The sequence below is a fragment of the Equus caballus genome, chromosome 15 (genome assembly GCF_041296265.1).
Source record: "Equus caballus isolate H_3958 breed thoroughbred chromosome 15, TB-T2T, whole genome shotgun sequence".
In the NCBI taxonomy this organism is placed as follows: domain Eukaryota; kingdom Metazoa; phylum Chordata; class Mammalia; order Perissodactyla; family Equidae; genus Equus; species Equus caballus.
The window spans coordinates 61,829,601-61,961,975 of record NC_091698.1 but is presented as its reverse complement, the minus strand read 5'-3'; the positions used below and the strand labels follow the sequence as shown (position 1 = coordinate 61,961,975).

Sequence of the window (132,375 nt, the reverse complement as noted above, 5' to 3'; positions counted from 1 at the left end):
GGCAGGGTACAAATGAAAGGAAATGAGGACAGAGAGGAAACCGGGGCCAGATCATTAGGGCCATACAGGCCATAGCAAGGATTTGTTCTAAGTGGGGAGGCTTTAAGCAGGAGAATGACAAATATGATTTACCTTAAAAGAGTCACAGTCACACAGGAAGGAGACTATAGGAGAGAAAAACTGGAAGCTGGGTAAAGGGTTATAAGGCTGGCTTAATATTCCAGGTGAAAGATGATGGGGGCATGGGCTAGAGGGGATAAGGATGAAGAGGTGAGAAATAGTTGGATTCAGAGTTTACTTTCAAGATAATTCAGGATTTGTCAATAGATTGGAAGTGGTATGCAAGGGAAAGAAAAGAGTCAAGGACACGAAATTGAGCTGTGCAACTGGATAATTGCAGCGCCATTTACTGAGATGAGGAAACAGCAGGAGGCTCCAGTTTGGTGGGGAGTGGGGTTGAGTCAAGTGTTCAGTTTTGTATATGTTAAAATTTGAGATGCCTGATGGACATCCAAGTGGAGACACCAAATAGGCAATTGGATAGACCAGCACAGAGTTCAGGGGGAGGTTAGGACTAGAGATATAAAATTGAGTGTCATTAGCATTTAAATGGTATTAAAAGCCAGAAGACTAAATATCATCATAATTACTGCCAGCCCCTGCTTCTCAATTTACGGATCCATCTTTAGGGGAGGAGGAGGAAGTAGGGAGCTGTTTTCCTATCTTTTTGCTCTTCCTTTCCCATCTTCATCCCCTCAAAGATTTCCCTCCGGCTTTGAGCTGTCATTGTTTTCTATCCTGGAAGGCACTCTGGCTCTCCTGCATCTCATCACTTTCGGGCCAGTGCAGCTGAACTGGTGCACCCTGAGCACATTCTCCAGTTGTCTGCCGAGGCAGAGTCCTTCTACTGGGGACGCTTGGCTGCTTTGCCCATGCTTCTAAGCTCAGTCTATAACTGACCTCTGAAGTCTGGATTCCTGACGGAGGTGAGCCTTACACCCCGACCCCCGCTCACTGCCCTACCCCCAGCAGTTTGCTTGCCTCTCTTCTCACCATCCCACAGGCCTGGTGTCTTCACTGACTCTTAGCCTTCTTTCTTCAACTCCAGTAGTATAGCAGTGGGGCAAGTCTCTTTTAAGGACTATAGGCCTCTTTCATTAATGGCAAATGAAAACAACTGCTTTTAGAGAATAAGGGAGAAAAAGCGTGTCTCTCTGGGAGTCAAAACTTCCACTATGATTTCCGTATATACATTGCCACTGAACTATAAACGAAGAGAGTGGCCTTGAAAGGGGTGACTCCATAACCTGGCCTGGCCAGATCAAGAAGAATTATTGAAGAATGAGGTGTAATTACAAGTCAGGTCTGGAGGGAACCTGAGACTGCCAGCACTAGAGAAATGCAACTGGGGCTACCCAGTGGCGCAGTGATTAAGTTCACACGTTCTGCTTCAGCGACCTGGGTTTCGCGGGTTCGGATCCTGGGTGTGGACATGGCACTGCTTGGCAAGCCATGCTGTGGTAGGTGTCCCACATATAAAGTAGAGGAAGATGGGCATGGTTGTTAGTTCAGGGCCAGTCTTCCTCAGCAAAAAGAGGAGGATTGGCAGCAGATGTTAGGTCAGGGCTGATCTTCCTCAAAAGATAAAAAAGAAGTGCTACTGGTGGCCTGGAGTAGAGATCTGCAAACTGGGATGCTAGCATCCTGAGCATGAAGAAGGGAAACAATTTACAGATGCTCATTTTCAGGTCCCTAAAACTGAGCCGTTTGAGAAGGCTACTGCGCCTTACTCTTCAGAGCCTCATGCTGCTTTTTCTTTGCCACTGCCCTTTCATTTCTGCCCCCTTCCCACTTTAGAAAAGAATTCCAACCTGGAATTTTATGAGGACATTGCTCCTGGATGTAAAGAGTTGCTAACCAAGGAACTATTCAAAATATTAGTTTCAGAGAAGGATCCTTAAATTATTTATCAAGAGACCGTAATTTTGTGTCTTCTCCTAGCTTATACACAGCATATATCCCCAGTGCTGGTATGCATTTTTTTCACATTGTAACCTCTCTGAAGCTGGTATATCTTACCATCGTGTAGCCCGATGCTGTTATCATTACCTGCACAGGTGCAGCATCAAAAGCAGCACAGTGAAACCTTTTAGAAAGGGTACCAGCATATCGGAGCTAATGACAGAGCACTCTTTTACCTCCTAAGAAGCAGAGTTGTGGGGAGAAGTGGATAGGGGGTGATGAACCAGAGGAGATTAACAATGTTCCAAAAGCAGGAGACAAAAAGAAGACTAGCTTTCTGGGTCAAGTAGATGAGTTTCTAAATTTAAACCTACAACCCAGAGATAGACTCCTTGTTGCCAATTCACTTTTGACTCCTACAAAGGCTTCTGTGAGGGCAGTCTGTAAGGAAACACTCTTCCCAGCTCTGTTTCTTATTTGCTAGGTTGACTTGAAGCACTCTTCCTCTGCATTGCTTCCCTTGAACAGATAGAGGTTTGGGTATAATTACAAGAGTATTCACAAAATGAATCTGCTCTTCAAACGTTTGATGACGTGACCATTTCAACAGAAAAAAAATGAAAGGTAAAACATACATTCTGATTACAGCTATGTAGAAATGCATGTTTTATAGTAATAAGGTTCAGAAATGATTTTGGTCAATATCAAGCTTCTTTATTAAATTTTTAAAAATAATACTCCCATAGAAACTCTCCTAACTGACCTCCACTTTAACAATCTAGCAACTAACAAATTCTCTCTTCCTTCTGTAAACCTTCCTGCAGGCTGCCCGTGCACTCTGCATGCCAGTAGACTACTCTCTCTGTATAGGGTCTTTTGCTGCCATCTCTGTCAGGATGAATCAGACAAGAAGTATCAATAAAGATATTGATTTGAACTGCGCAATCAATGGGCTTAAACTAATGGACCTATAATGAACATTTTACCCAACAATTAGAAAATACAATTCTCACGTATACTCAGATCATTTACACAAATGTGCATATACTGGAGCATAAAGCAAATCTCAAATAATTTTCAAGTGTCAGAATCATAGATCTCACTGTCTGGCCACAATGTCATTAAATTAGAAATCAATAACTGATAAATAATTTTTGGAAAGAATCACTTCTCAAAAATTTTTGGATCAAAAAAAATAATGGAAATTAGAGAATACCTAGAACTAAATTATAATGAAAGTAATACTGTAGTAAATTGTATTATTGTTCCAAATAGTTTCAGCTCCACCCTGTGAAAGAATTACATTCCAGCCCATTGTCATGATCTTGCAGTGCCCACCCTGTGAGGTTTATATTTCCTGAGCACTGACATCATGCTTGGCCAACTGATTTGCTTTGGCCAGTGGAATGTGAGTGGAGTGATGCATGCTACTTCTGAGCAGAAGTCTTTAAGAGTCACTGTTTCATTCCTTCTGCCATAGATTGGCATGCTACATGTAACTACCACTTCAGCCTGGATCCAAGAATGGAGCACAGTCACAGTCAGTTCACAGTCAACACATAAGAAATGGGTTTTGGTTGTGGTAACCCACAGAAATTGGATTGAAAGTGCTTGTTACACAGCACAACTTAGCTCCAGCTAACTAATATAAATGCTTATCAAAATTTGTGGGTTGGAGACAAAGCTTCTCTTCAAGGGAAATTTATAGACTTTGCAGACTTACATGCTTATATTTGAAAAGAGGAAAACTAAAAATTAATGAATTAGGTATAAAACTTAAGAAGTTAGAAAAACAAAAATAGAATGAACCCAAAGGAAGTTGAAGGAAGGAAATAATTTGACTAGAAATTAGTGAAAGGAAACAAATATATAGAAAAGGAATCAATTAAGCCAAAAGTTGGTTCTTTAGACAGACAAATAAAATTGATATTTGGTAAGATGGACCAAGAAAAGAAGAGAGAAGGCATAAATAAATAACAAAGAGAATGAAAAAGGCAACATAACTCAGTTGGTCCAGAGAATAAACAGACAATAAAGAGTATTGTGAACAACTTTATGCCTGGAAATTTGAAACTTAGGTAAAATGAGAAAAATTCTTAGAAAAATGTAATCAATAATATAATATCACTATATTACATTACATATAGTAATACTAATATCACATCATATAAAATATAAAAACTTAAGATGAAATAGAAAAACTGGGTAAGTTGTAAAGGCATTAAAGAAATTGAATCAGTAGATGAAAATTTCCCCCCCAAAAAAACTATAGCACAGGTTGTTACAGGAGAGTTCTATCAAGGAAAAGATAATTCCAATCTTACACAAACTATTCCATAATGCAGAAAAAGAAATAACATTGCCCATCCATTTTATGAAAATAGCATAACCAGACAAGAAAAGCACAAAAAAGGAAAATTCCAGGTTCACTTCATTATGAACATAGATGCAAAAATCTTAGAATATTAGCACACTGATCCAGCAATGTTTTAAAACTACAAACCACCAACTTGGACTTATCCCAGAAATGCAATTGTTAACATTAGAAAATCAATTAATATATGTTACCATATTAAACAAATGAGGAGTGATGTCAGCCTCATGGTGGAGTGTTCTCTTCCCTTAGACTCTTCCCCCAAGATACAATGAAAAGACACTCATAAACCAAGAGAAGACATCCACACAATACAATAGACATCTGAGAGACCCACGCAGCCATACGTCTGAGGTGGAGGTGCTGGACCCTCCAGGAGGCAGTGGAAAGAGGTAAAGGGATCTCCTCTCCCTCCCCCAATGGCAACAACCTAGGGTACAGAACTGCACATGGCTCTAGGAGGAGAGGGGGGAGGGGACAGTCCTCTGTGGGAATGCTTTCACTCCCCAAGTTGCCTCCCAGTGATGGGAAAGCTCCACACAAAGGAGGCTAAGCAATCATGGGGGCGTATTCAACAAGCCAAGCAGCCCAGGATGGCTGACAGTGAGTGCACCCAGGATCATGCACATGAAAGAAAGCACCTCTCCCTGTACCTGGTGCACCAGCTTGGCCAGTCAGCCAGAGCAAGAGTGCCTGCACATAGTGTTTGGAAAGCAGCAGTGGCCAGTGGGCAAATTTGGACAGGTCCTGTTAGCACAGCTTCCAATAGATGGACACAACTGCCAGGGGTCATGGTGGGCTCAGAAAACACAACTTTTGCCCCCCTCCGGTGATGGCAGATGGAATCTACGATCAGATACTACCACTATGCCACGGCAAAAGTCCACCCCATCAAACAGAGTGAGGAATTATATTAAAACTCAAGACCAGAAGGAAAACGACAGGTACCCAGAAACCAATCCTGAAGTCACAGAAATTTACAATCTAAATGACAGATAATTCAAAATAGTTATCATAAAGAAACTCAATGAGTTATGAGAAAACTCAGAAAGACAGATCAATGAACTCAGAAATAAAATCAATGAACAGAGAGAATTCTTCACAAAAGAGATTGAAACTATAAAAAAATGAATCAGAAATGTTGGAGATGAACACAATGACTGAGATAAAGAAAAATCTGGAATTCTTAAAAAAACAGAGCTGATATTATGGAGGACAGAATTAATATTTTAGAGGACAAAAACATAGGAATGCTTCAGATGGAGAAGGAGAGAGAACTAAGACTAAAAGAAAATGAAGACATTCTCTGAGAAAGATCTGACTCAATTAGGAAATGGAACATAAGGATTATAGATATTGCAGAGGGAGAAGAGAGGGAAAAAGGAGCAGAGAGCTTGTTCAAAGAAATAATAGCTGGGAACTTCCCAAACCTGGGAAAGGAGCTGGAATTACGTGTAAATGAAGCTAGTAGAACTCCTAATTAGATCAATGTAAAAAAAGACTTTTTCCAAGGCATATATTAATAAAACTGGCAAAAGTCAATGACAAAGAAAAAATGCTAAGGGCAGCAAGGTGAAAGAAAATAACCTACAAAGGAACCTCTATCAGGCTTTCAGTGGATTTCTCAGCAGAATCCTTATGGGCTAGGAGAGAGTGGAATAATATATTCAAAATTCTGAAAGACAAAAACTTTCAGTCAAGAATACTCTATCCAGCAAAAATATCCTTCAGATATGATGGAGAAATAAAAACTTTTCCAGATAAACAAAACCTGAAGAGTTCATTGCCATAATACTCCCCTACAAGAAATGATTGAGAAGGCCCTCATACCTGAAAAAAAAGAGGGTTTACAAAGCCTTGAGCAAGAAGATAAATAAGCAGACAAAATGAGAAAATTGCAGCTCTCTATCAGAACAAGTTAGAAAACAGTTAATTACAACATTAAAGATAAAGGGAAGGAAAACATCAAAAATAACTATAATCACTTCATTTCAATCACAAACTCACAACACAAACTGGAATAAGTTGTGACAACAATAACTTAGACAGGGCTGAGGAAATGGATGTAAATAGCTTAGACTAGGGAAATAAGAGGCTATCAGAAAATGACTGTCTCATCTACAAGACCTTTTATACAAACCTTCATGGTAGCCACTAAAGAAAAAATCAGAACAAAGACAAAATGATAAATAAAGAGAAAATTAAGAAAACCATCACAGAGAAGCACCAAACTGAATTGGCAGTCAGAAATACACAGGACCAGAAACAAGGGTACTACAGAACAACAGAAAACAAGTGATAAAAGCACAGCATCAAGCCCTCATATATCAATAATCACTCTAAATGTAAATGGATAGAGTTATCCAAGCAAAAGACACAGAGTGGCTGGATGGATTAAAAAACAAGAACCAACAATATGCTGCCTCAACAAAACACATCTCAGCTCTAAAGACAAACACAGGCTCAGAGTGAAGGGATGGAAGACAATAGTCCAAGCTAATGGCAAACAAAAGAAAGCAGGTGTTGCCATACTTATAGCAGACAAGGTAGACTTCAAGATAAAAAAGTCAATGAGAAACAGAGATGCACAATATGTAATGATAAAAGGGACACTCCATCAAGAGGACAAAATACTTATAAATATATACACACCTAACACAGGAGCACCAAAGAACATACAGCAGCTATTAACAAACTTAAAAGGAGATATTAACAGCAATACAATAATAGTAGGGGACCTCAACACTCCACTCACATCAATGGATAGACCATCCAGACAGAAATTCAACCAGGAAATAGTGGAATTAAATGAAAAGCTAGACCAGATGGACTTAATAATATATATAGAAGACTCCACCCCAAAACAGCAGAATACACATTCTTCCTAAGTGCACATGGAACATTCTCAAAGATAGACCATATGTTGGGAAACAAGGCAAGCCTCAGTAAATTTAAGATGATTGAAATCATGTCATGCATCTTTTCCAACCATAATTCTATGAAACCAGAAATCAATTTTAAGAAAAAAGCTGGAAAGAGACAAATATGCGAAGACTAAACAACATGCTACTGAACAACCAACAGATCATTGAAGAAATTAAAGGAGAAATAAAAAAATATCTGGAGATAAATGATAATGAAAATAGCCCACACCAACTCATATGGGATACAGCAAAAGCTGCCCTATGAGAGAAATTCACAGCAATACAGGCCCACCTGAACAAATAAGAAAAATCTCAAATAATCAATGTTAAACTACACCTAACAGAGCTAGAAAAAGAAGAACAAATAAACAAAGACCAAATTCAGCAGAAGGAGGGAAATAATAAAAATTAGAGCAGAAATAAATGAAATTGAAAGCAAAAAAAAAAAAAAAACAGTAGAAAGGATCAACGAAACAAGAGCTGGTTCTTTGAGAAGATAAGCAAAACTGACAAACCCTTAGCCAGACTCACTAAGGAAAGAATACAGAAGGCTCAAATAAATAAAATTAGAAATGAAAGAGGAGAAATTACAATGGATACCACAGAAATGTAAAGGATTATAAGAGAATACTACGAAAAACTATATGCCAACAAATTGGACAATCTAGAAGAAATGGATAAATTCTTAGACTCACACAACCTCCTAAAACTGAGTCAAGAGGAAATAGAGAATGTGAATAGACCAATCACAAGTAAAGACATTGAAACAGTAATCAAAAATATCCCAAAAAATAAAAGTCCAGGACCAGATGGCTTCTGTGGAGAATTCTACCAAACATTCAAAGAACATTAAATATCTATACTTCTCAAACTATTCCAAAAAATAGAAGAAGATGAAACACTTCCTAATAAATTTTACGAGGTCAACATCACCCTAATCCCAAAGCCAGAGAAGGATAACACAAAGAAGAGAAATTACAGGCCAATACCACTGATAAGCATAGATGCAAATATCCTCAACAAAATATTAGCAAACTGAATACAGCAATACATTAAAAGAATAATACACCATGATCAAGTGGGATTTATATCAGGGACACAAGGATGGATGGTTCAACATCCACAAATCAATCAATGTGATATACCACATTATCAAAATGAGGAATAAAAACCATATGATCATCTCAATAGATGCAGAGAAAGCATTTGACAAGATCCAACATCCATTCATGATAAAAATTCTCAATAAAATGGATATAGAAGCAAAGTACCTCAACATAATAAAGTACCTCAACATAATAAAGGCCACATATGACAAACACACAGCCAAAATCATACTCAACAGGAAAAACTGAAAGCCAACCCTCTGAGAACAGGAACAAGACAAGGGTATCCACTCTCACCACTCTTATTCAATATAGTAATCAGAGCAATCAGGCTCTGAAAAAGAAATAAAAGGTATCCAAATTGGCAACAAAGAAGTGAAACTCTTGCTGTTTACAGACATCATGACTTTATTCATAGAAAACCCTAAAGAATCCATTGGAAAACTATTAGAAATAATAAACTACTACAGCAAAGTTTTAGGTACAAAATCAACTTACAAAAATCAGTTGCATTTCTATACTCTAACAATCTAATGGAAAGAAAACTCAATCATATTTACAATCCTATTTACAATCTCAACAAAAAGAATAAAATATCTAGGAATAAATTTAACCAAGGAAGTGAAAGACCTATACAATGAAAACTATAAGACATTATTGAAAGAAATTGATGATGACATAAATATCTGAAAAGATATTCCATGCATATGGATTGGAAGAATAAACATAGTTAAAATGTCCATATTACCTAAAGCAATCTACAAATTCACTGCAATCCCAATCAGAATCCCAATGACTTTCTTCACAGGAATAGAATGAAGAATCCTAAAATTCATATGGGGCAACCAAAGACCCTGAATAGCAAAAGCAATCCTGAGAAAAAAGAACAAAGCTGGAGGCATCACAATCCCTGACTTAAAAATATACGACAAAGCTATAGTAATCAAAACAGCATGGTACTGGTACAAACACAGCCATACAGATAATGGAACAGAACTGAAAGCCCGGAAATAACACCACACATCCACAGATAGCTAGTCTTCAACAAAGGAGCTAAGAACATACATCGGAGAAAGGAAAGTCTCTTAATAAATAGTGTTGGGGAAACTGGACAGCCAAGTGCAAAAGAATGAAAATAGACCATTATCTTCCACCATACACAAAAATTACCTAAAAATGGATTAAAGACTTGAAGGTAAGATGTGAAACCATAAAACTCCTAGAAGAAAATATAGTAGTGCACTCTTTGACATTGGTCTTAGAAGGATCTTTCAAACACCATGTCAATGCAGGCAAGGGAAACAAAAGAAAAAATAAACAGATGGGACTTCATCAGACTAAAAAGCTTCTGCAGTACAAAGGAAACCAGGAACAAAATGAAAAGACAACCCACCAACTGGGAGAAAATACTTGCAAATCATATATCTGACAAGGGGTTAATCTCCAAAATATATAAAGAACTCACACAACTCAACAACAAAAAAACAAGCAACCGGATCAAAAAATGGGCAGAGGATACGAACAGACATTTTTCCAAAGAATGGCCAATAGGCACATGAAAAGATGTTCAACATCACCAATCATTAGGGAAATGCAAATCAAAACTACATTGAGGTATCACCTTATACTCATTAGAATGGCTACAATCAGCAAGACAAAAAATAACTAATGTTGTGGGGCCTGGCCCTGTGGTGTAGTGGTTAAATACAGTGAGCTCTGCTTTGGCAGCCTGGGTTCAGAGATTCGGATCCCAGGCATGGACCTATACTGCTCATCAAGCCATGCTGTGGCAGTGTTCTACATAAAAAATAGAGGAAGATTGGCACAGATGTTAGCTCAGAGCTAATCTTCCTCAAGCAAAAATAGAGGAAGATTGGCCATAGGTGTTAGCTCAGAGTGAATCTTCCTCACCAAAAAAGAAAAAGTTGGAGAAGATTGGAGAAAAGGGAACTCACACACTGTTATCTCATACACTTCTGGTGGGAATGCAAACTGGTGCAGCCACTATGGAAAACAGTATGGAGATTTCTCAAAAAATTAAACATAGAAATACATATGACCCAGCTATCCCACTACTGGATATTTATCCAAAGAACTTGAAATCAACAATTCAAAGAGACTATGCAGTTCTATGTTCACTGCAGCATTATTCACAATAGCCAAGACATGGAAGCAATCCAAGTGCCCATAGACTGATGAACAGATAAAGAATATGCAGTATATATATACAATGGAATACTACTCAGCCATAAAAAAGACAAAATTGTCCCATTTGTAACAACATGGAAGGACCTGGAGGGAATTATGTTAAGCGAAATAAGCCAGACTAAGAAAGACCAACACCATATGATTTCACTCATATGTGGAAGAAAAACAAACACATGGACAAAGAGAACAGCTCAGTGCTTACTAGAGGGACGGGGTTGGGAGTGGGCATAAGGGGTAAAAGGGTACATACATTTAGTAATGGAAAAATAATAATGTACAACTGAAATGTCACAATGTTATAAACTGTTATGACCTGAATAAAATAAAATTTTAAAAAATTACATGAAAAAAATCATATGATCATTTCAATAGATTCAGGAGAATCATTCAATAAAATGTAACCCTCTCTCATAATGAAAACTCTTAACAAATTAGGGACAGAAGGGAATCGCCTTAACCTGATAAGTATATCTAACAAAATCCTATAACAACTACTGTCCAAGATGCTGAAAATTTCAAATCAACAACCAGAGTGGGATGCCCACTATTAACACTTCAGCTCAATATTGCACTGAATTTCCTAGCTAACCACATGAGACAAGAAAAAGAAAAGGTGCAAGGTTTAGAAAAGAAGAAATAAAACTATTATTTGCAGATAACATTGCTGTCTACATGGAAAACCCAAAATATTCTTTACATAAATGATCAGAAACAAGAGAGCTTAGCAAAGTGATTAGATGTAGAATTGGCATAAAATTTACGTAAAGTATCACATTCCTATGCCTCAACAATAAACAGAAAATTTAATTTTAAAAAATTACAGTAGCAAATAAATACAGTTCCTAGAAATATATCTAACAAAAGATTTGCAAGACCTGTAATAAAAAATTATAAAATGGTATTGAAAGATATTTAAGAATATTAAAATAAATTAAGAGATAGAAAAATATTTATATATTAGATTTGGTTTTGGTAAAAATGTCAATTCTCCTGAAATTGACCAATAAATTCAATGAAATTCCCATCAAAATCCCATCATAGTGTTTGAGGAGCTTAAAAAGCTTATGTTTAAATATATAGACAAGAGCATAGTCAATAACACCTACAACACTTTTGAAGAGGAATATGGTGAGAGAGGGAGCATAATATTGGGTGCAAAAATATATAAATGACCAATGGAACAGAATAGAGAGCCCAGAGACCTGTGTATACAGGGAAACCAGATAAATAAAAGAGATGGAATTGAAAATAAATAAGGAAATTGGCTATCCATATGGAATAAATGAAATCGAATTCATAACTTATGCCATATGTTGAAAGTCAATTCTTCATGAATTAAAGACTTAAATGTGAAGTGTCAAACTTCAAAGTTTTTCATAGAAAAATAGGATATTTTTATGCCTTCAAGATAGAGAAGTATTTCTTAAGCAAGTTGCAAAGAGATCATACTAGATACTGTTATTATCTCAATTTTACCTACAGGAAACCGAGGCTTACAGAGGTTAAATAACTTGTCCAGAGTCACAAAGATAACATTCAAACCCAGGATACCCAACATGGGGGCTAGCATTCTTACTCTCAGTGAGGTACAGACTTTTTCTATGTGTTCCATACATCAGTCCCCCCGCTCCCGGCCCCACCTTTTTAATCAAGACTTACCTCTCATTGGGAATAAACTGGTCCCTCTGGTAGCATTTTATACTCTTCTTATAGCATTTATTTTATACCTCGAATTATTTTGTTGGGTTTATAACAGTCCCCCCTTATCCAAGGGGAATACATTCCACAACTCCCAGTGGATGCCTGAAACAGTGGATAGTACCGAACCCTACATATACTACGTTTTTTCCTATACTAAGCACTTCTCATGCACTGTGGCTGTAAATTCTGCAGTTTGAGGTGCAACAGCAAAACTAACATGACTTTCTTTTTCCTTCTTCTCAATTTCACAGACAGAAGATTCGTTCTCACATAGATCTTAGCAACCTCAGCATACAATTTTTTTCTTTACTTATTAAGTCGAGAACTTTCACTTTTCCAGTTTAAAGAAAGCACTTTGTGACTTCTCTTTGGCCTATCAATTGCCAGCACCACCATTCTTGCGCCTTGAGGCCATCATTAAGTATAACAAGGATTATTTGAATACAAGCACCTGTGATACCATGACAGTGGAGCTGATAAACAAGATGGCTACTAAATGACTGACAGGTGGTAACATATACAGCATGGCTGCACTGGACAAAGGGATGATTTGTCTCCTGGGAGGGATGGAGTGGGATATCGCGAGATCATCTCATCATGCTACATAGAACAGCGTGCGCAATTTAAAACTTATGAATTGTTTATTTCTAGAATTTTCCATTAATATTTTCAGACCGCAGTTGACCACAGGTAACTGAACCTGCAGAAAGTGAAACCATGGATAAGGCTGGGACCACTGTATTTACACTTGTATTCAAATGTTCATAGAGTAGGTCTGGAAATAAGCAGGAAATATAAACAGCTATTGGTTCTGCAGAGAGGATCAGAAGTCTGGGGTTCAGAAACAAGAAGAAGACTTTGCATTTACATTCTTCTACTCTAGTTTTTCCCCCCTTGTTTGTATTATTTTTTCCAAAAACAATTTTAAAATATTAAAAAATAAAATGACAGATGTCCTCACCCGTATCAACAATTTTTGCCATTTCATCTGGAATCTGAGATTGTTTTCCTGTAAGTTCTAAAAAACACTCTGAGTTCTATTTTGTTTTTGTTTTTTAATCACGAGTCTGTAAAAGCAGTCTTCACATTGTAACCTTTAGGGTAATTCAAATAATTGCTGCTGAGGAGCATAAAATAGTTAAGTGCAGCTTTTCTAAGCACAAGAAACAATATATTCTTTTTCTCTGGGAAAATATAACAAAATGTTAACAATTGTAGAACATAGGTAGTGGGCACACAGCATGTTTGCTGTATTTGTCCTTCAACTTTTCTGTATATTTGAATATTTTCATAATAAAATGTTGAGGGTGGGGTTAAAAAGGAAAAAAAAACACTAAGTAAAAATAATTCAGGATAGTAATGATTATGTAACCATCATATACACCACTTCATACTGGCCCTATTGTATCCTATTATATCAATAACAAGATGTCAATCAAAGTTGTTTTGTGGGGGCAATGAGCAAAAATTGCAAGTCATACAGCTGGAGCACGTTCAGAAGATGGAAATCTTATCCTCAAATGACCTCTAGCTGCCCAGGAATCAAAAGTTCCCTAACCATGGAACTCAGTGTGAAGAGAAAGTGGAATGAGGAATCTAATAAGTGAGGGGTCCAGGGAAATGCAAATCAAAATTACAATGAGATATCAATCACCTCACTCCCATCAGAATGGCTATAACTAACATGACAGGAAATAACAAGTTTTGGAGAAGATGTGGGGAAAAGGGATCCCTCATACACTGCTGGTGAGAGTGCAAACTGGTGCAGCCAGTATGGAAAAGTATGGAGATTCCTCAAAAAGTTAAAAATAGAACTACCAAACAATCTAGCTATTCCACTACTGGGTAGTCACCCAAAGAACATGAAAACACGAATGCCTAATGAAACATTGCAGCATTATTCACAATAGCCAAGACTTGGAAGCAATCTAGGTGCCCATCAAAGAACAAATGAATTAAGAAGATGCAGTATATATACACAATGGAATACTACATAGCCATAAAAAATGATGAAATCTGGGGCCAGCCCCGTGGCCAAGTGGTTAAGTTCGCACACTCTGCTTTGGCAGCCCAGGGTTTGGATCCTGGGTGTGGACCTAGCACCGCTCATCAAGCCATGCTGAGGCGACATCCCATATGCCACAACTAGAAGGACCCACAACCAAAAACAATATACAACTATGTACTAGGGGGTTTGGGGGAGAAGAAGGAAAAATAAAATCTTTAAAAAAAAATGATGAAATTTTGCCATTTGTGACAAATGGATGTGCCTTGAGGATATTATGCTGAAAGAAATAAGTCAGAGAGAGAAAGTCAAATACCATTTGATCTCACTCATAAATAGAAGATAAAAACAACAACAAACAAACACACAGAGGCAGAGATTGGATTGGTGGTTACCAGAGGGGAAGCGGGGAGGGAGGAGAGTGAAAGAGGCAATTAGGCACATGTGTATGGTGATGGATGGTAATTAGTATCTTGAGGGTGAACAGGATGTAATTAATCTATACAGAAATTGAAATATAATGATGTACACCTGAAATTTATATAATGTTATAAACCAATGTTACTTCAATTGAAAAAACCTACATATATATAGCTAGAAAAAAAAAAGGCAGTGAGGGGTCCCTTGATTTGTAGCACACCAGACTCATAAAACTGTTACACTCCCACCCTCCAACCAAATTCTGCCAAATTAGCATTTTGTATAACCATCCCCACTCCCAACTCCTTAAAAGTCTATCCCTGCTTCCACTTGGGGAGATAGATTTGAGCTTTGCCTCCTGTCTCCTTTACTGGTCAGCCATGCAATAAAGCTTATTCTTCTCTCAAAAGCCAGTGCTGTAGTTTTGGCTTCTATGTGCATTGGGCAGCGAGCCCTTGCCCTGTAACAATTACCTCTAGCCTGGTGGGGCTGGGGGTGGAGAGAGGAGCATGTGATTGGGAGTGAAAACAATAAACTTTTTAATGTTGGTAAAAAACGATATGCGGGGCCTGCCCCATGGCCAAGTGGTTAAGCTTGCCCGCTCCGCTTCGGTGGCCCAGAGTTTTGCCAGTTTGGCTCCTGGGTGTGGACATGGCACCGCTCATTAGGTCATGCTGAGGCAGCGTCCCACATGCCACAACTAGAAGGACCCACAACCAAAATATACAACTATGTACTGGGGGAATTTGGGGAGAAAAAAGCAGAAAAAGAAAAAAGAAGATTGGCAAGAGTTGTTTGCTCAGGTGCCAATCTCTAAAAAAAAAAAAAAAAGAAAAAAATCAGAGGATGGAGAGTTAAGGGCACCCAGAGCAGCTAGAAAACGAGAGACAAAATCCTGACAAGGAGATAGTCACAGAGACAAAGCCTTAAACCCTGCCTACAAATTCTGCCCAAATCCTTGGCTGACCCATTAACTACTGAGGCACAGGCAAGTTCAAGAAATCCAGCTAAGACTAAAGAACTGAACAGAAATTTTACCTGCTTCCTTCTACTACTTTATAAAAGTTATTTATTTTCCCATACTATATAATGTGCTACCTGAGGGCAAAGGGATAGGAAACAGGGAGTGGAGGAAAGAAGTTATAAAATACAAACCACAGCTTCGTGCTCAGGTACAGAAGTGAGCAAGGACTGCATTAGCTCCCATATCTTCTTCCCTATCCTGTCTCAAACACACACACACACACACACACACACACTTCCACTTTTCAACCAATTTCCTGTTCTTACCCTGTTTTCCCTGCTACTTTCTATAAGATGTGTTTGTTGGTGGTAAACTTTATAATTTAGTCCTTAGGTTACAGAATATCAAGTTGAAAAGGTTACAAAATATCAAGTTGAGATTTTTGACTGAATTGGGAGAGTGATGGTCACAGATAAATAGATAAAGTGATTGATCAGACTTTGCATCCATTCTCTGGAGGAGAGGAGGCATGTTTTTGTTTAAATGAGAGAAGTTGCATTACTTCCAGTGGGTGAACGGCACTGTTGCTGTTGTTCAGAAGTGTGGCTCGAGTGTGGATGTAAATGTCGAGTACCAAAAAGGTGGACCATCGTGGACAGAGTGGATTGGAACTCAGGATCTGTTCCAAACCTCCTTTTAGTTTCCCTCTTTAGTGTAACTGCACTTTCCAAATTCACCAGAAGCTAGGGTTTTAAACGCCAATTGGGTTCTGCCAACTAAATTTGTCCTGCAGCAGTGTTTTGACATTCGGCCACTTGCTTTGGAGGTGTTGAGAAGATTCATTGTGCAGGCAGTGGCAGGAGCAGTAGCTTCCTAATCTTTGGATATCTTCTTCAACAGGGGGTCCTTAGAGTCAAAAGTCCAAGGAGGCCTCCTGACTCCCTCCCTCTGCTTGTAGGAGCAGTAGCAGCTCTCGGGCTGGTCACGCTGGGAGTGTTTATTGTGGAATCTTTCATGGAGACCCCTCATAGAGCCCTGAGCTCCTAATGAATTAGTAGACATCTAACTTCTGATATTCAATCCTTTTCTGCTTGAATCAATGTTTTACGATTCTTAAAACCAAACCCTGCTTGATAAACTAAAAATGCCAAAATTCCATCTCTTTTTCCAGATCAATCTCATTTTAAAGAATTTTTTAAAATGTTTAGCCAAGACTTTTCCTGCTGGGTGAGAAACTTAGTTCAGTAAATAATTAACCTTTGGAGTTAATTATTCTTGGTTAGCCTGAGCATATACGCTTGCTGCAAAATGTGGCCAAACAAGTTACTTTGTCTCTTAAGGCAAGAACTCTCTCAGAGATTCAACCCATTGTTACCCAACATGCAATAAAGATCACTGCTATTCTCTGATGGTTTTTATTTTTATTTTTTATTATTTTTGTGTGTGTGTGTGAGGAAGAGTGGCCCTGAACTAACATCTGTTGCTAATCTTCCTCTATTTTTATGTGGGATGCCGCCACAGTGTGGCTTGATGAGCGGTGCTAGGTCCACACCCAGGATCTGAACCTGCGAACCCCGGGCCACTGAAGCGCAGTGTGCAGACTTAACCACTATGTCACAGGGCTGGCCCCCTCTCTGATGGTTTTTAAATGATTGAGAAAGAAAGTCATAGTATTGCAATATGACATTCAGAAATGTTAGGATTTTCAATGTTTTTATTCTCCAAACATTATTTTAAAAGAACAGTAAAAGCATCAGAAGTACAAATCTGGCCTAACGGTTAACATCAGAACAATTATAAAATGTTTGAAATACATCACATACTTTGCATCACAGTAAAGCATCAAGAGAACTAATTATTATACCCTGCTAATTAGTCGTATTCAACTGAATTCTCATTACTTTTAGTTCTCATTTTAGCCCTTATGAAGAGAGAAGTTACATATGTCTATCTATATCTATATGGAGAAACAGATATAGATAGACATATATAACTTATGAAGAGACAAGTTATATATATCTGTCTATATCTACATATAGATATAGACATAGACATGGAGGATGGCTAAGAATCTGGCCCACTGTGTATTTCATGCAAGTTAAATCAGTAATTTCTTGATGAGCATAAAGAGACTGAATACTTCATATGCACAAACTTAGTTTTCTTTATGCTATAATTTTTACCTCCCAAAGACGGGTCAAGTTGTCTTAAACTCAAAGGTCGTACAGAAAACCTGTCATTTTTAATTTTACAAGTAGATACTATTTTTAAAAAATTCTTTTATTGAATCATATTTGAAATGCCTGGCCAAAAAAGGTATACATACCTTAAAAAGTGTGAAATATCTTCTTGATTAATATTACTTATTATAAAGCTATTTGGCTTATCAGAATAAATATCAGGTTCTAAATTTAGACAAAAGTTTAACTCCTAATTTGCCACAATTCTTCAAATGATCCTGGGAGAGGATATTAGATTTCTTAATTATTTGTTAAAAAGAGGTAATATACTAACCTATCTCATGAGAGTATTAATAAATGAAAATAGTGTTGTATTAAAAATATAAAAGCACAATTGAAATAGTCATAGGGACTTCCAAAAATAGCATTCAATTACAAAAAAAATGTGAGAGAGTGAATATTTTCTGTTATAAAATTTAATAGCAAAAATAAAGGAAGAAAGGGAGAGAAGGAAGGGAAGGAGATAGTGCTAAAAGGTGAATTTAATGACAAAATAAAACCCATATCTCATACTTAAATCTCAGAACTAGAAATGACTGGCTGATGCTAGAAGGTAAGAGTTGTTTGATGAGGCTGAGCAGAGTTCTAGCTGAGCATCTGCTCTGTCTTCTCCACGCAGCTCATGACCCCTGTATTTGGAAACAGCCGGGAGAGGGTGTCTTAAACTGAATACGTTTCATCCAAAGGAACAAAGTGCCTTGCAATCCGCAATAACAGTTTTTGAACGTAACAATTCATGTAGATAGGTTTTGTATCTTGATGCTCATCTTGTGTCTAGCAGTTACAGTTCCAAAATTGTAGTGAGTACAAATGCTAACTGTATAATGAAAATGTTTTTACATAAAAATATGAGTTTACAGTTGTTATGCTAGGAATCACAGAGTATATAATAAAATTCGTTTTAGGTATAGAAATACTTAATCTGTTTTTCCTCACTGCCCATTTCCAGTTTAAGATTAACGGGAGACAAATGACAATTAGTTTGAAAACAGATCATCTTAAGAGTTTTTCTACCACAGTAATACACAAACCAAGACAAAAAAACTTACTTCTAGATAGTTACTTGGATACTCTTTGCCAGGTTGTTAACAAACCATTCTCACGCAGAAAGAAAGCATAAATCAGAACACTCCCAATCGCATCCTTATGTCTTCTTAAGCAATAATAAAGGTCGTCTAACACATCCCGACAGTCTAGACTGCTTCCCACCTAACAGCACCCTGACCGAGATGACCACAGTTAGCTCCTGCTCTCCCAGGAACAGCCTCCACTTAGCTGCAGTCCTCTTCACTAGGATTCTTGGGTAAGATCATTCCAAAATAGAATAATTCACTTTTAGCAAGCAAAAGCATCTCTCTTTTTAAAAGAACTATATAGCTACTCAACTGACACAAAATAATAATGTCTATAATAAGAAATGGTAATAAGCAGAATACTATATTCTTGGTTGACCGTCTTATGAAAGAGAAGGTACTTAATGCCTGTGTATTTTTGGTAAGGATAGTTGTAGATGATATATTTCTGATTTCCTGTTTTAACAATGTTATTTATCCAAAATAACATTTATCCAAGCCTGCTACCAAAAAAGTGTATTGTTCCCCATTCAACACTTCAACAAATCAAAATTTATAATTCAATTAATACGAATAACATATTGGGAAAGATCATACCCTAACATTTTTCTAAAAATCCACCTCATAGACACTTTGAAGACCCATAGCAGTGACTCAAATGATCATAATCAGTTCATTCTCTAACATAGTAGCAAGATCATTCCTGGCATCTATTTAAAAGTTTAGTACAAAAGATTGGAGCATAGGTGAGGGTAAAAATCTAAGTAATAAACTTTTACATCAAATCTTAAAATATCAGGAAACCACAAAGTAAATCAATAGATGCTAATACTTCAGACAAAAGAAAATCATAAATGCCAACTGTTTAGCTAAATCTTTACGTTTTGATCTACCACTGGTCTCACAAAAGTGGTAAAAAAATCAATTAGTATCAGAAACAAAAACAGTTTACAGAATTTCTCCAGCCTCCATGACTCTAAACAGAGGGGACTGGAATCTGCTTGGCTGAAGCACTGTCATATTCTTGCATTAAATCATTAGTGGTGTGATAATGCATGGCAATATATGAATTGGCAAATCCGAAAGAGTTTACTGGCTGTAAGTTACATGGGATGCTCTCTTCTTGGGATGGGCTGCTGTTGTAGATGCTGTAGTACGGCTCAATGCGAGTGTTGATGGGCGTTGAGCTGCTCTGACCATAGTGTTGATGTCCCACAGAGATCTTGGGACTAACCACACTTTCCTTTGAATGACTTGGGCCACAAGCCTGGTCCACAAATTTCTTCTGGGGCTTTGGAGACAACATGTAGGCAGAGTTTGTTTCATGATGAGAGGATTTGTTTCTGTTGACTTCAAGGTTCCCTTTTCCCATGGCTCGAAGTCGAGTCTTCTGTTTACAGCAGAAAAACCCCAGGCCTATGTACTGGAGGCACCAGAGTACTTTCCTTCTCAGCCCTGCACTGTTCCGAGAATATATAAAAGGGTTTAATCCTGACTTGAAAAATATAAGGGTAAATCCAAACAGTTCAAACTGGTAAAGGATGAAGCTCCCACTGCTGGACAGAACCACCTGCACCAAGGAAATCCCTAGTGGAAGACAGCACACCAGGACCGACAGCACGATGATCACACAGGTGACCACTGCTTTGGAATCCTTAGCTGTGGAGAGATTGACAGCTGACACCAGCTGGAGCCGGCTGGCTGCAGGGGTTTGCAGCTGGTTGGGACTCTTGGTGTACCCATGGGTCTGAACGTGCTGCAGTTTGTTGTAATTCTGGTTCCTGTATAGAGCTGGCATGGTACCTTGGATGGGATCTCCACCTCCCTTCACAGGGGCTCCCATGAAAGGCTGTGGTCTAGAAGCATCAACTGTGATTATGGGGGGGCACTTTCTGACTTGAGCATTTTTCCGCAGGGTCTGAGCAATCATGATGTAAGAGACAGAGACCACAGCAACACAAAAGGTGAAGTCGACCACATAGAGAGACAGGATGGCTTTCCCTTCTCCAGCAATCAGACTGGACATGGGAAGGCAGAGGTGGGACTTACTGGTTTTCAGAGTGGCCAAGGTGGCGAGGGTGAAACTGGTGGCCCAGAGAAGCAGAGTGAGGAGCAAGGTGCAGGGAAAGGAGGCCGTGCGATTGGGCTGCTTCCCCAACACCATGCGCAGCCGATGCAGGGCAATCACTGCCACTGTCTTGAGAGACATGATGATGAAGCCTGAACTGGTGAGATGGAAGGTGAAGCAGAAAGCATCCGGGATGCTACTGGCTAAGCTGAAGAATAACACAAAGATGAACATGGGGGCCGTCACTCCACAAATGAAGAGGTCACAGAAGGACAGGTTTAGGATCATGAAATCAAAGTTGGTTCTGAATTTCCTGAAGGCTGGATCAAAGAAGGACAAGAAGACAATGAAGTTGCCGTAAGAGCCCAGGCAGAAGATGACTGTGAGTAGAAAAGTACAGGTTACCAAAGTGGCTGTGTGGATGAGATCCTGGAGATCTTCCTGGAGAGCAGTGTTGTTTCCTCCCTGGGAGTGAGGCACATGTAGCAAGGTAGTGTTGGGAGCATCCTGAAGGTGGTCCGTTGAGTTCATCTTCAGAGAAAAATGACTCTTCCTTCTGTGGGAAGGGAGTCAGGGCTTCAACTCACAGATGAGCGATATGTGACAAAAGAGGCCCAAGGCAGAAAAGCCTGCACACAGAAATGCACACCCAGAAACAGAAAGGAATTAATGCAGAAAGCAGAGTCATCTCATGATCTTTCAAAGCACTAGAATTCTTGAGCTCTGACCCAAGGTGTAGAAAGCATTTCTCCTCTCAAACTCAACACAGAAAAGGCACAAACACCTCAAAATACATTCATCCAGCTAATTTTAGGTTTTATGACACAGTGGTTTTCAAATTAGTTTAAGGATCACCTGAAGGGAGGGTTAAAGAAAGCAGATTCCTGGGTGTCACCCTTTTAGATTCTGATGGAAGGGGGTGCAGATGTTACTTTTAGAAACACGCCGGTGCCAGACACCGGAGACACAAGAACATAACCTCCCCGCCAAAGAGATCACCATCTAGTTGGAGGAGATCAACCTACCTACGCAATTACAGCCTAACGTGGTAAATCAGATGATAGCAGGGCGTGCTGCAAGTCAGGGAAAGGGAACCTAATCTAACCCAGAGGCTGCAAGAGGCTGAAGGGAGTCTTGGTGAGGAGGAGCTAGCTGGGGGAAAGGCGAGGGGCGGGGCATGGGGGACAGACGGGCTGGGAGAAGGGGAGTGGGTCTTTGCAGCAGAAGGAATTGAGAGGAGAAAAAGCATGTGCTTGAAATATAAGCAGGAGGGTACCACTGGAGTATCCTGTGGTCCTTTACATAATTCCCACGAATCACTAACAAATCCTCTTTCTTCCCCTCGGAAGAATCCCTTATTTTCCATTATTTATAATTTCTTCTCTCTGCTGATTTCTTGGCCAACTCCATACACCGCTTTGGAAAAAACTTTGTGCAGGACTACATTTGAGAGGGAAAAATGAAAGTAATGAAGGGTGTCACGATCATGTTTGAGATTTACAAGGTGCAAAGCATCGCTTCACTTTGTAAACTGCAAACTGCTAGACCAATGTGAATTGTCATTATTTCAACAGGAATATCCTCATGATGAAGCAGGAGGCATGCACCCAGGCACACACTCATCCACTCCGTTTACATTTATCATGCGCACGCCCTACGCCAGCTGTATGCTAGGTCCCCTGGGTACAAAGATGAGTAACACACAGCCTCTACTCTAAAAGAATAACTTCTTTTTCTTTTTGCTCCTTTATTTTCTTAAATTTTTTTTTCTGTTTTGCAATGAGATTTAAAATACACTCACACAAATCTTCTGTTGTTCCAACTCCCAAAGCCCTGTGTGGCCTGGGGCCCACTCTGCTCCCAAAGATGTTTCCAGTGGGACAGCTGACCTCGCTCCTTGGAGACTGGCGCAATGCTCTTGACAAGTGAAAAGTACTTGCTTTAATCCAGCATTTTACAAATAACCAATGGCACTGGGGAGGTCCAGGAGTGGTGTTCAGAATATTTAACCCCCAGTTCAGGCTGGGTCCCAGAGGCCTCCAGTTGTGCCAGGGGTTAACCCTTTCGTTGCTGGATCATGGGGTGCAGAAGAAGAGGCCAGGTCAGTGAGAGCTTACCGGGGGCTCCCAGCAGCAGCTATGGACCACCCAATACAGAAGTGTCTCAGCATTCAATAAAAGTACGGCGGTGCCAGTGAGTCCCAGACAAATTTCAGTCCTGGGGAGTTCTACGTAACTAGCTGGCACACTTCATGAAGGAAGAAGAAAACCTCTTCTAATTCTCAGCGGTGAAACAGTACGGATCACGACAATATGATGAATTTCTCCACTGGGAAGTGAGATGAACTTTTCTTTACCTTCCTTATAAAAGTTCTGTGAGGGAGAAAAATACAAACCCTGACCTTTTGTTTCTTGATGATTAGAATTTAAAAAACAATAACAAATAGCCTACTGTTTTCACTAAAAGACTGAGTGCCTGTTTCTGAACCCTTTTTGATATGAATGTAGTAAAAAGGACAACCTTTTACTGTTTTCTTTTTTAATTGTTAATTGCAGGATTGGAGTTAACTGATGAAAAGAGAAGTAGAAGAGAAAAAATCTGAGGAGGCAGGAAGAGCAGAGAGTGACACTATGGATTAGAGCAAAGCCCCTGCCCCCGCAAGGGTTTCCTTTTGGAAGTAGGGAAAAGAACAGGGGTGAAGAGGAAAGCAGGAATTTGGTGTGGGGAAATTAGAAGGAGGAGGAGCCTGGAATTAGGATGCTAAGAGAAATGTCGATTAAGTGGGTAATACTGAAGCAGGGTGATGGAAGCGATGCAGACCCCAGGCTAGGAAGGGAGATGTGTGGGAAGGGAGTCGTCAAGGGGAAAATGGGATGATGAGTCACCAACATTAGTCAAGGATGAGGGGCGGGGGGGACAACAGATCCGGAGCAGTTGAGGGACAACTTTCACTTTCTGTACAGATGCAATTTTTTCAATAAATTAAAATTTTTTCAATAGATTAAAAAAAATAAAGGAGAATTCTAGGTCAGGAATATAACTATCAGTATCATTATTAGCATGTGAATGTTCCTGAGTGCTTAGGACATGCCAGGCTCTGTTCTCAGTGCTCCATACTATGAACTTATTGAATCCTCCCAACAACACAGAAGGAGTATAACTTAGCTCCCTTTTCCGGATGAGAACACTAAGTCAGAGAGCACGGAACTTAAAGCGGCAGAGCATGGATTTCAACCTCTCTGGAGCCCGCACTCTTCACCACCATGCTAACCAGAACAGCAAAGAGATCAAGGGAGGGATCCCCAGGTCAGAAGACAGTTACTGGAGCTTTAATTTATTGGGTGGTTACTGTATGTCAGGCATCTATACCAGAAGCCTTACATAAATTACTAAACTTTCTTTTACTCTCAATATATGAGGTACGTATTGCAATCCCTTCCCAACTCAAAGTTCCTGGAACCCAAAATTTGAATGCACACACACACATATACATACTTCTGTGTGCCCTTTTGGCAAGGTTGATAATGATGGTTCCGGTATAAAGTAATTATAAATCACTCCTATTGGAATAAATAGAAAAAAAGGGAAGGAATCAGAGGCTGGGAAGAGAAAAGGAAGGAAAAGCAGAAGACAGAAGTAAAGGTTTTGGCAGAGAAACTTTAAGAGCAATAAGTTAAATGGAGGGAAAATAAACCCAGGTCTCAGTACTAACTTCTGAGACTTGAAGAGGAGGCTGAGGTCACAATTTGGAATGAAGTTATGGTAGCCAAACCGTAAAACTCAGTGATTTGGACGTGGGGGGGGGGGGGGGGAGTTTATATCTATTTGCTACTCCTAAATATTAAATAAAGGTTACCAACATTCTTTCAATGCAAGCACACAAGCTACTCTTTATCTCTGGGACCACAGACAGGTCCTGGAAGAAGATGTGATTAAAGTCATAAAATCAGAAAAGTTTTAAGTTAGAACATCAGGCATACTAGCCGCAATAAGACGGAATGGACTTTATCATGTGCATCTTGTTATAACTGAGGAGGAAGGATTTTAAAGTAACCAGTAAGCAAGGAAGAGTAAATGAAAATTACTGTACAGCCGTAATGATTTCTCTTTATGTGAAAAGCCTCTGGTAATCTAGCGTGCTTTCTTAATATTTTAGTACATATTAAAACATTTTATATGAGCTTTTACAAGTCAACTCATGCCCTAGATTCTTCCAACTCATTTTTTTTCTCATAATGCCTTAAATTCCTCGAGGGCAGGCATTTTCAGAGTCCAACCGTCACAGAGAGCAAGGTTCTGTGTTATTCCTACTGTATTTCTATTGATCAGGAAAACCTCAGGGAAGTTAGCTGACTTGCCCAGGGTCACTAAGATTCAAGCCAGATTTATCTGATTTCGGAGCCCATGCTCTTTCTCCCCAGTTGAAGTATCTCTTGAAGCCCGGAGCAGCTGATGGGGTAGTAGGGAGATGGGGAGGCTGCGGAGCTCCCCAGTCTGGGGATGGAGTGGGAGACTGCGGGGAGGGAAGGTCGACGCGGCCAGAGGCTGGCGATGGGTAGGAGTTCCCCGGGGTAGGGGAGGTTATGGTGAGGAGGGCCTAGGCCGGGCCAGGGAAGCTAGTAAAAGCAGCAGCAGAGGGTCGGTGGGGTGAGGACGGCTCAGCCAGGGCACGGGCGGTGGGGGAGGGCTTCCACGGCCCGGCGGAGCCCGGGAACGGGCCGGGCAGGGGCGAGATGGCTTCCCCGCTGGCCGCGCCAGGAGCGCAGGTGCGCGGCGGCCGGGCCTGGACCAGCGCAGCCGCGCTCCTCGCCAGCCCGCCGCTTCCCAGCCCTCGCCGTCCCCGCGGGCTCGTCCTCCCCCGGGGGCCCGCGGCCTCTCACCTGCCCGGTGGCCGCAGCGCCGCCCCTCCTCCTCCATCTCGCAGCCCGGACCCCAGCTCTGCCCGCCGCCCTGGAGGATGCAGGGCTAGAGGCATCAGCGCCATCGCCGCCGCCTCCGCGCATCCCGGGAGCCGCGGCAGCCGGGGGCGCGGAGCGCTGTCACAGAGACGCCGAGGGCGCCGCCCCCTCGCCGGACACACAGGCCTCGGCGGCTCGCCTGCCCCCCGCACCCTCACCGCCTCGCGGGCTCCCTCGTGCCCGGCGGCCCCGACCTCGTGCCCGCGCCGCGCGGGTTCTCAGGATCGCCGTTGTGCCGTTCGCCGAGCCGGCGCCCTGCGGCACAGAGGAAGAAGGGGCTAGCGGCCTGGGTAGAGAGGAAAAGTGGGGGCACCGACGGCACACAGCGACCCGCGGGGGCTTGGCCTTAGAGGGCGGGGTCCGCGGGCCCCCCTCGGCTTCCCGCCAGGCCCGCCGCCCACCTCCCCCCATTCCCGGTGCTTTCAAGCCGGCGTGCCCAGCTCCTCCGGGCTGCGGCTGATCCTCTCTCTCCTAGATTACACTGGCGTCATCGTTCAGTTTGGTACATTGAGACACAGAATTTGTTAAGTCAAGTCATTGTAACAGAATTTAAATCAAACTAACTTTAACTTAATGTAAAATAAAAGAACCACACATTTTTTTCTTCTCTCAGCTCTCTGAAAATATTAATGAATTTACTGAGGGAACTCAGCAAGGGGAATAATTACTAGGAAACAAATGCAAAGTAAAATGAAACTACCCATGCAAATAAAATAACGAAGCCAAGAGCTCACGGACATTATCTAATACTGCGCTGAAGGTAAAAAATCTTGAAAAGCAATGGTGCTATGTATGCAAGCTAGGCTAATTCTAGTAAGCAACAACACCAAGCCAAAAACTACCACCTTCGATCTTCTAAAGTCCACACGTCCAAAATAATGAATTCATAAAGTGCGTTTAATTTTAGTTTCAGAGCCATGAAGTAACATTCCTAAAGTGTTTGCTGTTCTGGGTACAAAATAAAGCCAGATAAACTCGTATTCCTTCAGTGTCCCAACCTGGGTAATTAGGATCTTACTACTTTTCTAACCTTTTTGGGGGTACTCTTTAGAAAGAGAATGCTATTTGAATGCTCTTTTCTTCACCCTGGTGCCAGAAAACCAGAAAATTCCATTCAAGCAAAATACTTGGAATATTGCTACTGAAATCTCCATGTCGGCTAATAGTTTTATCTGTCTAAAAAGAACAGTTTGGTACCAACAAGTACCAAAGAATTTGATTTATGCGTATAACTTATCTTTCCCAGTTCCCACCGCTTTCATCAAGAGAAAGACAAGGGCTGGATAATTTATGAAGTAACATTCAGTCCAGAAGTAGACTATGCTATCAGAATCCTGTTTAGAAATAACTTCAAGAAAATTTTCCAATTCCCTCATAATGTTCCACTCCCCACCCACTTGCAATGTAGCAGTTCTAATCTATGTTGTCAGTAATGGTGACCTTCGCCCTAGAAAGAATCAACTTAGAAAAAGAAGGCTCCTTCAGTTTTCAGAGTTAGCATTTAAAGTAGAAACGAACCCCTGATATTCCTCTCCATATGAACTAGAATTAGCTACTGCATAAATAATTGCAGATCATTTCCAGGCATTTGGCCATATGACAGGAGATTACAATAGGTTTGGGCTGGAATGCTGCCATTAGAGTTACACTTAGGGGAGAAAATTACCCCATACTGAAAAAACCCCAAACCAAAACAAAAATCAGGAAATCAGGAACTACCAAAGTTCCTGAACTAGTTAGTACTATCAGCAAGGCTAAGGCTACTAGAATTATGTCTACAAAATGTGCCGGCAAAGTCAAATTGGAAAGAACATTGGCTTAGTACTCAAAAAATGGAAAATCTGCAAATAAACAAGCAGGGCTGACTATAAATGTTAAAATATGAACAGGTTATCAATTTGCAGGGACACCAGCATCCTAATACACAGTCTCACTGGCAATGCAAACTGCTGTGTGCACTTTCAGGAAAACAACATATTAGAGCCATTAAAATGTTTAGATTCGTGACCTAAAAATCTCACTACTTGGAAATTTATCGTAAGGAAATACTTGAAGAAAAGTTTTAATCATAAAGATATGAAAATGTCCATTGCAGTGTAATTTGTAGTAAACTGAAAACTTCCATGTTCAACAATGGGAGACACCTCAATTATATGAACAAGACAAATGTTCTTTGTCCACAAAAATAACTATGAAAACTATGTAGAAAAAGTTAATTTTTTCAGCAGAACAAAATTCCTCACTGGTCCTTTCTGTCCACACTACTAATCACCTAATTTTTTTTTTTGCACCAAAGCATTCGGTCAAACACTTTTAAGAAAACAGGTGGGTAAACTTTCCTCCTACATTTTGAAATGCTATTTGCAAAGTCTTTGTTTTTTAAAGGATTCGTTCAGAAACTAAAGATCATTTATTAGCTCTTACAACCTCAAAGATGATACAGGCTTTCTCTTCCCCTCACTTTTCACCACTCACCCCTCTCCCACCTAGAAACCTACCTTGACTCTGCTCTATGCCCTGAAATCAGCAGGGACTTCTAAACATTGACCTGCTTTCACCCTCCACCCCCAAATTTTTACTGCCTCCCTCACACTGTTCCTGCTCCATTCTTTTTAATGCAACATAGATCTAAGAACTATCTCAGACAACAGTAGCCATCCAACCCCTTTTCTCTCCCTCCTTACTTTCATTCTTGAGGCCACTGGTAGAAGATTTAAGGAATTAAATAATTCACAGTATAACCAGTTTGGGGTATCAAGGTAGCAAGCAACTTCTAAACCTGCTGCCACAATCACATGGGGAACATGTTGGAGACACAGATTAAGGTACCCTGTTTTTAGGTCTAGACTGGGCCTTAGGAGTCTTCACCAGCGTTCTCAATCTTGGCTGCACGACTGAAGCACTGTGAAGCTTTTAAACAATGCCTGAGCCCCAACCAGAGAGATTCTGATTGAGGAACACAGTGGGTACCCAGTATCTCACATTTTTTAAAGTTCCCACTTTAGGAACTTGCTAAGGCATAATTCCATACAACCTAGTTAGAAAAAGCTGCTTGTGGTCAATATAATGTAAAGCCTCGCTACTCAAAGTGTGGTCTCAGGACCAGGGATCGATATTACAAACTGAGAGCATGAGTTAAAAATCACATTTTAACAAAATCCCCATGTGATTCTTGGGCACATCAATTTGAGAATCAATAATCTGTATCAGTGCTGTCCAAAACAACTCGGTGTGATGACGAAATTATTCATCTGTGCTACTCAATAGGGTAAACCACCAGCCACAAGTAACTGATGGAAACTTGAAATGTGGCCAGTGAGACTGAGGATATGAATTTTTAATTTAAGTGTAAATAGTCACACGTGGCTATTGGCTACTGTACTGGACAGCTTTGATCTAGATAATTCCCTTTGGTCAGGCAGTATGAATTTACAGGTCCAGATCAGTGGATGCAAAAGGAATCCATTGCCTACAGAACTGTCTTTTCCTCTTAATGAAGACAAAAGCCGGGTGTTAAAAACAATTCATTTATTCGGTTTTAAACTAGTTACACAATTGAAATAATAGGTTTGGCACTACTCTATACAGGGATTACGCCTGTGTATGCTGACACTTAAATACTGTACCAGGACCTCTGCATCGAGTCATTCAGCAAATAGATACTAAAAAATATACTGTAGTGTTCCTTTAAGGAAGACTGTACGGGGTGTGCTGCAAGATGACATTCACCGACCTGTGAATTACTTTAATCTAGAAGATACCTTGCATTCTATCAACTTGTCATAGGCAAACATGTGGCATCTGCATCATTAGAGATGCTCACATGAGAGTTACATAAAAATTGAGACCTTCTAATGATAAATGAACTCAAATAAAACCCCCATGCCTCAGCTTTTGTAACATGAAAAGATAAAAGAAAATAATTTAAAAACACAAAAAATGGCATTGAATTGGTACAAAAGCCAAAAATCACTATAATAAAGAGCTACCTGTGAATCTTTACAAGTTAATTACACAATGGTGTGTAAAAGCTTGCATCTGTACAAAGTCTTGCCAAGGCTATCTCTACAATTTATACAGTCTTTCCATCTATATAACATTTATTAAACAAGTCAATTAAATATCAGGACTTCTTAGTCTCTCAACGATTCTGCAGGCAAAAAAAAGAGAAGAAAATAAAAAGAAAAAAAAAGGTTACAGATTTTTCACAAGCACAGCAGTCTTCCATTAGGTGAAGTGTAACAGTTTTCAAAGGGGGCCAAACAACGTTTGTAAAGAATTCAGGTAAAAATCAACCAGTCAGGGTTTTTATTGTTGTTGCTGTTTATTTTCAAAATCACACACTGTATACACACACAACAATCAAAAATTTATTCACCAAACCCCTAGTTTTTCAGCAACTGCTCTTCTATTCAGCACCAAAAACTCCAGTCTGTGGGAAGCACAGGGACACAGATTCGCTTCTGTGTCTTGGTCGAGCAATCCATCAAGTCCTTGGTTAGGTTCAAGACTTGCCCTCTTTTCCTTCCCTCTTCATGGCTCTCCAGACCCAAGGCTCTCAAGGCTTCAGATTTATGGCCCACAGCCCTACTATCATCAAAACCCAACAGCCATTTGGAAAGAATTCAAAATAATTTGAGATGAATGAAATGACAGGACCTGTATTACAGATGGGAACTCTCCATTCCAAGTAAACTGTTTTTTAGCGAGTTTCCACTCTGTCTGGTCTTGGATGCCATGATCATAGTGGGTAATTATTTCTAGTCTGAGACATTATGGCTTTGTCAGATGCCTCAAAGAAAAAGTGATCAATATTCTGGAAACACTTGAGACAAGTTAGGAAATCAAATGGCAGCTGAGAACCTGTGGAATGCAGACTAATGAGACCAAATACAGAAACCACCAAAATGATGAGAGCTCAACAGAGGCAGAGTTTTAAAACCTGCAGAGAGCCACCACAGATGGTACCTGAGGATCTGGAATTTTTGATGAAAAGAGCTTGAAGTGAGGACTACTCATCTGTATCAAGGAGGAAAAAAATTTCAGTTAGACAACAGGACATCCAACTCTAAATTAAGCCCCCTAAATGAAATTTTCTTTATTCTTCCTATCCCAATAGAAAGCCTCTGGGTCCTCCCTCTTGAATACAGAATGGATAATAAATACTTAAGCATCCAGATGAAATGTTCTCACAACTGTATAGAACCTAGAGTGCTGAGGGCAACTTAAAATGCCTAGACCACACTCAGAAGGAACTAAGAATAAGATTTCTTTCCTTTTATCTAACCATTCCTAGGCTACTAAGCCTACTCATTTATAAAGGTCCAAAAGCAGTCACATCAATTCTCTGCTTAATACTTGAAGCAGAGAAGGAAAAATTCTCTGGGAACTTACTTCCATTGGCCATAGCAAAAGTTATGTTTAAAAAAAAAAAATCTTTAAACAATGACATCTAAGAACGTCAGAAAAAGAAAAAAATTGGGAACATCTACTTCTCAGTCATCAAACCAATGACATTTGCCTGAGGATGTCAGACTTCCTTAAACTCAGCACCTTGCTGACTTACCCTTCTATGCATAATAGCATGGTGACACAAGGAGATCAGTGAGAACAAGCAGCTGGTCATCAGTGAACTGCTGTTTGTGTTCTTGCCAGTTGTCATGGTGAGTCCTTCGGAAATTGGATAAGGTCTTTTTTACAGTCATCTGTAGAATAAGCAACCCACAGACATTCTATTTTAACCTCTCTCAACAACTAGGGTTATATTTAGGATAACTGAGGCTAAGTAACAATCACTCAAGAGTTCAGATCTCACGCTTCACCGAGTGCTACAATACCAACAAGCCAATCTCATTTGGCAAAGCCACCCAGCTCACTTCTCTAGAATTACTAGCTGTACTTTAGGACAAGCTACTGAAACTTACACCACATTATTAAACCAGTTTCAGTATACACTCACATCTATTTTACCAAAGGGAAAAGGACAAAGTCGTTGGTCTTCTGAGTTGTTTAATTTAGGAACATGGGTGTTCACTAAATAATACCATCATAATTTCCTATTTAATATTAGCTCCCAGTTAGACACCGGCTAGACATAAAATGCTAGTAAAACAGAAGGATAAGGACTTAACTCTCCTGAAAACAATGACAATACTTTACTTCCACTGGACTGGGAAGGACAGAAGCTATAATTTCCCGCTACCAAAAAATCTCAAATATACATGAGAGCAAGGTCTCTGCTAGATTTTAATAATCACCGATTAGTAGACGTGGCCCTGGCAGAGGCAGAAGTAGTAGCTTTACCAAAGCAGAAAGTCCTGAGTATATAGGAAATTATTAGTATAAATGGTTTCTTACAAAACATCACTGAGAACATGTGTAGAAAGAAGCTAACAAGGAAGAATTTTACCTCAATAGGCTGAGGATCATTCAGATGTGCACTGAGATTCATAAGGAGCTGGGGCATCCAGGTGGGAACATCGTAAGGACTAGAAAGAACACATGCACCAAGTCCTAGCACTCCAGCATGGCGCTTGACCAACTCTGCAAAGAAAACAGAAATATACATGGAAATACTTACAGGACTCTATTGCACGTGTTACAGTGAAATAGATTAGCTTTCGATTATGCTAGTTGTTTTCAATGTGTGAATTTCTGCATTTGAAACGAATCTGTATGCACACAAATCGAAAACATGATTTTGGGGCTGCACTAAAGATACCCTATAGCTGTCCCTCAATGACAGCATAATTATTTCTAGGTCAGAAATGTGTTGTATATTTGCTAAAACTAACATAGTAATGCCGTTTTTGATCAATTCATACCACAGGCAAAAGTGTAATCCCTGATCCTAAAACAATCTCCAATCAAAATCAGACCCCACTATTCTGGATGTGACTACCCCCCACAGAATGCATCAGTTCCTTAGGTAAACACGCCATGTACGAGGAATGTCTCTACTTCTCAAAACAGAACTGCAATGCGTCTATATTCTACAGGGTCTCTATTCTCTCTTTAGTGATAGAATGTGTGTATGTGTTTGTAAGTGTATTATATGTGTATACATGAAACATGGCGGATAAGGAGTTGAAGAATAAGGGAATTTGGGGTAGTCAGAATTGTAAACAATGCCATTTGGTATAATGAAGACCTAAAACTACTTTGGTACTTAATTATTAAAAAATACAGTTCTCAAGCAAAGAAACTAGAACATACATTGATATTTTACTAGAAATTGCTATTAGATAACTATATATATAATCAAGACTCGACTATAATCAGCACTTAAGAGTTTCATATTCCAAACTTCCTGTAAATTCAATAAGCTTCCTACTTACTAATGATCTTTCCACATATTTTCTAATATTCTTGTGACTGTAGTTAGCATTGGCAAGATCAGATGTTTCTTTGCAATCACATTTAAATTTCTCTTTAAACATAACATAGTGATCAGATCTTATTCTTCTGTTATCTTTATGCTCATTTACACTGGAAGCTCCTGTAGAGTAAGGCTCTTCTCACCCTCTCACCAAAGGCCTAGTGAAGTACTGAATAATCGCCTCTCCAAAAAAAGCAAGGCTTGTTTTATTTAGTTTTTTCTCTTAGCACATCTACACATAAGTTTATAAATTCTAAAAGGAAATATTTCAGACCCTCCAAAATAATTCTGGATAGCTCTCTTTATAGAGCGCTTTCAAGGGAGTAGGTGCAGACTTCATTCATTGTAACAGTTGTATGCAGCAGGGTACAGGTCCCTTGCATCTATCTCAATTCTAGCTTTTATATTCCAGGTCTTGCCTTCTCTTTGTGCAGGGACAACTATTCCCGGTACCTAGCATAGACCCAGGCACATACAAGTCTTTGCTGAGTAAGCCTGGTTAACTCCCAAAAGGATACAAGTGTTTTCTACCAGCACTGTTACCTGCAGAAGGAATTGTATCTCCTACGGAACCAGGGTCTCGCTTTCTTTTCTTCGGTAGTTTTGTTTTGCAAAGTTGCTCAAAATGAATCTGCATAGGACTGTCCATGGTAAGGAAGTTACACTGTAATAGCCCGCTTAGGGTGGTAGCAGCCATTTCTCGAACCTGTAGAGAAAATCATCTCTCTTAGATAAAGCCTGGTGGAAGGATGGCGGCTGGGAGAGTGGGATGGATCTGGGGTAGGACCTCTGACATCTGTATGCCAATTGTGTAAATGCACTTCTGCAATTTCTTACTAGAGATTTCATCAGCTTATCAAAGGGTCTGTGGCCTGAAAAGGGATGGAAGCCACTATATTAGGGTTACAGAAAGTAAATGCTTAACTCTTTGTATGAAATTAAATTTTTCCATAAATAAATTATTGTCCCACTGACTGACAATTCTGCTTATAAGGGTTGTAACTGTAAAAGTGGTGCCAGAGCCTGAAATTAAAATAAATTTTTCCTAGTCTCTACATCTCTTAAAACTACTGCTGCTGTTGTTTCTGTTGGTAATAAAGATACAGTGGAGAACCAATTTCTACAAATGGCATATATTGTAGACATTCATATCCAGCTTACCTCTTATAAATTTCACAGGCTCTTGTCAGTCTATAAACACAGTTTACAGAATACTAAATGAAGAGCGTATACCCGTCCATTTTAAATTCAAATGGAAACTCAAGTTTTGGGAAGACGGAAAAAAGCAATAGAAAGATGTCTCATAAATCACAAAAACTTCTGCTAAATATTCATAAGGATAGGCCATAATAATTTGAAAAAAAAACCAAATGCTTTGCTATTTATTCCTTCAGAAAGTTTTTTTTTTAATTTTTCAATGTGACAGGTTGGGGTACTTAACATTTTTTTTTGCTACTTTCATTACACTATTATATTAAATGCGTTTTACTACTTCTTCTTTGGTTGTATTATTTCCTTTCATATCACGACTTATTTTTATATTCAACTACTGATGAGAATGCTTTCAATTTCTCACTACTATGCTACAAAATATTTTCCTTTTTTCTGCTTTTTCTCCCCAAGTCCCCCCAGTACATAGCTGTATATTTTAGTTGCAGGTCCTTCTAGCTGTGGCATGTGGGACGCCGCCTCAACATGGCCTGATGAGTGGTGCCATGTCGGCGGCCAGGATCTGAACTGGTGAAACTGGGCTGCTGAAGTGGAGCACGCGAACTTAAACCACTTGGCCACGGGGCCAGGCCCCAAAATATTCTTAATTTATATGATTTTCCCATATTGCAATGTACTTTCTTAGAATAGATTCTAAGAATTTAGATTATTAAATGTCATTGTATGAATAATTTCATTGTTAATTTTGTGGCTATCAGTTGCTTTTCAAAGAGACAGGGCTAACATACTATGACACAAAATTAATGTCGAGTATTGGTTGTACCTTACCGACAGTGGGTATCATCATTACAAATTTTTTTTTGAGGGCAGAGAGTAAATTAAGAGTAGGTGAAAAACATCTCATTGTTTTAAGTTTGCATTTCTCTGATCATTGAGAGGTTTGACTTTCCACTGTTGATTGCTTATACTGTCTTTATACATATGTTATATCACCATCACTATCTACTCCAAAGGCCTTGATGATTTTTCTTACGCTACAATGTTTTTTCTAGTGTGAAGCTTGATAATTTAGATTGATGAGTTTCTAATATAGTCAGATTTGTCGCATCTATTAACTTAAAGCCTTAGAAAATCATCTCTGCTTGAAGTTCATATAAATATCCAAATTCATTTGTCCTACTTTCTCTAATTAAAAAAAGGGGGGAGTATATTTCTTTACATCTGGAATATATTTCAGCGTGAGATGTTCTAACTGATTTTTCTTTTTCTCCAAACTGCTAACAAATTGCCTGAACACTTCCAACTGAATTATTCTCTTTCCCAATAGCAAAGTCTACTTCTGGGATATTTTGTTCCAAGGGTCGGTCTGCACATGTCTATAATTAATTTTGTAAGGTGAGTAGTATTTAGCTTTTTTATCCATAAACACAGTTTTTTTCTTATCACTTCTAAAAATTTTTCTTTAAATCTAAAAGTTTTCTTATAATAGTTCTCATTTAGATTATTACAAAGTTTTTTTCAATATTATCAGGAGTAGCTTAGCTAATTATTACCAATATTCAGTATCACATTTTAAAAATATGATACAGTAGTTTTAATAAATGTCATGGTTATGGTTATATTAACAGCTATGTTTAAGCCTACCACAGGGGAAAAAAATATAAAATAATCTATAAAAATGGATAAGGGGGCCCGGCCCTGTGGCCAAGCTCCATGTGCTCCACTTTGGCAGCCTAGGTTCATGGGTGTGGATCCCGGGTGTGGACCTACTCCACTCAGCAGCCAGGCTGTGGAGGCATCCCACACACAAAGTAGAGGAAGACTGGCACAGATGTTAGCTCAGGGCTAATCTTTCTCAAGTGAAAAAAAGAGGATTGGCAACGGATGTTAGCTCATCCTCAAAGACACACAAAAACAGTTCTAAAACAAGGTCCAGAAAACAGTAAATTTTAATGCAACTGCTATAACATTTAAAGTTAGGAACTGCTGACTTTCAAGATTTCAATCTTTCCTTTTCAATCCTTTAGTTAAAAAAAATTTATAGGTAGCTGTAAATATTTTAACTGAGGCCTGTCAGAGTTGTTCTTCCCACTGTGTGAGTACCCTAGGGACTGGACAATATCTGGACACAAGAAAGCTAGATTACAAAATGAATAGGCTCATTAGAGAGGAGGAGAAATTTCCATTCCCAGTTTCCTATGGACACAATCAATTTCAGTGCTCTCAAATAAATTCTCTAATTACTGGGAGTGCTCCACTATATGGAAAACTCATAAAGTCCATAAAATAAAATAAAAATTTCAGTTACATTTTCTTTACCTAAGGCAAATTTAGAAAGTGGTATCTTATTCCATATTTATTATAACATGCTGTTTTTACATTAGGCTATCTGAAATAATAGATTTATCTTTTTGTACAAAATATTAATATAGCTCAAAAAAGTTGCCTTTAATTTCTCTACCAAGGAAAATTAAAAAAAACAACAACAATCTTGTCTTAAGGCTACTGGATAAATAGCATCTATGTGTAGATTTTCATTCTCTTGAAACTGCCTTCATGCACATTCCTATTAATTCTTTAAAAAGTAAGATAAATAGAGTATTTTCACATGCAATTTCATAGATAAGAAAACTTTGGTTCACAAATATCATCTGCCTGACTGCAAAGAGAGGCCAGATCAAGAACATGCCCAAGGTTTGTTTCCATTTGTACTATAGGAAATCATGATTAGAGTATCAAATCTAATCATAGAGGGCTATGTTAAAATTACTTTTAATAATTTATGTTTTAATAAAACACATCTTATCAGTGTGTGAATACTTCTTCGAAGGGGAGGCAAGAGGTTTTCTTTAAATTCATTAAATTTTGATTTGTTATAACTTAAATTTTACCTCTAGCTGTTCATCCTCCAAAAGACTTATAACCAGCCACCTGATGTCTTTAACTGCATCCTCATTGTTTAGGAAAATAAAGAGATTATAAAATACCATGGTCTGGAGGTAGGTCAGTACTGTATATCTAGCATGCCAAGAACTGCTCCTTGCTGTCTGTGAATAAGACATAAGTAGAAACAATGAAAACAGTGCTGACAAGAACATGAGATGACAGACAGCAAAATTACACACAAATAACATAATCTTCTAATATCACTCTACTTTCACAGGTATAATTAGAGCAAGCTTGTTTTACATTTCCTTCTATATAAAAGGTTGCACAAGCTATTTCAGGTAAAGTTAGTTATTCAGAATGTACGAATGGTTGACAGTAAGGGAAAGGAACACAGAAGTCAGTTTTAAAAGAGGGAATTATTTATAATTAATGACTCTAACTCCTTGAAGGGTTACACATTATTTTATTTTACTTTTGATAGTGGCAGGTAGGGTACTGAAAGCAAACAAGATTGAGAACTACTAAATTCCACTACCAAAAAAAACCCCAAAACATTTTGGGTTGTTCAAAAATATTTTTAAGTGATAATCAAACTTAAAAATCTGAAAACCATGGGAACATGCCCATTTTTATATTACATAACACATATAGTATGACCTGAATAAAGCTGGGCACACAGTATACTAAAAACGCAGCCAGGAAATATACAATCACTTAGGTCCTTCGACCCATAGACAAGGAAATAAATAAAATAAAGGGGAAATGTTAAAAGGGAATGACCATGCTCCCCCCTCATAAGCACTCTGTGTCCAAGGTGCTTCAATGATTAGCTTTTTGTGTACAGAGAAAATTTGGGGGTTAGTGACCTGCCCAAGGTCAGAGAAGTTGGTGGCAGAGACAGGCACAGAATCTAGGTCTGTTTCTTTGGTCAATATATATCTTCTCTCATAGTAAAAGAAAATTCAAATTGAAAATCAGTATCAGGTATTGTGTGCCCTGCAGGTGACTTTGTGAAATTCTTAGAATGATAAACCAAAATTCTAACCAAAAGATATAAATATTTTTATACATTCTTACTTGTTTGAGCACCTGAAGCACCAAAGGCACTTGATGAGGGTACAGCAACCCCTGAGACATCAGTGATAAACATAACTTTGCATCTCTTTTCAGTTCATCATAGCTATTGTCATTTTCCACCGGGGCAATCTGGAAAACAATAAAACAAACCAAAGACATAAATTGAAAAATAACAGTCAATAAGTACGAAGGCATCCGTACACAAAAGAAATCACCTTTTCTACTTTTAACAATTTGTCTGGAAAATTTCAAACATATACAAAACCAGAGAATAATACAATGAATCCTCATGCATCAATCACCTCTTCAATAGTGACAAACTCATAATCCTTTCCTTTTTTGCTCCCCATGGCTCCCCTTCCCCAATTAAATTATTTGAAGCAAATATTAGACATATTTCACCCATAAATTTTTTTTTAAAGATTTTATTTTTTTCCTTTTTCTCCCCAAAGCCCCCCAGTACATAGTTGTATATTCTTTGTTGTGGGTCCCTCCAGTCGTGGCATGTGGGATGCCACCTCAGCGTGGTTTGATGAGCAGTGCCATGTCCGTGCCCAGGATTCGAACCAACGAAAACACTGGGCCGCCTGCAGCGGAGCACGTGAACTTTAACCAATCGGCCACGGGGCCGGCCCCTCACCCACAAATATTTTATTATGTATCTCTAAAAGATAAAGTCTCTTATAAAAAAACTTTTCATGACAGCATACATAAAAATTCATCACAGTTAAAATAAAAATATTCAGTAGTGTTCAAATTTCCCCATCATTTCATACATGCGTTATTACAATTGGCTTTTTGGAATCTAGTTCAAGAAAATGATCACACTGCATCTGGGTGGTATATCTCTCAAGTCTAAGAGAGTCTATTAAAAAAACGTTAAAAAAAGAAGCTATAAATTCCCTTCACCCTCTTTTAAATTCTTTTTTCTTTTAACAAGGCGGCGGGGTGGCGGGGGAGGGGGCCGTCATTAAACTGTGTTAACTTGTAGAAAATGCTGCCCATTTAGTTAGCGAAGGAATATTTTACAGGGTCTTCCTCTCCTCTAATTATTGAGAAAAATAATTTTTCTGAAGAAATGACATCAACAGCATGTAATTTTATACCAATTATGACAATATCTGGAAATTTTTCTCTAAGTTTGATGTACACAAAAGCATTATTCTACAGTGCTGAGTTTTGATAAGCATTTAGCGAAGTTTGAAACTCAGGATGAAACATGCCCCCCTCTCTCCCTGACCACTACACCATTACAGCTCTTGATCCGTCCAAATTAAAATTCAGTTCAAGACTCCTAACGTAAAGAATAAGGTGCATAATTTACACTGTGCTCTCTGCTTTACAGGCATTTATCTCATTTGTCCCTTGTTACAACTCTGTGAGGGATGTTGATATTATCCCACACTTTACACCCAAAGAGACAGTCTTTGAAGTTCAGTAGCTTGTGCAAGGTCACAAAAAAAGCAGCATCTGTCACAGACAGAATTTTAAACTCGGTCTCTATTTACTCCAAAAGCAGTGCTGTGTAAACTATTCTTGGTTGGAGAGCCTCTTCCCTCACTCTTGAGCAATGTGGAGACTCTTACACTAGAATACAAAAATGAATGAAACCTTCACTTTGATACATATTTCAAGGCTTTTTTGGGATTGATATAAAATTGCTTTTTATGGTATAGGATAAATAAATAATACTTCATTTAAAATCTAATAAACATCTCAGATACGTCCAAGACAGAATTTCTGATCTCATCTCCAAGTATTTCTGTGCTCTTCCTACAGTTTAGCAAACAACAACTTTCTTTCAGACACCTCTCTTTATCTTCACTCTGTACATCTGATCTATCTGCAAAATAACTTTGTTCATCTGTGCTGTGGTGCCTGTCTACTCCAGACCCCATTCACCATCGTGGCCTAAAGCAGACTCTCAACCTCAGTATTTGTATATTTAGGTGAAATGTTAGGCCTGTCACCAGAAACTTGAACAGTAGAAGTTTTTAATGATTTACGTTGTTCATAAATTTCAAGTGAATTCAAATCATCCTTCTACAAATTCCACTCTCATATATTTGCTTTCTGAATTTTTTTTTTTTTGAGTGAAAGAAAAGGGGTGGGACTCCAGCTATCCCACCACTCATTGTCCATTATCCATTTATGGACACATGCAATCACGTTCTGTATCTGGGGCACATGTGGCAGTGGACAAAAGTTTGAGCACTACTGCCCTAAAGACAAACCCTATCTACACCAACGACCTACAAAATAACAAGGACCCATACGCAGACAGCTACTGTCTACTTTATATCCTGTAAGATCTCAGAGGTATTCATGGGTATCAGGCCCTACTCAGCACTCTTAAAAGTATTTAGAGGTAAATCCTTTGAAAATTACCAGTAGTTTTTATCTTTGTGAAATTTCCTAAAGACAAGGTATACTGAAGCCAATCAAAAGTTTAGCATGCCATCTGCTAATGAGCAATACAGGCCTTCCTTCTTAAATGATAACGACTGTACTGACCAACAATCGTCACGTAGTGGTGAGGTTTTGCGCCAAGCCTTCCAAATGTGCAATGAGACTACGCTGTTTTTCCAACTACAGACAACCATAGCATGACTGCAAACTATAATTTTGGAAACTAATAGATCACTCTGTGACCTTAGTTTTATTAGCTTCATCCTCTGAGAAGATGAGTAATTAAAACCTCCTCAGGTTACACCTCTCACCAAGTGAAACTTCAGTGTCATTATATGATTACCAGGGACAAGTTACCTCCTGCAGATATTTGTTAGAACCAACTACAGTGCCATTTAACACTGGAAAATAAACATAATACACTCAACATTTTGATCTTCAGATTTATTATACACTGAATAAAAAAGTAAGAAATAGCTAATATTCAAAAATTTCATTGTGGCTTTTCTTTTGGCTACCAGTATTTTCTTAAACTGGGCTATGGAAATTGGCTATCCACGAAACAATGTTCTGTCTGTACACTTTTCACGTATTGGCCAAAATCCTACCCTTACCTAACATAAAAAAGATTATTTCAACAAAAATTAAACCACTATCGCCTCATGATTTTCCTGTGACTCTTGTACCTCTTAGAGAGCCAACCAAATCATACATAGTCTGAAAAGCTATCAACCATCAGATGATAAATATAGATTCCTTTTGAAGGTCAGAAGAGGATGCATTCTTAATTTCAGCCATAAACTTACCTTAAAAAACAAAGGCAGAAGCTGAAGTTGTTCTTTGACTGCTGTAGAGAAGGATCTTCCTGCACTCGCCATCAGCCATTTCAGTACTATTCGGAAACAAGCACACAGAATCAATCTTTGCTATCCAGTTAGAAACCATCAAGTAGAATAATGTAATGCTAGTGTCAGAAAGCCACTCTGATTGCTCTTCAATGTTAAGAAAGAGATCGTCTATGTTATTCCATAAACAAATTAGATACCTATCAGCGGCATGACAGGACCCACAATAAAGGCTGTCACCCAATCTAGGGTACTGAAGCCACTCTCAAAGAATGAACTGGCAAATTATTAACAGTCTACCAAACACCTGACACCAAGCACAAGTAAAACTAGCCTTCAGGGGCTGGCTCTGTGGCCTAGAGCCCAGGGTTTCGCTGGCTCAGATCCTGGGCGTGGACCTAGCACCACTCATCAAGCCATGCTGAGGCGGCGTCCCACATGCTGCAACTAAAAGGACCCAGGACTAAAATATACAACTATGTACTGGGGGGCTTTGGGGAGATGAAGGAAAAATAAAATCTTTAAAAAAATAAAATCTTAAAAGAACAAACAGGCTTCAATAATCCTGAAGCAGCACAAACGATGACTAAGTTAGTTGCTTATTCTTAGAATCCTTGAAGAATTTTTAGATATAAAAACAGTAGGACACCTCCAATAACCAAACAGTTTTGAAAAAGAACAAAGTTGGAGGACTCACACTTCAAGATCTCAAAACTCACCACAAAGCTACAGTAATCAAAACAGTGTGGTAATGACAGGAATATAGACCAACAGAATAGACTAGAGAGCCCAGAAATAAACACTCACATACATGGCCTATTAATCTTCAACAAGAGTGCCAAGACTATTCAATAAAGAAATGGTAGACTTTTCAACAAGTGCTGCTGGGAAACTGGATATCCATGAGCAAAAGAACAAAGCTGGATCCCTACCTTACACCATATACAAAAATTAACTCAGAGTGGATTAAAAACGTAAAGTAAGAACCAAAACTATAAAACTCGTGGAAAAAAACAAGGGAAAAATTTACAACACTGGATTTGGCAATGATTTCTTGGATATGACACCAAAAGCAAAGGCAACAAAAGAAAAAACAGATAAATTAGACTTCATCAAAATTAAAAACTTCTGAGTACAGGACACTATCAAGAGAAGAAAAAGACAACCCATGGAATGGGAGAAAATATTTGCAAATCATATATCAAGAGGAGACTGATATCCAGATTATAAGAGAACTACAACTCAACAATAAAACAGCCTAATTCAAAAACAGGCAAAGGACTTGAATAGATATTTCTCCAAAGAAGATACAAAAATTGCAAATAAGCAAATGAAAAGATGTTCAACCACTAATCAGCAGAGAAACGCAAATCAAAACCACGAGATACCTTCTTCACACCCATTAGGATAGCTGTAGTCATAAAAACAGAAAACAAGCATGAGCTTGGATGTGGAAAACTGAAAGCCTTTAGCACTGCTGGCTGGAATGTAAAATGGCGCAGCCACTGTGGAAAATAGCCTGGTGGCTCCTCAAAAAGTTAACACAGAATTACCATATGGTCTAGCAATTCCACTTTCAATTACCAAAAGAACCAAAAGCAGGGACTCAAACAGATACTTCTACACCAATGCTCATAGCCATATTACTCACAACAGCCAAAACAATGTAAACAACCTAAACGTCCATCAACAGATGAATAAATAAACATTGCAAACACTACGCAAAGTGAAACAGGCCACTCACAAAAGAACAAATAGTATGATACCACTTACACGAGGTACCTAAAATAGGCAAATTCATAGAGACAGAAAGTAGAATGTGGTTGCCAGAGGCTGGCAGAAAGGGAGAACGAGGAGATACTGTGTAATAGGTATAGAGTTTCAGTTTTGTAAGAAGAAAAGAGTAGTGAAGATAGATGATGGTGATGGTTGCCCAACGTGGATGTACTTGATGCCACTGGACTGTAAGTTTTATATTATGTACATTTTACCATACTAAAAAACATAGGAGAAAAAAGCCAGCCAGACTATGTAAATATACGTCTGTTTTGAAGTGAGTTTCTACTAATTTTAGCTACTCACTAGTTTTTAAGAGTTTAATGCCCTGAGTTCGTTCATCTTCTTCACCAATTCCATTTTCTTCCATAACATGGTTCTGAATTTCTTCATCCACATCCATGAGGGGTTTCAATTTCTCTAGAATTCTAGCAGTAAACTCAGGGACACGAGGGGATGCCGTTGGCGCGGTGTTTGGCAAAGAAACATCTATCATGAATATGTAGGTCAGGACACTGTAAAATAAAATATGTACCGTAAGAAGAGATGCCACATTATCAATAAAACTAAAGTTCAAAAGTTACGACCCCACCAAAGTAAATTTTCCCAAGACAATTCCTGGAGAGTCTCTTGCCCCTGTGCCAGTAATTCTGAGGTATTAAAAACCAGGCTGTGTGACTGCTCACCTCTGGCTTGTGAGCACACTGCTGTCCTATTTTACATTCGGAGCCTCTTTTCTAGTGTCTCACAACACAAGATAAAACAAAATTTGAAGAGGAGGGCACCATGAAACTCAACAGTAACACAACCAGTATATATCTAATTTAATAAAAAGAATCCAAGAGGTATACCACGGAGAAAGTTATACCTACCTCCCTATTCTTTCCCTGACATTTTTGTAAACCTGGGTGAGTTTGGGTTCCAAGTACTTCAGTAGTCTGTGCAATAGCTCAGGCACTCTCCACTCTTGCTGGGCAAGGCCACCTTGCAGCACATAGAGTCGACTAAAATTAAAGCACAGCACAGTTGTGTGAGAGCCCCCCTCTGCCTTTACGTATTGACAAGATAGATTAACGATGTCTGTATTCCACTTAAAATTGCTTCATTTTCTCACCTAATAAATAATAAAACTGACAATTCAAAACAGCGTCTTCATGAAGATTTTATTATTTTTCCTATGCCATTTTTCTCTGGATTCTCATTTCATCTCCACTACTATACAATCAAAAGAAATACTAACTTTAGAATACTCATTGAATTAATTTCTAAGCATCAGAAGCTTCTTCACTAATTAAAAAGAATAATGATTTAGGGCCGACCCCATAGCCTAGGGGTTAAGTTTAGTGCATTCTGTTTTGGCAGCCAGCCCAGGTTCAGTTCCTGGGTGGGGATCCACACTACAATGTTAGTGGCCATGCTGTGCTGGCAGTTCACATACTAAAAAATAAAGGAAGACTGGCACAGATGTTAGCTCAGGGCAAATCTTCCTCAACAACAACAACAACAACAATAATTATTATTATTGTTGTTGTTGTTGTTGTTAATAAGATTATCTAGATTTCCTTCTCTCATCCATTAATTTTTTCCAGCTCCTTATGCCCCACGCTCCACCAAGTATACTGTTTCTTAAAAGGATTGCTCTCTTCTTTCCTAATGGGAAAGAGTGAAAATTGAGAAGATCTGATAAAGAAGTTAATAACGTCATGGTGCAAAGAAGCAGTCCTGGTATAAAAGATGTGACAGTGGAGAAAGCTGAATCTAACTTATGTTTGAATTGCTCAGGTTGCCTCCATTTCTCCTACTGTTCCCAATTCAGAAATAATTCTATTTAGTATCGTATGTTGTATTAAAATTGATCATGCCATCTCCCAGAAGAAAGCAGTTACATTATCTAGCCTTTAGGAGTACAGAGAGTTCACTTGCATCTACACATCAAGAATAAAGATGCTATCTTTTGTTAACTTCTTAAGTTTTCTTTTTATTTACCATGCGTCTACAAAGGATCCTCCTTCACCACTCAGTGGTGATTCCAACAGCAACTCAAAAAGCCAATGAAGTTTCCGGGGATCTCTGCTTTCCTGTGTTGAAACAGAGGAAAGTGACAATAAATAAAGTAACAATTAAAATGGGTCCTACAATTCTGTAAATAAATCAGATCTTGTTATTTTAGAAATATTATAAATAAATACAAGTATAGAGGAAGAAATCCAAACTAAAATCATAGGTAAGTCAAATCCAAATGTATTATCATAACATACGTTAGAAAGACTAACAGTTAGAAAATTGTTGTTAGCTAAATGGATTGATTTAAACCAAAGTATACAAGCTATGGACATAGATAGTGTCAAAAATAACACTATAACCTTGTATCATCTGGCTTTTACTAGATGTAAGTCACATTTACAGATATATGATTTGACTTGTCATTCAATCTAAAAACGCATTACCATGGCAGAGAAAATATAACAATCACATTAGAGTTATCATTCAAGGCTTATTTGGAAGGCTAAATAGAACCATCTCCATTACTCAAGATGACAAAACTATGAATGAAATTTCAAGATTCAAGACGTACTGAGAGGAGAAGGAAACTGTCTGAATAGAGGAGTTAGACACGAAAGGAAGCAGGAGGACTTACACAGGATGTTGCTATACAAGTCCCCCAGTCGTTGTAAGTTTCTACTGTAATGTTGGACAACGCGGTTCTAAGCAGAGGGCACAGAAGCTCCCAAAGCTTCTCCACCTACTCAAACCACAGAGGAAAAAGTTAATGGTACTCAGAACATTTTTCTTCAACTATCTTTTCCTGGAAACATACACATACAAATACACAAACTGATACCTCATTTAAATTATATTTTAGAACACTCCAATAATCCAGGAAAAGTAACTTCACCGTATCAGTAATATACGTATTACTGTATACGTATATTATATATGTATATGTATAAAAGTAACATCCATCATCATACATACCCAGGCCATGCGCAGCATCGGCCAACTGATGCAGTGCAACAACGTGGGAACAGTGTTCCAGGGTCTTCCTATTTTTCAAGAGAAACTACTATCTTTTTTACACGACATATCCTGATTTTTCCCCTAATGTTGGCAAATAATTCAGATTTTAAAAGCTAATGAATGTCGCCTATAGACCACTAGTTTGTGACTTATACTCAAAAGCAACATGGAATCGAACATTTCATATTTTAAGTATTACTATCTAAGGTGTTGGGAATTGCTACATAAGTGGATAATGTAGCTTTAACAGGGAACACGCTGTACAAATACATCACCTTTTCATATGTCCAATGTTTAGAGCCTCTGATTAAACCAGCTATAATTTCTGCAACACATCGCTGGGTGCTTTCATGTGAATCTGCAACCAAACGTTCTAAATGGGGCTTTAGAACCGGCAGAAAGGCATCATCAAAATTTCTGAATATACCCTATCAAATCAAAAAGAAAGTTCTTCAGTATTCAAATGACTACCATCATCTCCATTATAATTATAATATGCTTGTTTCTGTTCACTACACCACTACGGTGCTTAAAAAACTCCAAGTGTTCGTCCTTTTAAAACCTAACAGCTTTAACAATGTCCATAAGTTAGAATGGTAAGAATACTGTCATTTTGCATGTCACATTAAAACGTAATCAATGAAATTACAATTAATAATGTTTCTGACCTTAAAAATATCACACACATCTCAGAAAAAAATCAAAAAGGACATCAATGCATATAGTCTTGCGGGGCTTTTTTTGCTTCTACTGCTAATTACAAATATTTAAGATAAATACTAAAGAGCTTTGTTTTTCAAAGAGTCCTAGACCTTACTAAGCCAAGATCAATAGGATCCGTGTAACTTCCGAGACACTTTAGATGAAGACAGCAGATGACACAACTGAAACTTTGATCAAATATTTTTAAATTTATGAACCTACAAATTGACAGGCACTAAGCTTTATGAAGAAGGTATATAAATAACATAGTTACCTTAAAGAGGCAAAAACGTCGAGGATTAAATTTATCTTTTCCTTTTCTGTCTTCTAAAGATAGAAAAGTAATTAGCTGTTCAACAAATTTAGGATCAGAAAAATGATCAAATATAATCTGTTCTGCCTATAAAGTTGAAAAAAAAGAAACAACATTCAGGGTTAAAATTCTATTTAAAAACATGATTCTGAAAACATTAAAATTCAACTGTAAAGTTTTGATATGCAATAGCAGGCTGTTATTTTCGTTCTCAAGAATTTTTAGCTCTCATAGAGGATTTCTAGAACCAAAATAACACTGTTTCCTAAAAATGCTAAATCCATAAGAATAGCTTTAGTTTCCCTTCAGGTATTCAGGTTTGGATTCCAGTGCTCAAACTGTGAATTAAAACCAACAAATATTCTGCTTGGGAAATGAAGACAACGCTACTGTGCCATGTTGTGTGCAGTTTAGGAAAATCCCCCAAACTGTAAACCAAGCCTCAGCAAATTATTTCCATATTTATAAAACATCAGAAGTTGAAAGGGAAACTGTTCAGAATTAGAAAATAAAAGCTACAACACCATTGACCTAACTGAGGAAGACATAAACTTAAAAGTTCTTAGTTAACTTTCAAAATAATAAAGAAATAAGTTCTATAAAGATTAAGGAGTTTAGACTTAAATCTATAACATCTATTTACTGCGTACTCATTTATATGCAATAGAAAACTCAAAGCCAGTCATTATCTTTGTCTTTAAGAAGCTTGTTAGCAGACGGAACTGATATAAGAAACAAGTATATAAATACATAAAGGAGTACCCAAGTGAGTGCTAAGTGGGGTGGTAACTTGAGAGTAACCTTGGACACAAAAAGACTCATGCCAACTGGCCCTAATAGAATGGGAGGACGAATAAGGGAGTATACATTTATCAGTACTTACCCAGTGCTATACTGAAATATATGAATTGGGATAAAAAACATAAAATGAGTTTGAAACAAACCACTGGCCAAAACTAAGATGCACTTGAACCAGGGTAAGTGTCTACACACAGTGAAAATGGCACGCTTACCTCTGTCAAATCCTCCCTGCTTCTGCCAAGCTTAGGCTGCTCTTCCACATCAGCATAGACAACCATATTCCTACACAGTAAGAGTATATGTGAGATACACATGGAAAAATATATTACAGTGATAGAAAGCATTAGAAGGCACCTTTAATGAACTCTAATTAGATGCTAAATTGGGGATACAAGTACATTACTAACAGTCTCAGTCTTAAAAATCTATCAGATTTTTGTGTCCTAGTGACATAAATTACTGGAATCAACAGTAAGGCACAAATAAGTATTTCTCTGGGCAGGTTTAGGCATGTGTAGTGTTAATAGGTAGAAATTATAACTTAGAGCCACTATTAACAAACTCCTTAGACATATAATGGCGGGACTAAGGAAGTCTAAGGGTTTCAGCAGAAAGACAAGGAAAGAGGTAGGATTGAGGCATAGAACTGGCAGGAGCAAAAAAAAAAAGAGGAAGAAGGAAAAGGAAAAAAGCTAGAGATTATGTATCTTTGGTGGCAGAGTACCTCTAACTGCCTCAAGTGCCTCTGAACCTCCCTGGAAATCCAAAGACAACAAGATAAGACAAATTCTATCAAAAATAAGCTGGGTGCACGGCAAGTTGCAACTTACTGTGGCCAGGTATAGTATCCCCAGTGAGTTTTTTCTACAAAGTAACTTGACTCCCATTCTTTTTTACTTCTTGGTATACTTTTGCTATCATAATGCAACCAGTGATTATCAGGCCTGTCACCAGCAAGAATTTGGGTGGGTTTAGGATATCCACCTAAGGAAAAGACAATCACATTTGATGAACTTAAAAACATCCATGCAATAATTATTCTCAACTTTCAATCAAAAGTACTAGTGTGACTTTGTTATCATAACAGACTATTAAAATGTGTTCAAGGCAAGACAACATATATATGAGGCATTTGAAACCAGAGGGGAAAAGATGGGATTATTCACTCAATGGTGTTGGGATAGTTATTCACGGGGAGAAAATCAAGTATGACCCATACTCCATTCCTTTAACCAAAATTAAAAGGATCAATTTGGTCAAAACTTCTCAGGTTTGAATTAATTTCAGACTTACAGAGCTCAAAGAATTCCCATATACTCTTTACCCAGATACCCAAAATTTTAACATTTTACCATGTGTACTTTGACATTCTATACACACATACTTGTTTTTTGGAACCATTAAATATTCATTTAATATGGGACCTACAAAACACGTATTTCAAGTGAGGGTAAAACAAGATCAGTGGTAGGCAGTATAAGGAAAGTCCTTCTCACATTTAGTTAACACCATTTTACAGTGTTCCAAAATAAAGATGGTGGTACAAACCATGCTCCCCTCCCAAAAGCAGGAGTGGGGGAGAACTGAAGACAGCTGTTTAAATATCATAGGAGTTACCAGAGGTAAAAAACAGGTAGCCAAAGGAATAAAAATGACATTTTTATCCTCCCAAATCAAACTACTTTATTATTTTTTTCTGACTATATGAGATTACTATTCAAAAAGTCTGATAATACAGTAAGGTATAAAGAAGAAAATTAACCTTGCCCCAATCCTACCACCTGGAGAGAAACATTTTACATATTGATATATTAATGGTAATGAAATTTTAAGTCCTTGAAATATAGTTTGACAAATAAGTAGTATAATTGCTTAGTTGGTGAAATAAAAAAGAAGTGGATGACAAGTATACTCAGTGTGTGCAAGAGGTACATGTATTAGGAAGACGCAGAATCAATCCATTTTTTTTTTCCTTTTTCTCCCTAAAGCCCCCCAGGACATAGTTGTATATTCTTAGTTGTGGGTCCTTCTAATTGTGGCATGTGGGACGCTGCCTCAGCGTGGCTCAATGAGCGGTGCCATGTCTGCACCCAGGATTCGAACCGACAAAAACAGTGGGCCGCCTGCAGCAGAGAGTGCAAACTTAACCACTCGGCCATGGGGCCAGCCCCTCAATCATTTATAAAAACTTTTTATCAGTTGTTTCTATTAAATCAATTGTTTTCCCCTTATATTATTTCATACTTTGTATTAAAATCTTTCTGTACTTCTATACTTTGTGCAGAAAAATATCTGCGATCAAGAACTATGATTTACATACTTCAAAGAAACTTTCCAGTTTGACTGAGAACCACTATAAATTACATTTGGCAGGACTTACTGATTTCATACGGGTTGATGGTCAGCTTTTTGTGTGTTCTTTTCAGCTGCTTCAAAATACCAGCAACAGCTGAGATAGCCATCTAGAAAAGAAACAGGTAGGGTAGATATATCAAAAATTTTAAATCTCTTAAATGGTTGCCTGCCTTGATCAAAGCAGAAGCTAGATTCTGTTTTTTTCAAGAGCAGAGAAACGCCTCACCCACTGAACATCTGGTGGTATAGCCACATGAGTGCTAAATCTGACTTGGAATGAGTCTGTTCACAGTTCCTACTCTTGAACGTTCATCCATGCTAGTCTCTGCCTAGAAAACTTTGATCCTTTTTCTGTTAAACCAATACCTGCTCATTCTTCAAATCTCAGCCTAAACATTTCTCCCTAAGGGTTTTCTCCAATGTACTAGGTTAGGACAGTCCTTCTTGCACCCTACCTCTAACACTTCATGAGTAAAACCAAAATTATATCCTTAGATATCTTCCCCTTCCTGTAACACTTCATATCTGTAATTAATTTTTCAAAATCAGTCTTTCCCACTAACCTATCAACTTGTTCCCTGCTATATCCCCAGAGTTGAAATGGAGTACCTGAGCATGTCCTTATGTATTTGTTGGATGACTTATTATCTTTTCTGAACCAAGAGGGGTAGATTTCAAACCAATACAAGATATCTATTAAGTGTGTCTTGTTTGTGAAGAATTTAAAGTCTGAAGAGGTGAGGTAAAAATTCTTAAATCCAAGATTGTAGCTAAAGTAAAGTATCTACCTTTCGAACTACAATTGCATCATGGTTGAGATTCTCAACAAAAAAACGTATGGCACGAAGAGGTAACACTCGGTCATCTCTCAAGAGTAGAGACAGAAGCCCAATGCCTATATGTTCAAATTTCCAGGGCCTGAAAAGGGGAGGAGAAAGAAAAAAAAAAATCACAAAACACATCACTCATAAAACCACTTTTAGAAGAAACCCTACATTTGAAACATTAATTTTAAGTTTCCCAAGAATTAAAATAGGTACATTGAAGAACAATGCTCCTATCATTAGCCCCAAACTTCCCCTCTTGGTCTTCTAAATTCATGAATCAGACAACAATTCTTTCTAACAGTCATTCAGGACCTTCAGAGTAGAAACCTCCTATAATATTTAAGATAAAAGCTTGAAGAATTAAAAAAATTTTGCACTTACAGATTTCTCTGCTCCACACCATCTAGCAAAGTGTTTACCAAATTTTCATAGTTCCTTAAAAAAAAAAAATTCAGGTGATGTATTGTTTTAATACAATACTAAGATCAACATCAAATAATGTAATATAAACTCAAATTCTGGCCAAATTCACCCTCTTCTTACTTCTCATCAATACACTGCCAAGGACCTGGTGAAAGCAAGCCAGAGTGAAAGCCAATGGGTGAACAGAGACACTGGGAAACAACAGAAAAGCAAAGACAAAGCAAAAAAAAAGTGTTAGGTACGCTGAGCACCTCAACTATTCCCGAGTGGACAGTCGAAAGCAAATTTGTGAGTAGTAATCAGTCAGGAGTGGTCTATTTACAATACGGCGCTCCAGGTACACAGGAAGTAGGCTGTAATTTCAGAGTTTATTATTTATATGGACATGTTAGAAAAAAGTGAATAAGCATATTCATAAGGCAAAGACAAAATCAAGTGAGGGAGGCTCCTGCCTACACTGAAGAGCTTTGGTTCCAAAAATGTAAAAACAGTTTACTAATATCCTGATACCAAATCTGTATAAATTTGATCAAAAAGTAATTACTGTAAGAACTGTGAAGAGATACATGTGTTGAACTTGAATTGGGATGTAATGACTGATATGTGTCCTAAAAAAAAAAATCAAAGAGAATTCACATTGAAAAAAGACACGATACTAAGATAACTTTAAGAGGGTATTTTCCACCTTCATAGCCAAAAGTGACAATCAGAAATCCAAACAATAATTATCTCCTAACATTTCTGTATTTCTTCAGAATCAATGTGTCAATTTCAATAGGTAGCTATGGTGCATCTATATTTTAGAGGTATTTTAAACCTACTATCTATAATGTCAGCCATCTTGATAAGAAGGCATTCATAATTACCTTAGGGCATCAGCATTCTTGTCTTGTTGGCGTTTAAGTCCTTCTTTAATTTCTTCTGAGCTAAGCATTATCTGATTGGTAGAGGGGTTTTTTGACCGTTGAAGTAATTCTGCTATTCCAACACATGACTTTGGAATCTTATTAAAAAGAAAAGCCAGGGAAAAAGTGAAGTGTTGACACACACTACAACATGGATGAATCTTGACAACGTTATGCTTAGTGAAATAAGCCAGATATACAGGACCACATATGGTATGATTTCATTTATATGGCATGTCCATAATAGGTAAATTGACAAAGAAAGTAGATTAGTGGCTTCCAGGGGCTAGGAGCACAGGGGAATGGGTACAGCTACTGGGCACAGAGTTTCTATTTGAGTGATAAAAATGTTCTGGAATTTGAGTGACGGTTGCACAACCCTGTGAATATACTATTGTGAATAGACAAGCACAGCATTAAAAGCATGAATTTTTTGGTATATGAATTATACCTCAATTTTTAATTTTTTTTAAAAGAAAGTACAATCCAATGACAATTTCAAATAGCAAGACTACGTTTTATGGAAAAGGACTACACTTAGAGCAGTGGTTTTTAAACCAGAGGGTGGATGTCAAATATAATCACTTTAGAGAAGAGGGGGCTTCAACTGCACCCACCTCTTTTCTCTATCCCCAATTCTGATGGGCATGTAAATACACACTTGAAAATTCTTACATGATCTGCTCCACCTCTCCATTTGAGCACCACTGAAACTCATACTCCTTACTTTTTCATTTGTCAAATCATCCAATTTTAGTTCACTTCATTATAAATTATGAACTCTTTGGTCAATCTTTTCTGATTTTGGCTACTAGGAGTGAACTCCTAAAATATAATCAACTCTTTGAAAAATGAGGCCACGAACAGAGAGGGAATAATGGTAGATGCAACAATGTAACTCTCTGTGACCCCTTGATAGAAAACAACCTAGCTCTCTCCTGGCCATGCTCCAACTTCCTATTCTACCCTGCTATCCACAGTAATCATCACCAAAGTACAAAAAGGAAACAGAAACAAAAGCTTTTTAAAGAAAACAGGAGAATCAAATGCCAAGAGTATTATTACTGAAAAAAGAAAAATAAAAAGCATTTTAACAAGGCAAGAAACCCATAAGGCAGTATCTCCACTACAACTTGAATTAAAAGAATGGTTTTGCTTACTGTGAAGTCCAAGCCAATTGTTTCATATTGTCGATGAATCTTTTCTGCAAGATCATCAAACAGTCTCACTATTGAAGGCTTTTCCAGGGACATTGCTTTGCTAAGCCCAGAAGAAACAATTGCTGGCCAAGTCTGCACAATACAGTCCCAATCATGAAGGTTTGCCAAGCATACACCACTGTGATTTCCAAGGAGACAATACAAGGCACCCTGCAGGGAGAAAATGATTAATATGGGAAATAAGGGGCACCATTTATTATAGCCAACTCCACTACATGTTGTTTTTAAATTTACTAAACATTAATTATTTAAATGTTTGATACTTGTTAGTAAAGTAGGTTCACACATTTATCATGTTACTTTTATTAGAAACCTGAACTTGACATTTAATTGTCATCTAGTAATATTTTCTCTAAGTACTTTAATAGAGGGTTGGCTCAAGGAATGGCTATTAACAAGATAATATAGAAATGGAAGTATGTTGTTTTTAAGAACACAGCTTCCATTCCAATTCTCTTCTACTACAATTATATCATTAAGCCCATGAAATGTGCCACCCTTGGCATTTTAGGGCATAATGCTTGGAATAATTTCTAAAATAGTAGTTAACATTGAGTTGCCTCATATTTTGGCTTCTGTAATTCCTTATTTTGTGATATCTTTCTAATCTTTCCCTTCTCAGTTAGATTTTCTTGGGCTTCTAATGGAGTTTTCTCAGCATTTCCTCCCTCCTCCTCTTCTCTTCTCACTCTTCTCCTAGGCTCTCTTACCCATGCCCAGATTTGAATTATCACGAACGCAAACTGAAATCCTATCTTTAAGCTCCAAACTCAGACGTCTAACTGCCTGCTTGACACTGCCTCTTCATTTACAGGAACCACTCCAAATTAAACTTATCCAAACAAACCAATTCATCATCTATTCTCCGTGTTCTCTCTCTCTGATATATTGAACAACCAGTTGTACAATCCAGAACCTTAATAATTTTGAAACCTCCTTTTTTCAGTCTCCTCATATTCAACCATCAAGTCTCATCAAGTCTCCCTTCTAGATCTCCTTCAATCAAACCATTTCTATCTGATGGTGTAAGTATTTCACTTATACTCTACTGCATCCCTATGGGATGTAGTATTTTCCTTATCTTGTGTCAATCCCTTCCTTCTCTGCTCTAATCACAGAAGCTTTCACTCATTTGCTTAAACTTACCATCTCAGGCCTTCCTTCCCGCTGATCACACTCCTCTAAACTTTGGGTCTTTCGTCCCCTTCTCCCATAGACCAGCCAGGCTAGTCATTCACCGGCACTCAATTCAAACTGCATCCTACATTTTCTCCATCATAACATCAGTCATAAACATAGGTAAAATAAATAATTAGGGAGAAAAAAAAGACTAAACCTGTTTAAAGGTTAAGTGTACTAATGTCTTCAACTTACCTTGAAATACATTACAAAAATAAGATGGATGGAGAGATGGACAGATATGCGATAAAGCAAATACAGCAAAATGTTAAACACAGAATCTGAATGGTGAACACATAAGTAGTTATTGTAGAATTCTTTCAATTTTTCTGTATGTTTGAAAATTTTCATAGTCAAACAAAAACAAAAACCCATATACCTTAAACTGCTGTTGTGTGACATCTTGTCTGTCTGGCCGTAAGAATTCCAAAACCAAGGGAATGATATCTCTGCAACAGAAGTTATATGCTCCCAAGGCAGCAAAAAACGTTTGCTGAGCCTTATTTCTGACCTGGAGAAAGTATTATTAACAGAGAACTTTTATTAAATGGTACACAAACTACAAACATGGTTTTTTTCTTTTTTGGTGAGGAAGATTTGCCCTGAGCTAATATCCGTTGCCAGTCGCCCCTGCCCGTTTTTTCTGCTTGAGGAAGATCTCCCCTGAGCTAACATCTGTGCCAGTCTTCCTCTATTTTTTGCATGTGGGGTGCCTCCACAGCTTGGTCGAGGAGTGGGGTAGGTCCATGCCCCGGATCTGAACCCATGAACCCAGGCCACGGAAGTGGAGCGTGCAGAACTTTTACCACTCAGCCACAGGGCCAGCCCCCAAAATTTCTTTACTGAATTATCAAAAACAAAGTGATGCTAGTTTAAACGTTATAATAACAGGAAATATATTAAAGCACACACCTTAACAAAAATGAGTAAATTATCTTTTTATCAAAAGAAAAGCATATTACCAACCACATCCATGGTTTAGGTTACAATTTTTTTTTTTTTAAGGAAGATTAGCCCTGAGCTAATATCCGATGACAATCCTCTTTTGCTGAGGAAGATTGGCCCTGAGCTAACATCTGTGCCCATCTTCCTCTACTTTCTATGCGGGACACCTGCCACAGCATGGCTCGATAAGTGGTGCACAGGTCCACACCCAGGCTCTGAACTAACAAACCCCAAGCCACCAAAGCAGAGCATGCGAAGTTAACCGCTATGCCACAGGGCCAGCCCCTCAAATATTTTCAATAAAGGAGAGACCAATTGGCACTGCATTTGTTCAGTAACATAATTGGGAGACTATTAAACATTTTATTCTGACCTACTTGTGATGAGAAGAGTCAGATTTCCCCCTGTGTCTATACAAGGAAAATGAGACTTTCCACAACACAGAACAACTTAACCACAACTCACACAGGAGCAGTGTCCTGAAACCCAAGCATAATGACTAGGAGGAACTACATGGCTCTCGTAATGTGATTTAATCAAGCGGCAGCAACATCACACTAGCACTATCAGCTTTGATTAAATTATTTTAAAAAATTTGAGAGATAATTACAAACAGCAAAAATAAACATTATTTAAAAAGACTAGTAAAATAGCATGAATGTGTTTGCAATTTGAAAGATGTTTTCTATGCCAATTAATTATTTAAACTCTTCTGTTAAAATGGGGATACTTAGATTGCAAGTAATAAAATGGGAGAGTAGGGGAGGGGAGAGTGCTTGGACTACCCTTACCTGACTATACGAACTTGTAGATAAACGAAGAAGATCTCTGATCATATCCTGATGTATCTTTTTGTATTCACAACCCTCAACAGTTAGTGTTCGTAACTGCGAAAATAAAACAATGTGAATTAAATCTCAAAGTTTTGACTAAAAGTTCATTTAATTATGAAGTAACACAAATAATTAAATATTCATCTGGAAAACAGTCATTTAGAAAAGTCATCATGATTTTAAAAAGATGTTTACCTCATGCTGCAACATGACTCTGTCAATCAGTAGTGCTCTGATATGCTGTTTTTTCCCATGGAGCTGGAAAACAAAGCAGCCAACACATCAACAGTTTCCCTAAATGACAACTCAACAACAGCGTCCTCTAAATCTCTTAATGAAAAATTGGTTGAAAGGAGGTCCACAGCAGGCTGGCGGGTAGTGGAGATATTTCATTTATTCTAAAGTCATAAGGCTTATATTAAAATATACTATTTCAGTTAAGCTATGCCTTATAATAGAAACATCCCCTTTAAATGGCTCATTCAACAGCCTGTTTGATAGTTTACTAATGGATCCACACATGGGAGAACAATGAAGTTGGTCCTTATTCAGTCAAATACTAAAAGTACAAAAATAGCCTACCAAGAAAATTGCTTGACTCTGTTACATTTATAAACAGCCTTTCTGGGTAACCGTGTATGTTTACTACAGAATACATCTTTTATTTTTCTAAAAATTATCTTTTAAGCCCTGTTCCACCTCCAATCTTCCATGCTGTCACAAAAGCAGATATCTGGAACTCAAGGATTCTTTCTCTTTCACATCTTTATCTGATTAGTCATCAAATGCCCACAATTGCTTCTTTTTCAAAACACATCTCCATTGCAATGTCAGTGACTTGATTCAGACTGGGTTTTCCCATGAGGACTATCACCATAGTTTAACCACCCTCCCTGCTTCGAGTCTGTCTCCTACTGCTTAGTTTTCACAGCAGTGGCAGAGTTTCCCAAAATTCACTGAATTGAATAGTGATCTTTCCAATATTCAAATCAGATCTACTTAAGAATCTTTAATGACTCCCCCATTGTCGAATATAAAACCGAAGCACTTTCTTGGGTTAAAACTATAAATGACTATCCTACCTCCTGTCACTCTTCCGTCAAGCACGCCGTGTCTGTGTCTCTCCTACCCTTTTACGTGCATTCGCTCTGTCTGAAATATGTAGCACCCCTTGCCTAAATAATGAACTCATACAACCTTTTCAGACTCAATTTCAACAAGTCTCTCAGAGAAGAACACTGCTATGAACAGCAAATGGCTGACTTAGGTATTCTTTCTTCTGTGCTCTCAGAGAAACTTGTACTGACTTCTCCTGGGGCACAAATAAAACATCAGATATATCTTTCTCAGATCTACATAAAGTGCAATGCTTTAAAATCATGCCTGTGGACAATTACTCTTATCTTTACTCCTTCAGGGTCTTATAAGGCAGCCCAAATGCTGTTGCCAGATTATTATACTCCAAATTCCCACTGAGAGTTCAGAGACTATCATGGAAACTGACAGAATTAGTATCAAGAAAATATATTTTTTCTAGGATCCTTGTGATTATACCATGATGTATAATATTTGAAAATCTACTATTTTCACTTCTAGGGAAACTTCCTCTGCATGCTGAACAACTGCTAAATTAGGTGGTTATATCAATATCATACACCTTTTTAAAAAGTAATTTAGAGTTCTAGGTAAAAATACTGACCCGATTTTCCATTGATTTCTTTACTAGGTTAAAACTTTTCCAACGGGAGTCAAATTCATGTTTGTGAGATCCTTGGAATTGCAAAAGGTCTCCAACAATCTGTGTCAAAGAATTTCAAATTTTATATTTACAAGTCATCATGTCCAACCTGGTCATACTAATAATTATGCAACTATTAAATGACAATTGTACCTTTATGATAAGAAACAAGGACTTGGTATCGTCTTCTGAATTATTAAGTATGTGGTCTATAATAGGAGGAAAAAAGGATTTTTAGTAAAGTATTTTGAATCACCATAGGACTCCTGATATATTAGTTAAGAATCTATTAGTTAAGGGAAAAAACACTACCTAATACTCTCACCATTTAGAATAAAAAATGTTAAGTAAAAGGACATATGCTATAGAATAAAATTCCTAAATAATTATTAGTAAAAATAAATTAAACACATATATGTACTTACTAAGAAGTTTCCTTATAACCCTAGCAATTGCTTCTCGGTGGTTCTCTCTGGATAGATCTATTTTTAAAAAATGAGAGAAGGCATTTTAAACACACTGAATGCTCCCCAGACTGTTAAAGTTTATTAATAGTTTACGTCAAGAAGGATAATATATCCAGGAAAAATACACATGGGTCTGCCTTTACCACAGTCGGACTGGTGGCAAGGCAGGATACAGAGTAACTTTTAAAATTTTCCCATTTATAATGACTTACTTGTAAAACTTTATTGGGCAGGCAAGGAAGAGGGAGAAAAAAACCACCTTTGGGAATATTTCAAAGGCTCTATTCAATAGTTAGAGACCAAAACCGCATAGGATTCTCTAGTTAGTTACAGGTGACAGAAATCAAACAAACATAAATTATACCCTAGCAATTAATGTACGCAACTAACTGCAGTGTTAATCCAGCAATGAGGAATTGTGCTAAAGTCCTATTAATGTTAGATACATAATATTAAATTAACACAATAAAATGTTTAACATAAATATTAACTCACTATAAGAAAAATACAAAGATAATTAGAATATATAAGGGTTATAATATTCCCATTCACATCAAGTACAACATACCAGTTCTAAAACAATTCTAAAAATACATGAACATTATGATATATCAAAGTCTGCCTCTGCACACATAAAGCACCCAAATTTTTATTTACTGACCCAATTTCTTTTGCTGGCTATTCTTTTATAATAACTTTCCGGTTTCTTCAGAAAAAGCAACAATAACTATCATGTAACTACTGTGCATTTATATATAACAAAGAGACTAGGAAAATTCTAACTACAAAATTATTCCGTTTTAACCCGTGTAGAGTAATTGAAAAAAATAGTCCACAGAGATTTACTCAGATTAGGATTCACATACCATATTCAAGTCCCGTATACAACTTTGTCTCTTCCAAGGACACCATACTTGGTACCCTGCATAAAGACAACAGTGCTTATATTTATTAATAATGCCAATAAGAAGGATTAAAGGGAAAAGTGTCACTGCTAGAATGTTTAAATCAAAACAAAGATGATGCTCTTTTAACAAACACAGATTTCTCATCTTCAATACTTCAATTCTTTACTTATCCTTCTGAAGATTGATACTATCTGTTTCAGAAGGACAGTATTATTCATCTTAAGGAAAATGTTGATTGAATTTAATCACTTTAGGCAGTAAAATTCACCACCCAAATGAACATAATATTCAATATTCAAGGGTAAACAAGCTTAAATCTGACAACATTTATACAAAGAAAAGTCAGCTGCTTTATAGTGGTATAACAAAGCTTAAAACTAGACACAAAACTCACAGTCAAATTTTCCTGTAGAATACATAGCAGACAAGATTCTTTAGATAATCATTACCCTTCCTCTTACAAACAGACAGACTGATCTCTCCTACCATCTGCAGTAAAATCCGACCACGTGTGAAGAAGTTCAGATGTAAAAACACTGCATTTCCTAACTAAACATCTGCCCGCAAGAATTATGTGACCAGAACCAGACCCAGCTAGTTAAACTCATTAAATGGTTAAAAATCACTTTTTAGGTAGGTATTCAAGAATAGATTTTACTGTGTAATATGAACCTTTATATCCGAAATCTAAACTTTCTTCAATGAAAACCATAAGTTAATTTTCAACGTTTTACTTCAAAATATGAGATTCAATTCAATAACTTCTTATAAACAGAGACAATACTTTCTAAGAGGATGAACACAGGCACAAATGCCAAGGAAATATGGGGTGAGCATGTCCAATACAGGGCTAATTAGTAATAAACATAAGTTTTATAATTCATCACTCATGAATGACAAAGCACTTATAAATCAACACACCCCCATTCATATTGTATTTCTTAAGTAAATTATCTCTACCATCATATTTGGTAGTTATAAATTCTGGGATTTATCTAAAAGGGTAATAAAATTAAGATTACTAAAATGTCAATTATTTAACTATGTTCCTTGCCCTAATCTAGTGCCCTACGATGGCAATAATACATCTCAAGTTTCAAAACCAAGCCTACAGAGTATAAACAAAGAATGGTAATATTTTATAATACAAAACGCCAATTTGCTTTTCAGAGACTTTTAAGTTCAAATTCAAATTCCTAAAATCTGGTTTTCATTCTACAAACCTTCAACTGTTGGCAACAGCTTGCAAACCCGAGCATACTGTAAAACTATGTATGGTTGAAAAATATATACGTATCCAGAATCTACTCAGTTAAAAATAAAATCAGATTCCTTTATAATGAACTTAAAGGGAAATCCAACATCTTTACTGAAATTAGATTTCATCACCAAAGAGAAAAAAGGGCTGTGCTCATACAGTAACAAGCATCAAGCACAAGCCCGTGACCCTCCCCACTTCCCTGGCAGAGCATGGGGACACGTTTGTCATGAGCGATCACAGAAGAGCACGTCTCCTTGCTGCTGCTACAGACATACGTCGTTTTCCAAAGCAGGAGTACAAATGTCCCTTACCCAGTCCGCCCCAGTACCAGTAACACTGAACCAAGCATGCATCTTAATTGTCACAAAATTACACTTACAAACAACATAAAATGTAATCTCAATAGTAAATTATTCTGAATTTTTACTATATCAAAAAAGAAAAACCCCACCAACTATCAAACAAAAATACTATCAGTTGAGCATTTGAAATGTTTTTCTTGTATGCATTTCAGACTCTAGTAGTAACCCCAATTACACTGGGGTCACATTTAAAAATAAGCCTCATCTTAAGAGCCCTGATGCTAATTTTTAAAATCCATGTGTCACTCTCAATTGTTTTTCTATCAGAAAGTCTGAAGAAATATTATCACTTATTATAACTATTTTAAAATATATCAACTTGTATGAGATTTTAAAACATTAATTAGTACATTTAAATAAAAATGGCTTAGGCTTTTACTTTTAAAACTTGAATTAAAACACAGCTTCCATTATCTCAAGTATATAGAAGGCATCTGTTTAGATAGACATTTCAGCTTTACTTTATTTCTTACCCATCAACAAGTTCCTTTTATGCTTATTTATTTAAGTTTAAGCTTTAATTGTTCTCTTCCTATCTAATTAAACTCCAACTGGATTGACATGTTTTACACTAAAAGTTTCTCAGCAAGCATAAATACATATTCATACTAAATATTTCTTCTGATCTTTAGAAGAATAATTTTCTAAAAGAAATCTCTACCTGTTACTGAAGTAAGACTTTATGATTCTATTTCTTTGTGGCCACATTACAAGTCTATGTGTGCCGGGCTGGAGTGATACTTAAAACTGCTCTTGTAACTTTTAGTTATGTACATAATCTTAACTCAGTAGACTTACAGTGCTATCAACACGTACAGGTCTACGTTCTGAGTAAAAGCTATAGTAGCAATATACATATTTTAAATCACATACCATCACCCCCCACCCCAAGTGAAATTCATTCTACTCATTCACTGGTTCATTTTACAAACAGTAATAAAATTTGACCTCAAGAACTAAATAGAATCCCGGGAAATAATTTCAACACAACATATTACAAACAATACCATCTATACAATAACAATAAAGTTCGATCAGCCTCACAGCAACTAGACAGTAGCAGGCCACCTAATTTATAACAAAATGTGTTCAATATTTGTGCCACTCAAAAAAAAGACATAAGTTTTCCACAACTTTGTTATTTGTACCACTAGATGGCAATCTTCTTTAGATCTGATTAGAGCAGAACTATGAAAATAATCACTGGTGGGAAAGAAAGGATGGTGAAAAAGAATTGATAACACACACCAAAGATATACACTACAAATTAAATATGCAAACAAAGGCTAGATGAATTGTTATGAAACAAGTGCAAACGACAATTCTTCCTGTCCGTAAGGGAAAGGACAATGTACGCTTCCCAGTGATCCCTCCCCCCGCCAATGATCACAAACCTAAAAGTACAAAACTAAGCCACTCATAGATTTTTCTTCCACTCAAGGTTACAACTGTTTCACAAGGGACAATTGGCCTATTTCTGTGTTCTGTTATCCAATTCAATCCTAGGCATCAATAATAGCTATCAACACAAGGGAAAAGCTGGCTCTTACTCTACCGGGTGAACAAAAGGCTGCTAAGTAAAGAGAAATGTTACACACTGCTGGGTTTAAAATTAACTCTGAGCATAAGAACTATTTCCACGTCTGACACACAAGCTTTTAAAAATCAATGAAAACAGTCAGAAGGTGAAATAAGGAGAAAACAGGGTTACTCACCGTGGAGTAGTAACTGTTTCCTTTTCTGTGTGCAGCTCCCCCAGCAGAGCTGGGTAGTTTCCTGGAGGTGCCAAGAGAGGTTAGCTAGCCCTGCCCCTCATCGCATAACAACACATCCTTTCACATATTAATGAAATGGTCTCAACTCTTAGACCTTAAGTATGAATTTTTTTTGAGTGAAAAGTTAGTAAAAGCTGAGATCCTAAGAATGATTTAACTAAGAATGACTTAACAGATCTATCAGAGGAAAGGGGCACAAAGTAAAGAAGAAATATTTAAGATGAAAAATGATGACTCCTCTACCTTGAGTAACCCTGTTTTTATAGATGTTAGTTTTTTTTGCATCCTGTAATAGCTGGTTAGACCTAAAAGATTATAAAGAGTATACTGCAAAAGGAAAATTAATGACAACTTGAGGATTAAAGGCAAGTGTCCAAAATTCCTGTGTGACCCTGGAAAGACATAATCCAACTTCCACATCTAGTAGAACTGTGAGTATAAACTATACCACAAATATTTCTATTAAATGATTAACTAAAGGTTCCAAGAGCAAAATAGAGAGATTCCATTTTAAGATTAATTCAGCAACCTTGGTATCTGACAAAACTGTTAAAAATTAAAACTGTACTCAATTAAAAAAATTTACCCTAAATTACCCTCAAGGGACCTTATTTTATCCATTGAAACAACAAAATTTATAGTACGTACAAGATATTTAGTAACCCTACGACTGCTAAAGGCCAAAAAGTACAATGCAGACACCATTAGATATATCATTTACTTTATACTTAGGACAATGAACTCATCTAAGTTTCCGGTTTTTTGGTTTTTTGGGGGTCAGTCCCCAATCACATAATCACAGAAAATTGGTTTTCACATTTAGTAGACATTTCCCTAAACAATGGATTTTAAGACTATCTTCCATATACTGTATTAGGAACTAAGTTAGATTTTCTTGCAGGAAAATAAAGCTATACTACATTTTCATTTTTTCATTACTGCAATTTTCCTAGAAGACAACTACTAACACATGCGCAAGGCAAACTTAATGAGTGATTTGACAAAAAAAATTAAAGCAGCTAGACTACTTTACCTAATTGAGATTTATATTATGAGTTTAAATTTAAAAAAAGAATTGTCTGAGTTGCTATGTGCTTCCAAAAACTGGTCTGGTATTTCAGAAAATGCATAATGTCCCATAGTACCACAGCCAAATTGTTATTAACAGGAGTGACTTCCACAGGCATCTTAGGCATTACTCTAAAGCAACTGTCACAATCATATATTTCCTTGTCTCCCCCTCCTGGTACCTTTTACTCTATTTTCTATGGAGTAATTAATGTCCAAAGTAAAGAGTTTGCTTTTCATCTACTAGTATCAAATTGACCTGCTGATAATTCCCAGGAATTATGCTACTGATATTCTTTCTTCACAAGGCAGTGTGATTTAACATCACAGAACAATGGCACCATCAAATTGCAATTATTTGGTTAGTTTTTTCAAATCACTTTACATTTAGAAGATTTTAACAATTATTGACCTATACTAGAATAAGCACTTTAGAAACTTAAAAGGCTAACTTTATTTTAGGATACTTTAGTGAGAACTAATTTACTATCTGCAAAAAGTCTAACTGTTATATAAAGAAAATAAATGTAAAAAAGTCACACATTGCCAACATAAACTAAAATTTCAGGCGATTGTGATACCAGTTAGAAACTGGTTTTAATGGAGAGGATTCTGTTAAGACCTATTTAAAAGCTCAGGGAAGACTTCATAAACTCCCTCATTTTGGCAATTCAAAAGCAAAGGGCTGCTCATTCATCTTTAACTCTACTTTGTATAATCATTATCCCGCCTACATGCACTAACTATAAAGAACCCTAAAAATGTGTATTGTTCAATGATTAAAACAAGTGAAGCTTTCTGTTTTATATTTTATTTCATTATATATTATTAAATATACAAGAAAACATTTTATATTTTCAAATATGTAAACATTATGTATCTATTAAATATAATTTTGTATCACTTCATTTTGTTTTATATTAAATTTTCAATCTAAAAGTAAAAACTAAAACAAAACTTTTCAGTCTGAATCATCTTTCTCTTTCAAGTTTTCTGGGAAAAACCTAGAAAGGATACTCAGGATCAATTTTATAGCTTATAATGTATAGTAATGTAGGCTAACAATCTACTTATTTATATTCCACGGCATTCATAAAATTTTTACAACATGGCATTCTTTTCCTTATTGAAAATGCATTTGATTATAAACAAACCTAAATGGCTTTATAATAACTAAATATATGGAACTTTTGTCCTGACACACATTTATTTCAAAGGATAAAGGCTTTGCTTCAATTCACAGTTAACTATAATATGCACATGGCATACACATGGCTACATGCTGACATGAACTGCAATGGAAAGCTCTAAGCCTCCTGAGCTGACCCTTCAGGAGTGCGTCCTAATGATCCTTCAATACTGAAAGTCTAATACACACAGAAGACACATGCTTTTCCTCTTAGATAAATTATTGGATTAAATGATCACACTTCTCACTGTCAACACATTCAAGCAGAACTAAACTTACTGATGGAACAAATCTGTCATGTATGAAACAGCTTAGCATGCCATAAAGAAGTTCGTACTGTATTACACACTGTTAAGATCATGAGAAAAATCAAAACCATTTCTGTAGGTATATCATTTTTAAATACTGTAAAATTAATCTCTCTTAAGAAAAAGGAATTTTGGTAAAATTGCTCATATGTCAAACTATAAAAACTGATGAAAAACAAGTTCTTTAAAAGAATCCAGCAAATTCCTAGGCAAACTTAATACAGACTTCCTTACCTGAAATGACCCTAACTTCTCCCTCTGAAATCTAATGAGCAATCTAAAGTTCAATGCCTAGAAACAGTTTTTAGAGTGAAATAAGCGGGAATTATAAAAAGTATGACTCCAAACAATTATATAAAATATGGTAAAAACAAGCCACACTTTAAAACCACTCCTTGAAGCTTTTTAAGGTTTTTGTTGCAAAATCAACAAATAATTCTCCCCTTTGTGTTTTATGAGGGGACAGGGGTTACTTACTCGTTTTTATGTGATTTTCATTAACTTGTTCGGCAACAAGACATTGGTGTTGAGAGAAAATAACCTCAGATGGTATACCGAAACTAGCATCTACATACGCAATAACTGAGCTAAAGTTATATACTGCTGATTTCCTTTCAACTCAATTTTTTCAACTTAAATGGCAGCACTAACACTGGGCTAAATCAAGACATCCATTCAAAACAGTAATGCTCTGAAAAGCACTTAAATTCATAAAAGCAACTTGGGAGATCTAAAGAGTTCAAAATTACAATGAATAACACTGAACAAATTTTTATTAAAAACACTCCCATTTTTTGGCCACAAAATCCCAACTCAACATTGACTGTAGACAAAAAGAGTGCTTTTCGTTCTTTTGTAAAGAGTTTATTTCTCTTAATTAACTCAGTATACTAACAGGTGAACTTAATATCTCCAAGTCGCTATTTTTAAACTGATTAACACTGGTTATTCTATCCTGGTACCATATGAAAATCTGCATAAAACCTTAAAGTTTATAAACCTAAATTATGCCTTGGGTATTTTTGGCCTAACAATGACAAAAAGGTTAAAGTGATACAGAAACAACACCAATAACAAAACCAGTGACTCATTATGTGACTAAGATTTAAAATAAATGCCAAATGGCAAAACAGCAAAATATGTAAAGTGGCTATTTTTACTTACAAGTTAGTAACCGGCTCTCCTTTCAACGGAGGTAGGAGGTTTCCTGAGCCAATTAAACAGTTGTGCACTATAGTCAGACTCTGTAGAACATCATCTCTAGAAAAGATACAAGATGTCTGCATATTTTAGAAGACTCCAAATCCTTATTTAACAGAAAGACTTCTACAGTCTAGGGTGACATACAAAAATTTTATCAAGTGGGGATATACAAAATTAAGGCAAAGAAATGGCAAGCGTCTTCAGTTTACCCACATAATAGTAAAAGGTAATTAAGCATATTTACTGGTAATACTAGACCTGTTAACATTCAAACAGGCTCTAAATAATCACAAATAACAACTGATTGCCCTTCATGAAGCAATTCTGAATTTAATCGCCTGTTTACTCAAAGATCACTACCACTAAAAGGAAAAACAGCATTAGAGATCTTCCAGCATTTTCCATCTTTTAAAAATGGACCAGCTGAACATTTACTCCCAAGAGCAGTTCAGGGTACCAGCTAGGCGACCTAAGTCACCCATACTTCTCCCTTCTCCAAGCCCATTCGTACTGAATTTGCTCATTAAAACTTCCTCACGTTTCACACAGAGTAATTTTCTTACTATTGTTACAGGAACTATCAAAGATTCAAACTATAAAAGTCTAATGGTCTCTAATAATTGTTTCTTGTTAAAGTCCCCTGGGAGAGAAAACAAAATAATCTCATATAAATATTTCTCTAAGCAACATTACTGTCAATAACATGAATTACTAAAAAGAACAACCCAATAAAATGTAAGCTGAATCTAGAGAAGTAAGCATTTCCTTTCAAGAGTGGCATACCTACACACGCTTCCCCAAAGATGCACAAGTGAAATTGCTAAGTAGAAGACACTAAAAGCAATCTAGAGTTTTTCTATTTAAAATGTTTAAATATCATGACAAAATTTCTGTTATACAACACCATATTAAATGATTTTCTAACTATAATTATGGCAGATTTCAAAACACATTAAAAATTAATACGTCATATATGCCACACAGAGAGAGAGAAAGAAAGAAAGACACAGAAAGATTTAGTCTGCAACCATATAACTGACTGTAAAAGAAAACTAACCTAGACATGTCAAGTTCCCCATCCCCACAACGCTGGAGTTTGACGAGCTCAGGCTGAAGGAAAGAGTCCAAGAGAAAGAAGGCAAAAGCCACTTCTTCAGAAGAAGGAACATGCCATTGGATTCCCAGATTCCACAAGTCGCCTGGTTTACCCCAGTCCTAGAAAAGAAGAAGGTTTGTTCAGAAAGTTGAGCAGTAGAAAAAAAGAACATATACATATAATGACATGAAAACACCATATTACCCCTTCATTATCACTCTTGGAAAAGGTCTCCCTGAAGAGCACTCAAATATGAATTTACTAAAAGAGTAACAGTGAGTGTATGTGAGGCTACTGAGCTCCCCAATAAAATGCAACTGTGGAGGTTAGACATGTCATACCAAATCATTTCACATACAAACAGAAAAGAAAACTAGAGTTAGCGCCAGTGCTATGTTGCACTTTGCAGGTTTAAAGCATTCCAGTAAGTTTTAATAACCTACCTTAAAAATAAAGAAGTGACACCTTTAAGTACAAGAAAAATAAATCCACACTTTCAATCCCTTAGAAAAATAACCCCAATATATCCCTGCATCCTAAATTATTGAAAACGCTTGCCTTGATAGGAAAGTATTCAGAAGGAGGTTTGTCAAAGCCACCTGGCACACTGCAGTACTCCGTAGGGTAGATGAGTGTGGTAGAACGAAGAAGGTGATGCAAAAGGTTACAAGACAGAGTGTAACCCTGCTTACAGGTTAAATGCAGGGTTCTCTGGAGGATCTTTACAAGCTGCTCCCTATAAAGAAGCAACTTCTTCCCATCCACTCGAGTAATCTAAAAAGAGGAAGAAAACAGTTAAAGACATTTTGGTTAAAAGATCAGAATCAACAATTAATGCAAAGGTCAATGTATGACCACGAAAGTAGTGTAACAGTGTTTCTTAAAGTGACTGTAATTCATTTTAGGATTATTTCAGTAATATTCTAACAACTGATTCTTTTTTAAAATTAAGACACATTTTCTGAGTTTAGGCCCTCATGTGCCACAGTAACATTCTTTTCAAAAGCATCTATCTCCTTAAAGAGACAAAACTTACTTAATTGGATGTATCTGTTCTTTGGTTCCTGAACTAACCCATAAAGGAAACTGAAGTTTCACTGGTGGCCAATTTTGGAATGTAGGGAAAAAAAAATTGCCCAGTCTGATAAAATTTTTCAAGTAATGAGTTATCCATATTAGCATTGATCAGTAAAAAGAATAGTGTTGAACATGAAGTAATCAACAATTACCCACACTCCTTTGCTAACAAGAGAATGAGAGATCTGACTTTTTGCAGCCACATCAAGAAATTTCCAAAACACAGGACTCTTTATCTGTTTTAAAGTCAATTTTTCAGAAAAAGGATAAATCCTAAAATAAGTCAACACTTTCATAGTAATATTTTCTTATTCCAAAGACTGACAATACCTCAGACAAAAGCTGAAGATTCCATAGCAACTCCTTGTCTAGCTCTTCTTCATTTAATACGTCATCATCTAGAAATGGCAAAACAGTGTCAGGGGGAAAAATACGTATCCAACTAAATGCATCATTTTTAATATTAACATTTCTAATAGCTGAAAAAAGTCTCTTTTTAGGGAGGACTTTCATTTCTTCTTCATAAAGCTAAACTTGCTCCAGAGGAAGTGGAAACAATTTTCAAGAAAATAAACACATCAACCAGGACTTTTGCCCCTCCACGTCTCACAAAATAACTGATTTCTTTATATTTTTTATGTTTTTTGGTGAGAAAGATTGGCCCTGAGCTAACACCTTTGCCAATCTTCCTCTATTTTGTATGTGGGAGGTCACTACGACATGACTTGATAAGCAATGTGCAGGTCTGCACCTGGGATCCAAACCTATGAACCCCGGGCTGCCAAAGCAGAGCATGCGAACTCAACCACTACACTACCGGGTCGACCCAAATAATGATATTTTTGATAGCAACCTCTGGATGGTCCTTGTATGTATGAACATGTTAATTTGATAAAGGAAAATTTCTAAGCTACCTGTCAACCCAATGATACATTGTTTTGAGCAATTTTCCCCAACACTGCAAAATTAAAATACTGCACAGCTTAAAGAATCTGCTTTCACCAACAGAATTCTAGAAACCAAGAAAAGATTTTATCTACAAATGTAAAGACAGAATAATAACTTTATGACTTACTCATTGTAAGCTGAGTTATAACACTGCAGCAGTGGGGAACAAATAGCTTCAAAGATTCCTCTGGGCAGCACTAAAAACATATTTGTATAAATAACTTTTTTTGAAAGACACAACTATTTAACAGTCACAAAATATGCATCAGCAATATTTTCAGTGGCAACTAAGGGCTGTAAGCAGCTACTGGAAGAAGTATATATTTTAAGTAGAACAAGCATGTCTAAAATAGTTAACCACAGAAACTTGTCAGTTACTGATTCCTTAATTCGTCAGTCCAAAAAAAACAAACTCACCTTGACAGCAGCACGGCACATGTCCGCCACCATGCGCCCTGCGACTCTTGTTTCAAATATATGTGAAATAGAAAAATTAAAAACCTTCTGAAGGGCCACCTGTTAAGATATGTAAGAAATGACAATGTCTGATCAACCTTTTTAAGAAAATTAAACATCTTATGAAATATAAAAGAAAATAATATTCAGGCTATATTAAAAATAACCAACTAGGAATTTTTTAACCATCTGAATTTGTAAGGCTTTGCTTAATCATGTTGCATTCATGTCTACGAATAATCTTTACACAAGGCCCTAATATGAACAAAACATTTGAGGCACGAAATTTTATTGCTACAGAAATACTACACAAAATTATAGCTGCTGGAAGCAAAAGCAATTTAATTATCTGGTTGGCAAATTCAATATAACAAAGGGAATTTTTTGGAATACCTTTTACAGTTTGTCATTCTGACAACTACAAACTGTAAACCTCTATCTCCACTCTAAAAGATTTAACAGCAGTCTATGATTTTACAATCGGGTCACAGAAATTTAAGTTAATTGCTGAATAAAAGAATGAGTTCTAGACATCGGTTAACAATGCCGAAAATTATAAACTCCTTTCAAAAGAATTTGGTTAAACAAGAGATTATTTATACTAATTTCTTCCTCTTTTTTTTTTGAGGAAGATAATCCCTGAGCTAACATTTGCCACCAATCTTCCTCTTTTTGCTGAGGAAGACTGGCCCTGAGCTAACATCCATACCCATCTTCCTCTGTTTTATGAGGGACACCTATCACAGCATGGCTTAACAAGCAGTGAGTGCTGTGCAAAGGTCCAGACCCGGGATCCGAACTGGCAAACCCTGGGCTGCTGAAGCAGAATGTGCGCACTTAACTGCTGCGCCACCAAGCCAGCCCCTACACTAATTCCTTTTTTTTTTTTTTTAGGAAGAGCAGCCCTGAGCCAAGATCCGCTGCCAATCCTCCTCTTTTTGCTGAGGAAGACTGGCCCTGAGCTAACATCCGTGCCCACCTTCCTCTACTTTATACATGGGATGCCTGCCACAGCATGGCTTGCCAAGTGGTGCCATGTCTGCACTCAGGATCTGAACCAGCGAACCCCGGGCCACCAAAGCAGAACGTAGGTACTTAACCGTTGTGCCACTGGGCCGGCCCCTAATTTCTTTATACTAACATAATCTTAGTAAACATTTCATGCAGCTATAAGGCAGTTTAACTTTTAACTAGGATAAACATATTAACAGTGATAATCTCAGAATAATGAAAACAAACAGAAATGGAAATAAAGTGTGGTCTTAAATACCATACTGCACATTGCCGGTATCAACCAATATGGAACATTTACAGAATGCCTTATGAGGACAAACTATTTCTAATCCACTATAGTTTGCCAGATTGTTATACTTAGAATTTAATTTCTATCATGTGATGGCATAAACAATTTCCAAAACTTTTCTCCCAAATAATATTTAGTTGTAAATTTAAAAAGTACAGTAGATTCTTGTTATTTGTAGTAATGTATAAAGTTGCTGTGAGCACTGAATTTGCAAATACTGAACAATACACTGTTCCTAGGGGAAGTACAGGATTAAGTTCTTCCAAGCCTCTGGTTACATTTTCATCAACTGATGAATATATAATCTTGTTTTATGTGTTTCTGTTCAAAGACGCCTTATATAACATATATTGTTGATTCAGTAGCAGTGAACTCATAGCTAATAGCACTGCAACGCAGGCCTGCACGAAGCTTACCTAAAATGTGTTATTTTCCTGGTTAGGCACATCACAACTCTCTTACGCTTACAACACTAGATAGTGCTTCAGCACTACTCTTGGGGCCATTTTAAACAGCAAAATCACTAACAAAATGCACGACGACGTGAAAAACCTGGCACTAAATAGATGCAAAAAGGACACGTTTCCAGCATGAGAGCTGAAACAAAAAGGCAAAGCGTCACCATGTTCGACCTAAGCTGGGAACATGCAGAACTCCAGTCTTTAGCCACTTTTACACGTCTGCACAAAAGAGCGGCATGTATTGATTTTGGGGTTACAAATAAATTTTAGCAAGTAGGTGAATTCAAAAATATGGAGTTTTCAAATAATGAGGATCACTTGGCATGATATACACACAAAGTAACCCGAACTTCAATTTTAAAGAATCAAACACAACTATAAGATTGGAATTTATTTTTGCAGCAATGCATTCTTACCATAAATATTTCTTTGGAACATTGAGTGAGGATTGTACTGAATGTAGAAGACAGACCTAATTCGACCAAACTCTCCAGGTGAGTCATTTTCTCAGTTTCTGTCTCTTCTCTTGTTTGCTCCAATGTGCTACTTTCTATAAGTCCAAAGCATCTAAATAATCCAAAGTATAATTTTAGCAACTAAGAACTAGATTAACATTTTTGAAGATGATTACATAAAAGTCTACTGTCATAACTATTCGAGTGATAGCTACTGAATATGTACATGGCTCACAAATCTACTGTCATTTTGTAACTTGAGAAATACTTATATACAGGCTGCTACACACAGAGAGACTAAAGTTGGTGGGACAGGAGTAATCTTTTTGAATTTCAGATAAAGGGTGGCTCCGGGGTACATGCTCACCTGTCCATAAACTGTAAGACGAAATCCTCAAATTCAGCTGTAGCTGAACAAAGTTCTCGTTCCACCTACAACATGCCAATGTGAAGAAAAATTTAAAACAGCCTTCGACTTTTTTTCTGTGAACTAACAGAACTCAATGATAGCCTACAAAATAGATCTAACACTACATTATTATATTGTGCACTGTGAGAAACAGCACCATAATCGCATATCAATTTAGAACAACGTGATCAAATACTTTCTGGGAACAAAAATAAGAAGTAATAAACATATTTTATACGGGCCAAAAACAGAAGGCAAGTAGCCATTTTTATTATCAATTAGTTTTTAAATTGCTGGTGTGTATGGAAAGGATGATCTCTTACTACTTAAACATACAAACGACACAAGTCAAGTACTAAAAGGCTTGCAATAAAGAAAATAGTTCTAAAAGAACAAGACAGTAATAAAGAAAATTTCTCTTCATTAGGCACTGATCCCCTCAACAGATTCCTATCACAAGAAGATGGAAAAATAAAACATCACCACCTTTGCTTAACAAAACGTTGAAAAGCGACAAAAATCTGGAAATACAGCCCTAGATTCAGTTGTTTACAAAAATGGCCTATTACTGACTCAGCCCCCTTTGGTGAGTGCCCTGCAGACTATCTTACCAACGACGACCTGGCCCTCCATTTACACCATCCTAGTCACAAAACACTAATTTTAGTTTGTTGGCACATATTCAAACTTGCTTTTAAACTGTCAAGTATTACTATGCATATACAGTAAGAATTAGAACTCAGCTAAACAAACTTTTTACAACCAAACAGCATCCTTACCTCTGTGAGGTCGTTTCTTTCTTGTAGTACAGATGAACAGTCTACTAAAGGCACCAGAGTGGAAAATGTTGCTATAAACTGGAATGTGATCTGTGGGAAGATGTAAAAGATTTAACATTAATTAAATTAATTCCAGTTTAAAAATATAAGTACACCATAAGCTGCAATAAAGTACCCAAATAAATTATCTTGATAGAAATCTCACAACAATCTTTCTGGAAATTTTTCACTTAGAATTCAACATTTTAAGCTTCTTCACAACTAACTAGCTTTACTTTAGTAATGAAGTGATACTAAATTTATTTTCATACAGTTATTTACTAGGTTTAAACACAAAGTTCTCCAACCTTTTGTCACTGAGAAGTTACTTTGCCTCCGAGCTAAAAATGTGGCATTAACTAAGGGTAAATAGTGAATGCAAATGCAGAAGCTAGAGGCCGGGGAAGAGGGCAGACGAACAATGCTCTAAGTCAGGAGATGTGTGTGCAAGTAGGATCTGGCACTTTTATACCCAGTAACCTTTATCATGCCCCATCACCAGTGTAGATGAAGGGAAGTGCAAACACTCATACGCTATTGTTTTTAATAGCTCTGCTTAAGGAAAATAGTAAATATATAATGACCTTTACGACATATGATCATTAAATGCACACAGGTTATAGCAAATTACTTACGAAGGAAGACGTTACATAGATCAACTAACTGTTCAGAGAGCTAAACATGGGCATCTACAGATATAATTCTGTTATAATTAACAAATTTTACATTGAACTATGTTCTAAAGAGTATTTGAAGAAAAATTAACAGGATGTCCATTTACATAATTATAAACTTAGATACAGAACAGAATCATACATATGCTCACCATGCATTTACTAAAGTCATTTGGATCCACCCCAGGCAATGCTCTCATCAACAGAGGTAGCATGTGTGTTGGACCTTCAGGAAACCATTTACCCCCCGATACCAAGCTGCGGGCAACTCCAATTACACAACTTAAAGTAGCTGTGAGCTGGTGAGGTTCTGTTAAAGTCTCTAGTGCAGGATATGTTCTATGGTTTGAAAACAGAATTTAAAAAAACTTTTCATCACAGATAAAACATACATAATACATTAAATATACTTAATTCATAAATTGCATTTTGGCTTAAAGGTTTGTAGCTAGCAGAACATTTTGAGCGAATATTTGCTCTCAGAGGTAACAGAATCACACAAATAAAGGAAAGATACAGAGACTATATTGCACGTTTTCCCAATGCCCTGCTACCTCGCCACCTTACTCCACGCAAATTTCACAATGAAAAAACGAACATAAACTGGTAGATTTTCTATTATTTCAGCCATTTTAATCCACATTCCACATTCCAACAGGACTGCATCCAATCTAATGGCCAGCGATTACTAGAATTCAGAAATAACAAGTTACAGCTACTGTACTCCTCCCTCTCATAGGAAAAACAATCTTATTAAAATGTTGAAATTTTTCCTATTTTACACTCTTAAAATTGAAAATCTGCTATCAGAAATATATGAGAATATTCCTGACACTACAGTGACTAAATTGGGGGGGAATAAGACAAATGTAATCTTTAATCACTAAGTATTTAAGAGCCAAGAACATGCATTCTTTGACCCAGCAATTTCACTTTTGAGAATTTATCCTATAGGGAAAAAAAATCCCCAAAAAGTAGCGAAATTCCTCCTATGCAGAAAATGTAAATAATAAGGGAAATAAGTAGGAAAAAAGGGAGGATTTATAATTGGATTAAAAAAATAACCAAACCTATGCTTATTTCAAAATATACCAAGCTCTTCAACAAAGGCTATCTTTAGGAGACAAAACTAAGTACCTAAAAATTTTTTCTACAACTTGATTTTTATAAAGACCTTTGCTTTTATAAAATAAAAAAATCTTCAAAAAAAGGTAACCATGTCATTTCTAAATAGGACAAAATTACAATTGAAGGAGTCTCAAAAAATGCCATTGTATCGTCAATTTTGTCAATTAAATCTTTATCTTGGTCAAGTATAGTTCACTCAATATACTGATACTGAATTTGCCCAAAAATTGAAAACCAAAGAAAACCATGATGGACAACTGTATTTGTATTTATAAGCTTTGTTCCTTCTACTAAACTTATCTCACTATTCATAATTAACAAGCTGGAAAACACTAAAATAAGGCAAAACAATGAGGAAGTTAAAGAAACACCAAAACACCCCAAAACAAAATTTTACTATGGAAGCAGCTGAAACCCCATGGAGGCAAATGTCTCTCTTTCCAAGGAGCATCAAGGGACCTGCCACTGACTGTTAGCTTCTGCTACCACATGGAGGTCAAGTAGCAAAGAACACTGGGGGTTGAAGACAGAGAGCAAAGTGCCTAACTTCCTCATTCCATTTCCTAATTAAGTTATATGTGTTGGAAGAGTTTCAGTCCCCCAAGGTTGGACACAAGAATAGAAGTTGGGAAAGTGAGGTACAACTTAACTTGAATATTTATGGCAAAAAAGACAGGGCAAGAGAACATAAGCAACTCACATATAAAGATAATGGGGTCTTGTTTTGGTCAAGATCTTAAACAGGGTACCCTTCTCCAAGTAAATGTGATCAACAGTGAGTCAGAAAATAGGCTGCTGTCTGCACTCTGTCACTAAGCACCTTGGACAAATCTGAGTTGTATGGAACTCAAACTATTAGATTCTTCTGGGCTCTAAAAACTGATGCTCTTCTTCTACTTTTGATGAAGACATTTAGAGAGAAAATATAAGGCTCAAATTCAGGCAACAGAGGAATAACAGAAAGTTTAATTAATCTGCTCAGGAACACTCAAAACAATTGAGAGTAGCTCTCCCTTGGGAAGCACAGCAAGCCTATATTGTGACAGTCACTTAGCAAATGGAGAACTATTTTTGTTACTGTTCCAACATACAAAACAAAATGAATGCAATAAAATCTACACTGTGAAAACAATACACACAACGTTATACAATATATGAAAATAATAAATATAGCCAAATTTTCTTCTGTATCACTGATTCTAAGGAATAAGAGAAATCCAAAATCACTTTCACTGCCATATTCTCAATATTTAGTGACACTCCCATTTTGACGAAAAAACAGCCAGAGCTCAATTTATGAGCGAAAACCTTGCGGACCCAAAATGTGCAAATAATCCAAAATACTGATCCACTTCATTTCAATTTTCTTTTCTCTCCAATAAACCTTCATCAAGTTACCAATCATTAGGTTAAAATGTCTTCCTTCTCCTCTAGAAACAGGAATAAGCACCAAGGTAGCAAAACAGAAGCCACAGAAAAGAAAAGAGAACCAAGCAGAACAGAGGGGTAGAGGCAACAGACAACCAGAATAACCTAGCCATGGCTGAGGCTTCAACAAAACAAGTAAAGCTACACTTACCTTTCAAGTACAGGGGGAATTACTAACTCGGGTCTCATGAGAGCAAGATTCTGCAGAGCCTGGGCTGCTTCTAAACTACCGGTTTTGCTAAACATAGCCAAGAGGACAGGCTGAATAATGCATTGTACAAAGTCTGTAACATCCTGATCAGTAAGCTTATGGCTATCAGGCACCGGAGTTAACCAAGAAGGCTTCTTGTATCTTTCGCGATGCAATCTTCTAACAACACTGTTTGGCAACCGCTGAAGTAGTTTCATTAACTTGTTCTGGGGACACAGAAGCAAAAAGTCCTAGGTAGGTTCTATTTTCTATAGATATTCAGGGTTCCTCTCTACCCACCCAGGTAAAGATTTTTAAAATAACAGCTCTTATAATTTTATTACAAAGACTTGCACAGCATAACTAGACAGAATAAAATACTTACTAATTAACTATTGATAATAACTAATAAAAATGTGTTTCAAAGTTCGATTTTAATTTCTAGCACCACAAGACTCTTCTATTACATGAAAAGCCATTTTAACCAGGCACTTTAAACCAAAAAGTCTGACAATAAAACTGAAAGTCAGATTCCATGCTTCTGTGGCATTTTTGCTAACATTTTGTTGCCAAAAGGTGGCATCTGTCACCAGTTACCACACCAGTATAATCTTAATTTATTTCTGTATGTTCTATGAACAGCAACTTAAATCACTTACATACAGCTAAAGCTTATATGAAGGACAGAAAATCAATTACGGGTTACACAACAGGCAATAGTTACAAGTGACCATACATTGAAAAACTCCAAATCCTAGAGTGAAAAACAGACATACTCACCAGCCAGCGCCCATTATTTGAAGGATGATAAAAAGATGTGATGCTATTAAACAAACCAGCCAAGTGTTTTTGTACTAGCTTACTTGGTCCACCCTGTTAAAATAAAAGAGTAAAAATATCAGTACCCACATAATACTGTAAAATTGAAGGCGTTAACAGGCCCAGACCTACATAAAAATCTTTAATGTGGTTCATAGTCATCCTGCTGGCAAAACTTAATTCTACATCTAAATAAGAGTCATAAACAATTTCCCAATGAACTTCATACAAATCAATTTAAAACATTCTACTAAATATAAGGGCAACTTACTGAAAACAAATTAGAAAACTGAAAAGATACCTTTCAATTTAGGATAACACTATTTTTTACTCTTCTGCAGTCGAATAACTTTTGTCACTAAGATTATCATCTTAAAACAACCAAGAGTGGTAACATCAGACATAAAAAGCATCCCTTAAGTGATTCGAGAAGTGAACTTCTCATTGCAAGAAATGAAGAAGTGAGATTTACATAAATGCATTCAAATATTTTATTACTTCTAAATGTTTTAAATGATTAAACATGTTATATTTGACCACATATTGACTCAGAAGAAAAACATTTTTACTCATCTATCACTAAAACACACAAAGCACCAACCAAACAACAACATAACTTGGGGAAAAAATGAGGAAAAGCTAGCATTCAACTTGTCGAGTTGAACAGCCCTGGGGATAAAGGACTACAACTTGAAACCTCCTGCCTGTCTCAAAATGATCTGCTTTCAAGAAACGGCACAGACCTAAGGTAGAATGTCACGTTACATTAGAAACATGTCTTCCAGCTGAAAAGAAATCTATGGGCATGTTTCCCAATACAGAATAGAGACCATAAAAGTTATGGTTTTAAGACCATAGAATAGAGACCACTAAGAGACCATAATAATTCCATAGCAAAATATCAACAAAACTTTCAAAATTCTAAAATTCTAATTAGCATTGTTGATTTATTATATTAAATATTCATATTTAACACAAAATGAAGCTGCCAATGAAAACACTGTTGCACTATTAATTAAGATAAGGCTGATACTAATCACTATCTAATTCTGCGGCTCCTAAACAAGTTCCAACTCATGGCTTATGTAAGACAGTAAACATCCAAATTTTTTTGCTCCTATTGAATAGAAGCAAGAAAACGGGGTTTCCCCCTCTGTTTAATAATGAAATAACAAAAACAGGAGGAGCTTGAATTCCTTTTTTCCTTTTAATCTTACAATGAAATTTAAGAGCTAAACTTCTCACAACCGTTCTGCCTTTTCCACAGAAACAACCAACACAAAAAAACCAACCAAACCACATAACTGGGAGAAAATATCAGACACAGAGTAATATCAAATATCAAACACAGAAGGAGACAGCTGTAGAAGCAATATGAATGACAATCCAGAAAATTACAGTATAAAACTGCTCTAATATTCTTATTTGAAAGATCACATTGAAATCCAAGCATGTGGATATATTTTTACTTTCCTTCAATGGTGTCAATAAAATAATCCTTCATACTTCTCCTTCACTAAGACTGCTTTGTGAATAAGCTTTGTGCTCAGTGTAATGTTTTATGTGGACACTGACACAATGCATTAATACTGAGCATATGCAGAACCCTGAACTCTCACCTTACCTTTATCATTATCAATTTGACCTTGGGAAAGTCCTTTTATCTACGAGCCTGGTTCCTGGTCTGTAAAACTGTTACAGACATTCTGAATCTCTCAAAACTCTAAACTTCTGACTCTATTTGTATGGTCCATTGGTTAAGGAGATTTATAAATGGTACATATGACTATATTCTGGGTCTGATAAACATAAGCTTACTACATCAGAAAATATCCAAGAATCAAGTGACCAACTAAGTCACTAATATAGACTTATGTGATTGTACAGGATTTCTGTATGGTTAACACAAAATTTAGATGAACTATATAAAGCAAATATACTATATTACAAACCATCATAGCGGTGATCCATATTACAGCATGTCCTATATCATAAGCATTTGTTAAAAATCTTGGGACTAATACTTGACTACTTCCCACTGGGAGGTTCAAGCTTCTCAGAATTCTCGTAAATATCTTTAAAAGGAAAAAAAGAATTAAAAACAAATATTTACAGGTATCAAATAATTCTTTCCTTAAATAACTTTAGTGCTTTATATTAGTATTATTGGATGTACTCTCATCAGTTTTTAAGCAAAATCACATACTGTTTAGTAATCTGCTTTCATTCTTTAAAAGTTATATAAAAATATCTATATACTTGGTTGTTTTTTTTTTAAGGAAGATTAGCCCTGAGCTAACATCTGCTGCCAATGCTCCTCTTTCTTTGCTGAGGAAGACTGGCCCTGACCTAACATCCGTGCCCATCTTCCTCTACTTTAAATGTGGGACGCCTGATACAGCACGGCTTGCCAAGCGGTGCCACGTCCGCACCTGGGATCCGAACCTGTGAACCCCGGGCCGCCGAAGCAGAACATGCGCACTTAACCGCTGCACAACCAGGCCAGCCCCTCTACATACTTTTTTTTAAGGACACACTGAGGTCACAGGCATATGGATATGAAGCAGCTGTATCTGTGTACCCAAAAACAGACAAATGAGATACAGCGAAACATAAAAAGGGCAAAACATAGGTAGCTGCAGTTAAACATGAAGTACTTTGACTCCTGTCTCTCTAAATGCACATAAAATTATTTTTCCTATGCTTTCATTCCATGCCAAGGATGCACAAAATGCAAGTCTCTTCTAGAGGATCACTTTCCCTCTCAAAATTTTAACAACAACTTGATTTTTTTCCCCCTAAGAATTTGCATTTTGGGGCTGGCCCTGTGGCATAGTGGTTAAAGTTCAGCACGCTCCACTTCACTGGCCCAGGTTCACAGTTTTGGATCCAGGGTGTGGACCTACAGCCATGCAGTGGCAGTGACCCACATATAAGGCAGGCACAGATGGCACAGTGGAGGAAGATTGGCACAGATGTTAACTCAGGGCTAATCTTCTTTAAGAAAAAAAGAAAAAAAAGAAAAGAAAAGAATTTGCATTTGAATCTGTCATTTAACAATTGCATTTTAATGCAATTAACTTTTAAGTTTATATTTTAAATCTTGTCATTGAGGCCGGCCCGTGGCCGAGTGGTTAAGGTTGCGCACTCCACTTCGGCGGCCCGGGGTTTCGCCAGTTCGGATTCTAGGTGCAGACATGGCACCACTCATCAGGCCATGCTGAGGTGGTGTCCCACATAGCACAACCAGAGGCACTCACAACTAGAATCTACAACTATGTACTGGGGGGCTTTGCGGAGAAGAAGAAAAATCTTGTCATTACTAAAAGGTAAGGGGCCTGAAGGTGGAAAAAATCTACTACTTCTCCTTAGTTTCTATTGGCCAGCAATAGAGGAAGACAGCACAAGCAAAAGCAAACAGAGCATTTGCCTTCTGCCACTCCCTAGCCTTGCTCTCCTGCGAGTGTATGCATCAGAATCTCCTGCATGCCCCATGCCAGTCCTCTTGAAGCTCCCGGATGACTCTACTGCAGGTGAAACAATATCGAAGATGCAATGTTAAGAACACTGCACCTAGGGGCTGACCAGTGGTGTAGTGGCTAAGTTTGCACACTCTGCTTTGGTGGCGCAGCATTGGCAGGTTCAGATCACAGGCACAGACCTACACACCATTCATCAAGCCATGCTATGGCAGCGTTCCACATACAAAATGGAGGAAGGCTGGCATGGATGTTAGCTCAGGGCCAATCTTCCTCACCAAAAAAGAAAAGAAAGGAATACCACACCTAGAGGCACTCTAGGAAAATATATCATATGATCTAAAAAGTGGGGAAAACTCTAGAATAGCATTCAAATACAATATACAAAATTTGTTGGAAGGTATGAATGTATGACACCCTGAATAATATACTTACTACTTTCTAAATTACTCACTCTGAAACTTATACCTCATGCCCTGAATAGGTAAGACAAAAACCACACATTTATGATAACTTTGATATGATCAAATTACTTTTTGAAAATAAATGATCTGTCTCTGTAAGTTATATGTTTTTTACTAATAATCAAAAAATATTTTATGTGCTATTAGGAATTAGGATACAAAGCATGTCTCCTTAAAGAATAAAGTTGATGTCAGTGCTGTTTTATGTTCAAATGTTCTTAATTACCTTTGGTACATATGGATCCCAATCTATGTACCCTATATTATCTGTAGCCAATCGAGCAAAGAGATTTACTAGTTGCTGAAAGCAAACAAAAGAAAGACAATTAAGTACATACAGTTGTTTTTAAGTGTCACAGTCACACCTCTTTCTCATCCATTTGTTCTATTCAGCAATCATTATTAGTACAACTTAATATATGGTTTATGACTCAGTTTTTAAAAATCTTCCAATGTAAGTTCTGATTCTTGACACCCATTTAAAATCAACTGCAGTTGAAATGCTTGTAAAAAGGAAAACGACAAAGCATTATTCACAATGCAAACAGAAAAAGAAATTTCAATCCAATAAGCATATAGGAAGTATCCACTATGTGTCCAGCCAGTGCCATGCTAGTGAGGGTATACAAGGAGACAAACGAGGTCCTCCACCGCATGTGTGCACTTCCAGATGTTAACAAAACCAAAATAATGAAATGCCTACTCTGTTAGAATACAGCAGACAAACATTTTAAAAACTGATTATAACATGGCTAATAGCCAATTCCAGGGAACTGAAGCTACTGATCAAATGATCTGATATATTTATTTCCAAACTAAAAAGTATAGCAAAAAAGGGAGATACTCACCCCCTCCCACTGTGGGAGATTTTGCACTGAAACCCAAAGGCCAATTAATTCATCAAACCAAAGTCTGAAGGAGAAAAATTTGTTATAAATAGCAAGTGACTTATAGAAAGTGGTTCAAAGCCAGGTATCCTTTGTATTTTTTTAATCTATTATTCTTAATGATAACTACACAACCTAGAAAAAATAATACTGAAAGTTAAAAAGTTAATGGAACAAAGGACTATTTTTGTCTGAATATTCCCCTTCCTATTTATGCTAAAAAAGAGTAATGTCATCAAATTTCTACTTCACTGTCAAACAATTATCGTCCACTCCTATCTAACAACTGCTCAAGTTTTTCCTTCCTCTCCTTGCCTTTCTCCTTTAATATTTTCCTGTTACTACCTGTTCTTCCAACTCTTCCTTACTTTCTTTTCTTTAGTAAGCCCAATTAGTAATTACGCCATTAACTAGCACTATAGTAAATGTTCCACAAAAGAAATGAGCCACAAAGTGTTAGATGCAATTAAATTATAGTGGGGAAAACTATCTCAAATTAAAGAAATAGAAGAGAATACAGAGGCAAGAAAATGTTTGAATATTATTAACCAATCTTTACAAATCTCAAAGAAATTATAAGTTTTTAGAATTTTTAAATTAAAACTAACATTTCATAAATATATGGCTATATACAAAATTTCTGATTTGACAGAAATAAAAGATTTGACATCTCACTGTAGAAAACATGGGGGAAAAACTAAGCATCAACCCACGACAGTGATAATTACTATTATCCTTCCAGTCTTTTTTTATACTGTTTTCTTTTTTCATAAAAGTACAGTCCAAATGTTTTTCATTCTAGGGTTTATTATATACCTACAGTCATCTAGAAAAAAATAGTTCTTAAAAGTGGTGCAAAAATTAGAAAAAGTAAAAGAAAAAAAGATTATAAAAAAAACCCAAGCGGGGGGCGGCCCCATGGCCGAGTGGTTAAGTTCAAGCGCTCCGCTTCAGTGACCCAGGGTTTCACCAGTTCAGATCCTAGGCACGGACATGGCACCACTCATCAAGCCATGCTGAGGTGGCGTCCCACAGAGTACAATTGGAATATACAACTACGTACGGGGGGCAGTTTGGGGAAAAAGAAGAGAAATAAAAAAAGAAGACTGGCAACAGATATTAGCTCAGGTGCCAATCTTAAAGAAAAAAAAGATCCAAGAAAAACTATATGTGATGACGGTTAAACCCAAGTTTTAGGAAAATACTTCTCCTTTTCCTAAATTCTATACAAGTTAACATTTCTATTACTACCTATTTATTGGTATTTTCCACTCCTTCTGCATTTATCATTTTTTCTCTCTCGATTTCTTAAAGCCCTCATCTTACTTGGTTTGATATATAAGCATTACTCCTTTATTTTCAATCATGTTTAACTGTTTTAGCCTTCACACACTTCAAGTATAATAAACATAATGGTTGAGCTGGTAAAAGGCTTTTTTTACTTATTATTGCTTTAATAGTTTGCTTATATATCTGTATTTCCTGCTGTATTCTAGAATTTGTCAAGATATGTATATACTTACTTAAAACCTTTATGGTGAAGTTCTGGAGGAAGGGAGGTAGGAAGAAATATTTCAAAATAAGTGATGGCCTTTTGCATTGTTACATCAAAAGGGCACATTAAAGGCCGCCATTCTTCTAGCATCTCAGCTGTGGCATCTGCTGGAAAATATCTAATAAAGAAGAAAGTTTTCATGTTTCTGAATCATTGTCTAAAAGCTCTACAATATCAATAAATAACTGACAAAAAAAGGGGAGGGGGGAATGGATTTCATAAGATACATCACACACTACAAATGTCAAAGTAGCCTATAAGGAACACATATTTTTATAACTCTAAAATAAATACCTGTCACACTAAGGATAAAGTAAATTTTCTTCTTGTCTATGGGACTTAGAGAAATGCTATAAAGTTGATAAAACTAAGAAAAATACAAAGTCACTCAAATCACCTATAAACTTAAAACATGGTTGCTGTATTTTTAGTTCCTATGTGCTATGTAACAGCACCAGAAAAGAATCTTGTCGTAGAGAATCCAGGCTGTATAAGCAGTGGATAATCAGTGAGGTGAGAAGAGAACATCAGCCCAGGAATCTCTAGGTGCCTGTGAACAAACCATCTGCCCTCAGTGGGCCACAGTGCTCCTGTAAGAGAGGACCGGACCACATGATCTGGTGCTACAGGCTCGACCATTCTACAACTCTACGAAATGGGCAAAAGCGTCCCTGGGTAGAGAAGATTTACAAAATTAAAATCTGAAGTGTGCGTATACACACAAAAAGGTAAATAGATAAAGTGGACCCAGGTATAATTACCAAATATTCAGTAATGGGTTTAAAATAAGAAAGAGCATTAGAAATTCTGATTTGAGTATGGCCCAAAAAGTCAGGAAACCCTTTCAAATACACTTGTAGGTCTGGCCTACGTATCATATTATCAATCCTATTAGATCTTTATATACCTGTTAACTAGAATCACTTCATTCCTTTACGAGAAAAACAAAATTACATTTCTAGTAATACTTCTGTTGATTTCATCAAGCATTTATACGCCAGGTCACTGTGCAACAGGTTAGAATTGGAGGGAAAAAAAAGTAGAATATATTTCACCTTCAAAGATCTTATATATCAATTCCCTTTCCTAATTTTTCAGAGTCAACTGTTAGCCTAGTAATCCAAAATAAAAGCTTGGATGTTCTATGAATTACTTAAGAACCTAAAAACCAGCAAACACTTCTGTGATGATCAAATTACCAGTGAGGAAATAGAGGCCAAGAGGATAACTGCCTAGCAAAAAGTGACATGGCTCATTGGTGGCTTATGACTCAGGTTAGATCTTAAGTCTCTTAAAAGGGAAACATTTTATATCCTGAAAATGTATTTGCCCAAGACTGGGTGGCATAGTAGGTCAACAACAAATATTTGATTTATAAAATAACTGTAACTCATATAAGCTTATGATAAATATAGGAATTTCCATTCAAAAGAAATCACTGCATCCATAGCAGGATAAGTTGTCTTAGAACAGCTTGATTAACAAGAACAAAAAAATAGTGCAAGCCCACAGAACTAGACTTCAATTAATTAAAACTAAATTCTACTCATATTCATCTTTAAACATCAGAATATGCAATATTCAAAGTCAAATATTCTACCGAAAGAGAACATACTAGAAAAAAACGTATGGACCACCTTTTTATTATTACTTATATTTTAATGCAATAGCTACAATGCTCATTTTGGAAAATATTTTTGATCTGAGTAACTATACTCTAGGAAATCTTTCAAATAAAGACAATTATACATAAATTATGGCATTCTTACTTTCTAACAACTGACACTCACATCACTCAAAAATTTCTAAATTTATAAACAAAATCTGAAAAGATCAGTTCAAGAATTGGAAATGATATGTTGCGCCCCATGAATAACTTCACAACATCGGAAACTATTTATATCTTTAATTTCCTCTTCAAAGCATACTATAAATGGGGAAAAGCTCACAGAAACAAGAGGCTTTATAAATTGAGAAGCTACTTACGGTCGGCAGCTTTTCACGAGTGTTTTGAGGACATTTTCTACAGAACTGTGGGGGGGGGAAAGCCATTTGATAAATTAGGTTGGTGTATTTTAAGAATACATCTAATTCAATTAATAAATATCTCTAAGACATGCTCATTTAGATATTATATGTGTACACGCAATAACTAATCCTTTTCTTTCACACAGACAGAATTGCAAGAATTACCTAAACTACTTCATCTACTCTTTCCTTTGCCCTCATTTTGCTCTTTCTCTGCTATGAACTAAAGGGAAGAAAACTGGGAAAAGGACAAATCATTTTCAATCTTTACAAGGTAGGCAGCAATGACCATACTTATCAACACATCAAGTATGCTCAGTGGCTTAAAACTTCACATACTAATTTTTAATTTTTATTAAAGTGTTTTTACACCAAAACACAAACAGCTGACATACCTAAATCTGGTATGCTTCTATCAGCAACTGCCAGAAACTAGTTTTCTGTAACCAATTGATGAGAGTTCTATAACCTTCCAAGGCACTTTACTACCAGCAACAATCATCCAAAAGAGCAACAGGAATCTTTTTGATCAGCTAGTTAAAAAGTTAGTGGACTAACATTAAAAGCTCCTACTTATTTTCCAACTTGTAGGTGGCTCAAGTGAATACAGGAAAACATAAATATCTGTATATGAATTTATAATAAACATTTCTGTTTTAATGAAAAGGCCAATGTACCCTGGTTTAAACACACAGGACCAGAATGGAATACTTAAAATATTAACTAGACCATCGTCGAAAAGAGGTCAAATGCAAATAAACAAAACAAAGGGGCATTAGGTAATTTTGAACTGAAATTTTAAAATAGATGTGTGACTACTTACAGTATGATGTGTACAAGTAAAAATAAAACAAGTCTCCAAATCTCAAGAAAAAAAAATTATGGGGGAAAGAGGTAACTTTCAGGCAGTGCTTCCACCTGACACTTTCTCATTAAGCTTCCTGAAATTCTTAAGTTCAGAAGTCTATCGAACTTCTCTGAAAACTCAAGAACTAATCTGCAAAGAAATTCCAAGGACTAACACAAACCAAACTCAGCTCAAACAGTCAATATATTATGTAACCAAGACAGAATACTATAATTTCACTACTTGAAGTCGTAGGAATCCCCTTTAATTTTCAAACTATTCAGAAAAAAATTAACTAAACAGGAAACCGGGCTACAACTCACGAGGTAATTCTAAAATAAAAAAGATGACCGCATGGCCAGAGGGCCATCATGAAGCATTTTCTCTGATTATCAGAGAAAGGTTCCACCTTCTCTCACAAACAAGCTAAGCAATTCAGAAACACAGAATTTAGTTCATAAAACATATTAGCTTGCCTGGTAAAAATAACCAAAAGGCAAACTTCTCTCTAACTCTGTTTAAAACTCTCTGAAGATCACAACTATGATTTATACTTCTGGGGATTTCCAAAGTGCTTATAACAAGGCTATGTGTTCATACATATTTATACAGGTTTATATTTATCTATTTATGTATTTACAATGCTCAATAAACATTTTCTATTAGGGCAACAAAGAGTAGAGATCTTCGGATCTTCTTTTAGTTTGGAATAAAGAACTCCATTTAGAAACAAATTATGGAATTAAGAGGCAAGATTTAAAGAGCCATCTAGTTCCAAACTAAATAATAGATCAACTGAAATGCAAGTTTTAAAAACATAATTCTAAAATGGTACACTCTCTGTCCAAAGAAACAAGCAGAAGATCTGTAACGCTACCAGTCCTCAAAGTTTCTGTTCATGGTAACTTCACATTTACTTTCTGTGTTTCTGTTTCTGTGGGAGTACGACACAGAGAACCTGCTCTCTTCACTGAGTAACTTCTCTATTCTACCAACAAACTTCCATATAGTGTCAAAATGATTCTGGAAAGCAGGTCATAAAAGGCAGCACAGCTACATGTTTTCTCCAGTTTCTTTCATTCTTCAGGAAAATAGGAGGTTAACTATAATACTTGATAGCTGCTGCTTCACTCAGTAGAGGAAGAGCCTGTGTGGGAAAGTGATTTAATTCCTCTAAATAGTCAATTTCAACCCCTCCTTCTATATAAGGCCTGTGCCATTGGATTTATGCTCTTTAGCCAGAAAAGGGTACAATCTCTCTAACCTGTGATATCTGTATAGTGACCTTTTGGGATTCTTGTAATCGCTCAAGATGAAGGGAACAATGTTTCTGTTTAAAAATAAAATAAAAGGTTAAAGCTAGATGCTACTAGACTATATTTCACTAATTTTTAGAGGGAGTGAATAATCACCACACACTTTTCCAATTGCTGGAAATTTATAATACTAAAGTGGTAATTCAAAACACTTTTTTTAAAAAAAAATCAAAAGGGATCTACAGAGGGACTAAGCTTTGGATGAGTTTTCTCAGACCCTATTTCCTCGTAGAAAAGGCATGTTAAGTTGAAAAGAAAGCCGTAGTTTATCATGTAATGGTTCACAGCTTGGGCTTAGCAGTCAGACAGATCTGAATTTAAAGACCAGTTTGGCTACTTACTAGTAGTGCAATACTATAGCCTCAGTTTTTCCATCTATGTAAGAGCAACAATACCTATTCTCATAAGGCTGTGACAAAAATAAAATGAGATAACATAAAGAAAGCAGTTATCTGGCCCAGGATTAAGCACAATAAATGTTAACTATCATTTTCATGTCATACTTATCCAAGATAAACTATATTTTCAATCTCTTTAAGAACTAAATTTTTGTGTTCACTTTGCTTTTACATTTATCCTACTGTAGCTATTAGTTTATATTTAGGAAATCACATCAAAATAGGAATTTCCCCCCCAAACCGCCACCCTATTTATTAGGGCAGAAAGTTAAGTTCCTGTCCCAGTTCTTGAGTTCTTGTCCCAGTTTCAACAAATGACTGTGTGAATTTTCCTCTCTGGGTCACACTTTCCTTATGATGACATTCTTTATGATTCCTTATGATGATATTAATAAAGTGAGTGCCAAATATGTAGCAGAGAAGGCTGAGAAAAGCCAAAAGCTACAGTTACTTTACTAAGATAGTGGACTTATATATACCTGGAGGGTTATGCTTCCTGCCTCCTTGGCCTTACCTAACTATCAGGACAACATTCACTTCTAAACCAGAGAAATGTACAGCAAATGATATATTCAAGGTGAGAGCAGTGTGGACTGCCCATAGCCAGAAGTACTTTCAGCTTCACCTGACAATTCCTGACCTAAAATTTAATTTCAAAATAATCATAGTTGCTTTTTCATAAATGAACTGGGAAACTGTGACACTGGCATACTCTATATACCCCTGCTTTAACCTTATAATTTAATGATAATTGTTTATATAGCATTTTTTTCTTAAGACTGTGCCTCTTCATCTAGAAGAACTCAGTTTTACCTGCTTTCTCTAAATCTAAACAAATCCATCATCAGTTAACCAAACACTACGCATCTCATATCTAATCTTTCAAAATCTAATATTGCTTGGTTAAATTGGCAAGTAGCCATTTTTCACAGTCACTTCACACAATATTAGGGTCAAGATAATTTTACCATGGAAAGGTATAAATGAAGTATAATATCTTCATTACTGATGTTGCAATAACACTGGTTTTTCATTACAATTACTTAAAATATGCCTCTATGGCAATTATTAAGTTGTAATAATCCTGACCAATCATATAAAAAGAGCATGTCTAATCGCTTTAAGTGATGACGAGCCTGATCATTTTGAACTAAGCATTTTTTTAAGTTGCTTTAGAAAGAGAAGTTTCTAAAGAAAGATCACTGTAACACAGACATAACTTTGGAAGAAACACTATCGAAGTCATAATAAAAATAAACCATTTATTCCCTAATTTAAAAACAAAAGTAAAAGTAGAATTTAAAAACAAGCAAACAATGTTCCTCAAATACCACGCTAAAAAATCACTGCAAATATCACATTAATAATCATTGTTTATTAATAACTGTAAACTATTTTAAACAGCAACAGGTCCTTAGAGAAATTACTTCCATCGTTTCATTATCATGTTAAATTCTGTAGCTAGATATCATTCTGAGCTGCTGGTAGTAAGTAACTTAAGCTTAGAAATGTGGCCACATGTGCCAAGAAACACCCAAAAGAGGTTAAGAACATGCCACTTCCATGTGTTGAAGGTGGGAAGGAGGGGAACAAAGGAATTAACTGTATCTTAAGGATAAGAGCACCAACCCAAATGGTCCTTTGATAGATCAACAGAGAAACAAATACCATCAAGAACAAGTACCAGAAAAGGGAAATAACAAATTTCTTCATAGGGAGATTAACAGGAAAAATGAAAAAGTCTAACAATGTACGATCCTCTTAGAACAATACATATAAAAGAAAAATACTTAAATTTTTTTTTTTACAGATTGGCACCTGAGCTAACATCTGTTGCCAATCTTTTTTTTCCTCCTTCTTCTTCTTCTCCCCAAAGCCCAGTACACAGTTGTAGTTGTATGTTCTAGTTGTGAGTGCCTCTGGGTGTGCTATGGGGGACGCCGCCTCAGCATGGCCCTATGAGCGGTGCCATGTTCACGCCCAGGATCCGAACCGGTAAAACCCTGGGCTGCCGAAGCAGAGCACTCGAACTTTAATTACTCAGTCACGGGGCCAGCCCTAAAAAATTTTTTTTTAAGTAAATGAGTTATCTAGGGCCAAACTACTCGTGAAGCAAATATGTAAACCTTAAAACCAAACAACCCATAAAAACTAAATTGACAGTGATAACTAAAACAAATTTATACACAAAGCAATTCAAATATGAACTGTCTGCCAATTTGCAAAGGCTGATCTATGCACAAATCCCCACATTTTGTTAACAGCAATACCCTTCATTAGTGTGCTGCCTACAGCGGTAACTTGCATATGCCACTGCAATTAAGTTTACAGGACATCGTTTTATGACTTAAAACCAAGCCCATAAGATTCAAATGCTTCCTTTATGAAGTAAACTATAAGCAATTCTTATGTTGCTAGTATCAAGCTCACAACCACCTAGGTCCTTTCCAATTTCTATTTTTCTACTGAATAAAAAACCCTACAAATTGTTTCCCCAGTAGAAAATAGAAACAGGTGAGAGTGAAGAGGGTCTTTTGCTCCTGAGGCAAAAAGAAAGGAGAAGGAAGGGAGGAAAGAGAGGAGAGGAGAGGGGGAGGGAGAGAGAGGAAGACAAGGGGAAGAGAAGCAGCTTAATAATCCTTGCTCCAAGTAACAGAACCAGCCTTTAAAATCGGGCTGAAATGCATGGCACTCTAAGTAGTGGTTTCAACAAGGACAAAGAAGGCACAGGAGTTTAAGACTTGAAAGACAGTTAACAAATGAAGCAATCCTTCACTTTTGATTATAAAAATAGTACTCTAAAAATAGTAGGAACACATGAAGTCAGCTGACAAAACTGTTTCAAAATGTGTCAGAATACATCTAAGATGAAAATACTCAAAACAAAACACCATTTCCAAAAGCATGCCACATTAAAGGCCTCTTTAAGGGATTTTCTAAAATAAAATATTTGTTAAAAGTCTTAATTTTATCCCTTGGCTTTAAAAGTTCAAAACACTTGCCATACTAGTGTGCTAAATTGAACCTTAAGTAGAAAAGCAAATTTTAATGTGTCTTAAATGATTCCCTCTCAGAAATTCAGTGGACAGAGAACAGCTGCGAGGACTGAAAAACTAAAAGTACCGTCGTACAGCAAAGATTTCAGCAAAGACACAGTGGCTCTTCAAAAGACCAGGAATAGCCACGGCGTAACTTTTAAGGACAAAGATTTCCACAAGAGCAGGGATAATGTGAAGCTTCAGGAAAAGACATGGTAATAATACCAAGACACAGGGAAAGAACGATAAGCACTGACAAAATTTCCAGGAAAACAGCTGTTATCACTGGCCAGCCCCAGTCTTCCTCTTTTTTTCCCCTCTCCCCAAAGGCCCAGGACATAGTTGTATATCTTAGTTGTAGGTCATTCTAGTTCTTCTATGAGGGATGCCACCACAGTACGGCTTGATGAGCAGTGTGCAGGTCTGCACCCAGGATCCAAAACGGCAAACCCTGGGCTGGTGAAGCACAGCGCACAAACTTGGCCACTTGGGCCATGGGGCCATCACCCCATCACCTCAAAAGGTATCTTTTTTTTGGAGGAAGATTAGCGCTGAGCTAACTACTGCCAATCCTCCTCTTTTTGCTGAGGAAGACTGGCCCTGAGCTAACATCCATGCCCATCTTCTTCTACTTTATATGTGGGATGCCTACCACAGCATGGCTTTTGCCAAGCAGTGCCATGTCTGTACCCGGGATCCAAACTGGTGAACCCCGGGCTGCCAAGAAGCAGAACGTGTGCACTTAAGTGCTGTGCCACCAGGCCGGCTCTTCAAAAGGTATCTTTACAACAAAGTTTTTATGTTAAATTTTGGGTTTTCATTTCACTATTTACCTATGACTTGAAAATCTTTTAAGTCTGCCATCTGTAATCATTTTCAAACAATTCTACAGTAAGGGTATAACAAAGACAGCATGCTAACTGAATGATGAATGAAGCCTGAGGACTAATCATGCATTAAATGAACTGAACTGGGGAGGCTACAAGAAGTAACGAAATAACATACACATGTCTGGGATCAAAAGAGAAACCACAGAAATAAAGCCTGAAAGACAATTTATAAAAGAGAAAAAGGAAAATAACGTAGGCATATAAAATGGTGCTCTTCAGGAAATGAGTACATATGTACATGACAAACAACTCTAGATAATAAGAGGAAACAGCTATTAAATATGGAAGGAAAAATTTCCTGAAAATAAACCTCAATCACAAATAATTTAAGACAATTTTAAGCCAAACGTACTAAGGTTGAGAACATTAAGAGCTAGATCGCAACTGGACAAACCCTTGTGGGGCAGAAATGATACTCCGGAGTCAAGGCTGAAATCACTATCAACCAAAAAGGAGAGGTGATCATATTATACTCTGTAAATTCAGAACAAAATACAAAACATACCCAACTTAGAGAGCTGGAAGAGGAAGGATGCACATACAAGAAGCCATAATCAGCAAGAGATTTATACTCTCTGCATGTCTAAACATTACTAGGAAATAACATAAACCAAGGAGCGTGCATTTGAATAGTTTATGCTCTAAGAACAGTCAGTCACTGAAATGGATCTTCCTTCACTGGCACCGTGCACTCTCTGGGATGTGGGCACCCCCTGGAATACACAAAGCTCCTCTTCTTGAAGCATTCACTTTACTTGGAGAATTAAAACACGTGGATGTATTACAAAGAACGCCAAATGTGTATTACTTTTAATGACAAAATACTAGATTTCAAATAAAAATCCGTTGCTTTCTTGGGCCAGTATGGTGATGTTAGCCATTAAGAGATACCTTGGTGGCAAATTCTCAAGTGCAGCTTTGGATATAGTTTAAAGAGGGCCATAAATTGTTTTAGGAGTCAAGTTACACAGAAATGAACACATTAAAATGTATATTTGCTTGCTTATCATTTCTCAACTGTGATCAACCTTCTAAAAGCCCCCAAGTGCTCCCAAAGAAGTACTTTAAAAGGAAATGCTTACTTAGGAAACCAATTTAATCCCAGGTGCTCTGTCTTGGAATATAATATCCTTTCCACCATGTCATAAAGAGGTCTCCAAGGTAACTCCAAATCATCTCTTGAAAGAAGTTCCTTTTTCCTAATTAAAAAAAGTAAATACATATGGATGTATGTGTACACAGGTACCTACTACAGAGGGAGGACAGCTGTTAAATGCTGCTGTCATCACACCGGGTTCTGCTTTTCCCAGCCACAGCCCAGCACCAGCAGAACACAGTATCAGGAAGAACAATGCACCAGATTCTTGCTGCTGCTTAAACCTCAAAGAGCACCAGGTGAAAAGAGACATGTAAATTTGTGCCATCATTATTGTACATGAATTTCATTTTTTCCCACACTATCTATGGAGTTCTTAATGTTTCCAGCATTGTGCTGGGTGCCTTGGGATAAGCAAAAGAATAAATGATCCCTTTGAAGGGTCTTACAACCTATATAAGGGAAGAGAATTATATATAAATTATATATAATTATATATAAATATATATTATATATATTATATAATTATATATATAAATTATATATAAATGAAACAAGACATAGTTCAGTGCGTGCTAGAGAAGGCTTCATGGAGGAGATGGCTTTAATTAAAGGTTAATTAACACATATGGTTAAACTTATAATAAAGTTTTCTGCAATCTTTTTCCAAACTCACAATTTGGGACTTCGTCTTCTTACCAAAGAACGCTTGGTTTTCATTCTCTAAAACCCTGAAGAAACAAACCAAAAAAATCTTAGCAGAAATCAAAGGAAACTGACTTACTTTAACAAGTTAATCAAGAGACGGGCAAATCCCTGCATCATGCTGATTTCCAGTTTTGGAATCGATACCAGCTCATATAACAACTTGATAAAAAGAACATGATCTTCTTTGCTAAATTTTCTCCCATAAAGTCGAATATATCTGCAAGAGAAAAATTGATATAGCCTTTAAAAATAGGTACGGTGAGATGCCAGTCCAGTGGCGTAGTGGTTAAATTCATGCACTCCACTTGGGCAGCCCAGGGTTTGCAGGTCCAGATCCTGGGTGCGGGCCCACACACCACTCATCAAGCCATGCTGTGGTGGTACCCCACATACAAAAAACAGAGCAAGACTGGCACAGATTTTAGCTCAGTACAATCTTCCTCAAGCAAAAAGAGGAAGATTGACAACATATGTTAGCTCAGGGAGAATCTTCCTCAGCAAAAAAAAAAGAAAGGAAAAAAAGGGGGAATTCTGTCATATTCTACAATGCTACAACATGGATGAACCCTGAGGACACTATGCTAAATGAAATAAGCCAATGATAAAAATACAGCATGATTCTACTTGTATGAGGTATCTAATCAAACTCATAGAAATAGAATAGAATGTGGTTGCTAGGGGCGTGAGGGAAAGAAACAGGGAGCTGCTGTTCAGTGGGTAGAGTTTCAGTCATGCAAGATGAAAAAGTTCTAGAGATCTGTTGTACAACAATGTACATATAGTTAACAACACTGTACTGCATACAAAAATTATTAAAAGGGGAAATTTATGTTTTTGTCACAAGAAAAAAATATATTGTGACACTCTAATTTCAAATGCCTCTGACATTAAGCATTTTATATCCATACATCATTATGCATGAAAGAATTATTCTGTATTTTAGTTAAGAGATTACCAAGTAAGTATTATTAACATAAGGCTTATAATGATAACTGAATTCTCATCAACATTTAATGACCAATTAAAACACTGCCGTCTTATTGTTATATGGTCTTAACTGGCCTCTGGTCCTAAGCTGCAAAGAACTCATGTGCCCCAGGGCTGGCCCGGTGGCACAATGGTTAAGTTCGCATGTTCCGCTTTGGTGGCCCCGGGTTTGCCGGTTCAGATCCAGGTTCGGATCCCGGACGCGGACATGGCACCACTTGGCAAAAAGCCATGCTGTGGTGGGTGTCCCACGTATAAAGTAGAGGAAGATGGGCATGGATGTTAGCTCAGGGCCAGTCTTGCTCAGCAAAAAGAGGAGGATTGGCAGTAGTTAGCTCAGAGCTAATCTTCCTCAAAGAAAAAAAAAAGAACTGTGCCCCTATTCCTTTATTAAACAAAAGCTCATTCAAGATAATGATACACTTGTAACTCCCGGGAACTACTTTTAAAAAGCATATCACAACATAATTAAAGTTAAACAACAAAATACAGATATATAAGTTTATTGTTTTAACTACAAGAATCATTGAAGAATGCATATGGCTTACTTAGAATCCTGAAACAATACAGCAAGTTGCATAACTTGTACTATTTGTTTCTAAGACGTAATTCATAATTATTACAATAAAATTAAATTACTACCAAAAATAATACATATTTTTATCTCAAAAGCATACATTTTCAATTTTTTAACTTTAGAGAACCAATGTAATCAAAAGCACTAACTGTAAGCAAATTTAAGGCAAATGTGTCCCCAAAAGCAAGAATGACTAATCATAGCATATTTAAGGATTCAGAAATAACTAAAACTAAGTAACCAAAACTTACTTAGAACAAATTACTAGATACTTAAAACCATAAACTCCTTTGAGGAAGACAATTTTACAGACAATTAAATACATAAATCAACAGAAAAAATAGCATTGACAGGTCCCTTAAATGATATTTAGCACTTCCCAACAGCAGCCAAGATCAAATTAAACTTACACTTAACTTTTAAAATTAGGGTACATAATTGCTTTTCTTTTTCCAGAAATTCTTCAAAATTCTTGGTCCACTAGGAGCACTCTTTCAGTTTCTCAGGCTGTGTGTATTTACTCAGCTTTTTTCTATAATTTCAAACTATAATCCCCATGATCTCACCTTGGGACTATGCAACTGGCAATATGGGGGACAGAGGAACAAGCCCTGTTATTCTGCCTGTGCCATAATTACTGTGAAAGGTTCTCAACCACTCTGGGCTGGTAAAGCAAACGGATTCAAGACAATATATAGAGACCCTAAGCCCAGGGCTGCCAGAGGTACTGCAAGCTGCTGAATAAACATGGTAGTCTCCTGAAGCCTCCCGCAATTTCACTCTAAATTTAGGAGTAAAAACTAGAATCATTTAAATAGTACTTTCAAATGAAAATAAACTATATCCCTAAAACATGACACATAGTTTTAAGATAAAACAGAGGGGTTCAAAGAAGCATTCCTTGCTTTCAGTGACTACTTCAGGCCTTGCCAGGACTCCAGATGCCCCTGGAGTTATGTTAACTCGTGGCTAGGATACTTCCATGGAAAAACTGGAGAAACACTGCTCTAAGCCACTGAAACAACTCAGCTACAGCAGCCCACTGCTTCTACTGCGGTAGAAATATAACTGTGTACTTAATGTCAGGGACATAAAACTCAGAGCCCAAAATTTAATACTACGAAAAGAAGAGACCAACAGGGGGATTCCTAGAGGAGCCAGCACTGCTGACAAAACTAGCGATTTTAGGGGGATGACTCAGAAACTTCCTGTTTTAGCCTGTCAACTAGCAAACAGTTCTCACCAACCAGAAAGTGGTTCTTGTCTCAGCATTTCTCAAAATGCTGTCCAAGAAGATTCCTTCTGAAGAGCACAAAAAGTACTGAAGAACATTAATAACTGGTCTTCATTAAAATTAAGAACTTCTATTCACAATTACACACCATTAAAAGTGAAAAGCCCAGTCAGATATTTGAAATATGTATATCTATCTGACAAAGAACTCATATCCAAATTACATAAGAACGTCTTCAATTCAGTAAGAAAAAGACACTACTGAATAAAAAATGGACAGAAGACTCAGGTAGGCACTTCTCAAAAGACAACAGCCAGATGACTAATAAACATATGAAAACATACTCAACATCATTACTCATCAATAAAAGCAAATTAAAACCAAATTAAGGTACCACTTCACACTTACGAGACTGGCTAAAATTTAAAAGCTTAATAAGACCCAGTTTTGGTGAGAATGTGGAGCAACTGGACCTTTCATTTGTTACTGATGGGTGTATAAAGTGGTACAGCGACTCTGGAAAAACTGCTTGACATTACCTAGTAAAGCTAAACCAAAGGCTGTCTAGACTATGACCAGCAATCTCACTACTAGGTATGTGCAATGAGTGCATATGTCAACCAAAGATACGTGCCAAAATGTAGATAAATCTCACAGTCATCATGTTGAACAAAAGATGCCAAACACAAAAGAATGCCCACTGTATGATTCCATTTTAAAGAATGGACAATACTAATCAACAGTGTCAAAGTGAGCAGTGGTGACCTCTGAAGGAGCACTGATATGGAACACGGAACTTTATAGGGTGCTGGAAATATTGTACATCTGAATCCGTGTGGTGGTTCCATGAGTGCACACATACAAAAATCTATCACGTTGCATGCACATTTAAGACTAGCGCATTCAACATACTTTACTGAACAATACTATACACCAATTTTTTTTAAAAAAAGATATAGATAAAATGAGACTAGAAACACGAATGGAGTATAGATTTATCTTTAGGGGAAAATGTGGTCAAAAGATCAATAAATCAGAATTATGACAGTAACTCTTGAAATGTATATTCCTGGGTTCCATCTTAGCTCTAGTCCATCAAAAATATTGAGTGTGCTAAACGCAATAAAGCTGTAAAAAGAAAAAACAAATTTAAAAATACTGAGTGGAGGCTAAGAGTCTTCATGTTTTAAAAGTACTCCAGTTGATTTTTCTGTTTGTGTTCAAAAACCCTACTTTAGACCATATTTAGAGACAGCCTATTCCTTTTTTCCAATTTATTTTCACATTAAATTTTAGGACTAGGTGCCAGCCTGGTGGCTCAGCGGTTAAGTGTACACGTTTCACTTCGGCGGCCTGGGGTTCGCCAGTTCAGATGCCGGGTGCGGACACGGCACAGCTCGGCAAGCCATGCTGTGGTAGGCGTCCCACGTATAAAGTAGAGGAAGATGAGCACTGATGTTAGCTCAGGGCCAGTCTTCCTCAGCAAAAAGAGGAGGATTGGTAGAAGTTAGCTCAGGGCTAATCTTCCTCAAAAAAGAAAAAAAAAATTTAGGACTAAAAAATTACCAATGGATGTCTCAAAATACTTGAAAACCTTGGTAACAGTCATGATTGAACTTTTTAATAGAATATTTGTTAAACTATCCAGAATATATAGAAGACAAGTCATTACCCTCCCACAGCAGGGAAAAAACAATAGAAGATAATACAAAACTCTTCCTAAACTGCTTCCTCCTCACAACCTTAGTGTATTTATCAAATGTTTTAATTTTTAATCCCAAGTAAAGAAAGAGTAACATACTAGGAACAGTAATTATTTAATAAAATGTATAATAATACTGCCGAGTTTTTTCTACTATACGTCCTAAAGATAGTTTACTATACATTACAAGGAAATTTAACGTAAAACATAAAATTATACAACGCTACTGAAATAAACAAAGAATTAGAGCTTGGCTAAAGACTAAAAATACTGGTTTTCAAAAAGCTTTATAATTTACCAGTTATTTTTCTTCAAGGCAATCACTGGGTTTCTAAGGTTCTAACTATATCCATCAATAAAGTAAAATTAACATTATTTTAGAGCAACATTGAGACTATCTGTAATTATAAAACATGTAAGACATTTAGCAATGATATTTAACTAAACGATTTATTTTGGTTAGTCCTACTCAAAAGACAAAAAATAGAATTTTAGTTTGAAAATTTAAAAACCAGAATTGAACTGTTTTCATTGAAAGCACTTAAAAGTATTTATGGATCATTTTTTAAAAACCTGACATCTAGCAATATGTCCTAAGTAAAAATTCAGAATATCAAAGTCAAAATATCAAAAAGTAGGGGTCAGCCTGCTGACGCAGTGCTTACGGACTATGCATCTCCTGCTAATAGTACACAATACCACCTGTTACACAGTCTCAAAAAAGAAAAGGAAATTGTATGTGCTGAAAAACACAACAAAAGCAATTACTGTGCATCTTTAATATTTTAACCTGACCACCTAAAAGTAATTAGAATTCTATAATTAATAAAGCTGACTTTAAAAGACACACATAAAAATTGTGAACTGACAGAAACTATGCCCTCTTTTCAATCTTCTGTGGAACACCTATAAAAACTGGTCATAAACTAGGCCACAAAGAACCTTGACTTAATTCTAACAGGTGGAAATTATTCTGGCCAAACAGTCTAAGTATAATAAAAAGTAAATTAGCAAATATTAACAAAGTATAACAAAAAGAAACTAAATCATTTAAACACACACATATGAGTCTTAATTAAATAGCAAGTACCAGAATTAAGGCATCATCCTTCCAAGAGGCACTTCAGAGCCAGGACAATAACAAGTACGCTTACCATTATTATTTAGCATTATTCTGAATCTAGATTAAATAGTAAACTAGGAAACAAAAATAAGGGTAATTGTTTCAGGCAAGGTAGAATAGTGTGGTGTCAATGCTGTGATTATATCTAAAACATTTGAAACAATCAACCAAAAAAATACTTCTGCAGAATACATTTTTTGAAATCAGTAGCCTTCCTGTATGGTATTCAAATAAAAAACAGTGGTGGCTGAAAGAAAATTGTTCCATTCATAATACCAACAAAAAGATTAATTAGAAATTTCTCTAAAAGAAATGTGTAGCAGTTACATTTTAAAACTTTACCAAAATGCAAAATAGTCGAGTAAATAGGGAGACCTAAGAATTTTTTTAAATGTCTTAATACCCGCCAGCTGGGGCTAAATGACAAGTATTTTACAGCAAGGAAAACTACCACGGCCAATGAAATCCCTGAACAAGTCCGAAATTCAATTTCAGACAGTAACTTCAACTCTTCCCTCTAGCAAACAAACAAACAAAACACACTCTGCTATAGCTATATCAGTTCCAGTCTTTTCCTTCTGTTCCTAAACTGTCACCAAACAGAAAAAAAAAAAATAAGGCAAAATTAGCAGAGAAAACCAGAGGATCAGGAACACATTACTTTGACTTTATTCCAAGACTAAGTCCTTCATCACTACACATAATATTAAAAATGCAGATACAACTTCTCACTGCCAAAAACAGTAAGCGACTAGACAAAAAGTGTGATTCTCATAAACCTACCTCTCTTTTTCTTTTCACTCAATTACCTGTTTATTCAGAAAGCATTTCTCTAGCAAGTGATATGTACTAGATAAGAGTAGGATTCAAATAGTCCCTTTCGGCCAAGAACTCACAATCAGATACGAGGAGACATCAGATGTGTATGGAAAAGTACATAGAAGTAAGGGGGATAAATGTATTTTTAGAGTTTTGTGATTCATTTTTTTTCTAACCAAAGTTTCATCACATATAAGTGATCCATGAACTGAATCTTGAAAGATTAGAAAACTGTTATCACTCTGAATAGGCAACTCAAGTCAAGATAATCTGAGCATTTGGGAAAGAGGCAGGAAGAGGCACAGGAGACAGCTCTAGAACAACAACAGTCTGCGGTCAGAAGACACAACCGAGAACGTTGTTTATTCTCCCATTTCCCCTCCCAAGAGGTCAAGCTGAGGATCAAGAAGAGGATACACTATCGCAAATAAATAAATAACAATAAAGGATATTAATTCCAAGGGACTTGCTGATATGGAATAAAGACAAGTTAGGTGTTATGTAAAGTGGAGAATGTCTTCAGTTTCCACGCTAGCTTGCTTTGCAACTCTCAACATTATACTCAACTCTGGACAGACAGAATATTTGATTTCAACACAGCAGCCAAGCGGGCAGGAACAGCATGGTTCTAACAAGTTTGCCGAGAATTCAAACAGCTTCCATGTCAGTCCCTTGGGCAAGTCATTTAATCTGTGTATTTGTAAAACTGGGTTTCCTGACAAGGCCCTGGTGAGGGATAACTGATCAATATACATGAAAGACATTCCGATTTAATTATTCTGGAGTGGGTTTCCCCAGACATTTCACCACATTTGAGAACCACTGCACCTTAGCAGACTGACTGGAGCACAATATATGCTTTTCAAAATCTATTTAAATCGTTAAAAATGTAATACTAGGGGCCGGCCCAGTGGCGCAGCGGTTTAGTGCACAAGGTCTGCTTCAGTGGCCGGGGGTTCGCCGGTTCCGATCCCGGGTGCAGACATGGCACCACTTGGCAAGCCATGCTGTGGTAGGCGTCCCACATATAAAGTAGAGGAAGATGGGCACAGATGTCAGCTCAGGGCCAGTCTTCCTCAGCAAAAAGAGGGGGGTTGGCAGCGGATGTTAGCTCAGGGCTAATCTTCCTCAAAAAAAAAAAAATCAATCAATAAATAAATAATGTAATACCAATATAATCTGTTTCAATTTGTCTTTCTTTAATTAGTTATGTGGCTAAATATACCTTAAGAGGTTTGCTTACTACATATTATAATTATTTTCTCATGAATTATTTGTTCATATCTTTAGAAGCCTATCTATCCTTTAAGACTCCTCCTCCATGAAGTCTTCCTTCATTCCCAACGAAAAGTCTCTGTTCTCTCTACCCCTTAATAGCTTGTACCAAACGTGAGTATTTTTCAAGTTCTATCTCATACTATAGTTCTGTATGTATACATTACTGTATTTTAGATGATGAAAGCTACTTGGTTGCAGGCACCAAGCCTCTACACCTATTTAACCCTCAGCTCTAACTGGAGATGAAACAAGGTGGACATTCTAAGAAACATTTTTTTCAACTGACAATGTACAAGTATATCTTGAGGAATATACTAGCTTATGTAATTACAAAGAGCTCAACAGGGCTAACTGTACTTTTAAAGAGGGGGGAAAAACCTTCAAACTAACAATAAATATTTGACCAAATTAAGCAAATTGGCTTTAAAACATTAAGAGTAGGTTTCCAAAAGACACTAAAAAATAAGTTTACCATCTTTACCCAATTGATGGAAGGCTCTAAATGGACAAGGAGATCTGAGGTAGACACTTTAATCCCCATCCAACACAGGTTGAACACACTCACTGGAGTTTCGGCATATTATATTTCAGAGTTATATTTCTTATGACCTTAAAATTGACAGGACAGTTTCTAGAGTAATAAAGTCATTCACTATTAACATCTAATAATGACCCCTCTATTCTTTTCCCAGTTGTTTCTCTCTTGAGACATGGATAAAGGGCATTCATTTCTTGAAATGCTTTACTGAGTGTCATTTAAGAGCCAGACATGGCAATAGGCAACGGAAACAAAAGTAAGTAATAAATGGTCCTGGAGCATGCAGCCTAGAGAGGGAGACAGGTAACTGATTATTTCAATATGATGCTCTCAGTACTGACCGTTGTATAGTCAATTTGCTCATATCTCTGTTCCCCCACATTAATTTTTTCCAAATTCCTCCTTCCCTGAGCAGTCTTCCTGGGCTCTATAGCTCAGGGAGCTTTCCTTCTTCTGGGCACAGACATGGTCAAGAGCAAGCGCTCTGCAGTCATCAGGCATCTCCACTGTAACACAAAGTCACTAAGCCTGACCTCTTCCATAGTGGAATTGGGATAATCAAAGTATCTACGCTTCACGGGGTTGTTTGTGAAAATCAAATGAAATAATGAATGTAAAGTACTCAGCATAGTGCTGGCACGTTCTGAGCTCTCAACAAAGGATAGTAGTATCTATGCCACTCATTTAACAATCTATTAATGCTTTCCTGTATGATCCCTCAGGTTACTGATATTTTTAAACTGTTACAACTTTTCATTTGCATCCCTGGTATCTTTAGAGTTCAATAAGTGTTGATTATATGAGCTTAAGTATAGAAACAAACTTGTAAAATCAGTAGCTTTCACACTTTTTGGCCACAACCCACAGTAATATATAACCCAGTACACACAGAAACATATACACAACTGAAACAAAGGTCATGAACGTTCACCCTTATTACTTCCAAATTTACTCTAATAATTCTAGTCTAGTTCACCAACCAACCAACAAAAAATCCCAAAAACAAAACTGGTCAAGACCTAATAAATTGATTTCACATCCCTTTGGCCATAACCCACAATTTAGACAATTCTCTGGGGCTGGCCCTGTGGCCGAGTGGTTAAGTTCGCGAGCTCTGCTTCAGCGGCCCAGGGTTTTGCCAGTTCGGATCCTGGGCATGGACATGGCACCGCTCATCAAGCCATGCTGAGGTGGCGTCCCACATGCCACAACTGGAAGGACTCACAACTAAAAATACAGAACTATGTACCGGGGTGCTTTGGGAGAAAAAAAGGGAAAAATAAAATCTTTAAAAAAAATAAATTAAAAAAAAATTCTCTGTAAACACTTATAAATGAACATATACCTGAAAAATTGTGAGACCCTCGCCCAAAACAAACACCAAAATTAAAGTGGAAAAACTCTTAAGATATTTGTCTGTTAAATTATAATCTTTTAAAAAAATCATATTTCTAAATCATTCCTGAATTTGTTAAATGGTAACTTTTTCCTGCCACACACAAAATAGGGACCTCTGTTTGGTACAGAAATTTGACAGTTTATTTATTGGGATCTTCGGAAGTAACCTACCTCCCCTTAGAACACAAACCACCCTGACTGAACGCCCCAGTAATCTGCCTAAAATATAAACACGCATGCAAAAGACTGCATTCAGAGAATTTCTTGCTCTAAGAACTTCTACTTCATCCTTGACTTAAAAAAGAAAATTGTCATAAAATGAAATGAAACACCCACACTTAACAGCTCAAAGATTACTAACACATTCCATTTAAGCTGTCTACCATTAGATTATAAAGATTTTTAATAATTCTTAAGCAACCTCTAATTTACTTGAACTACAATACTATTCTCAAACCCATTTCACAGCTGCAAGTGTTATTTTCTTAAGAAAGGAAAAAGCCTTTATTATATTGTTAAATTCCACAATTTAGGGTCAATAAATATTCTGTCAACAGGTTTGGAACTCAACGATGAAATACAACATTACACAAAATAGAATTTGACCCTATAAACGATGTAATGTTTACAGCACTCACAAAAGTATACAAAGGCCATTAAACTAAAACCATCTAAGTAAATTAGCTTTATGAGAACGTCACAAATTTTAAGTTTCAAGTTAGATTTACAATACTGGGCACTTGAGTGTTATATCACTTCTCTTTGTCTTTTCTTTGCTTTGTTTTTTGGTAGATTATAATTTCCAAAGAAAATACAATGTTGGAGTTGTCCATTTACTTTTCTAGGTAACAGAATAAAGTTTTACATTAAAAAATTAATTAATTAAAAGAAAATTCAGGGTCAAGGTATTATGAAAAAATCCAAGTTAGCATAAAAAGATGACCACCACCAAAATTCTACGGTTCATCTATCAAAAAATTATAATAACTATACTCTAATTTTTTAATACTAAGTATTTAATCATAACAATTATTATAGGTTTATTTTTAAATGAAAGTCTTGGACAAACTCCCTGATGCAACCAATACAACCTACTTTCTTCTCTAACAAAACACACCATTCTCTTCCTTAACCAAAATGCTCCTTCCCTCCACACTTCTTTGGTTAGTATATACTCTTTTGAACCCAGTGTTAAAAATAGACCTCATTTCAGACTCATTTTCTCCATTTTGACTTTAAAAGTAATAATTCCTGAGAACTGCAGAATGCTTTTGTTTACAAAGAATAAATAAGTTAATTCTAATATTATTGAGTACCTATGAATGTATACACCACTGTACTGAATGCTGGGAGTAGAGGGAGGGAGAGGTAAATACGGAAAACACTGACCTCAAGACAGCTCACAGGAGAAGGAAGATATGTACACAAAGAATACAAAACCATGAATAAGGGATCAAGAGAGAATGCACTAAAAGGGAAGAAATGCTAGGCGTAGGCCGAATATGGAAGTAGCCAACCTCAAGATTCCAAATGGGAATATTTATAGTATGTGCTGCTTTTAACATTCCAGTGGCGGTCTCAATGAAAGTAGAAGGGTTTTAGTTGTCGTTTGCTTGCTGTTGCTTCTGTTACCATGCTCTCAGCTTACTGTTCACACAGTATGAATCAGATTTTGATCTCATTTTCTACAAGGGTTGGAGGGAAACAGAGATTTAGATTTTATACTTAAAGGCGGAGGGGGTGGTGGCCGTGGGAGAGATTCACTAGTAATGAGTCTCACTTAATAGAAAAAAGTTAACTTCCAGGTTCCACAAGGAGAAAAGCTGGTTTAGAAGTTGTGTGCTTATTTTCTAATAAATAAGCATCCCTTAAAAACCAAGAATTTGCCTCCATTTCACTTCAATTAAGAATATGTATTTCAAAGACAATTTTATTTCACAACACTGCAGAAAGACTACTGGGGAAAATTGTTTTTAAATGATACACTCAGATCTCAAACAATGAATGGTACTGTTTCACTAATTTTTTTCTAACTGCCTTTCTCAGTGCCTCAATGTAGAGTGTTAAAACACAATGGTAAGAATGGGAATTTTTTAAAGTAATATACTTAGAACTCATATTTTCTTTCCCCAAATTTCTTCATGGAGCTACACCTTGCCTACTCTGTCCTAAATAAACAAAAATATGCACGAAGAGAAAGAGCACAATGGAACTTCCAGGAAGGGCAGAAAGCTTTCACTGATATAGCTTAAGTGCCAAAAACAGTGCCTGGCCCATACAAGGCACCCAGAAAATAATTTGCTCTAACACTCCTGCCTCTACTACTTTGCATCAAACCATGTACTAACCTATGAACCTCAGTGTCTTTGTTTTTAAAATGGAAATAATTCAAAGGAGTCCTAGTTACCCCATGATCGATTCTATGTCCCCAAAGTGAAGAGGGAAAAGATGTCATAATATGAAAATGTTCTTTAATGAGCTATTTTTTAATCTCTGTCCATGAAGTCTGTTTATAGTAAACCTTAAACAAAACAATGCAAATGAAATGGAAACTCAAAAGTAAAATCACAAATTTTGGAAAGAAGAATTTCACAAGGTTGATCAAAGTGATAATGGATTATTGTTCATTTTTTTAGGTTTGAGAATGGTATTGGTACTGATTTTTTGTTTAATTCCTTTTCCCTTAGAGATACATACTGGAAAGACTTACGAATGAAGTAATATGCTTCAAATATAATGAGGGTGATGGTAGTAGACGGAACATGATTAGCCATGAGTTGATAACTGCTGAAGACGGGTGATGGGTACATTGAGTTCATTATATTGTTTTACTTTGTATATGTTTGATATTTTCCATAATAAAAAAATATTTAGGGGCTGGCCCAGTGGCTCAGCGGTTAAGTGCGCACATTCCACTTTGGTGGCCCGGGGTTTGCTGGTTCGGATCCCGGGTGCGCACTTACACGCTGCTTGTCAAGCCATGCTGTGGTAGGCATCCCACATATAAAATAGAGGAAGATGGGCATGGATGTTAGATCAGGGCCAGTCTTCCTCAGCAAAAAGAGGAGGATTGGCAGTAGTTAGCTCAGGGCTAATCTTCCTCCAAAAAAAAAAATTTAAAGAAAACCAAATAAAAAATACTAGAAAACTGTTCAAATCACATATATTGACAAACGAAATTTAGGCAGAAACTGTGAGTTAACTAGCAAGGAGAAAACTGAAAAGCCGTTTTTGTTTGTTTTTTCTTCTTCTCCCCAAAGGACCCCCAGTACATGGCTGTATATTCTAGTTGTAGGTCTGTTATGTGGGACGTCGCCTCAGCATGGCTTGATGAGCAGTGCTAGGTCCGTGACCAGGATCCGAACCTGCGAACCCTAGGCCACCAAAGCTGAGTGTGTGAACTTAACCTCTCAGCCATGGGGCCAGCCCCCTGACAAGGTGTTTTAAAAGAATGATTAAGAGAGGTCCCTGGAAAACGGGAAAGGCCTCAAATATTTTTCTTAAAAAATGTTTGACATTGCTATGAAAATTTAAATGTGTACATGTGTGGGGACAAGAGGTATATGGGAACTCTCTGTACTTTCTGCTCAGTTTTACTCTGAACCTAAAACTGCTCTAAAAAAATTAAGTTTGTTAATTAAAAAAAAAAATCAAATGTGAAGGATAGCTTATTATGCTATTATACAACTTTGTCAGAAAAATTCATGTCCCCCAAATCACTTAATTCATTTATTTTGTTTTTTCTATGGAAAATCAACTTTCTCACCACAAAGAAATTATGATTCCATTTTGATTGTGGTCACTTAATAACAAAGACAAACCTTTTCTACTACTTTCTCTAAATGGTTCACACTGATGAACGTAGTAATTTTGTCAACATTTCGAGATTCTTTTACAAATGAAAAGCACTTGTATCTATTGTGAACTTCACAATTTCAATACTCAAACATTAGGTATTCTGTTAAGTATATCATGTTAATAGACAACTGAGATTCAGTGGTCAGCATTTTCTACTTTCTTCCTCAACACAGAGATGCTAAGAATTTGGGTACTCCTGTAGCCACATTACTACTTTCCACGAGAGGTCAGTGTATTCGATAACTCATATCTTGACCAAACTTACATTTCCAGGGGTTATATAATCTAATTAAATACATTATGTGGTTTCAACTGGGATAATCCAACTCCTATCCAGGAAGGACACATAATGTTCTTAATAATAATTAAACAAGGGAGCTACAGTTCAATTAGCAAATGAAATGATGCCTCAGTATAATACACAGTCATTTCATTACAAAACAGCACAGAATAGAACACTTCATTGTAACAAACAAGGCATCTAAATTTGCTTCATAATACACCAAGCCCACATACTTCACTAAAATCAAAATTCTGTTAAAAAAAAAAGAAACACTAAAGAAATGATCAGGGATAGGGTAAGCTTGTAGGAAACTGTAACCTATACACTTGTTCTCCCTCCTTTTCCCCCTCCTCCAGAGCTAGGAATTTAACGGAACACAGAGCTAGAAAGGCTCGTAGGGACTAGACCAGTGCTTTTTCAAACCATATGTTTTGGTGCCCTGAGCAGGTTTCAAGGGGTTCTATTATCAATGAATTGCTAAAGAAAAAAAATTAGCGTGGTTTTAGCTGGTCTGAGGAGTCCAATTTTGTGTTTAAGATTTTGCTTTTATAAAATAGTCCGCTGCTAAATTTTAAGTTTGAAAAACCATTAACAGTCTACATTCCCACTTTCCAAAAGTGGAGTCTAGGGCTAAGAGAAGTTAAGCAAGACCAAGATGATAGCGCTGGTGGCAAAGCCAGGTACAGATAAACCCAGGTCTTCGGATTACACCTCACTGCCTCTTATGAAAGTTCCAGAACGGCAAGGGAGAAAAAGCCAGTTTCAAGATTATCTTTCTTCAACTCCTTTCCTTCTCTACATAGGCCATCCGGTTATGGACCAATACCTTCCACTTAGTGGCCATGAGCTGTCTTTACTGCTGCTTTCCAAAGACCACCAGTCTGTGCCTCTCTAGTTCGTTTCCTTGCTTCTTAAAAACTGGCCCTGGGATGTATTACATCACACAATCTCTCTGCAACAGGCAGTTCTAATAGTTTAAACTGTCTGTACAAGAGAGCTGGTATTATAACCATAGGGCCAATTTTTAAAATACACAAAAATAACCTTTCTTCACAGACATGCTAAACAGACCCGCAAGTCTTGAAGTGGATTGAAACAGAATTACAATAACTACTAAAATTAGGTACAAATCAAAAAAGGGGAGCCTGAGTACCTCTCAAACCAGAACTCTACCCTACACAGACCTGGGACACCCACATTAGGGGTGTACACTTCTGGTCAGGGATCCGTCCCAGTGCCTCTGAACAACGTTTACACTCTGGTCTTCAGGAATGTACTAGATCTACGCAACTATTTCCAGTACTTTACAAACTGCTCAAACAGTCCTTGTAGAAAGACACACACTGGCTTATTCGAGGCTCTACAAGATAAAAAATAAAGTCATAAAATACCAGAGCAGGAATGTTTCTCAGGAATTACTTAGTCCAACCCCGCTGTTTCCCTCACAATACTGAAATACATGGACTACTGAAATACATGATTAAAGCAACTTTCCCACAGTCACAGAGATAATGGTAGAAATTAGATTTTAATTTCATTACCACTTTCCATTCTTCTACAAAGTACCAAATATGATCACTACTGAGGTAATTGAAAGCTACCGTCACATGTTTTGGCATAATTTAGACATAAACTTGTGCAACACACACATGGCTTAAAAAACAAGCACAACTATAAACAGGTCACCTTAACGTGACTTAGGAGAAAAAAATACACCCAAGATCACAACATGTCCCACCAAGTTCAAAATGTCTCACAGCGCAATCCCAAGAATCAGTTTGCAGCATTCAACCGCCGTTCCAAAATAAAATTCTACCTCATAGCATTTCTGGCTGGTTATTTAGATATCAACGGGTTGCAGTTCCTAGGTTAAGCCATATAGCTGCAATCTTGCCCTAAACACCAAGGACTGTCTCCGCTGTATTTTTAGCCCTTTCTAGGTAAAAACTACTTATACCTAATAAGCCAAAAATAATAGAACTCTAGGTGCTACTTTGCCAAACAGTAACAATGTCAGAAAACAATGCTTAACTATGCCTGTGCAGACTCTAGATTCATAAATCTGATCCAGCTCTGCAGTCATTCATTGGTATATTCATATACTGTGCACCTAAGAGCTGTTTCTGTTCCCCCTACATGGTTCTTCTCTAGCAAATCTAATCCAAGTGACAAAAATGGGGAATTATTGAAACTGACAAAGTAACTTTATTTTTCCTGGCCTGAATAACACAAACAGCTAGGAGGCTCACTTGAAAAACCATCTGAAGTTTAATCATTTATAAAACATTCTTCTCACTAAAAGTGCTTCTTCTCCCTGTTGCATTTCTTTTTTCCCCAAGTCTCCTATGGATTTCAACACCACAAACTTCTTTACCCTCAATCAAGAGGAGAGCTGTTAACCTTGACATTTTATGGTCACTCTTTGAAAAGAGCAAAGTAAGTGTTTTAGTTTTGCTTATTAATTGAAAAGCAATTATTATTCCCACCACCACCACAAGTGGAGATGAGAAATTTGTCAGAGGATCCCTAATAAATGGCAGATAAGAATCATCCTGTGAGGAAACACAGAGAAGACTATTGCATTATAAAACCCTGAGTCATCAGCCAGTTCACTCAGCAGATTTCGGTAAACACTGGCTAAGTGACTTATGTCTTGTGTGTTCAATCCTCCGTACCCACATGCATGAACTTACCATGTTACCAGATTTCATGTACAGTTAACCACACAAGACAGAGCAAAACCTTTTTTTAAAAAAATTCTTCTAACACTTGAAGATGCCCATCTAGCAAATAAAGTCTCTAAGATGCCCCCCCAGCTATATTTTTACTCACTTTTCCCCCCTAATTTCAGTGGCACTACACTTTGCAGCTAGTTTATACAAAAAAGCCAAACAAAAAAAAAGTAATAAAAGAAGAATGAACTCCTGAAACTGAGTTATGTAATCTATATTTATCCTAGTGACTCAAAAATTAACACGAGCCCGATACAAATAATGCCCAGGACAAGCCGACAGCTCTCCTATATTCCTTGATATCATACATTTCCAAAGGAATTGCCACAGCAGGAGCAACATACACTTTGCCGAGGTTCTAAGACTCAACATTCTCAACATTAACGTCTAGTATACAGCCCAACAATGCGCTGAAGGCTGAGCTTAAATCAATCTTTTCAATCAAATTCACAAAGACTGAGCAGGCCCCCAAAAAGCAGAACCTAGAAGTTCCCTACGGCCTCTTTCCCATTCAGAAAGTTACGAGACGCGAATTCAGGGATAGGAAGAGGCGGGGACCGTAGGGGAAGAAAGAACCGGAGGAAGCACCAGAAGTCAAGAGCTGCTCCCTCAAAAACGAACCCTCTCTGCCTCCCCTCCCCCACAGGCAAAGGTCCAAGGAGGACCCTTGGAGGACCGCTCATCTCTTTCCCTGGGGGCCTCGCAGGTCGGAAAACCACCTGACTCCTTGGGGAGAAGCAGTAGGGAGGATATTGAGGGCTGGTGAGGTCCCGTAGAGAGTGGCAGGGAGGTCCGAGTGCTTCCCAGGCTCCTGTCGTGACCCTGAGACTACTGCACGAGGACCACTGGCTCGAGCCGGGGCAGAGTTGAGGGTCCAGCGGTCCGGTGGGACGAGGAGCCGACCCCACCCCCGACGTCCTCCTCTGAGCCTCTGCTCCTGGCCCATCCTGCGGGCCCGGACACACTTACGTGGAGAGTTTCCTGGTCCAGAAGAGGCCCCCGGGCCACAGCTCTTGGAGCTGCACGGCCCGGCCCAGGTTGCTTTTGATCTGGGCCAGCTGCAAGTCGGACTCGGCGTCCAGCCGCTCGGCGTAGGGCAGCAGCTTGTTGTAGACGATCTCCTTCTGCGGGACGAAGCCCCGCGGGTCCGCGGGACACCCGCCCGGCTCCGGGGGATCCCCGCCGCCCACCCGCTCGGCCGGCTCCATGAGCCCAGGGACACCCCCCCACCCTCCCACCCTAGCCCTCCCCGGCCCCCACCCCTCTCCGGGCTCCGCCTCCTCCGCGTCGTCGTCGCCCCGCGGCCGCCGGCGGCCTGTCGTCCTCGGCCCGACCGCTGGGCCCCCTCCCCTGGCCGGCGCGCTGCTGGCGCCCGCGCGGTCTGTGGTTCGTTGGCGGCGGCAGCGGCCGCTCCGCCCGCCCCGCACCGGCTCGGGTGGTGACGCTGCAGCCGCCGGGCCCAGCGGTTCCGGACGGGCCTCAAGTCACTTCCGGGGCGGGGCGACGGCGTCGGAGGAGGTGGCACCGGAGGAGGTGGCACCCGAGGAGGTGGCGGCGGCGGCGGCGGCGACGGCGGGAGCCCCGGGGGCCCCCTTCCTCGCGGTGGGCCAGGTTCGCACCCCCGATCCGGGGCCTCAGCCGCCGAGCGCGAGGCTCCCCACCGGAAGCCCGAGGCCGAATTCCACGCTATTGTCCTTCTTTGCCTGGGGTCGCGTGCTCCCTGCGGCTGCCCTCGAGAGCCCGCAGTCTCCGTGGCCTTGGGCAAGGCAGTCGGCCTAGTCCGCCAGGCCAAGTTTGTGGAAAAACCTAGGTATTTTGTGTCCGTCCCGCTTGTTACTTGGAGATTTTTTTTTACTCTGTCCACTGTAAGCCGTCATCTTTCTGGCATTGTCCTGTCCACCCTCATTCCAAAGAGGGGAATTGTTACTCATTCAACAAGTGTTTATTGAACTACTATTTTATGTGTCAGGTGCTGCTTTTAGGCCCTTGAGATGGAAAGTAAGAACACCTAGATTCTGCCCTTCAGGGATTTACAGGCAAGCCGAGCTATAGACTAGAGAATAGGCAATTACAAGACAATACTCTTAATTGCTAGATAAATACAGGCTGCCTTGGGAACACCTAAAGTATTGAAAACTGGAGGGGTGTCAGGTAGTTTCCTAGAAGTGATACATAAAGTTGAGCTTAAGGTTGAGTGCAGATTTGATTAGGAAAAGAAGGGAGGAGAACGTATATTTTAGCTGAGGGAACAGCTCAGAGGCTGCAAGCAAGCACTCTAAGCAATTCGGAGAAGTTCAGGATGGCTGAAGATTGCTTGCAAGAGAGGGCAGTGGAAAATCAAGACTAAGAAGGAAATGCTAGGGAGTTATTAGACCTTTATCCTAAAGGCAACAAGAAACTGAAAGATTTTGAGCATAGGAGTGATATGATGCAATTTACATTTTTGAAAAATCACACTGGCTTTGTATGGAGAATGGGTTAGAACAGACAAGATTGGAAACCGGGGGACCCCTTAATAAGAAATATGACATAATGATGACCTGGATGTCAGTTGAAATGATTTGAGAGCTGTTTCAGCAAGTATATTGGCCTGGGCTTAGTGGTTGATTACATATGAAGTGAAAGAGAGGGAAGAGACAGGATGATGTCAGATTTCTGGCTTGGGAAGCTGGGTAGATAGTGAAACCCTTCACTGAGAGAACACAGCAGAAATAGCTTTGGAGGTGTCTGAGGGATGGGTAAGTATTTTAATGTGTAGATCAGGAGGGTGAGCTAAACTCGGATATGGGTTAGCATATTGGTGGATTGGAGGGAATGAGATATATAGAGTATTGCTAAAAGATAAAGTGAGGCATATTGAAAATTTTGAGAGTGTATTTGAGCGAAAATCCATTGGAATTGGGCAGCACCAAACCAGGTGTGGTTAGCACTGCCAAGAGGAGCCAGGGGTAAGGCATATACTAGAGAAGATATGGCAGCAAAGATAAGAAATTACAGTCATGTGTTGCTTAATGATGGGGATACGTTCTGAGAAAGGCATCGTTAGATGATTTCATCATTGTGGGAACATCATTGAATGTACATACACAAACCTAGTAGTATAGTCTACTACACACCTAGGCTCTATGGTACTAATTGTGGAAGATGACACCAGTGGAGCCATGTTAAAATAGAGCCAGAGCAGCCATTTCAGAGGAATTGCCTTGCACATCTTGTTTTCTTTATCTTGCAAACTGGACCAAACTGCCAACAATCCAAGATGTGAGTAAAGACAAGAATATCCTGTTTGTAAGGACTGATAAAACTGAACTTTGCTGATGACTGAATGGCTAACCAATCAATGAAGTACATACAAGTTTTAGCCTTTTGCCTGATGGCTGAATCTTAAGCCAATCAATGATGTACAAACCTACCCTTACCTCATCCAGCACCAATGAATTCTTAAATACTGCTCGCTTCATCCTCCCTTTTTCCCATAAATACCCTAAGCCCCTCTCCTGTAATCAGAACACGTTTTGGGTTTCTTCCTGAATCTATGTCTCCCAAGTTGCAATTCTAATTGCTCAAATAAATGCTGTTTAAAATGTAGTGATCTTCCCTCTGTCAACATAATCTTATGGGACCAGTGTTATATATGTGGTCCCTGCTTGAGTCTAAGTTCATTTCACTGCACATGATTGTATTTCGTTGGCTATAGTTTAAAGCCTACTTAGTTTTTGTGATTGGTCATTCCTAGTGTTTAGATTTGGTAATCTTGAGCCATTTAAAGGTTTAGATTTTGGTTTGTTTACGTTGGTTTGTTACTAAGGCATTAGAACCATCTCAGCCTAATGGCCTCCTTGTTTAATTAACTTCACAGTATGAAAAGAATAGGGCCCTTGACCACACTCTGAGAAACCCTATATTTAAGGATGGACAGAGAAAGAGGAGAGAGACCACAAAGAATACTCAAAAGAAGAGAGGTAGGAGGAGTTCTAGGCAAATGGGCATTCCTGAAAACAGTGTTTGAGATGGAGGAAGTGATCAACTACCAAAGGTGGTGAAACCCTAGAAGGGTTTATTGGAGTTATTGATAAAGAAGATAAGAACCGTTTCAGTGGAGTGTAGTAATGGAAACCAGATTACAATGACAAAGGACAAATGGGGAGTAAATAAATAGAGGCAGCTAATATGGACAACCTTTTTCAAAAGTCTGAGTGGGAAGAACAAGAGAGAGATAAGGAGGTAGCTAGAATAAAAAGAGGAATCTTTGAAGGTGGGATATATTTAAATATGTTTAAATATTGATGAGAAGGAGCCAATGAAGAGAGAAGTTGAAGATGCTGTGGGTGAGGATGACAGTGAGTGGGAGAGAATGTGGAGTCATTGGCCCTTGGCAGTAAACCAGACTGTGCTTCCACTGTCAGAGGAGGAAAGCAGGGGAAGATAGGTGCAAATGAAGAAAGCTTTGCAGATTTAGTGGCTGGAAGTTGGAGAAGTTCTTTATGGTGATTTCTTTTTTACTCTGTGAAGCAAGAGAATGAGAATGATGGAAGAAGAGGTGGGTAGGAGATTTAAGGAGATTGGAGAAGTTTTAGAGTACGCTCAAAATTCAGAAAACTGTTGAGAGAAACAGGAGAAATTGCTTGGCAGTTAAGGCTGGAAGCACGAATTTACTATCATCTGTCTGCACGATTTAGTGATTTTCTTCAATAATTAGCAGCTGAGGATTGTATGAGACGCAGGCTGGTATGATAGAATGACAAAGGAGCAAGAGAATGTTATGTATGTTGATGGTGGTGATAGTGGTGGTCTTGGCTACCATTTGGTGAACACTTCTCTCTGCCAGTGCTTTACCTACATTATCTCATTGAATTCTCTTCTCTCAATAGAGATTATTGTGTTGAAAATATTTGACAGAGAGTGGTTAACAACTAAGTTGGTTGAAGTCTAAGTGAAGAGAGAAGAGGGCTGATAGGCAGAGTAGAAGGGTCAAGGGACTCAGATCCTGGTAAGGTACGAGGACAGTATGAAAGGATTAGCCTGAGCAAGGCACCTGGAAGAACAGGAGTGTTTGGATAAGATTTCAAAGAAGCAGTTCCAGGTGATGTCAGGTTCCCTGGGAGTTTATGTCTGAAGTGGAAAAGTCGAAAGAATTATTGAACCAGAAGAGATGAAGTCTGTTTCCGTTATTCATGTGAAATTTAATAGAAAACACTATTGAAACCCCTTCAGGTGAGACAGTTGGGAGACCTTAAGTGTCTCTGAGGGACATAGTCTACTCATCATTGAAGACAGTAACCCAAAGACTGGGGTCAGTTTTCTCCTGAGACCAACTGGCAAGCATTTTTTATCTCTTAGAGCTCCGGACACTCTGCCCAACGATAACAGCCTGCTTTCCTCAGTCCTGTCCTGAGGGAGACACTGGCTTATCAGACTCCTCTAGAAAGCATACTGTAATTGCCCTTCTTGGAAGAAAGTGCAGTAGCTCTTGGAAAAATATTCTGAAGAAAGAGGTTTCTCCTCAAACTGGAGGAATTGGCAGGGATAATTATCGATCAAATATTTATGTCTTTGATATACTTATTGGTTCACTACTGGATAATCCACTTATTATTAACAGTGAACAAAAGTGGCAGTTAGTTTCACACCTTCCCCTGCCTTAGTTTGTTTCTGTATATGATATGTTTGGGGCTGGAGCTATATTGTAACTGGAAGAATCTCTGTTGCCAGAGCGTAATCTTTAAAAGTTTTTAAATTATATTAGAATGACTCATTCTAATATAATCAAATATCCAGACACCCTCTGTTACAGTTATTAAACCCACAAGAATATTGGATCTGAGAAATGAGGATTTTTTTCTAGTTCTTATATGATTTGTTTTTTCCTCCCCAAAGCCCCAGTACGTAGTTGTGTATCCTAGTTATAAGTCATTCTAGTCCTTCTATGTGGGATGCCACTGCAGCATGGCTTGATGAGCAGTGCCATGTCCATGCCCAGGATCCAAACTGGTGAAACCCTGGGCTGCTGAAGGAGAGTGTGTGAACTTAACCACTGGGCCATGAGGCCAACCCTGTTTTTGGGGGGATTGGGGGGAGAGTAGTCCTGAGCTAACATCTGCTGCCAATCCTCCTCTTTTTGCTGAGGAAGAGTGGCCTTGAGCTAACATCTGTACCCATCTTCCTCTACTTTATATGTGGAATGCCTGCCACAGCATGGCTTGATAAGTGGTGCATAGGTCCGTGCCTGGGATCCAAACTGGTGAATGCCAGGCCACCAAAGTGGAGCACACAAATTTAACTGCTATGCCACCAGGCCGGACCCCCATATGATTTTTAAGTTTTGAATTTTTTCATCCAGAAACACTTCTCTTCTCATCCAGCCGTAAGATCCATTCTCTTCATTTGAACCAGAGCATATTTGGACAGCGGAGCACGCGAACTTAACCACTCGGCCACGGGGCCAACCCCTGGACTTCACTTTTTAATAAGAAGGAAATCACAGCTAAAGGAATGAATTTTGCTTTGATTATTTTACCATTTTTCTCTCTGGGCTTCTTTCTGTTTATCTTGCAGGAGATTTGTGGTTTTTTTTTTTTAGGAAGATTAGCCCTCAGCTAACTACTGCCAGTCCTCCTCTTTTTGCTGAGGAAGCCTGGCCCTGAGCTAACATCCGTGCCCATCTTCCTCTACTTTATATGTGGGACGCCTACCACAGCATGGCTTGCCAAGCGGTGCCATGTCCGCACGTGGGATCTGAACCCACTGACCCTGGGCCGCCGAAGTAGAACGTGTGCACTTAACCACTGCCACCAGGATGGCCCTCTATTTAGTTTTTTTCCAAATCTGCCTATTCTGTTTTTCATTGAGTTTTGTCCTTTATGGTTCCAATGACTTCTTTAATCATTTTAGAAATATGTATTTAATTATTTTAGACAGTCAAATTTAGACATACTTTCTATTATCTCAAATTCTTAGCAGTGCTATATGTTTGTTGACTTTTGTTCATGATGGATCATTTACTTGTGTTTTATAATTTTTCTATATTTTGGGATCATCTTCAGATAGCTTTATTTCTCTGTGGGAATCCCACGTGACCCAGAGCAGTATTTTGTTTGCTTGCACCAGATGCATGAAGTATCACAGGCCCAGTACTGATCAATATTTATGTTCATTTTGCATCTAGTGTAAATTTGGATTTCTATCCTATGCAAGTTACAGGCCTGGGAATTCAACGCTTGGAGAGTTCTGTTTTTATGCAGTATTTTACTTCCAATTGCCTTAGGTCCATGGCGTCAATTTCTATCCCTGAGCAGATGTTAAAAGCCAACTGCTGGGGCTGGGCCATGGCCGAGTGGTTGGGTTTGTGCACTCTGCTTCAGCGGCCAAGGGTTTCACCAGTTCAGATCCTGGTCGAGGACCTGACACCACTCGTCAAGCCATGCTGAGGCAGCGTCCCGCATAGCAGAACTGGAAGGACCTACAACTAGAATATACAACTATGTACTCAGGGGTTTGGGGGGGAAAGAAAAAAAAAAAGATTGGCAGCAGATGTTAACTCAGGGACAATCATTAAAAAAAAGGAAAAGAAAGCCACCTCACTTGCTGTTTTCAGATCCAATAACTCTGCCCCAAAGCTGGTGGAGAGTTAACGCTTATCACTGTGGCTTTCCTTTCCTCTTTGTTTCTGACATCTGGAGATTTTCCTTTTCTCTATGTGAGCTCATGTATGGTTATCATTTATTGTTCTGTTTAATGAAGCATTCCTATAGAAGAGAGTTTCTGCATTAGCTCAGCCTGCCATGCCAGTGGAACTGGAAGACCCATAAGGAATGAACTTCTAACTCTAAAATATTAGATATCATTGGCAACAAAAGGGAGTAATTGTGGATGATTAGGAGCTTTTTTTAGAATCTACATATCACATAGGTGGTCACTGATGATGCCTATCCACCAAGTTATATTTATTTAACGACTAAAAAATAATTTATTATTTTTAAAATACCTATTTGATATTTTAATGCAAAAAGAGTTTTTCCTCACCACTGAAGCTATTTGTGTTTCTTCTTTTTTGATAAGCTTTGAATAATGTAAGAGGTCACAGCTTCCCTCATAATCAAATATAGTAAAGACATGTATTGTATTTTTTAATGGTAGTTGAAGAAATTAACAATAGAGTCAGTGGAGAGATAATAACTGATGCACAAAGAGGATGTACACTCTTTCCACCTACCGCCAGTTTTTATATGTATAAATAGAACAGGCCTTGCTCATAGGCAGAGAATGGAATTGTCTGCATGAATAGTTTGAGTAGCCAGCAAGACACTCATACTTTATCTGTTGCTTGAAATGCAACCCTTTGCAATCTGTTTCTTTTTACTAAGCAGAATCTCTTTTAAAATTTATAGACTCATACAAGGGGTAATATATCAAATTCCTAATTCTCCAGACTGGATTATATGTCCATTAATTCAATAAGCATGTATTGAGTGCCTCCTGAGTGCCAAGTTTGAGATGATAAAATGAATCACACAGTGCTTGTCCTCAAGGAGTTCACTGTCTAATGGATTGACACAAATAAACAAATAAGTTAAAATTGAAACCAGATGTCGGTTAGGATCTTCCTACCTCTTAAGATTGCTAGATAAAACTAATGCAAACTCTCTTCCATAGACTGTGAAGAATTCAATGCCTCATCCAATAGTTCTTTCTGTTTTATTTTTATCTTTCTATTTTATTTCCTCAGTTTTAGAGGACGGGGGCTTATGTTTTAATGGTCACTCCCTACTTTTTTTTTTTTGAGGAAGATTAGCCCTGAGCTAACATCTGCCACCAATCCTCCTCTTTTTGTTGAGGAAGACTGGCCCTGAGCTAACATCTGTGCCCATCTTCCTCTATTTTATATGTGGCATGCCTACCACAGCGTGGCTTGCCAAGCAGTGCCATGTCCACACCCAGGATCCGAACCAGCAAACCCCGGGCTGCCAAAGCGAAACATGCGCGCTTAACCACTGTGCCACTGGGCCAGCCCCTGTAATTATAATTTTGTTAAATGGTTTAATAGGAGAAAGGGTGCTCTGATTGTGTAGAATAGGGGGACCTGGCCTAGACTGGGAGGCCTAGAAAGATTTCTCTGAGGAGGTAGCATTTGGTGAATAAGGAATAAGGAATTGGGAAGAATGGTAGTTAGAAATAATCCAGCTAGGAAAACAGTATGAGTGGAGGCTTAAGGTAGGGGAAGAACTTGGCTTGTCCAAGAAGCTCAGAAAGGACCAGCGTGCTCAGAGAGAGAGGGTAAGAGTAGCAGATAAGGCTGATAAGGTAAGCAGAGTTAGATCATGTAGGACCTTGTAAACTGAGTTGAGAATTTTGGATTTTATCCAAAAACTATTTCAGATATATGAGTATAGTGCTGTGGGCAGTAACCAAATACTTGGGGGAAGCTGAAGGGGTAACATTAGGGTCTTGAAGTCTTAAAGTCAAGTGGGTAGGTATATCCCAGGTAGAGGCATCAGTATGTAGAAAGGCCTGGAGTTTTCAGTGAGCCTACTTTGGCCAGGGAGCAGAGTATGGTATGGTAAATCATAGAAAGTGTGGATAATGGCAAGAGAAGAGATGAGAAGGTAAGCTGAAACCAGATTACAAATAGTCATGTATGCCTTCCAATGGTTTTTTGTTTGTTTGTTTGTTTGTTGTTTTATATATATATATATATATTTTTGGAGGAAGCTTAGCCCTGAGCTCTCTACTGCCAATCCTCCTCTTTTTGCTGAGGAAGACTGGCCCTGAGCTAACATCCATGCCCATCTTCCTCTACTTTATATATGGGATGCCTACCACAGTATGGCTTGCCAAGCGGTGCCATGTCCACCCCAGGATCCGAACCCGCTAACCCCGGGCCGCTGAAGCGGAAGGTGTGCACTTAACCGCTGCGCCACTGGGCCGGCCCTACCAATGGTTTTTGAGGTTTATCCTATGATCTTTGAGTCAGGGGCATGACATGAGGAGGCCTTGTAGATTAGAAAGATAACTCTGGACATCATCATCATCATTATCATAATAAAAATAACCAGTACATTGAAGGGGCAACTGTTGGTGAACAATGAGATGCTTTATGAAGGCCAAAAAATGCCTTGGTAGTTGGCAGTTAGGAACTAGAACTAATTTAAACTTAACCTCAAAACTGAGTGAGGAAATTATAGACCAATCTGATTTGAACATAGATGGAAAAACTCCTAACAAAAATACTAACAAATTGAGGGTCCAGCCCAGTGGCACAGCAGTTAAGTGTACATGTTCCCTTCAGCAGCCTCGGGTTCACTGATGGAGATGCCGGGTGTGGACCTGTGCACTGCTTATCAAGCCATACTGTGGCAGGCATCCCATGTATAAAATAAGGAAGATGGGCACATATGTCAGCTCAGGGCCAATCTTCCTCAGCAAAAAAGAGAAGGATTGGCAGCAGATGTTAGCTCAGGGATAATTGTCCTCAACAAAACAAAAAACAAAACTAACAAATTGAATCCAGAAGTGTATATTAAAAAAATAATCCTTTGAGGGGCCAGCCTGGTGGCTCAGCGGTTAAGTGCACATGTTCCGTTTTGGCGGCCCAGGATTTGCTGGTTCAGATCCTGGGTGCAGACATGGCACCGTTTGGCAAGCCATGCTGTGGTAGGCATCCCACGTGTAAAGTAGAGGAAGATGGGCATGGATGTTAGCTCAGGGCCAGTCTTCCTCAGCGAAAAGAGGAGGATTGGCAGTAGATGGCTCAGGGCTAATCTTCCTCCAAAAAAAAATAAAATAAATAATAACACTTTGAGAGCTTGTAGGGTTTATCTCAGAGACACAGAGCTAGTTCAGTGTTACAAAATCTACCAATAAAATTCGACACATTAATGCAGAAAAACCAACATCTTGACAAATGTTGCAGAATGCATGCAGAAAAATCATTAAGTGCAATTCACTTGTTCATGATAAAAATGCTTATCAAATTAGAAAATAAAAGGGAACTTCGTTAAACGATAAAATTTCTGTCAATATTCTTAAAGTGAAACTTTAGAAGACCCATTAAAATCAGGAACAAGATAATGACAATAGTTGTATCAATAAATTGCGTCAGGTTATCCTGCACTAATAAACAATCCCAAAATCTCAGTGGCTTAAGATTTACTATATTTCCATCGCAGTCCAAGAAGGAGCCTTTCTCCATGTTGTCCTCACTCCAAGATCCAGGCTGATAGAGCAGCCACTATCTGGAAAATAGAACAGAAATGTGTACATATATTCACCAAAGGACATTCATTTAAGAATTCTCAGCAGCAGTATCCAAGAGTCCAAAACAGGGAATTATCCAAATCCCTATCAACAGTAGAATGGATAAATTGTGATTTATTCCCACAATAAAATACTACATAGCAATAAGGATGAAAAATCTGCAAATACGTGCAACAATATGGGTGAATCTCAAAAACACAATGTTGGAGCAAAAGAAGACACAAAAGATCATGTTCTGTATGATTCTGTTTATGTAAGTTAAGACAGGCCAAACTAATCTGTGGTGTTAGAAGTCAGAATAATGGTTACCCTTGAGCATCAAGTACGGAAAGGGGCTATGAGAGGGGCTTCCAGGGTGCTGGTTATGTTCTGTTGCTTCATCTGGGAGCTGTTGACATGAGTGTGTTTACTATGTTAAAATTCATTGAGCTGTACAGTTATGATACGTGCCCTTTTATATATGTGTATGAGGCTTATATATATATATATATATATATATATATATATACAAAATTAAAACAAAAAGCAGCAGTTCCAGGCTTCCTTACAAAGTGTAGGCTCCTAATTCCCATTTAGCTTAGAGAACAAGGTAAGTCCTTCCTTTCTCTGTCTAAGCCCTCTTCATTTTGGACCTGTGGATAGTCCGTGGTGGACACAGCGTTTGCTGTGGGAAAACGCTCATCCCCACCCATAGAGAGTGAACTGCCTTTCTGGACTTAGAACCTGAGTAATTCAGTTTTCCAGATGTTGCTTTGTTTTTTAAATTGATCTTTTTATTTTGAGATAATTGTAGATTCACATGTAGAAATAGAAATGTAGTTGTACAACTAATGCAGAGACGTCCCTTGTACCCTTTACCCAGTTTCCCAAAATTGGTATCATCTTGCAAAACTGGTATCATCTGTAGTCCAATATCACAGTCAGGATATTTACGATGACACAGTCAAGATAAGAACATTTTCATCACCACAAGGATCCCTCCTGTTGCCCTTTATAGCCACATTCACTTCTCTGAACCCTCCCATGTCTCTAACCACTGGAAATTACTAATCTGTTCTCTATTTCTACAATTTTATTATTTCGAGACTATTATATAAATGGAATCATACAGGATGTAGCCTCTTGGGATTAGCTCTTTTCTCTCAGCATAATTTCCTGGAGATTCATCTAAGTTCTTGCATGTACCAATAGTTCGCTCCATTTTATTGCTGAATAGCATTCCATGGTATGGTTGTACCATAGTTTGTTTAACCATTCACCCACTGAAGGACATCTGGGTTGCTTTTGGCTACTCCAAATAAAGCCACTATGAACATTTGTCTACAGGTTTTTGTGTGAACGTAAGTTTTCATTTCTCTGGGATAAATGCCCAAGAGAGCAATTGCTGGGTCGTGCTGAGTTGCATGTTTAGTTTTTTTTTTTTTCAAAGATTGGCCCTAAGCTAACATCTATGGCCAATCTTTTTTTTTTTCCTTCTTCTTCTTCTCCCCAAAGCCCCTCAATACATAGTTGTATATTCTAGTTGTAGGTCCTTCTAGTTGTGCTATTTGGGACGCTGCCTCAGCATGGCTTGATGAATGGTGTTAGGTGTGTGCCCAGGATCGGAACCAGCAAAACCCTGGGCCACCAAAGCGGAGCGCATGACCTTAACCACTCAGCTACAGGGCCGGCCCTGCATGTTTAGTTTTGTAAATAAAAAACCACCAAACTGTTATCCAGAGTGGCTGTGCCACTTTACATTCTCACCAGCAATGTATGAGTACTCCAGTTGCTCTGCATCCTTGCCAACATTTGTTATTGTCACTACTGTTTATTTTAACCATTCTGATAAATGTGTAGTGATATTTCATTATGGATTTAATTTGCATTTTCCTAGTGGCTAGTGATGTTGACCATGTTTCATGTGCTTATTTACAACCTGCATGTCCTCTTTGATGAAATGTCTGCTCATGTTTTTGCTTGCTTTCTAATTAGATTGCTTGGGTTTTTACTGTTGAGTTTTGAGAGTTCTTAGTATATTCCAGATACTATTCCTTTGTCAGATATGTGGCTTGAAAATATTTTCTCCTTTGTAGCTTGTCTTTTCATCCTCTTAATAGAGTCTTCTGCAGAGTAAAAGTTTTTAATTTTCATGAGGTCCAGTTTATCAATTTTTCCTTTTTTTAAAAAAACCTTTTCTTTCTTTATTTTTTCTTCTTCTTCTCCCCAAAGCCCCACCAGTACATAGTTGTGCATTCTAGTTGTGGTGGTCCTACTGGTTGTGCTATGTGGGACGCCACCTCACCGTGGCCTGATGAGCAGTGCCATGTCCTTGCCCAGGATTTGAACTGGCGAAACCCTGGGCTGCTGAAGCCGAGCTTGTGAACTTAACCACTCAGCCGTGGCACTGACCCCTTCAGTTTTTCCTTTTGTGGGTCAAACTTTTGGTGTCAAATCTAAGAATTCTGTCTAGTCCTAGATTCAAAGATTTTTTTTAAATTGTTATAGTTTTATGTTTTGCATTTAAGTCAGTGAAAATTGAGTTAATTTTTATATGAGGTGTGACATTTAGGTCAAGGGTCTTATTTTTGCCTATGAATGTCCAATTAATTCAGACATAAATAATACCACTCGAAGACCACCAACAGTTCAGCCAAAGTAGCACTGTTCCAAACCCAGTCATTTCATTTCACAGTCTTTACTCAAATATGCAGAAAGGCACATGCTGGCACCATCCACTCTTAGGATCCAATGTGAGCCAAAACTTAAATGAAAAGACAAATCTCTCAAGAACAAAGAATAAGTTTTATGTACAGTTCTTAAGTCCATACTTAGTAATACAAAGAATAAATTTGACTAATTCTGCTGGAACACGGTCCTGCTAAAAATACACCTAATTTACTTTATTCAGAACACTTACAATAGTCGGCATCTGTAATTGTTTTTGACTACTCAGCGTCTGAACCTACCCTCTAGATTTGGGAAATGCCCCATTATCCAGGTCTTGGTGAGAAGTGAGCTCCTACCTGTAACTTTAGAAGCCTAAGGGGTGAGATTCACCCTCTATTCACTCCCCTGACAGCCTTGTGACCAGATTTGGACAGGATGTACTTTAAATCTTGAGCAAGTGATGCCAAGGTGAAGAGATGATGGATGACATTGGATCTGTGGTAACTATGGCGTAGGCAATCTGGCATCTGTGGCTGTGTTATCAGGAGCAGTGGCTACCTACAGTGACCACTGTGTCAAATAGAAGAGATGACATACATGGGTGGTGGCAGCAGTAGATTATTTCTGCTATCTTGAATCCCTTAATTCCAGCCTATTATCTGAGAATGTTTCTTATCATTTTTCATCAGTTCTGTGAGTTACCTGAGAGTTTCCAATAAATTCGTCTTCAATTTACGTTAACCAAAGTTGGTTACTGACAATGAAGATAACTGACATATCAAGAACATTCGCTGATACTTTTAGCAGATCAGCAGATCAGTCAGCAACCAGATCAGTGGTTGGGAGAGCTCCCGCCCCTAGAGTTTGTGATTCAGCAGGTCTGGTGTGGAGTCTGAGAATAGAATTTGCATTTCTAACAAATTCCCAGATGATGCTGATGCTGCTGGTCAGGTGACCACCCTTGAACTTCATCAGGGTTGGTGTGATTTTAGAGTTTTCTCTCAAACAACTGCTGATTAGAGTTCCCTGTTCGAATATACCACAATTTGCTTATCCATTCATTTGTTGAGTTTCGATTGTTTCCATTTTCTGGCTGTTACATAAAGCTGCTATGAATATTAATGTATGAGTCTTTGTATGCAGATACATTTCCTTTTCTCTTGAGTAAATACCTTGGAGAAGAATGGCTGGAACACATCGTAGGTGTAAGTATAACTTTTTAAGAATCTGCAAGCCATTTTCCAATGTGGTTATGCCATTTTACATTTTTACCAACAGTGTATGAGAGTTCTAGTTGCTCCACATCCTTGCCTGCTTGGTATGATTGGTCTTTTTAACTTTAGCCTTTCTATTAGGAGTGTAGTAGTAGCTCATTGTGGTTCCAATTTGCATTTTCCTAATGACTAATAATGATGAGCATCTTTTTGCATGCTAATTTAGTATCTTTTGTGGTGAAGTGTCTATTAAAATCTTTTGTCCTCTTTTTGGGGCCTTATTTGTTATCTTATTATTGAATTTTGAGAGTTCTTTATATATTCTGAGGATACGTCCTGTATTGTGCATGTGATTTGCAAATATTTTCTCCCAGCCTGCGGCTTTTTTTTTTTCTCTTAATATGCATAGAGTGATTTTTGTAAAAATTATCAAGAGCCTCATCAGTTTTCCTAGTGATCTCCCTTAATTGCTTGATATTCAAACTTTTTCTTTTTTTTTTTTTGAGGAAGATTACCTCTGAGCTAACATCTGTTCCCAATCCTCCTCCTTTTGCTGAGGAAGCTTGGCCCTGAGCTAACATCCGTGCCCATCTTCCTCTACTTTATATGTGGGATGCCTACCAAAGCATGGCTTGATAAGTGGTGCTAGGTCTGTGCCCAAGATCTGAATTGGTGAACCCCAGGCCACGAAAGCAGAGTGCATGAACACAACTGCTATGCCACTGGGCTGGCCCCTCAAATTATTTCTTTTTGAAGCACACTCCTTTTCTATTTTCTCTGCTTCTATTGTTAACTGGTATAACTATGGAAGCTCACTTGCCAACAGCATCGTGTGTGATTTGAAGAGCTCTCTAATATCACTTTCATCAACTTCATGAAATCTTGTACCTGTTGCAAAATCTACAGTTCAATTATTTTTGATTTATTTGGTTTGCATTTGATTAATATTTTTGGGTGTTTACCACAATCTCAAACTTCAAACCAATGAAGATGTCAACTGAGGGGCAACTGAATGAGATAGGGTGGGGAAAATAAGTACCAGTGTTTTGTATGGAAAAATATTTGATAGGGATTCATTTTATAAATGATCATTATAGTTCATTAGAGAACATTTTTGCGTTATTATGGCTTTTGCTTCCACATGCCAGCACGTATTTTTGTAATAAATACTCAAAAACAAGGCTCTGCAAGAAAAGATGCCTTCCTCTCTTAATATTTCATCTCATATCTTGATTCCCCATTCACTCATTCTATTCTAGGTACTCTGACCTTCTATCAGTTTCTTCATCAAGCCAAGCTTTTTCACAATGCACCTACTCTTTCTTCTAACCTAATAAGTGAACCAAGATTTAAGATTTACCCTAAGAGCGATGGAAACTGAAAGATAAGTTTTTAATCAGAAGAATTACATCATTTGTTTTAAACTTTCAAAGGATCTCCCTGACTCTGAATGGAGAGTAGATTATACAGGGGTGAAAATGGAGTAGGGAGACTAATTAGGAGGCTATTTCAGCAATCCAGTGAGAGAGGATGATAGCGATGATGATGGCTTGTATCAGGAGGAGATGATAGAATATAGTGTGACAGATAGGGAAGAGTCACAGATGACTCCCACATTTCTGCCTTTGGTAATAGTGTGTATGGTAGAATCATTCATTGAGATGAGGAAAACAGAGGCTAGGACGAGATTTGAGAAAAAGCAATCATGAGTTCCATACTGGCCATATTAAATTTGCCTAGAACATCATAAGTAAAGATTCAAGTAGTTTTTTGGATTTCTGGTTTCTATAGTTAGTGGTAGGAACTAGACTGGAGATATAAATTTAGAAGTTATCAGCATATAGATGATATTATATTTAATGTTAAGGGACCAAAAAAGATCACCCAGAAAGCAGTATAGAGAAGAGAAGAGAGCAAAACCTTGAGGCTCCAAGTGGGACAGTGGAGGAGAAATCAACAAAGGAATCTGAGAAAAGGAAAACCAGGACAGAGTAGTGTTAGGAGTCCTCAAGACCAGCTCCATGTTCAGATATTCACTAAGAGGCTCACTGGAATCGGCATAGCTGTACTCACAGCTAAGATTTATCACAGTGGTATAGTAAATAAACAGCCCTGGATTGTAAGGGGAAAAAAACACAGGTCCAGTCTGGAGAAATCCATGGGCAGGCTTCCTTATGCCTTCTCTCTCCCATGAGGGGTCATGCAGAGCACACTCTCCCCCAGCAATGAAAATACAGCAACATATGTGTGATGTTTCTGCCTAGGGAAGCCCACTAGAGACTCAGTGCCCAAGATTTTTATTGGGGTCTGGTAATATAGGCACTCTGCCTACAAATTTCCAGAGTCCCAGAAGGAAAGCAGGTGTTCAGCATAAACCACATTGTTTACACAGTGTAGGCACAGTGAGCCATCATTATCAGTTAGGGAACAAAGGGAACACTTCCGAAAATCGAGTTTCCAAATGTTAGCCAAGGGCTAACCTTGCAAGCCCCTTCAAAGGATAGCAATCTCAAACCTGCTATGTTAACTCTTTTCTGCAGAGAGTGACATCACAGAAGCTACAGGAGGAGAATGTTTCCAGGGAGAGAGATGCTGCTGAAGAATCAAGTAAGATAAGGACCAAAGTGACCAAGTGATTTGTCAATACAGAGGTCATTGTTGACCTTGACAGGCACAATTTCAGAGACATGGTGGGACAGGGAAGCTGGATTAGGGAGGATTCAAGAGTGACTGGTTGGTGAGGAAGTGGAGATAGCATGTAGAGAAAGAATATTTCAAATTTTCTATGAGAGGAAACAAAAGAAAGAAAGGTAGCTTGAAGAGTATAAAAGTCAGGAAAAAGTTTTTAACAGGTGAGAGACACTAGCACATGTTTGTTTGGGATCAGAATGTTTCATCAGAAAGGGAGAGATGATGATGTACACATGTTTGTTTGGGATCAGAATGTTTCATCAGAAAGGGAGAGTTGATGATGTAGAGAGAGAGGGATTGGATCCAGAACAGGAGTGAAATGATGGGAGGAGAGACACTTCTTCCATTGAAATGTGAGGGAAGAAGGAGAAAATATAGGTAGAATCGTAGATTTGGGATGCAGAAGATGAGCAACTTCTGACGGCTTCTGTTTTCTCAGAGAAGTATGAAGCAATGTCCTCAGTTGAGAGTAGAGAGTTGTGGAAATGATGTAGAAGGTATGAGGAAAAAGTAGAAAATTGGGAATTTGTAGAGTAAGGAGGAAAATAATCTGGGAAAGAGAATATCTAAGATGGGAAGCTGGAAGTAGAGAGGTCATGCTGGTGGTTAAGGTGGACTGTGGAATTATTTTCTAAATGTTTTATTAATGAGAGGCAATAATTTTAATTTATACCATTGAAATGTTTCAACCTTTACCAAGATCTACTTCAAAAGGAAACTATTGTGTTGGGTAGCAATTAGAAATAAGAATGAAATGATTAGGGCTTCAACCAAATAGTTTTGTATTAGCTCAAAACTACTTCTAGTGTAACAATTTCATTCCCAAATTACTCTATGACTGAACAACTGAAACTCAATGACCAAGTAATCTCCCCCAGCCTAACACACTCAGCAAAATATACTTCTAACGTTACGCTAAAACGTCCCCCATCAAACCAAACAGGAAGAGTGGTTATGTTTAGCTGATAGTGTTAGATGGTCTGTCATGTAGAGTTTCCGTTACATTCTGCATATGAAGTTGGTGTGACAGTTCTTTACATGCATATGTATTTTTTCAACACTGCCATGACAGGCGCATCTTTCCTTTTTCACAGAAATGTCTCATGAGCACAAGACAGAAAGTATATTCAAAAGAAACTTCAAGAATCTTAGCTTCTGAAGGACATATTTTTAGTGCATATACTGACTCTCACATTTACCGAACCCCAGCTGCAGCATTTGTCTCAGAGAACTGCTCTGCTCCTCCCATTTATCCCATTATTACTTTCAGTTGTGAGATGAAAATGTTCTCTTTGAAATAAATTGGCTCCTCTAAATAAAGAAATGTCCAAATAGCTACTTCAGTCTCTTATTTAATCTCAAGTTAAATCAAAGAAAAGATTTCAGCATATAGAAACTCATTCAAACCTGAAGTGACCTTGGTGTTTTTCTCAATACATCAATCATTGTTATCACATTTCTTAGTTTTCTTTTTTTTCAATTTCTTTTTTTTTTAAAGATTTTATTTTTTTCCTTTTTCTCCCCAAAGCCCCCCAGTACGTAGTTGTACATCCTCCATTGTGGGTCCTTCTAGTTGTGGCATGTGGGACGCTGCCTCAGCGTGGTTTGATGAGCAGTGGCATGTCCGTGCCCAGGATTCGAACCAATGAAACACTGGGCCGCCTGCAGCGGAGCGCGTGAACTTAACCACTCGGCCATGAGGCCAGCCCCGTATTTCTTAGTTTTCTAGCGCGTGAAATAATTAAACTTAGAATATGCCTTTCCTAGACACAATTAATTCACTGCTATCAATTTAACTTTTTATTTGTATGAATTTTGTAATGTGTCACTTTTCATGTATTTCCAAAGTATGTTTATGTTAGTTGGAAAGTGGAGTATAACACCTGTGAGAGAGAAAGAGAGAGAGAGGAGGATTGAGTGGAGAAAGCCTTCCTATTTGGATGCTGACCTGACACCTGTGGGGAAAAAATGGGGAGGAGATAGGATTGGACATGCTCAAACTTTGATGTAGATCTAGCAAAGTCTCAGCCAATCCAGTGAGGAGCTCCAGAGCAAAGATTTCCTGTTAAAGAAGCCTTGCGTTGGGTAGAAATGGCTAGGCCCTAGTAACGTTGCCCTGCACAGTTATTGGTGGGGGCCGCATGAGAAGATGATGACCTCAGCTCGAATGTTGTTGCGCTAGGTCCCAAAGATACTGCAGCTGGAGGCTGTCAGCTAACTGCATCCTTCTAGCTGAAGGGAGATCCAAGCAGCGAGTCTTCATGACTACTGTATCAACTGTGCCCCTTTTGCTAATGTTACTCTCCTCAAACTGTTCAGTTCTATAGTTCACAAGTTCGGATTATGGATTGTTTCACAGTCTCCTAACTCTCCTCCTTTTGGTGTTCCTCATCTCTTTATTAAACAGTTAGCAGGTTAATCTTCTAAAAACTGATTTTTTATCCTGTTAGTCCTTTGCTCAAAAATGTTCAGTGTCTCCCTATTATCCGCAAAATAATAGCCCAGACTCTTTAACCTGGTACTCAAGGCTAACACAAAATTGGGCCCAACCTACCATTCTGTTTTTATCTAACTTTGTGTCCTCTCTGGTCAATCTAAGTGGGGCCTACTTGTGATCTCTCCAACATGTCATTTATATTTACCTATTTCTTCTTGCTCATGTAATACCTTCTATTCTATTTGACGCATTGGCCCTGCTATCTGCCTATCAAAACCGAGCCCAAA

The 132,375-nt window shown here is 37.7% G+C and overlaps 2 protein-coding genes across 10 annotated transcripts; both read right to left on the bottom strand.

The window, feature by feature from the left end:
* Nucleotides 1-17,360: 17,360 nt before the first annotated feature.
* Nucleotides 17,361-26,504, bottom strand: GPR75 (G protein-coupled receptor 75). 8 transcript variants are annotated; one of them, XM_070234779.1, is made up of 4 exons: nt 25,926-26,504; nt 24,541-24,605; nt 22,847-23,417; nt 17,361-21,674 (listed from the first exon to the last, which is right to left on the bottom strand). In XM_070234779.1, exon 4 carries the CDS (start codon nt 21,574-21,576, stop codon nt 19,954-19,956), a length of 1,623 nt encoding a protein of 540 aa, XP_070090880.1. In that variant the 5' UTR covers nt 21,577-21,674; nt 22,847-23,417; nt 24,541-24,605; nt 25,926-26,504; the 3' UTR covers nt 17,361-19,953.
* A 3,012-nt stretch (nt 26,505-29,516) lies between these two features.
* Nucleotides 29,517-113,074, bottom strand: PSME4 (proteasome activator subunit 4). 2 transcript variants are annotated; one of them, XM_023619106.2, is made up of 48 exons: nt 112,814-113,066; nt 95,392-95,532; nt 94,594-94,710; nt 89,134-89,199; nt 86,981-87,025; nt 84,963-85,112; nt 83,401-83,464; nt 82,779-82,853; nt 80,562-80,684; nt 78,571-78,663; nt 77,752-78,017; nt 75,197-75,383; nt 74,332-74,421; nt 73,511-73,575; nt 73,105-73,255; nt 70,886-70,984; nt 70,596-70,665; nt 69,851-69,918; nt 69,002-69,217; nt 68,405-68,562; nt 67,309-67,404; nt 60,140-60,195; nt 59,232-59,288; nt 58,960-59,015; nt 58,768-58,866; nt 57,264-57,326; nt 57,027-57,122; nt 55,670-55,801; nt 54,052-54,261; nt 52,853-52,989; nt 51,945-51,998; nt 51,525-51,654; nt 50,762-50,843; nt 49,212-49,365; nt 48,594-48,663; nt 47,542-47,667; nt 46,841-46,993; nt 46,186-46,290; nt 45,534-45,625; nt 44,420-44,551; nt 43,854-44,062; nt 41,733-41,818; nt 38,518-38,646; nt 37,443-37,598; nt 33,925-34,087; nt 32,413-32,546; nt 31,570-31,708; nt 29,517-31,022 (listed from the first exon to the last, which is right to left on the bottom strand). In XM_023619106.2, exons 1-47 carry the CDS (start codon nt 113,050-113,052, stop codon nt 31,574-31,576), a joined length of 5,595 nt encoding a protein of 1,864 aa, XP_023474874.2. In that variant the 5' UTR covers nt 113,053-113,066; the 3' UTR covers nt 29,517-31,022; nt 31,570-31,573. The 2 variants fall into 2 exon arrangements, with proteins under 2 accessions (XP_023474874.2, XP_023474875.2); XM_023619107.2 differs by lacking the exon at nt 89,134-89,199 and having other exon boundaries at nt 112,814-113,074.
* Between the last annotated feature and the right edge of the window lie 19,301 nt (nt 113,075-132,375).

Excerpts from the sequence above, each read along its gene's own strand:
- GPR75 (XM_070234775.1), bottom strand. The coding sequence starts at position 26,029 with ATGGCGCTGATGCCTCTAGCCCTGCATCCTCCAGGGCGGCGGGCAGAG. Across the intron at positions 21,602-25,925 it reads GCGCTGCGGCCACCGGGCAG|AAGGAAGAGTCATTTTTCTC; the intron begins GTGAGAGGCCGC and ends CCCTTCCCACAG.
- PSME4 (XM_023619106.2), bottom strand. The coding sequence starts at position 113,052 with ATGGAGCCGGCCGAGCGGGTGGGCGGCGGGGATCCCCCGGAGCCGGGC. Across the intron at positions 85,113-86,980 it reads CTCGTGAAAAGCTGCCGACC|ATATTTTCCAGCAGATGCCA; the intron begins GTAAGTAGCTTC and ends CTTCTTTATTAG. Across the intron at positions 51,999-52,852 it reads AAGAATGCTGATGCCCTAAG|GAACTATGAAAATTTGGTAA; the intron begins GTAATTATGAAT and ends TTTTTTTTTAAG.